The following is a 144,179-nucleotide window of genomic DNA, read 5'->3' on the forward strand; positions in this document are numbered from 1 at the left end:
CCAAACATTTGTAATCTTCCCCCCCACCCGGCAGCCGTTTTGTGACAGAACCTTTCCTTAAAACTCTAGCAGCGCCAACAGCATCAACCGTGTGCTGCCTATCCCTGAAGGGGAGAACGGCTATGAGACTTGGCCTCCTCCTCGCTTCTCCAAACAACCATCCAGCAAAACTAGCTGTCGGTTCCAGTCACAGCCAGTGCACTGAGGACATCTTAGTAGCTTTTAAGGTTTCCTTCCGGGGGCAATAATGAAACGTGACCCTAGAAAGAACGTGAGCGAACAGAACAGAGAAAGGTGGGAAACAAGACTTCCCAAACCCTTTGGCTGGAGACAGGAAACAGACCACCAGATGTAAATTAACATTGACAAATATTGCAGCTTCCGGCCAGTTGATCTCAATCACGTTCCTCTCTGGCTGGCCCACTAGGATGGGCTTGTGTTCCTTGTGTTCAGGGATCTGCTTTGACTTTCCTTTTGGATTAAGGAAAAAATTTCTCCCCGAGTCAGACCAGCTGTTGATCTGGGCGGTTTTATGCCTTTCCCCCCTAAACATGTAACTTGGCTCCCTTATGCAAGAAGCTGCTGCTCTGCGTGGACCTCTTGCACCACGACAAACACTGGGTATAACTATCCTGACTCGAGTGTGAGAGCTGAGTAGGGAATGAACGGATCCTGCCTTTGGGCGGAGGGACGGGCCATTATACCAATTTTGATACCCAGGCCAGAAAGACCCAGGTTCTAACTAAAGATTCAGACCCTCATGTTGGATGAAGGTTTTATTAAGCTCAAAAGCGCATAGCCAAAAGACCTGACGATAGTAACATTTAGATGTGTCTAGTGTTCACAGATAACAAGAACATCTGGAGTTTCATCAACACTGCTAAGATCACAACAAACTCAGGTTGACCTTGTAAAGTGACAGGGAGTTACTTAGTGACGTAAATGTGGCCAGAACACACCTCTTGTGAGAAAGTGGTCCTCCTTCAAGGATGGCTGCACAATCAGTGGGAGTTTAATTATATAAGATAGTAAGTGGTAGGCATGCTTGAATAATAATGAGTAGATGTGCCAATTAGTAACGTGCTTTCCAGATATGTATAACAGATAGGCTTACCAGGTCCTGTAGCTCCATCGGTGGGAGCTTTTCTTGAGCGTGTGGTGCGCCTGGCGCACCTGTCCCGTGCAAGGCGACTACATCATTTCCGGGTTTATGGTTTCCATAGAGTTTCTGCGGGTAAACCCAGAAGTGATGTAGGTGCATCGTGCGGGCACGCATTGCCCGCTGGCCTTCAGCTGGTTGGCGGGCATCCCAGTGGATTAGCGGGATTTTACCCACCTTCACTGGGCACTTCGCTACTTTAATAACAGGAGGAGGAAATTGTGATTGGGAGTAATGGTGGGCTTCTCTCTTCAACAGTCCCTTGAGCTGAGGGAGGGGGGCACCTTATTTGTGTGCACAGAAATAAACTTGTATTCCTTTCACCCCCTTGGTGTGTGGTTATTGGCTCAACAGCACCAGGGTCAAACCTGTATCAACCTATAATGATTTGCAGGACAGCAAAGCAATCAGCTAGAAAAAGATATCTCCTACCTTTGCAACTAGCAACTCTTCCAGACTTGCAGCTATTGTGGAAAGCCCTTTTCCTTCCACTTGATTTTAGCCACTGCAGTTCCCACTGTCCCAGTGCATTAACCATGCGTACCAACATACCCGCAGGCACCCGCCCACCTGGGTTGCTCTACTCTTCAGAGGTCTCAGCTCCTTTCCTAGATTGCATTGCTGTGCGGATCGTTTTAATCTAGGCACTGTCCCCAAGCTGTAGCCTTGGAGACTGTACATTGCCTTAGCCGTTGCCTGGGTGACAATGACGCACTTCTACGAAAAATGGCTGTGAAGCCTGGAGGCAGGAGAGAAAATTCTGGGGTGGAATGAAGAAGAAACATAGGCCCCCAGAGGTTGAATGAGCCCCCTCCCCAATCCATCTAGACTAGAACCATATGCTACACGCACAGGACAAGAAACATCCTGAATCGCTGCCTACCTGCTGTGGTTAACCAGCTAAAAGTGAGCAAACCGAAACCAAACTCTGCATAGACAGAGATAATGCCAGCTGGGAAGAGGGAGGTCTTGAAGGACACAGTTCTCCCTACTTTTGATGGAGTTCAACTTACCCTTGCTGACTCCGTTAAGAGCCTTGGGGTTATACCAGATCCAGCTTTATTACTGGAGAAACAAGTTAATGCAGTTGCAAAAAAATGCTTTCTCATCAGACCTCATAAGCTATGCAGGGTCGGCCCCGGTCAGGATTTGGATGGGAGTTCACCAGGGAAGTCCAGGGTGGCTACCCAGAGGCGGGCAATGGCAATCCATCTTTGAATGTCTCTTGCCTTGAAAAACCCAAGGGGTCACTATAAGTCAGCTGTGACTTGACAGCAAAAAAAATAATTCTCCCAATTCAAGTATCGCAAATTGCTGTTCGAAAAAACTAGGAAATCTTCAGTATCCCAGCTGCATGCAAGAGGGTGAAGGAAACTGTGAATCAGAGGATTTTCTGCCTTGTTCTTGTCACAGTCAAATATAGGCTGTCAGGAGAGTTTTCCCTCTCACAGTTCCAATCCTGCCCTCTCACAAAAAAGAAGGTAGATAAACAAAGCATAAAAACAAGTTTTTTTTTTTAAAAAAAGACCATTTATTTGTTGAATAAGGAAACTTTTGTAAAATTACATATAAAGGACAGTCCCTAAGCTATGGTGTACATTTTCCAATGTCTCACAATGATAATTGTAATAAATACATGTAAAACAAGGTAAAAAGCTAAGGTTTTTTTTTGACAGGCTACCTACAAAACGGTTCCTCAAGTTTTATACTGGGCAGCATTTTATTGGCATACTTTAGATTTGTTAAAAAAATTGTTTTTGTAAGTGCTGCAGCAACGTTTTCACATTTCTTTGGAGCATTTTTTTTCCCCAGGGGAAAAAAAAAAGGTGTCTAACTACAAAATACTGTCCAAAATTAATCGGAATTAGTTAAAACCAAGGAGAGAAGGATCAAGGCCTAAGAAATCCTACGAAATCCATTTAGGCATGGCCACTGGGGGTGGGCGTGGGGGAGGCAGGCTGTGCACGAGTCCGTGACCCTGAGGCACTGGAGATCCTGGAAAGCTCCATGTCTGGATACTCGACTTATAGAACACTGGAAACTTTTGCAGTAGCCGTAGCTCTGCCAGGAGTTGTAAAACCAGCACTAGAGGTAGCGCTGTATAAGAGATATGCCGATCACAATATTCATTCCCTTTAGTGAATATCTGTGCGCAGGCATATGGTTCAAATGTTCTTACCCATGGTGCTCTGGCAAACAGAGAGCGTGTGTACTGCACCTCTGCTGAATGTTAAGTTTTCCTTAAAGGCTTTAAATGAGGCTCTTTAGATTCTCGACACTGAATTTTTTTTTAATAGTATGAGAGTGCCCCTGCAAGGGTGCGTCTACACCCAGAAACTTTCACTGGCCCCTGGGAATTTTCATTTTATGAAAGGTTCTTTCCGACTAAGAATTCCTGGAGTCCTCTGAAATCTACAGTTCGCACAATGCTTTGGGAAGGGCCGCGGTGGTTAAACAACAGGTTTCAAAATTGGTATATAGTGTACATCTGCAATACAAAAAACCCAGCAGGTGAGACAGGATTAAAACATTACTTGTTTGTAGTAAAATGTGCTAGTAATGCTGGGTTTCTCCTGGGTATGTGTGCATACACAACACACAGATAGTGCGTTTGCTTTTCCTACTAGGTGACTTTTAGATACAGAAATCATTTCCAGGAGCACTCCTGTAGTTACATAAATAATGTGACAAAACAGCACTGTGAAACGAAGCACAGACAATACAAGGCCGGCCTGTGCTTCCAGTTGTTACAGCAACATTTGGCATTAAAAAAATAATAACACAGAGCGTAGTGAACCGTTCCTCATCCTTCCTTATTGTGGATATTTTAACACAGTCTTGTCTAGGTGGGGTAGGGAAAGAACGTCTTGCGTAACTGCTGGGGTAAGCGAGAAAGACGGCAAAAAGGCAACGAAGTTTGAAAACAACATCTACCGCAAAGGGAATGGGGGCCAAGCTACATAGCAAATGGCTTTAGTTACAAAAAACGTTTCTAAATCTGAGGGCCAGTAAAAAATATATTGACGAGAAGATCTTTTACAAAAATGAGGTTAGGAACCGTGAGACAACGGCGCTCACTGTAAACATCATGAGTTTTTGTTCAGATCCCTTGGTGGTTATTCAGAACGTTCGTTTTTCTCCTCCTGAGCTCCACGGGCCATCAGCGCTGCAAGGATTTTGCATAGATAGCTTGACCTACTACTGGATACAGAAACTGAGGTTTTAGCCGAGTTAGCAGTTCATTTACCTGGATTTAGTATACGACTACACTTTTATGTTACCTAGCTTGGTACGTATCAGTGGTCCATGTAAAAGATAAAGACACAACGTGGCTGGCTTTAGCCGACTGGCCGCCCAAGAAACTTGGCTTTTTTCTCCTTTCAGTTACAAGGCCCAAAAAGGTTTCACTGGTAAATCAGAATCAGGAGTTGCATCTATGATACCCAACATCCGAAGGTCATAAATAGAGTAGGTGGCTTCTCACTCTTTTAATAAGCAGGAACTGAGCAACCAGCCTCTGCCCCCACCCCACCTGCTACTGGTGCGACTTCTTCCACGCATCCACAGATGCAGCTCGTCATACTGGGATTTCCATGGTTTGCACCAATGCATTAAAACCACAGGTAGAAGCACGGAGACGCTTCCTAATACTGCAGGTCAGACTCTGACCACCCCTGATTTTAAAAAGTCATGGCAATTTTTTGGAGAAAGACACTCCAAAATGGTATTCTGGAAACTTTATGGGATCAAGGGGTGGGGGAAAAACGCAACAGTGTTTTAGCTCATGGGGCATAAAAATGAAGTAAGAACAGCGGCAGAGAACGACAACAGTTCCTCGCGAGGGGTTTGCCAATGAAATCTCATTTTAAGGCGAGTCTCCAAACAAGGCAGCAGCACGTCAGGGATCAACAAAGAGAGTTTCATTTTTCTTCTGCGACTGACTTTTGCACATCGTTAGTATCTGCTTAAGCACTTTCTGAACATCTTCATCCATTTGGCCCTAGAAAAGGATTAAAGAGGAAGGAGAAAAACCACTGATATTAACAATCTGGAAAAAGCCAACAACTGAGCAAAAGCCATTACTGCAAAATCTTCTTTCTGAATTTCAATTAAACATCTCTCTGAGTCAGACCGAGCTTTTATAAACCCTCATTTAAAAATACCACCTTCTTTAATATGCTTGCAAAAGAAAAGGGCTGCTTTGCATAAGAACATCAACCAATCCAAGGGAAATGCATGAAGAATGTTCTTTTACCTGAACGGCGTAGAGGAGATGTGTCCTGTAAACAGATACAATCTCCTGGTGTTGCTTCTTGGTTTCCTAAAAATAAAGATTGTTGGGTCAAGGCACACACATGCATAGAATCAACCATGCACTGACATTTCAGAGGAACATGCATTCAGTTATATTTCCTTTCCTACATTCACTGAATATATCTATACCCTGATTTTCAGCCAGATTGGCTCCCCAAAATAGCTCACAAATACAATCCATCACAATGTACTAGCGTGTATCACTGGGAGAGGCACTGAGGGATGGCTCTTGCTCACTTTTCTAGCTTCGTTCCCTCTCCTGTGTACTGAGCTGCTCATCAAACCCTGCCAAGGCAGACTATTTTAAGTCAGTTACTGAGCTGAATTTTCTTTTCTATACAATGACAAGCTTCAACAAACACTGCAGCCTCTGGCAGGGCAGTGAAAAGCTAGACTGGAGAGCATCCCAAATTTCAGTCCTTTCTTCTTGCCCCCACATTCCAAGCATTAGTGACTTCCAATAATTAGAACTTACAGTGCCCAAACCTGAGAAGGAAGAAGAAGAGTTGGTTTTTATATGCTGACTTTTTCTACCACTTAAGGAAGAATCAAACTAACTCACAATCACTGTCCCCTTCCCACAACAGACACCCTGTGAGGTAGGTGGGGCTAAGAGAGCTCTGACTAGCCCAAGGTCACCCAGCTGGCTTCATGTGTAGGAGTGGGGAAACAAACTTGGTTTACCAGATTAGCCTCTGCTGCTCATGTGTAGGAGTGGGGAATCAAACCCGGTTCTCCAGATCACAGTCCACCCCTCTAAACCACTGCTCTTACCACTACACCATGCTGGCTTCTCCCTGGACTTCCCACACTCATGAAAATAAACAGGGCAGCAGAGATGTTCCTCTGAATCTAAAGCCCGGACTGCAGTTAAGGGATTCCATCAGCTCTGCTCTAGAATACAGCAGTGATTCATTCAACATGGTTGTGCCATCATAAATGGCGAGAGCTCAATGAGTCGAACCAAGTACAAGGGTCACATAGCCATAGCCCAATGGCCTTTCCTCCGTTTGCTTATTTAAAATCTTTCTAGCCTGTTTTATCACCTCCATCACAAGGTGGATAAAATTATCTTGGCAGAAGGTATGGTGGAAAGGAGGCAGGGGGTCCTCCATCTTTCCTTACTTTCTGGCTTCACCCCCGAAAAGCTTTCTTCTCATCTGCTTCCCCACCCCCACCACCCCAAGAGGATCTGGATCCACACACGCAAGGTAAAATACAAATGTGAGATACTGGAGGGGAGGGGTGAAGAACCTATCAACACGTTCTCTGTAGCAAAGTGTCCCAGAAAAGGTTACAACTAGTTATGGATGCTTGTGGCTGTACTTCAGTCCTGGGATAGGTCTTCATTTTGCAAGCAGGGAACTCAGGAAAACGGTGGACTCTGATACTGTTACCAAGCAAGGGCACCAGATTCCATTGCGGTTACAGTGGCTTGACTGCCTGGCTTGCCTATGGTTTAAAGTCTCCTGACTTAAGCAATGTAGTAGTTCAGAGTTAAGTGGATTCTGCATGCAAGCCTCCAGACTGATTTAAAAACAACTATATTCTTCATTGCAGCTTGGGAACAAGACAAGACTAGTCCGTCTCCAAATGAGGGGGCGGGTTCTTGCCAAGGAGGCCAAATTACTAAAAGAAGCACAGCTTATTTCCTGGAGACAGATCACAATGGGTAGCTCTGCTAGTCTGACTGTAGCTGTAGAAAAGAGTCCAGTAGCACCTTAAAGACTAACAAAGTTTCTGGCAGGGTATGAGCTCTGCTACTGGACTTGCGCTCTTTTCAATTTATTTCCTATCTGATTCTTCTTTTCCAGGGGAGGGGGCTTCTGCAGAAGCCAGCCATGGTACAGATCTCTCTAGAAAGACGACAGATGCCACAACTCCTCCTCCTCTATGGGAAATACCACTACTGGACTATTATGCCGCTGTTTACTTATTACGAACAACTTCACGTCATGGAGAACTGGACTGTTCTTTTCTTGCACCGGCACACGAGCCGGACACCCAACTGCATGGATGACTGGTTATGCAATTCTTCCCCACTTCAAGGGGAAAAAAGGGCTGGATTTTAAGGGCATATTTGACCTATTTACTTCATTTACACCCCCTTTCTTCCCAATAGGAATCCTCCATTTTATCCTCACAACAAGCACCCTGTGAGGTAGATTAGGCTGAGTGTGTGTGAGACATGGCCAAGGTCACCCAAAGAGCTTCCATGGCAGTGTGGGGAGACGAATCTGGGTTTCTCAGATCCTAGTTTGACACTCTAACTACTACACCACATTGGCTTTCTCTGCCCTCCTTCCCTGAGGAATCACAGCATATACGGGTTGAGCATCTCTAATCCAAAATGCTCCAAAATCCACAAGTGGAAAATTCCATACCTGACCTCATGTGATGGGTCACTGTCAAAATGCAGGCGCAAAACAGTTTATTCAGCCCCTCAAGGAGGAGCCCAGTGGCGCAGAGTGGTAAGCTGCAGTACTGCAGTCCAAGCTCTGCTCACAACCTGAGTTCGATCCTGACGGAAGTTGGTTTCAGGTAGCTGGTTCAAGGTTGACTCCGCCTTCCGAGGTCGGTAAAATGAGTACCCAGCTTGCTGGGGGTAAAGGGAAGATGAATGGGGACGGCATTGGCAAGCCACCCCGTAAACAAAGTCTTCCTAGGAAATGTCGGGATGTGACGTCACCCCATGGGTCAGGAATGACCCGGTGCTTGCACAGGGGACCTTTACCTTTTTTTTTTTACAAGGGGAAAAAGACAGCGTGGTGTAATGGTTAAGAGTGCTGGTTTGGAGTGGTGTACTCTGATTTGGAGAACCGAGTTTGATTCCCCACTCCTCCACATGAAGCCAGCTGGATGACCTTGGGCTAGTCACAGCTCTCTTAGAGCTCTCTTAGTCCCACCTACCTGACAGGGTGTCTGTTGTGGGGAGGGGGAGGGAAAGTGATTGTAAGCCAGTTTGATTCTTAAGTGGTAGAGAAAGTTGGCGTATAAAAACCAACTCTTCTTCTCCTAGCCCCATTCAGCTGTGATATACCTTTTCCACACACGCCCAGATTCCCCCACCTGGGCACGTCCACAAAGGGCAGGTACGCCAGCAGCAGGTTCCCCACAAGGAGCCAAGACCAACGTCCATTACTCACTGCATTCCAAAATCCGAAACACTTCTGGTCCCAAGCATTTCAGATAAAGGATACTCAACCCGTACTGCCTGATGCTTTCTGAAGGGTTTGAGGAATATTTCAGGCACCTGCTTTCACTGTACAGAAGGATTGCAACAGCCAAGTGGAAAATGAATACAGCAGCTTATCTGCAGAGCCAAAAAGATGATTAACTTACAATGAGCTGGTTTTGCAGCTGCTTGACTTGCTGTTGCAGCAATTCCAGCTGCTGGCTTTGCCTTTTAGGTGTACCAGTTGAGTAGGAAAGCTGGGAGAGGCTGTTCAATGCTTCCTTTAATTTAGAAACCTCCTTAGACATGTCATTTATCTGGTTAGAGAAGAAAAAGAAAAGATGGGTGCATTTAAAACGAAGGAGGAAGAAACCTGCCATTGCATCTAGCAGTAAGTGCCTCATCATTATAGGTCATGTGGTGTTTAAGCAAGAAAGGGACTGTGGCTCGACAGCAGAACATCTGCTTGGCATGTAGAAAGTGCCTCAATTCCTGGTGTCTACAGTCAGAATGGTCTCAGGTGGCAGGTTGGAAAGCTGTTTCTCTGCTTCAAACCATGGAGAGCCCTCTGCCAATCAGGGCAGATAGTGCTAGATCAGTGGTTCCCCAAGTGGGCAGTACCACCCCCTGGGGGGCAGTGGGATTACCTAGGGGGCACTAAGAAGCAAGAGGGCAGCAGGGGGGCACTAGAGGTGGGCCCCTTCAACTGTGTTGTTTACTAATTTACAATAGATCAAGCTATGGAACCATGCTGGCAAATTTGGTGGAAACAGCATTTTCCCCCAGACTTCTAAGAGCTGGTACCACTGGATCAAGTTCATCAGTTTTGTTGAATATATTTCAACTAAAAAGTTTTAATTTTATTTTGAATAGATGTGCAATTACTTGTTACTGTTTTGAAATTTTATTGATATTATCTTCTTTAGTGAATCATGCAAATCCCTATTTTGAATAATGCTTTTTATAGGATAGAGTAGGGGGCGTGGGGTTGAGTTTGTGGAACCAAGGGGGCGCTGGCCCAAAAAGTTTGGGAACCACTGTGCTAGATGGACCAATGGTCTGATCCAACATATATAGCATTGTTTATTAATTTGTACTTGTCTATGTTACACACAAAATCCAAAAGGAAAGCATAATATTAAAAGATGGTATTTTTTTGAAGCAGAGAAGGGCAAATTTTGTAATACTCATCAACCAAATCTAGTAGGGTCTACAGCAGCCACATAAAATTACTCAGGGTTGCCGAGGTGATGGAGATAGAGCTAACTCTAGGGGAGAGGCTGTGGCTCAGTGGTAGAGCCTCTGCTTGGCATGCAGAAAGTCCCAGGTTCAATCCCCGGCATCTCCATTTAAAGGGACAGATGGGAGGGTCATTATGGGGTTAAAGCAGGGAAGGCTAAGGCTTGACCTATCAGCCAATTGGCTCTCCAGATCTCAGGGGAAGGCCTTGCCTCTCACAAGAGCCAAGAAGCTGTGGAGGGATCCATCCCCTCTGTAGGTTTATCTCTAAAACCAAAAGAGAGGCTGAGAAGAAGGGGCCGTGGCTCAGTGGCAGAGCATCTGCTTGTCATGCAGAAGGTCCCAGGTTCAATTCCCGGCATCTCCAGTTAAAGGGACCAGGCAAGTAGGTGATGTGAAAGACCCCTGCCTGAGACCCTGGAGAGCCGCTGCTAGTCTGAGTAGACAATGCTGACTTTGATGGACCAAGGGTCTGATTCTGTATAAGGCAGCTTCATGTGACTCTCAGTCAACCAAGACCACCATCCCTGGTTTTAAGGAATCAACCCACCAACCTTTTTGTCCTTATCCTCTTCTATTTTGGAGGAACTCTCCGAAGCCTTTTTCATTTCAAGCAGGTCTTCTTGGGCTTGCTGGTACTGATGGAGCAACCGTTTGATTTCTTGTTCCTTAGCTTCAATGAGAGCCCGGAGGCTCTCTTTCTCCCCTTTCACTTGTGCAAATTCTTTCCTTAACTGCAAGAGATCTGCAGACAAGCTCTCTCTCTCGTTCACCAGGTCCTTCAGTTTAGAAGATAAGCTGTTGACTTCACCTTCTGTCGAAGTCCGCAGCTCTTCATACAGAGCCCTGGGCACCATAGCTTCACACACCGCCGCCTCTTCTTCTAACAGCTCCCTCTGCAGACGCTGCACCTCGCTCTCCTTGAGAAGCAGGAGCTCTCTGAGCCTGCTTATTTCTTCTCCCGTTTCCTTCACTGAGGTCCTGAGAGCAGTGACCACCTGCAGGTGTTCAGTGATGGAGACAGAGTTTTTCTTCTGGGCATCCACCAGGCTCTGGAGCTGAGTTGCTTCACTCAATGCTTTGGCGTACTGAGCTTTCATTTGCAACAACGCACTCTCCGCTTGCTCTCTCTGCAAGACCGTGGCCTCCATAATTTTTTCATGTTCCTCCAGAGGTATGGATCCTGCATTGGCCTCCTCTGGAATGCTCCTCTTTCTGAAATGTTCAAGTTCTGCCTGGGCTTCTTTGTACAGCCGAGAAAGCTCGTCAACTTGTCTCTTGAGTTCGTTGATAATGCTGTTCTTTGCCTCTCTCATCTCCTCTCCTTCTTCACTGCCCCCCGATTCCATCTGACTCTTCAGCTTGTCCTGGAGCCTTCTCATTTCCTCCTGGCCCTCCCTGTACCGTTCGATTAGCAACGCCTTCTCTTGGTTGATGTTCTCGATAACCAAGCAGTAGGAGTTTTTCATCTCCTCAAATTGTTCCGCTGACACGGTGCCGGCCATTTTGTTCTCGCTCTCTTCCAGCTCTGCCTCTAGCTCTCTCACTCGTGCCCTGAGTCTCTCACCATCTTCTAGCGCTTTCCTCACCTCTTCCTTCAGGAGCTCGATCTCTTCGCATGTTGCTCTCAGCTCCTGCAGATCAGCCTCTTTGCTTTCCGAAGCAACCAGGCCCAGTTTCATTTGCGTCTGGACGCTCAGGACCTCCTTCATAGCTTCTTCGTACTTGCTCTGGGTCTCTTTCAGTTTCTGATTAAGGTCGGAGCCATTTTCGGAGATCTCCGAGCTGTTTAATAAGTGGCTCGCTTCCAGGGCTCCGGAATGAAGCTGTGTCTCCAAGTGCCGCCTTTTTGCTTCCGAGCTGTCCAGTTTCTTCCGCACTTCCTTCAAGTCATCTTCTAGCTGTTTAATTTTTACTTCGTTGTTGCTTGCTTGCTCCTGCCTTCTGCTGGGGGAAGAGCAGCTTATCCCCTGAGCTACCGATGAGCTCTCGCTTAGCCTGTCTGTTGAATGATCAAACTCTGTTTGAGTGGAATGAAAAGAGTCCAGCGTGGTATCCATGTCTCCTACTTTGACTGCTTTCACCTTTATGAAACAGCAAAGGGCATGATCAAACAACTCCATTCAAACAATATAAAGAACTTTCAAATACTCAAAAAAAAAAAGCAACCAGAACTAGAAGCCTTATGTTTCTTAAAGGTCTGGTTGTTAGGCAGTTTTAAGAACACAGGGATATAAGAATTGCCTTTCTGGAGGAGACCCCAAATCCCTCCAACTGGCTTCCAAGTAGCCAGCCAGATGCCCCCTGGATTTTAAAGGAGGTGGCCAACATAGTGTAAAATGTAGGTTAGTGTAGGAGCCCCGTGGCACAGAGTGGTAAGCTACAGTACTGCAGTCCAAGCTCTACTCATGACTTGAGTTCGATCCCAATGGAAGTTGGTTTCAGGTAGCCGGCTCAAGGTTGACTCGGCCTTCCATCCTTCTGAGGTAGGTAAAATGAGTACCCAGCTTGCTGGGGGTAAAGTGTCAATCACTGGGGAAAGCAATGGCAAACCACCCCAAAAAACATAGTCTGCCTAGGAAATGTTAGGATGTGACGTCACCCCATGGGTCAGGAATGACCCGGTGCTTGCACAGGGGACTACCTTTACCTTTAGTGTCTAGAGACTATAAGGGAAACCTTATACTAATCAGTAATAATCTGTTTGTGGTTAATCAATAATAGTCTGTTTGTGTCTGAAAGCATTGTAGAAAAGTCTACCACTCTTTGAAGTCATAACCAGTTTAAATATTTGTGCCTCAGCCAGGTTTCTACTTTGTCTACCTGGAGACCTGTGCTGCTGGTTTGTTCCTTTAAAACTAACCTGTAAATAAATAAATTTTCTTAGCAGTTTATATATTAATCCAGCCTCAGTGATCTCAATAATCTCCTTGTGCACCACAAAACTGGCCTCACAGCAGCGAACCCAAAGCCTATACATTCACTACCTGTAGAACACCTGGAAGCTGAGGGGAAGGTTTATAGTTTAAAACTAACCTAAATCCCAAAACTCTTAGGAGGCTGTGTGCGTCCCCTCAGTAGAAGAGGAAGACAAGTTGGTTTTTATATGCCGATTTTCTCTACCTTTTTAAGGAGAATCAAACCGGCTTACAATCACCTTCCCTTCCCCTCCCCACAACAGACATCCTGTGAGGTAGGTGGGGCTGAGAGAGCTCTAAGAGAGCTGTGACTAGCCCAAGGTCACCCAGCTGGCTTCATGTGGAGCAGTGGGGAATCAAACCCAGTTCTCCAGATTAGACTCCACCACTCTAAACCACCGCTCTTAACCACTACACCACGTTGGCTTATCAGTGACAGACAAGGATGTATTTTATCTCCCCATCTCTTAAATCTATATGCAAAACGTATCATAAACTGCATTACATTTAGATGAAGGTGGAATGAAAATTGATGAAAGGAACATTAACAATCTGAGATATGCAGATGACACCACATTACTGGCAGAAAATAGTGAAGACTTGAAATGACTACTGGTGAAGGTTAAAGCAGAGTGTGCCAAACAGCTGACTATCAAGACAAAAGTAATGGCTACTGGGTATTTCACAGCTTTAAGTCTGAAAATGAAGAAATTGAAGTTGTTCAAGATTTTCTATTCCTGGGCTCCATTATCAACCAAAAGGGAAACTGCAACCAAGAAATCAGAAGAAGACTGAGACCGAGAAAGGAAACTAGGAAGGAGCTAGAAAAGATTCTTAAGTGTAAGGATGTGTCAAGATCAAGTTAATGTGTCAAGATCAAGTTAATTCATGCCATAGTAATGAATCATTACTAGGTATAGGTGTGAAAGTTGGACAATGAATAAAACTAACATGAACAAAGTTGGTTTTACAGATATGTGTGTTCTTGATCAAATCAAGCCTAGAAGTTAAAATGACTAAACTGAGGCTATCGTTCTTTGGTCACATTATGAGAAGACAAGAAGAGTCACCAGAAAGGAAGACAAGAAGAGTCACTGGAAAAGACAATAATGCTAGGAGAAGTTGCAAGACCTGAGCAAGGCTGTTAAGGATAGGTCGTTTTGGAGGTCATTAATTCATAGGGTCCCCATAAATCGAAGTGACTTCATGGCACTTAACATACACACCTTTGTTTTGCGATGAGGCCAATTCTAATAGATACATACCTGCAATTTTTCTTGCAATTCCTTATTATGCAGGGTCAGAGAAGCAACTTTTGCTTGTAACAGCAGAAGCAGTTCTTGCTGGTCTGCCTCTGAACTTACGTCCAGTAGACTATCAGCGCCTGTACAAATAAGAGGGAAGGGAAGGGAAAGAAGAAGGAGTAGGATAATCTTTGAGCTGATCAGATGTAATGGCTAGACTGTGCCTAGGACTGGGGACTCTCTGGTACAAACCCTTGCTCAGCCACTTGCTTTTAGTCTAATTTATCTCACGGTTGTTGCGAGGATAAAATGGGGAGGGGAGAACAGTCGACCCTGCACTGAGCGCCTCAGAAGAAGAGTGGAGTTTTTAAAAATGCTATCGATAAAACTGGTTTGAAGACTGGAACCTACTCTTGTTTTCACTGCAACCTACTCAGCAGCAACTGGACATTGAATTTACTGGGGAAAGTCTTGCTCCTGGCCACTGGTAGCCAGGAGCAAGCTGAACCAAGGGGCCCTTGTGGGGTCACACAGTCCACTTTGCTTGGACCCAGGCCACACCCACAAAGAGGGAAGGGCAAGCCGGACACCCGCAGTCACGCCGCTGCAGCCCAAGGCTGAGCAGACCCTGCAGCATCACTAGCAACAAAAGGACATCGACTTACTTTCAGGCTATTTGAATGCCCCCAATCCACCCCTTAAAAAAATACTGAAACTAAATACATTCCAAAGCAAGAAACAAGAACGCTGGTCTAGGCTCTTTTGATGAATGAGCAGATGACTTTAAGGCAAGGATACTCACTCAGTGGTTTTGGAGCCACCCGTGACTCTTTGACACACCACCTGTGGCTCTTCTGATCACTTTCCCCCGATGTGGAATGCACGCCATGCTACAAGAAAGCGGGCAAGGCCATCGCCCAGTAGGGCTTGTGGTTGGCAGGTGATTACTACCCTGAAACCGCTGCTGCCAGAGGGACTGGCAGATGGGTAAGCTGCAAGCCTCCCCGAGCTATGGGTCTCGTGCCAGGGATGGAACTGATGCACCTGCCCTCTCCAATAATAACACCCTCCCCCCCTCACTCTTCCTTGCAGCCTCCACGCAGCTGTCGGGAAGCAAGAGAGCCAGCTGTAGATAAGAGAGCGTGTGACCGCCACTGCTGTTCACAAAAGCTCACGATACCAAACAGTCATGGCGGTTCAGCTTCTAGTAGCCCGCTGAGGAGCCTCCAGACTCAGCATCTTTCCTACCCCTTACCTGTTGTGCTAACGCTCATCCCGTCCTTGCTGTCACCGTGAACCGCACTGCTCTCTTCTTGCTGAAACACACACACACCAACACGTAAGTTGACGAAGGAGACAAATTTCTACTGAGGGAAACATTTGCAAAAGAGGAAGTCTCCTGGGAGGAGTGACTGATATAATCCGGTTGCCACCCAATTACAGATTATTGCAGTTTAGTAATTGGTTACAGGGCTGATTAAATTTAAATATTTGCATATCACTTGACTTTCTGTACAGATGCCTTTGTGAGATACTGGAAGATATGTTCTATTTATGGACCACTTTGACCCAGTTTCCATGACAGTTGTTGACAAAGCTCCTGGGATCTATGAAAGCCACTACTTGCGCTCTGGATCCTTGGCCCATCCTGGCTTCTAAAATCATGTAAAGACCGCATCAACAAATACTTCGTATCTATTATAAATCAATCACTAACTCAGGACATTGTGATGTGACATCACCCCATGGGTCAGTAGTGACCTGGTGTTTGCATTAATTTCATGTTTAGACTTACCTTTAACTCAGGTCACCTTCCCTTAACTACTCAAAGAGGCAGTTATCTGTTCACTGCTAAAAAAAAACAACTATTCCTACAAAAAAAACCCCAATGTAGCCAATTATCACCCTGACTCAATTCTGCCCTTCCTAGGCAAAGTGATTGACAGAGCTGTAGCAGACCAACTCCAGGTCTTCTTGAATAACTCATCTGCTCTGAGTCATTCCACCTGATAATCATTAAGCTTAGATATTTCTTCTCCCTGTTCTCTTGCTACGCATTATCTTTTACTTACTGTGTATTAACCATGAAGATAGTCAGTGTGAATCTCACCTATGGGTAAGATCCTCGCCTGTTGGGTAGATATCGTATGGTAGGGTAGACATAATCAGTAATTTTGGTTGTATGATTGTTAAAAGATTTGTTATATCTTGTAGTTTCTGTGACTGAACAGTTTTGGCTGATGAAGATGTCAGGGACGAAATGGTTGATTTGTTCCGGACCACTGTTCCTCCTTGCTTCTGTTTTGTTTCTAATTGACAATTAATCGTCTGGATATGAGCTGTCTGCATAAACATCTGATAACGGGACTGTTATTTGCAATTACTTCGCCTCTACTTCACCGGTTGTAACTCTACCTGCCAACAACCTGACTTAAGCAGATAAAGAACACGTTGAGTTTTTCTCTTCTTTGTGCCAACATTCCAAGTGCAAATTGTGACTCTTATCTACACTCTCTTTGGAGTTATGTATAACAGTATAATCTGTCTACTTAAGAGTCTTTTGATCATATATGAAGTGTGAATGCGGTACTACGTATTTTGTATCTGTTCAAAGACATAGTTATAAATTGTGTTTGAGGGTCTATTTATGTTTACATTGGATTATTTATGCTGTCGTTGATTGCTATGTTCTTAATTTTCAGCATATTGGTTGTTCTCTCTGTTTGTTTGGAGGCAGAAGCAGGCTATCAGTGCATGTGTATTGAACTGGTTCCAATCATTCCTCATGGACCAGACCCAAATAATTGCCATTGGGGCCAGTTATCATCAGTGTGGGACCTATGCTGTGGATTCCCACAGGACACAGATCTTCAGTATCTATGTAAAGCCCTTAGGCCAATTCATTCGTAGTTTTGGGGTTAGCTGTCATCAATATGCAGGTGACACACAACTATATATATCCTTATACACACACACATACACACACAAATCTCCTGGTCCTAAATCACTGCCTGGCTGCTGTGGTTAAATGGCTAAGAGTGAACACATTGAAACTAAATCCTGGAAAGACAGATGTAACGCTGGTTAGCAACCCTAGTTCTACAACGTACATCCTATTTCATTGTTTGCTGAATGTCTCATCCTGTTGATTGTATTGACTCACTCTGTGAAATCTGCCTTGAGTTCCAGCGAGAAAAGCAGGCTATAAATAACGTAAATAAATAAATAAAACATGTAGGGTAACTTGCAACTCAAAGGACAAGAAAGTGAGCGGTCCCTATTTCAGAGGAACCACCACCTTCAACTTTCCATTTCATTCCCTACAGTAAAATGCCAATCCAGAACCAAAATAGCCTCAAAAAAGAAACAGGGGTCTCTTTAACTCTCGGCCTCACCAATTAAAACTGGGTCTCTCTGGTTACAATTGCCCCGCCTCCCGCAATGTTTCACCAACTGCAGCTTTAGTTGATTAGTCAATTAAACATTTTCAGACTTTAAAAAAACCTGGTCTACGTAATTGCTATTACTTTTTGGTTGTCTTAACTTATTCTTCACAAACATGTAAGCATACTTATTTCAGAATCACTGCCTTTTTTCTTTTTTACAGGAGATTAAAACCTTTCAAAAAGAAACTCTTGATAAACAGTTGCCACACACAATTTCAGGTTTGCGGTACTAATTTTTACAGAACAGCTGAGTCTTACCTTTCCAAATATCTACCTATAAATTGTTTCAAAATTGAAAAATTCAGATAAGGTTTTACTATATGGAAATTAGATTTGTGTGTGAGACTAACTTTGAATTATTTTTTAATTCCAAGGGTAGTGTAGGTGGGGATTCCCTAGTGTGTGTGTGTGTGTGAGAGAGAGAGAGAGTAAAAGAGAGTGTGAGTGTGAGAGAGTGAGCATGTGTATGTGTGAGAGAGTGTGAGAAAGTGTGTGAGTATAAGAAATGATCCAAAAATCAAAGGTTTAACAATAGAAAATGAAGAACACAAAATCAAAAGCTACGCAGATGACGTTGTCTTGATTTGTCAAAACCCTGAACAAACACTGTTTATAATCACCTCATCGAATATGCAAAGTACTCCGGTTATAAACTTAACAAAACGAAGACGAAAATTTTGACTTTCAACCTACCAGCAGATGAAGACAAGCATATTGAAGATATCATCGGATGTCGAATTACTAAAGAACCAGTGAAATATTTGGGTGTCAACATATCCTCACAAAACAATACACTTCTAAGGTCAAACTACTTGAAAATTTGGGGAGAAATAGAAAAAGATTTGAGCTTATGGTCAAAAATGAACATCTCATGGATAGGAAGGATATCGACGATAAAGATGAATGTTCTTCCTAGACTAAATTTTTTATTTCAATTTTTGCCGATTGACATCCCTGATAGGACACTAGAAAACTGGCAAAAACAAGTTAACCGATTTGTTTGGAATGGGAAAAAACCGAGAGTCAGATTCAAAGTCCTTCAAGACGAAAAGAAAAGAGGAGGGCTGGCATTGCTTAATCTCAAATTATACTACCACGCTGCCTGCCTAACTTGGATAACTGAATGGATAAAACATCCTAAAAGCCGGCATGTTATTTTAGAGCGGGCAGACTTGGGACAAGGTTTCCATAAAGTTTTGTGGGACTTCAAATCAAAAATTCAAAAAGACAAAGTATCAGAAGATTGCGATGTCAAAATAGTGTTATTGAAAGTGTGGAAAAGATACAAAAAGAGAATAAGTCCTTCTCCGCCATCCATAATGTCACCAACTGAAGCTTATCACGATAATGTTAAACTGAAACCGGGTGTTCATTTTACCTACAATGATATGATAGAGTCCACAGGAGAAATTAAGACCATGATTAAACTTCAAGAAAAATTTCAAAAGTTGAATTGGTTAACTTATCTACAATTGAGGTCCAATCTGCAAAAAGACTGTTTATACCCACAACCATTTCGTGAATTAACAGAATTTGAGCAGTTAATATCTAAAAATGATTCACACGTCTTAGGAAAAATATACAAGCTTCTCCTACGATACAGAAGAAGAACAAGTGAAAACAAATATGATAAAGTGGATGCAAAATTTCGGAGAAATGATCAATATGGACCTATGGGAAAAACTTTGTTCTTCCGAATTGAAATATACTGTCTGTCAAGAAGTGAAAGAAAATTGGTACAAAACTTTTTACAGATGGTATCTGACTCCTAATATGCTTTCCCAGATGACAATTCCAGGGAAAAAAGGTGCATGTTGGAAATGTCAAGAGTCAGACGGCTCTTACTTTCATGTCTGGTGGACGTGTTCAAAACTACAACTATACTGGAAAAGAATTCATCAGGAATTACAGCTGATGTTAGATATGAAGTTTACATTTGATCCTAAATTTTATCTACTCAGTATAGTGCCGTCAAATTTACCTTTGAAATCGCATGACGTCTTCAAATATGCTACAACAGCTGCCAGAACAATTTTAGCAAGAACCTGGAAACAAACTCACAAACCTGAAATTGATGACTGGAAAGAAAAACTTCTGGAATATGCAACCATGGCCAAAATGACTTTTGAATTAAATCCTAAACCTAGTGAATCCACTGAGCAATTCGAGGAGAAGTGGGCGTCCTTCTATACTTACATGAAATGCAGCTAATCTAAACGAAGTATGTTTAAACATTATAATAAACTCTGTATTATATTTTCTTATCTCAATTAACTGCCAAGTAGAATATGAATTTTTAAAATATTAGAAATCAGCCTGATGCAAGTATAACAAACTAAAGATATTCTGTAATTATGTTCTATTCAGAAATCATTTTACAATACTGTATTGTTTTTATAATGATAACGTTTACCCTTTCCCTTTTTTCTCTTCCTGTACCCTCCAATTATATAAATAAAATAATAAAAAGTTAAAAAAAAAAAGAAAATGAAAAAAGAAAGAAAGTGTGTGAGTGTAAGTGAGTGTGTGTGTGAGAGTGAGTGTGTGTGTGAGTGTGATTGTGTTTGAGAGAGTGTGAGTGTGTGTGTGTGAGAGAGATGGATGCCCTTCTTCAGAGAGTTTCAGGCTCTATTGGGGGGAAGAGAGATGGCCCCTTCTAACACAGTAAACCCAATAAACAACTCGACTGCATTTGTAGTCAAAATTAAGACTAAAAAAAGCATACCTTGGATCCCTGTTCAGTAAAAAACGGCAGGCCTTTCCCAGGTACTGGAGTGGAAGTTGTAGAACGAGAAGAGGATAGATCACTAATCTGGAAAAGAGGGATGAATTTTAGGGATACTGACTGACTCTTGGTACCAGAGGCCATTGTTCCCCGTTACTGGAGAAAAGCAAGTCTAGACAGCTGTTGTCTTTCGCCGGCAACAGTCAGTCAGTCCAAAGAAACAGTCAACCAACCAATGCCTCAGTTTAACCTTCTAGTTAAGAGATGCTGTTTCTTCCCACAGACAAAGCTGTGCATTTGCGGATGGGAATTTCAAGGCGCTTGCTGACAGACAAGGCCGTCAGCATCTGACAAAAGCTCTTCTGACTTTATTAGCTCTTCGGCTCTAAACTTAGGATGCTGTCCCGTTCGCGACCGGCCTTCGAGAGAAGTATAATTAACGCGGGGATTCCGACATGCCATCCTATTTTGATCCTTATGAGAATATACTCGGGATACATGAGACACACACACAAATAGAAAAAGACGGTTTTGCGCAGAGCAAAATTTAACCGGATCCATTCTCAGCAGGACATTCCTTCACCCCTCCCCTTCTATAAATAGACCTGTGTTAAGAGGGACTTGAGTTTTACCTGGATAGGGCTGACGGGAGGTGGCGGTGGGGCTTTGCGTTTTTTTGGAGTTCCACTTCTTTCTGAACTTAATCTAGAGGCTTGATCATGCTGGAAGGTTCACAGGCCAGAAAAGGGAGGTTTTGTTAGTTTGGTTAGTAAGCGCTACATTCCCAAGTGTTATTCTTAAGGGGAACAACAATACAGGTATGACCCTCTCCCCCCGGCCCCGCCCTTCATATCCATTCATGCCTCATCTCAACCAAGGCACACTGACACATGTTAAAAACCGTGAGCTCCATTCACAATCCATGCTGCAGCACATTAGATTTAGTGGATAAACGCTCACAGTTTCTCTACTTAGCAGAGTTCTCAAAAGCACAGCTATTCGCAGCACCAAGCAGTTTGTTAATCTTCTTGCGCGATGCCAAAACATTTTTTTGTAGGAAAACCAGAAAGGCCCTTTTCCTCCCACTTTCCTCTATTCGTAGGGAAGCTCTCTCACATTCTAGAATGTTTAGACTTTCTTTGCCACTATCCACCAGCTTATATTTTGCAAAACAAGGTACTAGAAGACAACCTATAATTGCTGAACCTGTAACACCCACCTTCCTTCTCCTCTGCTGCTCGCTCTCCAGATCTTCAACAGATTTCTATCACTGTTGAAATCCCCAAAACTGAGGAACACTTGGCATAACAGAGGGGATGAGTCATAAGTTTTAAAGCGATGATTCACAATTTTTATGTCCAGTTGGCTATTCGCGTCAAGTTTCTCAATATGATAATTTTCTGCACACATCTTGTGAGGTTTTTTTTTAAAAAATAAAAAGCTTGGACCTCCAAGGAAACTGCTCCACTTTCCATGAGCTCTTAACTTTTGCCAAGTAAGTCCCTAAGACCAATCGAACTTCATCAAGTATTTCAGATGTCACAGTGGCTTGTATCCTACCACTCTGCTCAGCCAAGTTTGAAGCCTTTCCTCCACTGGAGAAGAGAAAAGCTTCCAGTTTGGCTAAGTAGAACACAAGCCACCGCTTTGATTCATCTTGCAAGGGAATGAACTGATCAAGCAGTCTCTACAACTGGTATGATACCGTGGATGAGTTTAGTAATACTTCTCAAGACCCTGAGACAAACTCAAGCAAATATTTATAATGATAAGCAAGTGTTTAGGAATTGTTCCTCAACTCATAAAAACGAATTATGATTAAACTATGAAGCATTTCTGGTGGTGTGTTGTTTTACCTGCTTTGGCTTTGTCGGTGACTTGGTATCTGCAGAAGAGAAAGAAAACACTGAATTTTGTATGAATGAGAGATGCCATCCTCTCTATGTCTCAAGTTCATGCCCTTGACATCCTAGACTCATTATTATTTAGAATTCAACAGAATTTTGATCCAAATGAAGCACATTTACAACTTTGGAAAACGCTAGGGGCACAACCCATCCACCAGTTACTATTTATGCTTCTTGCTGATACACTAATTTCGCATGTACCAGCTGATTTTGATAGGAAGGAGTTTCAAAACAAGCAATCCCTCACATGGATATCTGAGGTAGTATACACCTCCATCTGACCTGGTGGAATCTTGACCTGGATTTCCCAGGCTAGCCTGATCTCATTAGATCTTGGAAGCTAAGGAGGGTTGGCCCTGGTTCATTTTTGGATGGGAGACCATCCAGGAAGCCCAGGGTTGCTATACAGAAGCAGGCAATGGCAAACCAACAACGAGATTGCCATAAGATGGCATTTTCTACCACCATAGCTCTACAAAGACTGTTCCATATCCTCAGCTCAACGTCACAGTTTCACTCTGAGTGGAAGGAGGGAAGTGGGATGGCTCAGTAGGAAGAAGAAAAAGAAGAGCTGGTTTTTATATGCTGACTTTCTCTACCACTTAAGGAAGAATCAAACCGGCTTACAATCACCTTCCCCTCCCCCTCCCCACAACAGACAACCTGTGAGATAGGTGGGGCTGAGAGAGCTCTAAGAGAGCTGTGACTATGGTCACATGGTCACTCAGCTAGCTTCATGTGTAGGAGTGGGGAAACCAACCCGGTTCACCAGATTAGAGTCCACCACTCATGTGGAGGAGGTGGGGAAATCAAACCCAGTTCTCCAGATTAGAGTCCACCACTCCAAACCACTGCTCTTAACCACTACACCACACTGGCTCGGGATGTTTCATTTGACAATACTTAGGGACACACGGCACAGTTTAATAAAGATTGTCCTAGACATACCAGCATCTTGAACAATTTTTGACTGAAGAAAGTTCTGGATTCCCATATTTTCGGAGACTTTGGAGTAACGTAGGGCATTGTGTCCAAGTGCATCCACCAAGTTCACGTCTGCCCCTTTTCTGACCAGGACCTCCACAATGCTGAGGTTTCCACCTTCACAAGCCAACATCAGACTGGTTCTAGAGAGGAGGGAAGAGAGACGCCATGATCACAAAAAATAATGCGCTAATAGGGCTCATTTGTGTTCATGCAGGACTAATGTCTCCAAGTTCAATCTATGAATTTGCTTTTGATTTTCTGGTATATAAATATGTCTCTTATCTTGTATAATGTGTTTGAATGTAATGGTTTGCTTTACTTGGGTTATAATTTATTATTTATCTACAACTGCTTATAACAAGCTTCCAAATTAACCATTCAATGTCGTTCATGACTGATGAAGTTTCATACATCAACACAGGAACTTAGCTGGCATCCTGTCTTGTGTGCTCTTCTCCAGCTTGTAAACTTTTTTAATAGAACTGGCATATTGAAGCTGTATATGATATCTGTATTGAAACTGTAATTTGCTGTATTTGGCTTGTAAATATTTTTACAGTGTTCCTATTTGCTGCGAAGGAGGAGGAGTAGGAGGAGTAGGAGCTGGTTTTATATGCCGACTTTCTCTACCACTCAAGGAAGAATCAAACCAGCTTACAATCACCTTCTCTTTCCCTCCCCACAACAGACACCCTGTGAGATAGGTGCATGCATAATTTTATAGACGTCTATCATGTCTCCCCTTAACCACCACCTTTCCAAGGTAGATAGCCCTATGCATTTTAACCACTCCTCATAGGGCAGTTGCTCTAGCCCCCTGATCATTTTGGTTGCTCTTTTCTGCAGAAGCAAGAGGCTCTGTGAAAATACTATGTGCACATGTAGACTTCAGCAGGCCTCTGAGACTGGCAGAGCGGGCAAGACCTTGTTATGACCATAGGTAGTCTCTTCCCACTCAGAAGCCTTTCTGAAGCCTTAAAAAAATACTCCAACTTTCCAGGAGCCTGTACAAATAGTTTGGCATTATGTACACCAGTGCTCTCAGCCTCTGGCAGGAAGATGTGTAGCTAGTGCTTGCAAGACTGCAAAGTATGAAGATATCAAAAATGCATGATTTGACAAGCTTATTAAATTCTGCCTTGGATGTTTACAAGCACTATAAACCCTCTTCTCCTAAAGTCTTCAGGAAAACAGAACATGTTATGTCACGCCTAGCTGTTTGTATAACCCTCAAGCTAATAAGTATAAGCAAGAAAATTAATTTTAATTAAATGTATGCCACAGTGGTACTTGGAAAAAAATGAATTAGCAATCCAAGCAACACATGTAAGAAAAGAGGGACAGCCCCTTTACATATCTAACAGTAGAAAGAACTCTTCTGGGCAAAATTAATTACGTTCATGCAAGGGAGAGCTACACAATTTCTCCTGAGCGCTTCTCTGGTCTTGCAGAACCCTTACCTACAGAATTTTAATTTTTCTAGTGAAACAGACCCACCGTCCTGGTGAACACCGGAGAAATTTTAGAATATTGGAAGAAGTTACGGTACTTGTACCTTCCATTTTTGTCTCTGGAATTGATGTCTGCCCCATGTTCCAGAAGGTATTTGCATATTTCAACATGACCATTTTGTACTGCAAGTAGCAAAGGTATACTCCCATCCTAGGAGGGAAAAATATGAAAGAATTCAACTGAACTCGTGGATATTCAAGCAGTGTTTAAAAGGTTAGTTTCAGGAGATGCTCACTGAAGCTCAGAGAATGTAACCCTTGTATAGCAGTAGGTTGGACCCATGGTCTGATTCAGTATAAGGCAGCTTCATGTGTTCTGCAGAATCACGGCAGTTCCAATGTAAACTTTGGCCCTTCTTCATGAAAAGCATATGCTCTACCCTCTGTTCACAGCCCCTTCCCTATGTGCAACCTTCTACACTGGATACACCAAAGCCTACTGTCCAGCAGAATGCACATCACAACTAGCCACCCTGTGAAACGCATAAATCTACATGCATTATTTCACAGTAAAAGCAGGCACCACTGATAAATGGATCTAAGACGCATGCCTATACTACTACTGATACTCTTGAACACATGAACACATGAAGCTGCCTTATACTGAATCAAACCCTTGGTCCATCAAAGTCAGTATTGTCTACACCAGTGGTTCCCAACCTTTTTTTGACCAGGGACCACTAGGACTTTTTTTGTTCGGTGCAGGGACCCCAAGGTTCAAAATAAAAATTCCGAGATTTTGAAAATAAACTTTAATCATAACTGTTAGTTAAACATTAAACTTAGAATAATATTTGAATATATTTTTTAATAATAGAGAACTTTTAATTGAAAATATAAATTTATTATGGGTTTATAACTTTGTTTCGCGGACCTTAATTTAGTTCTTGCGGACCCCTGGGGGTCCACGGACCCCCGGTTGGGAACCAGTGGTCTACACAGACCCGCAGCGGTCTCAGGCAGGGGTCTTTCACATCACCTACTTGCCTAGTCCCTTTAACTGGAGATGCCGAGGATTGAACCTGGGACCTTCTGCATGCCAAGCAGATGCTCTGCCACTGAGCCACAGCCCCTCCCTCTTAATTTAGTTTGAATTCAAACCTATAATTTTAAAAGCTCCACAACACATAACTCTTGATCATTGAACGAAAGGGTAATCAGGAACCAAAATCCCATAAAGCCAAGGGGCATTCAACTCAGACTACACAGACTACATAAGGTTGTCACTGGCTCTCTTGCTCAAATCAAGCAGGGGTTTACAAGGATATCCCTTTCAAATGTTGCGTGTATTAACTGGGAGACAGGCAGAAGAGAAGGCAGAAACTTGTCCAACGAATGTACAAACTGCTTATTTTATTTTAAGCGAAGCTCAATGATCATTATTGTAACAGCTTAAGACAGTGAGAGTAAGATGTTATCCATTCAAAAATGGTTACATACCACATCTTTGACATTAATTGGACACTTGTGTTCACACAGGAGTTGAGCAATTTGAAGGCAGCCACATGCAGCTTTAAGGGAAAAAATGAAAAGGGTTTAAAATTAGAAGACCCTTCTGTAATATCTTCTGTCTATGACATTTAAGATTAGGCTTCATGTAGTGGTGACTTCCTTGCACAAGATGCTTTACAGTCCATAAAGGCAGCTACTGTTCTGCAGCATCTAGGGCCTTTTATGCATGGCTGTTTCGCCTCATGAAGAAAATTATAAATAAGGCCAAGGCCAATGGTGCAAAATAGGTAAAAATATTTTTTATTACTCAGAATAAAAATTCCCTGTGGGTTTTACCCAAGGGGCTTCTTCAGGGGAATCTGTAGTTATTCCAGTCATCCTTACGAGTGTAAGTTCTGTTTCCCTTCATGGTCACCCCCCCCCCCGACTACTTCTGAATTTTGTTTTGATTATGCATGCATTTCCTGACCTTCAGAGGTTGCCTTGCTCTCCCCACACATTTTTTAACCAGCATCCAGAAAATGCGGGGAAAGCATGCGGAAACACGCGGGGAGAGTGAGGCAACCTCTGAAGGTTGGAAAATGCATGGATAATCAACAATGCCCTGGATTAGTTGGGTGGTGGTGGTGACCGTGAAGGAAACAGCCATGCATAAAAGGCCTAGGATTCCAAAACACTTGGCAACAAAATTGCCAGCAAGAAACTTATCAAAATTCAATGCCAGAGGTGGCATTCCACATAGGTTGCTAGCTGCAGGCTTGGGGGACGCATGATAGTCCAGACAATATGATACGAAATGATCTTAGCAACTATATAGAGCTTTACTGCAGTCAAAATGTTTTAACAGTGATGACTGAGGTGAGAGAAAGACATTACCTGCGTAGTGTAAAGCTGTTTTCCCAGAGCTGTCTGTGCTCTCTGGTGAACATTTAGCCTGTGGGATAGATTCAAACAAGACCACTCAGAGAGAGAAAAAGTAGAAACAAAACCATTCAAAGTAGGGCGCACTTATGGAGGAACTACTTCTGTGGAGTTATCAACAGACTTTTCAGTCTCTAAACCACAGGCTGGACACCTAAAGTTTTGTAGAAGCTCGGGACAAGACTAAAAACAGAGGTTCTTCAACCAAGACACGTCTTGTTTTGCAAACTTGATGTTCAAGCCAGGGAAGTTTGCTCCTGCCCTGTCAAAGTTCAAGTGCATACCATAAAACAGGGGCACAAGCAACTAAGTATGAACGATATTTTAATGAGGACAGTTAGATAATTTATAAATTAACCATAAAGCAGTTACCATGAGGAACAGCAACCAAAAAAAAGTCCCATGGGGAAATTAATGAGAGAAACTCAAGTATACACATTTATACAGGAAGATTCTTCATTTAAAACATGCTGCCGAATGTCATTACATATCAGAGAACAGCTGTTTTTAGCCAGCATATTTTAAAATGCTTTCCACAATAAACACAGGGTTTAGTTTGGCAACTGCTGCTCTCATTACGGGTTAGCTTCACACCAAGTCAATCCCCCGTCAGACATTATGACACTGAGCATGTACATTATGAGTACACAATGTATATCAGCACATTTTATGATCAGCCACTGGATCTTAATTACAAGGACACTGATGTACTGATGTATTGCCTGCTTTCATTACATTAAAAGTTCAAGAAAGGGCATGAAGGACAACACAAGTTTAAAGACATTCTCATTTCCCTAGCCACAAAGAAAGTCACTAAATATTAAGGATTCCACCGCAGCGCTGAGGGGAATCAAGCAGTCCTTTAAAAGGAGAACATAAAAGAATGCTAGCAAACACCGGAAGAGCGGAAGTGCTAGAAAGGAAAACAAAAGGTATACTTCACCTGGAGGAGTCTCTTAACGCAGTCGGAGTGGCTGTTCTTGGCCGCAAGATGTAAAGCGCTGTGCCCTAAACAAATAAGCAGCAATCTCAGGTGCTGTTTGAATTATGAAATGCAAAATTGTACTTAGTATAAGCACTGTTGTGTGCTCTAAGAAAAAATGGGCACCTCCAGAGGTGAAGAGGTTGCTTTGTCCGTTGGTAAGCGTGCTTACCAATAAGGAGTGTGCAAATACTTCACTCTTTCTTAACAATAAATAAAGCACAGGTCCAACTCATTGGACTGTGTGGAAGATTTGTTTTGGGCTTTGATTATGGTCAAGCTTGACTCAAGCTTTAGCTGTTCTGTAGCACATGGACTGACACGGAGACAGTAGAAAAACTGCAAAGTTTTTAATAGATGATCACAGTTTTATATGCCGATAGCCACTGAGATCACCAGGTATGTTCTGGCTACCTGTGAAGACAGCACAGAATTGTTGGAGAAAGCAGGCTTGGCGTGCAGAAAATCCCAGGTTCAGACCCATCCATTTCCACAGCCTGAGATACTAGATAGCCACTGTTAACCCGAAAAAGCACTAGGCAAAACAGATTAATTACGCAACTTGAAATAAGGCTCTTCCATACAGTAACAAAGAAGCTAAGCAAAGAAAAAAATAATAAATCATGCTGACTGTAAAAAAAAAAAAAGTCCACGAAGAACAGAAGAAAATGAAAAGATGATTGGAGTACCTGCTCCATCCTGGGTGGTCAGATCCACACCATGAGTTATCATAACCCGAAGGCATTCTCCGTGCCCTTTTGTGGCAGCCAGGTGGAAACTGAAAGAGATAAATTGACTCATCAGGTTTATTGGCAGGTGCATATTTCCAGTCCAGCAGGGATTACTGTGAAATGCCTCCTCCTGTATTGTCTGGCCTGACAGTTATGATGTGCTTCCCATGCCATGCTCTCTGCGCCCCCAGCTGCAAAGGTAAGGAGGGAGGAGGCTAAAGACAAGGTATTTCCAGTGGTGGCACCTCACCTTTAGAACACTCTTCCCCTTCAGGTTCAATTGGTGGCCACCTTCCTCTCTCGTAGGAACAAGGTAGAAAACCTTTCCTTTTATGCAAACTTTTAAACAAAGGGGTTATAGGGTTACTTCTAGCCTGACAGCGTTTTCATGGATATTTTTTTAACTGGTTATTGTATGGCTATTCTATGGCCATGGCTTGTTTTTTATTTTTTTAAATACTTTATTTATTTTATAATAGGGATACAGGAAGAAAAGAGGGATAGGTAAAAATAGAAGGGGTATCCGTCTGATGATAAAACAAGAAAAACAACATAAACACATCATCTTAACAGATTGATTGAGCAGACCACATTGTAACTTTTGTTTTTCACTGTTATCCAGGCAAGAGTATAAATGCATTCAGAAAGTAGACATTATAACTAACCATACCATTTCCTACTCTGTACTGAAAAGCAATTTTGTGATTAAGTAATGTTTAATCATTATCATTTATATTGCCATTCTAAAGGTTTTTATTATACTGCTGCTGCCAGTCCCTTCTCAGCAGGCCTCTGGTGAGGCACTTATTGTTCCAAGAAATCATACAGTTGGAAAAGATGTAAAAGCTTAAAAAAAAATCAAAACAGTAAGCATTTATATAGAGTACTGAGCATTTACAGACACAATCTTAATAGCACAACAATCCTGCATGAGGGATCAGAAGGCAGCCTCATATTTTGGGTGGGTGGGGCTGAAACAGAATTGGAATGTTATCTATGGCCACCATGTAAGATCACGCTAGAGGGCAGGAGGGTTGCCAGGTCTCTCTTCGCCACTGGCAGGAGGTTTCTGGGGCAGCGCCTGAGGAGAGGTTCGGGGAGGAGAGGGACTTCAATGCCATAGAGTCCAACTGCCAAAGTGGCCATTTTTTCTCCAGGTGAGCTGATCTCTATCGGCTGGAGATCAGCTGTAATAGCAGATCTCCAGCTAGTACCTGGTGGTTGGCAACCCTATCTGCAGAATGAGATGTACCTGTGCATGACAGCAAACCTTTACAGAAATATAGCAAGTACGTGGACAGAAAAACTGGTCCTACCCTGCACAGAAAGGAAGTGAATACTCCAAAGGAGATGCTTACAGGTCAAAAGGAATAACTGTTTCCCCTTTCCTTACAACATGCAGAATCACCTTCCTGTGTCCAGAAACCATCATTGACAAGGAAACAGAGTGAGGACATGAGATGCTATAAGAAATGGTTCAACATGGTACCTAGGGTTGCCAGGTCCCTCTTTGCCACCTGTGGGAGGTTTTTGGGGCAGAGCCTAAGGATACAGGGTTTGGTGAGGGGAGGGGAGGCACTTCTATGCCCAAAGCGGCCATTTTCTCCAGGTGAACTGATCTCTATCGACTGGAGATCAGTTGTAATAGTAGATCACCAGCTAGTACTTGGAGGTTGGCAACCCTAATGGTACCGGAGAGGTACAGGAAGGACTTGAGACGGGTATTGGTTTTCAGATGCACCTCATATTGAAAACAATGCGCAATTCCATCCTGAATGTCGGTTTTGTCCAAAAGTGCTTTGTGAAACAGTTCTTAGAGTAGAATACTTCCAAATAGTAGCCTGGGTCCTAAACACTTATCTCCACCATAAGAAATGAGTACAAAGTATTTTAAATAGAAGTGTTAAAAAAAGGCAAGTGACTCAAGAAAATGGATTAGAGCCCAGTGAAAGAATGTGCCTTGAATGACAAATAAATTTATACATAACTAAGAACTAAAACTGTTGACCAAGGCACCAGTGAACCAAATTTATAAATATTTTGTTTCCAAGAAGTGTTTCCTAAATCCTTCAAAATGGTTGGGCACAGAATAGACCACACCGTCCAGAATCCAGTTCCTAACTTGGGAGACAGTGTGATGTAAACATTAAAACAAAATGAAACCCATTAACTCAAAGATGTTTACAAAAACAAAGAAAGAGATACTTCAGAGATACAAACATATGGGCCACACTTCTGGGGAGTTTGTACTTCGACTGTATTTGCAATAATTAAAACACTTCCAGAGCAACAACTTGGCTCAGATGACGGCATTAAACTTTACGGCTAATCTCGTTGTTTGCATTAAAAAAACGGCGCCAAGTGTAACACACTTCAGTGTAATGGTTTAATTTTCATTTAGAGACAGACTGAAAAAAGCGAACGAAAGTGGGAGAAATCCTACAAACTACACAGAATGGCCTCCACCACTGTATATGTTGCTACCTAGGGGGATGTGGCATCAGTCAACAATGCACATGTCCCTGGAGAAGGGGGACACAGCAGAGGACAGGTCAGATCCATCTCTGAGTAGTTTTGCAGTGCAACAAATCACTCTTTGGATGTACATGAGTCTACAAAACAGAACTAGCACCTCTTTTTCTCTAGGAACTTTTGGAGTGAGAGCGACTCAGCATGCCTTGAGACTGGGGCGCGCGCGCTAATTTACTCTAAGTTTGTATTTGTTATCTCTTAAATGGGATGTTCCTCTTTGACTTGAACCTGGGACTGCCCTCTAACTCCTCCTCCTTCTTTCTCAGTAGCCATTTTTTGTCTGTCTTTTTTTGCACATGGTCTGCAAGGAGGCAGACGTTTCTACAGATCTCTCCTGTAAAAACCAATGCAATCATACTAGCACTCACGTGACGCTGGATTAGTTAGCCACTTGTATAGGGAAATGTGTTCCTTAGATGAGGCTTTCTATCTTTTATCAACTGCAACAAGAATGTTAACAGACTAAACTTGAATAAATGTAAGTTCTACTTTTTTGCAATTTACTTCTTGGGAAGATTGATTTTATTGCACTCAATATCACGCTTCCATGACTGGGCAAACTCTGCCATATTAACCATATATAAAATCCCAATAGGAACTGCTGGGCAGAATGTGGCTGCCCCAGCATCCCGAGCAACTACTAGACAATACCTGTGACATCAGCGAAGCTAACTTGCACAACTCCTCTTGCTGCTTGGGGGGGACAGAATTACGAGCAAAATTCAAAGGTCCCTGGTTCTCAGATATCATCAAGATTGTGCTGAATTTTAAGAGCATTTGTTACCCGGTGTTGAAAAGCTATTCTGATAGTGTTGTCAATACAGGTGAACACAGTGATACTATTGAGCAGTCTATGCAATAACCATTCATTTACTGTTTCCCCCCCTTTTTGAGGGAGATACAATTTTTTTAAAAAGAATCACATAAGCGTATTCTTAATCAAAGGAATTTATTCCCAGCATAGTTTATATAAAGGGCCCCGTGGCGCAAAGTGTTAAGCTGCAGTACTGCAGTCAAAAGCTCTGCTCACGACCTGAGTTCGATTCCGAGAGAAGTCGGTTTCAGGTAGACGGCTCAAGGTTGACTCAGCCTTCCATCCTTCCAAGGTCGGTAAAATGAAGACCCAGCTTGCTGGGGGTAAAGGGAAGATGACTGGGGACGGCATTGGCAAGCCACCCCATAAACAAAGTCTGCCTAGGAAACGTCGGGATGTGACGTCACCTCATGGGTCAGGAATGACCCGGTGCTTGCACAGGGGACCTTTACCTTTTATAGTTTATATGCCCATTTAATTGTGTCAACACTTTGATACAGAACTAGTACTAATCAGTGATATAGATGTCCCCAAGGAATACCCAGCTGGTAATCTGCTCTGCATGGCAAAGCGGGCTCTGTTGGGGTGCAAATATAGCTGTCTTGCCTGGGCTGCTCCTGTTACGCCTATTTGGGCGACCAGTGATCATTCCGAGTTGTGCTTCTCGCACAATGTGGACTGCATGGTGTAGTGGTTAAAAGCAGTGGTTTGGAGCGGTGGACTGTGCTCTGGAGAACCAACCGGTTTGATTCCCCACTCCTCCACATGAGAGGCGGAGGCTAATCGGGTGAACTGGATTTGTTTCCCCACTCCTACACACAAAGCCAGCTGGGTGACCTTGGGCAAGTTACAGCTCTGTTAGAGCTCTCTCAGCCCCACCTACCTCACAGGGTGTCTGTTGTGGGGAGGGGAAGGGAAGGTGATTGTAGGCCGATTTGAGTCTCGCTTAAGTGGTAGAGAAAGTCGGCATATAAAAACCAACTCTTCTTCTTCTGCTGGCAATTGGTACTCTGAATCACAGCAACCAACAGCTGTATTACACTATAGCTTTAATCCCATGCATGCTTAAGGGGGAATAAAATAAATAATCGAACAGAAAGGGACTTACTTCTGGAGTTAACATGCATAGGACTGTACCGTGTGTCTGAAAAGGCCTCAACAGGAACATCCAGGTACAACATTCACTACTGATCCCAGGGCAAAAAATCACAATTACAAGCCGCAATCACGGTGCCCATTTAATTCTGGGTGCAGAACCGGTTTTTCTTCTTTGCAAAGGCATTGTTTGAAGTATACGCTAAGCTCCCGCCTGCTATCTAGAGGCTTATTTTGAGTGAAAGCAAACTATTTCTGTCCCTCTCTTTTTCTTGGAGTGTATGTTCAGTCCCTGACTTTAAGAGAAGTACGACTGGCTTGCCAAGGGCTCAGAGATTTAAGTCTTCCCGAAGGACAAATACCTTTTCACACAAACAAACGAGACTGTGGAAGTAAGGATACCGCTCGGTGGGGGCCTCTTGACAGTGAAGTTATTAGAGAATCCAGAAGCTCTAAGCAGCCATGGCTACAGCTAAGCCATCCAATAGTGTACCAAGATACGGGAGAAGAGGTGACAAGATGGGGAAAGGATAAGTAGCTTTATTTAGCTACTCTGAGGTTTCTAGGTGTTTTTTTTTCTAATTACACTTCTAACTGGTTAATTACCAAGCTATGACACCTTCAGCTGCAGAGCTAACTAGGGTTGCCAGGTCCCTCTTCACAACCAGAAGGTTTTTGGGGCGGAGCCTGAGGAGGGTGGGGTTTGAGGAAGGGAGGGACTTCATTGCCATAGAGTCCAATTGCCAAAGCGGCCTTTTTCTCCAGGTGAACTGATCTCTACCACCTGGAGATCAGTTGTAATAGCAGGAGATCTCCAGCTAGTACCTGGTTGGCAACCCTAGGTTGGCAACCCTAGAGCTAACAGCTTCTGCTCCAATGGGATAGTGCTTCTTTTATATTTCCACAGGGTTTAAGTCGAGTTTGGGAGAAAAGTTATCACTCTTTTTTGCCCTTGTTCCAAACGGGACTCCTTGCATCTAGCGGTTTCTGGTTGAACAAAGCCATACCCCATTCTCGTTGCAATTCAGTTCATAACCAAGTAACACTGCCCCAGTCATTTCAGCAGATGCAATACCCAAGATGTTTCTTAGGGCCAATCCAGACATGCACGTCCACTGACTTGCACATGTGAACGAGCAACCACAGATTATTGAGAGAGAAAACTCCAGTTTAAAAATGACTCTTTGCATAACTGGAGCCTGCTAGCACATTCACTTAAGTGACATCAAATGTTAAGAGATCAAGCAGTATAAATGCTTGTTTGAATTCACTTCCAGAATATCCTTTTCTGGCATGCGGCAATTACGGTGTCAGACTGGGCTCTGGGAGATCCAGGTTCAAATCCCCACTCTGCCACAGAAGCTTGTGGGTGACAGTGGGCCAGTATTTACAATGTCAGTCTAACCTACCACACAGGGGTTGTTGTGAGAATAAAATGAGGAGGAAGATGTACGCTTCTTTGGGTCCGCACTGGTGAGAAATTAAGGAAGTAAATAAATAAAATTCACCCTTGGCATGTTAATTGCAGGTAGGTCAGGGTGGAGAAAAAACTTGTAGTTAAGACAGCAAGTTAAGACAGGTAGCCGGCTTAAAGTTGACTCAGCCTTCCGAGGTCGGTAAAATGAGTACCCAGCTTGCTGGGGGTAAACGGAAGATGACTGGGGAAGGCACTGGAAAAACCACCCCGTAAAACAAAGTCTGCCTAGGAAACGTCGGGATGTGACGTCACCCCATGGGTCAGGAATGACCCGGTGCTTGCACGGGGGGCCTTTACCTTTTTAAGACAGCAAGGAAATGCCTGCATATTTGGATCTATCAAAGAAAGAATCCAAAGCTACAAAAGAGTATGCTAGGGTGGGGCAGAAGCATAAATGGCCGATTCCATTCTAATAAAAGTAAGATATAACAGGTCTACTCTGAGCAGAGCTTTATTACTAGTTCGCAGATTGACGATGCTTATTAGAACTAAAGTAAAGAGCTATATGGAGAGGGATGTTGTAAATATTTTTATAGGGTAGATGCCATAATTCCACTGGTTTGTTACCGAGAACAGACCTAGCCTGAGTCTTTCCATATATCGGAGGGTAACAAAAACACACTATTCACAGTGGGTAGCCGTGTTAGTCTGTCTGCAGTAGTAGAAAAGAGCAAGAGTCCAGTAGCACCTTAAAGACTAACAAAAATATTTTCTGGCAGGGTATGAGCTTTCGTGAGCCACAGCTCACTTCTTCAGATACCAGAAGTGAGCTGTGGCTCACGAAAGCTCATACCCTGCCAGAAAATATTTTTGTTAGTCTTTAAGGTGCTACTGGACTCTTGCCCTTTTCTACTAAAAACACACTATATTTGTGTGAATGACAGCATTTTCAAACAGTTTAGGAAGCTCTCATTAACCTTCCAAACCTACATTTTGCCTCTTGAACTGACCTGCGAAACTGATGGGGGAGGGGCAAAGACAGTGGGTTTTTTTTCAACACACAACAAAGAACCCAAGTACTAACAAGGTTTGTGTATTCCTAGCTGGCTTTGCCCAGCGGCAGCAGTAAAATATTCTGGTTCCTAAACCAGATCTGAAGTGGCATTTGCCAAGATACCCAGTAGATGGTGCTGTTGTGTGACTAGACCTTTTAGTTAGGACAGCAGCTTTAAAACCCTGGTCGGAAAAGGTCATAAGAACATAAGAAAGGCCCTGCTGGATCAGACCAGGGCCCAAGAAGTCCAGCAGTCTCTTCACACAGTGGCCAACCAGGTGCCTCTAGGAAGCCCCCAAACAAGACCCCTGCGGCAGCACCATCCTGCCTGTGTTCCACCGCACCCAAGATAATAGGCATGCTCCTCTGATCCTGGAGAGAATAGGTATGCATCATGACCAGTATTCATTTTAACTAGAATACCCCTCTCCTCCATGAACATGTCCACTCCCCTCTTAAAGCCTTCCAAGTTGGCAGCCACATCCTGGGGCAGGGAGTTCCACCATTTAACTATGCGTTGCGCGAAGAAATACTTCCTTTTATCAGTTTTGAATCTCTCACCCTCCAGCTTCAGCAGATGACCCCGCGTTCTAGTATTATGAGAGGGAGAAAAGCTTCTCCCTGTCCACTCTCTCCAAACCATGCACAATTTTGTAGACCTCTATCATGTCTCCCCTTGAACCGCCTTCTTTCCAATCTAAACAGCCCTAAGTGTTTTAACTGCTCCTCACAGGGCAGTTGCTCTAGTCCCCTAATCATTTTGGTTGCTCTTTTCTGCACCTTCTCAAGCTCGGTAATATCCTTTTTGAGTTGTGGTGACCAGAACTGTACACAGTATTCCAAGTGAGGTTTCATCATAGATTTGTACAAGGGCACTATGATATCAGCAGTCTTACTGTCTATTCCTCGTCTAATTAAGCAAAGGGTGGAGAGCCAGAAACAACTATCTCTTTTCCCCAATTTGTCTGCACAATAGCCAAAGTGCACCTCTCTCCCACAATGCACTCCACAATAGAGGCTATGGCAAAGCATGCATTGGGAAGGTCCTAGTACTGTAAAATTATGTAACCCACTTAAATTGATTTTATTGTAAAAACGATGGAGATCCTTGTACAGTATGGTTTTATGTATTTGCTTTTGTACACCTTATTTTTTTATGCCAATAAAGGCTTTGTTGTTGTTGCATTGGGAAGGCTGCTCCTTTTTTCTTAAGCGTGGTCCCATGAACTCAACTGAGGCATAGCTCCAATCTGATCATTTCTCGATGGGCTACGAAAGTGAGTAATATACTAAAAAGTACAAACAAAACACAGACAACATTTAGTTAGTTTCCTCCTCACTATTCACTATTTCTTTCAAAAAGAAAACAGGTAGAATGACAGAGAGGAGTTTTAATTTTCTACTCTTACAAAGAGCTCTTAACCGGCTTGTCAAATCTTACATGGATTCTACACTTCACTGTATGGAAGAGAGTACAAAACACAAAGATGCATTACAGGGGCAATCTATATAAAAAAATGACAACACTCCTTTGATTAGAGCTGTTGTGTGCCCCTTGACTGAGGATGATTAAGTTGCTTGCCATGCAGAACAAGGCATTTACAGTGGTGGCCCCTAGTTTAAATCAAGAGCATATTCCAGGAAGTTCGCAACACCCCTTCCATACTAGAAACTGCTGAAATCTGAAGCTACTGGTGGTTTTATCCCTTATGCACTGTTTGATTAGTAGACATTATATCTATGAATCTTCTTTATTGATTTTTTTTATTTTTTTATTTTTATAACGTAACACATAAAACAAAACAAACAAATACAGTAATAAAAAGAAAATACAAAAGAGTATCAATTATATAATCTGCTTAATACAATCAAAATTACAAAATTCGAAATACCCTTTTGACCCACCACCCACCATAAAAAGTGACCCATCACCAGACTTCAGGAGAAGTGCCTAAACAGTTTAATTACACTATTGACAGTAAGATAAAAAAAAGTAAAACTTATTTCTATAACTCATTAACTAAAATAGTAAAATCCATTTTTGCCAGTTTATCCCAATATGTGACGGCCTTCGCCCATGTTTTTTTAAATTCTTCCATATCTTTTCCATGTAGGAATTCTGTTAATTTGGCCATCCTCATATACATCCATAATTTCTCTCTCCAGTCACTAATTGAAGGTTTATTTACTTGCTTCCAAACTTTGGCTATTATAATTCTTGCAGAAGCAAAACTATATTGACAGATGACCCTATCATTTCTATCCATTTTTTCTTGAGGAATCCCCAATAAACAAAATGCAGGATTTCTTTTTACTCTCATATTAATCAAATTATTAGTTTCTCTTATTACTTTTTTCCAAAAACTTTTGCATATCCACCATGCATGCATAAAAGTTCCTCTTTCCTTTCCACATTTCCAGCATAAATCCATATCTCCTTTTTTCATTTTGCTTATCATAACGGGAGTTATATACCATCTATAAAACATTTTATACAAGTTCTCTCTAACTTCATTGGTTATTGTAAATTTAAATTCTTTCTTCCATAAGTTTTCCCATGTTTCCAAATCAATATTATATTGTCAACATCAATAAAGAAGATTATTAATATTGAATCTTCTTTATTGATGTTGACTGTTGCTTCGGATTATTTTAAAGTAATTTAATTTTTGGTCACTGTTTTGTTTTTATATTGCTGTGCTCTTTTTTTCTTTTTTTTAACTGATGGGTTTAATTTTTCTGTTCATTCATTTTTAGTTGCCTTGAAGACTTATTTTGTTCAACAGAAAGGTGGGCTAATAAGCCATCTTAAATCAAGATAGCTTAAGTTGGAAAAGAACATGAACTTCTAATGTAAAGTTGTAATGAGAGAAGAAATTCAACGTTGTCTTAATACAAAGCAGCCACCAGGTATCCTTCATTTAACCAACATCTAGGTCTTTATGGCCTTTATATCCTGAAGTTGCCCATCAAATAGTCTAAGCTGGAAATGAAAAAGAGGGAAGGAGGCAAAGAAAATGTAAGCAACAACCTTTCATGGGTTAGGTATTGGATTCAGTCAAACTATAGCAACAGTCACCCAACGAGAGGTATAAAGGCTCAGACATCTCTGGCACAGGTTGCAGTTGCTAGGTTTATTTTTAGTTCAGATATTTATATGCTGCATGGTGCACAAGGTGATTCACAAGCCAACAATAGCAAAAACACAAATGAAACAATCCCACAAACAACCAGCGTCAACTAAAAATAACCAACTGTAACAACATCTTTAAAACCAGAGGAGAAAAACAAACCCCAGTAACAACCCAAATTACTATTCGACTGGAACAGCAAGCACCAAAACTACCTAAAGCCAGTTGAACTTTAAAAAAACAACACAACCTTCGACTAGTACCAAAATATGTTCAAGGATGGTACCAAGTGCAGACCGGGGATACTGCAAAGCCAAGGGGCAGCCACTAAAAAGGACCTTTCCTTTTCAGTCACTGGCCTTATTTTTTGAAGGCAGAAACAAGAAGGGACTGAAAGGCCAAAATATTGTCGAAGGCTTTCATGGTCAGAGTTCATCGGTTCTTGTAGGTTATCCGGGCTGTGTGACCGTGGTCTTGGTATTTTCTTTCCTGACGTTTCGACAGCATCTGTGGCAGGCATCTTCAGAGGAGTCACACTGAAGGACAGTGTCTCTCAGTGTCAAGTGTGTAGGAAGAGTAATATAACCCAACCACTTTCTGACTACTCACAAATCCCATTATAAAATCCAAAGTCTGGTAATTTGTCATTAATCGTTGATCCAATTAAGTTAGACACCGGCTAACACCTGTTCATGATTATGAACGGAAGGTTTAGAATGTAACTAAAAATCACACTGAATTGTATCCCTTGAGGAACTATGAACCTGACTTGAAATAGTATTGGATCAACGATTAATGACAAATTACCAGACTTTGGATTTTATAATGGGATTTGTGAGTATGAAATTTTATGTAAATAGTATACTTTGGTGATAGGATTTATTAGCAATATTTACATTGTATATTTGAATACAGGATTGAACATGGGGCTGAAGAAAACATCCTGAAACGGCCGTCCCCAAGCTCATTCTTTTTGGATTATACCAATCATTAGATATCCTACTTGAATTGGACTTTTTCAACCATACTATAAAGATAAATTGCATATTTGCATCTATAACACAAAGAATAATTGTACACCTGAATGGTTGACATCAAGTGAATCTTATGTATTATAGTAGTAGGATGAGTATTTGTTGTATAGCACTTGTCGTAATTTGTCCTAATCACTAATAATAATTTTGTAATTTTGTACCTTGACTGTGCTGAATCCAAGCCTCCAGGTAGTAGCTGGAGATCTCCTGCTATTACAACTGATCTCCAGCTGCTAGAGATCAGTTCCCCTGGAGAAAATGGCCACTTTGGCATTTCTATGGCATTGAAGTCCCTCCCCTCCCCAAGCTTCTTAGGCTTCGCCCCAAAAACCTCCTGCCGGTGGCAAAGAGGGACCTGGCAACCCTAGTCCCTACCCTGATTTTTTCTAAATATGGTAGTCTCAGGCCCAAGAGTAACAAATGAAGAAGAAGAAGAGTTGGTTTTTATATGCTGACTTTCTCTTCCACTTAAGGGAGACTCAAACCGGCTTACAATCCCCTTCCCTTCCCCACAACAGACACCCTGTGAGGTAGGTGGAGCTGACAGAGCTCTAAGAGAGCTGTAACTTGCTCAAGGTCACCCAGCTGGCTTCATGATTAGGAGTGGGGAAACCAACCCGGTTCACCAGATTAGCCTCCTCCGCTCATGTGGAGAAGTGGGGAATCAAACCCAGTTCTCCAGATCAGAGTCCACTGCTCCAATGAAATGAAGCCATCTCACACATGGCATCCCCCCCCCCCACAATCTTCTTATAGTGAAAATTTAAAATGACATATATCAGCCATAAAGGAAGAGGATGGACTTAACATCCCAGAATAGTGTATTTAGTGAGGAGGGGGAGATAACAGGGCTAGATTAGAACGACTGCATCACAAAGCATATAATCCATTTTTTATCATCAGGAAAAGCTCTTAGGAAGAGCAGCAATGCTGCATTTTTCAAACCCTGAATGTTTGACCCCGCGAGGCAATGAAGTTACATAACATCATTTGTGGCTCCCTCTTTGTTAGTGTGTCACCTCCGGTCTATTTCTGTAAACAGGAGCACCATGAAGGGAGTCAGTTACAGGATCAATAAATAACTCATCCATTGCTGTCATAAAATGAGACTATACACTACAGGCTTTAAGGAAGTCTACAGCTAAGCACAAGAGCCCCGTGGTGCAGAGTGGGAAGCTGCAGTACTGCAGTCCACAGCTCTGCTCACGACCTGAGTTTGATCCCGATGGAAGTCCGTTTCAGGTACCCGGCTCGAGGTCGACTCAGCCTTCCATCCTTTCGAGGTCGGTAAAATGAGTACCCAGCTTGCTCTGGGGGTAAAGGGAAGATGGCTGGGGAAGGCACTGGCAAACCACCCAGTAAAAAAAAGTCTGCCTAGTAAACGTCGGGATGTGACGTCACCCCATGGGGACATTTGCACAGGGGACATTTACCTTTGCTTACAGCTAAGCACAGACACATCTACTGCTGCTCCATAGCATGATTCACAGCTAGCCTCACATATTACTCTTGAACACCCTGTGTGTGTGTGTGTAAAGTGCCGTCAAGTCGCAGCCGATTTATGGCGACCCCTTTTTTGGGGTTTTCATGGCAAGAGACTAACAGAGGTGGTTTGCCAGTGCCTTCCTCTGCACAGCAACCTGGTATTCCTTGGTGGTCTCCCATCCAAATACCAACCAGGGCCGACCCTGCTTAGCTTCTGAGATCTGATGAGATCAGGCTAGCCCGGGCCATCCAGGTCAGGGCCTTAGGCACCCTAGTACCCTGTATATGGAGTCCGTGAGCTGGAGAGAAACTAAACCCAAAACACCAGTTAGTAGGGCCATCCACAAGCACATTGGTTTCAAGAAAGTCGCCATTTTCCCCCAAAAAAGAAAGCCTGTGATGCCTGTGGCTAAGGTCAGAACCACAGAATTAAGCTAGTGAGGTGGAAAGACAAACACTGCTACTTGAGAACGTGGGGCGTTCCACTATGTAGGAAAAAAACCTCCCTGTGAGCAGAAAGCCAGAACATCAGGGACATGGCAAAGTCACAACCTTTTGCCCTGATGCTTTTTGCCTGCAAAGAGGGCCTTCTTAAAAGGGGGACTATTTAAAAAAAAAAAAGGCATCTTATACCTGCAGCCTGAAGCTGCATGAACCACGACTGAATCCTGGCTGGGTGAATCCAACATTATTTTGGGCCAAGTGTTACCAGCTGGGTATAAGGTCCTTCAGCAACCTCAAAGTAGAGGATGTGTGTGTATGATTCTTCTCTGTAGGTCTTTCTCCATCACTAGATACCCACTGGAGACATGGGAACCTAAAATGTTAGATGTTTTTGTTATCCTAGACACCCACTCCTTGAAGTAAGCATTATTTAATGCTGTTATCAAGGTGTGGGAAGCTCATGAAGCAATCTGAATATTTGGCATGAGGTTTCAGGTCACTGTGAGTCAACACCTTCATTCAAAAACAAAATTCCTCATCTGAACAGAAACTGAATGGACGGAGCAAAACAAAACTCGACCAAGCGAGAAAGCAGAGAGCATGAGGCCATAAACAAGAGCCTGAAGATTGTGCTTTTCAGCAATGAACTGCCCCAACAGCTCCGTACTCCAAATACAGCGTACTCCATCATAGTCTGTCTGCAGTTCAAAAAGCCTTTTATTTTCTCGTAGGATAGCAGGCTATTTTTCAATTGTTCTGTAAAATGATTTTCTCCAGGCCTTTAAGAGATAGGCTAAAATGTCTTACTGATTTTTTTTTTTAAAAAAAACATAGTATGGCAGAAAACCTATAGAAGGCTCTGTTATGTAGCCATCAGAACTCAAACTGAAAATTTAGCAGTGCAGAAAACTCTGTAAGGTCTAGATTCACACAGTAAAAGTTTAAAGTGCAAAATTACAGGAGCAAGGTTGGGTTGATTAAATAATACACTAAAAACCTGCTAAGAGTAAAGAAAAGGTGCCCAGGCAGCAGATTTTTTAAAAACTCAAAAATTACGTATGTTTTTTAAGTGGCATTTCCTTTTGTATGAGAGAAGAAGGGATGCCTCTTCTAAAGAGTGGTACCTACTGTAACATATGCATGTATTACATCCAGGGGGGAAAATCTTTAGTAACAGGTCTCTCCCAACTGAGGAGGGCAGGGTCTAGGGAGAGGAGGGACTTCAATGCCATACAGTCCAATTACCAAAGCAGCCATTTTCTCCAGGTGAATTGATCTCTATCGACTGGAGATTTGTCGTAATAGCAGGAGATCTCCAGCTATTACCTGGAGGTTGGCAACCCTAATTCCCACCTATTTTCCAAATCACGATTCCCTATTTTCCACACCTTTAGCTCAAAGTTTAACTCCTGCTCCAAAATTGGAAGAGCTCTGCTGAATGTTTGTTAGTTGTTGCTGAATTAATTGTCATAAATGACATAAGGAATGTGTTTGTGCCTTGGTTTAGCACTGCTAGTAGTTGCCTAGGATAAGTTCTCCCCACTATTGTACCAAATCCCTTAATAAATTCTGTATTACTTTTAAATCATATCTCTGTTATCCTTTTCCTATTGAAGACTTTGTTACTCATGGCCACCTCTTCAGGTAAAAGATCCCGGTTTGCTGTGCCCTGCACAAACACACAAGCTAATTCCCCATGTTCACATGTTTGTGGGGTAACAGTTAACACTACATCCATGACAGACAGAAAATCTGCTCATTATGTAAACTCTCATTGGAAAAGGAAGATTCCGCCTTGTTACTCCTGCATCTAAATGGTGAAAGTGGACCCCTGATTACTTACCATGTGGGTTCCTTCTACTCTGAGGTAAGGAGGGCATCTGGGGAGACTGGTGGTTCCCTTCCAGTGGTCAGGGTAGGTAGGATCAATTTTCACTTCAGTTTCCCGCCCCGGGATCGCCCGCTCTTCAGTTTCCCTCCTGCCTTCTCACGGGAAGACAGCAGCCAAAGTCGCTCCATAGAAGCAACCTCAACTCAAAGGAAAACATGAGTCCATACCCTCCACTCCCTCCTCTCTTCGGGGGGGGACGACGACGGACATCGCTCCCGCCAGAGCAGCTAAGAGGCTTCACAAGCCTCCCTTCCATGCACACTGACGCGGCCAGCGGGACGAGCGGTAAGCCAATATGGCTGACGGGATGGATAATGGAGCCAAAGGGGTCCTCTTCGCCGCAAAGTCACTCATATATGCCACGTGCAATTGCTTGTTTTGTACAAATTGCCTAAAAAGCTGACCCAAAGCCCAGTCCACAATTTCCCTGTTGCGACTGAAAGATAAATCCTGAACTGTACCTTCAACCAGTACTGCACACAATCTTTCAGCAGATCTGCGCCAGCATAGAGGCTTATTCACACTTCAGGTCATATGTGCTTTCAGTGTTTATGGTGTCTCATGGATGTGTCTCATGGATGTGTGCGTGGGTGTGTGTGAAGGGTTATACCAAGTCTGAAAGAAAAAAAGCCTTTCCAAACCCCCATTGTGAAACAGGTTCTGCGTGGCTGTTTGAAGAAAGTTCTGACTTCTGCAGAAAAATGCATCTCTGCCTGATACAAGACAGGAGACAGCTCTAAGGCACACTTTTAAATAATGAAAAAAAATTGCTTGGAAACAGATCAGGCACAGCATGAAGCTGAAGAGTCCCGGTGCGACCAGGGTATGAGTTATCCAATAGCGTGAGGTGCTAAACTCTGAATTTATTGTAAAGGGGCTTTTGAAAAAGAACAAAAAGGAAGCAGAGCGCTGAAAGTGAATGGGAGAAATACAAGTGCATGCAAAAAAAGGAAATCAATGTAGCAGCTGCTTCTGGCAGCCATCCTGAACAAAAATTACAAGACTTCATTTGCTCTTTCAGATTAGCAACTTACGCTGTCTTGCCCTCGCTGTCGAGTTTGGTGGCGCTGGCTCCCTTTTTACCCAGCAACGATGCCACTTTCTCCGCATCACCATTCTCCACGGCTTGCAAGAGGCGGTCATCATTCTTATTCCATTCATTGGCCTGCAGGAGAAGAAAAACAGAAGAAGATCAAAGAGAGCACCAGCAGCTTCCCTCGCCTACCCATTTAAAGTCATTGTTAGGTTTGGTGTATGTCCCCTAAGTGCTAATCCAAAACAGTTAATACTTACTGTGAAAGAATTAAATGGACATCAACAATTGTAATGAATTATTATCCACGGATAATTAAGAAGCAAATGGCAGCTTTTAAAGGCAATTGCTCCTGCCGCTAACAAATTAAATGGAAGAGGTAAAAGTACCACTGGAATAGCGCCACTCCTGACTTCAGAGAAAGTTTGATAGCAGTCCAATTAGTGATGGTTGATAATGTTTGGTGGGTGAACCAAGGCTTAAAAGATCCTATGTGTGCTAGAATAAAAATGGTGTTAAGGTGCCACAAGACTGTTATTGCTAAAAAATAAATACAGTAAATACTAATATGGCAACCCCTCTGGAATTTATCCCACTTCAGGTATTCCGTCTTGCTATGCTAATTTAGCATCAAGGGCTACTAACTGCGACTGTATAGGTCTTGTATTTATTTGAGGTCTGCATAGTAACAGGGCACAGGCACTTACACACAAAGCTGCTTTCCTCAAAGAATCAAACTATTAATCTATCAAGGTCGGTACTGTCAAGAAGAAAGAGAAAGAAGAGGAAGAGGAAGAAGAGAAGGAAGAAGAAATGTTGGTTTTTATATGCCAATTTTCTCTACCTTTTAAGGAGAGTCAAACCGGCTTACAATCTCCTTCCCTTCCTCTCCCCACAACAGACACCTTGTGAGACAGGTGAGGCTGAGAGAGCTCTAAGAGAACTGTGACTAGCCCAAGGTCACCCAGCTGCCTTCATGTGTAGGAGTGGAGAAACCAACCCGGTTCAGCAGATTAGAGTCCACCACACACGTGGAGGAGTGGGGAATCAAACTCCTAACCACTACACCATGCTGGCTCTCCTCTCTAGGACCTCTGGAAGAGGGCTTCCACACTTTCGACATTATTCTTTTCAATGGAGATATCAGGGATTGAAGTTCGAGCTGTGTGAGAGGCAGCTGTTTTACCACTAAGCTAACCACCACCCCAGTTCCACTGCTTGGTCTTTGCCCTCCCCTCCCTTGGTAAATTGCTTTCCCTCTTGTACACGCACATGAACATGCAACATTCTACTTAAAAGCTAGCCAATATTTTGTGGCATGAAGAGGTCTCCCTTACTTCATGCCACAAAATATCTGTTAGCTTTTAAGGGCCACAGGGGGTTGTTTTACTGGGTCAACAGAGAAATGTGGCTACCTGCACCAGTGTAATCTTTGGGGTACTATAGAACCCCAGTGCAACACCACAGCTTGCTTGCTGGGTCAACCACCAAATCCTATAGCTTTCTGTCTTGCAAGGCTGGCACTATAAGGCACGGGCAATGAAGTACCTAAGAAAGCACACACTCAGAGAGAAGATGGAGCTGAATGGGAAAATAAAGGGATATACACTTAGTTCAAATAGTCACTGCACTGAAAGTGGAAAGCCACAGCAAAACACTATGGTGCTTTCATTCCAGTCTGGTTTGCTGTAAACATCAGGTAAAGCAAATGCCTTTCATGTGCACAAAGCACAAATATTTATACTAACATTTGCAATAAATGAGAAAGTTGTGCTCCCACAGCTTAGTCCAAAAGAGAGTTACCCCCCCCACACACACACACACATCAACCAACAGCCAAGCTCATATCTTGGGTTAAGAATTACAGCCCGACATTTGAATGAAAAATAACCTTGCCATAAGCTACCTTAAACCCATGGCTCAAAACGCAGCCTGGCTTTTTGCCCCAATTACTAGCCCCCTGCAAGGAGACACTCCGCTGTTGGAGTTCACATTGAATACAAGGAAGCTAACAAGCCCAAGAACCAATGCAGCTGACATTTCCACCCTTGTTCAGTTCAGAAAGTGTTAGTTGCCAAGCAGGGTTTGGGAGGGTGATCTAGAATTCTGTCATCACCCAGATTTATCCACAAAAAAATTAAAATAAAATAAAATAAAATCGCCTTATACTGACCATTAGCTCATCTAGTCCAGTATATTAACCATGCCAGCAGGCAGCCACTCTCCAAGGTCTTTGGGCAAATATTCTTCCTAACCCTAACCAACTGGAGATACCAGGGATGCGGAAGGAGATCTTGACGTCATAGCGAAAAGCTCAATGAAAATGGTAATTCAGAGTGCGGCAGTGATGTAACTGGGGAAAGGAAATGGAAGTGAAATAGCCAACACTGTCATACTCTTGGTACAGATCTATTCTGAAGATGACCTGGGAATATAGTATACAGTTCTGGTTAGCCCATCTCCAAAGGGGTATGGTAGGGATGGAAAAAGCAGAGGATGATGATGAAGAAGAGTTGGTTTTTATATGCCGACTTTCTCTACCACTTAAGGAAGAATCAAATTGGCTTACAATCACCTTCCCTTCTCCTCCCCACAACAGACACCCTGAGAGGTAGGTGGGGCTGAGAGAGCTGTGACTAGCCCAAGGTCACCCAGATGGCTTCATGTGTAGGAATGGGGAAACAAATCCAGTTCACCAGATTAGCCTCCGCCGCTCATGTGGAGGAGTGGGGAATCAAACCCGATTCTCCAGATCAAAGTCCACTGCTTCAAACCACTGCTCCAAACCACCGCTCTTAACCACTATACCACACTGGCTCTCTAGCCCATCTCCAAAGGGGTAGAGCTGGAAAAGGTAGAGGATAAAAGGTAACCAAAATGATCAAGGCTTGAAACATCTTCTCTACAAGGAGAGGCTAGAGATTTCAGGGGCTCTTCAGTTTCGGGGGGGAAATGATGACAATGGAAGGACAAGATAATGTAATAATTAAGATCTGTCCAGTTGCAACTCATGGAAATCCCATGGGGTTTTCAAGGCAAGAGATGAACAGAGGTGGACTTCCTTGGTGGTCTCCCATCCAAGTACTAACTACGGCCAAACCTGCTTAGCTTCTAAGCTCTGCCTAGCTCGGGCTAGACTGGGCTATTCAGGCTGCTCAAAGATAAGAGATTTATAAAAAATTATCCATAGCCCAGGGAACATGGAGCAAGAACTTTTTCTCCCTCTCACAAAGTACTAGAAACTGGCCCACCCAATGAAACCAATGGACCGTAGATTCAGGAGGGGGAGGGAAAAAGAAAAGCAATCCTTCATACAACCCACAAGTTAACTTGTGGAAATCGCTGCCAGGGCCTGCGCTGATAGTCACTCGCATAGATGGCTCTATCCTATAACTACTACAGCAGACCGACTCTCCAAAATGTTTGTGTAAATGGGCCACTAGATGTGAGCATTGAGGAGGGTATCATGCCACCCCCAGAGCGCTCAGTGATCAACTTTCTAGCCTTCACAAACTCACTCCATCAACAATTAAAAAAAAAAAAAACACCTGTCAGACCTCTTTTATTCACTTTTATCTATTTTTAAACAGTGCATGCAGAAAAACTGTTTCAGTTCTGAGTACATGCAAATCTTACCCCTTTTTCTTTCTAGATACCTCCGGGTTACTATGCATGCGCCCATGACTGTAAACACTCTCTGCTCCGACACCGATCTGCAGCATCATACAAGGTCCCACGTCATATATAATGCTGCTCATACAAAATGACCAGAAGCATGAGCTGATAAAAGTTATCTGTACCCAACGAAATCCCCTCAGGCTAACAGCCAACTCACGTGAGGAGCACAGTGCCCCAGGAAGGAAACTGGCAATACCGCAGATCAATATGAGCAGGATGCATGGTTTCGGAGCATAACCTCCTTATGAAAATTGCATAAGATCCCATATACTTCATTCTCCTCTTGGGAGCAGTATGTTCATGGACAGTTGTCGTTAGCTGAAAGCTATTTGTAAGGTCAACCCTAAAACCCTGAGCATACCAACTATCCTACTGAAAAATTCCTGGTATTTCGCTCTCTTTTCTCCCCTAGTATTCATTTGAAGAAGAAGAAGAAGAGCTGGTTTTTCTCCACCACTTAAGGAAGAATCAAACCGGCTTACAATCACCTTCCCTTGTCCTCTCCACAACAGACACTCTGTGAGGTAGGTCAGGCTGAGAGAGTGTGACTAGCCCAAGGCCACCCAGCTGGCTTTGTGCGTAGGAGTGGGCAAACAAATCCAGTTCACCAGATTAGCCTCCGCCGCTCATGTGGAGGAGTGGGGAATCACAACCCGGTTCTCCAGATCAGACTCCACCGCTCCAAACCACTACACCATGCTTGCGTTTGGAAGAAAAGGAACAGGGATTTTATACTTTGTCATAATCCGAGGAGGTGGTTTCCCTTTGCCAACTCTGCTACCCAACTACTATCCAGTAATACATTTTTAACGCTATAAAGGGGAAGACCGCTTGAACAGCAGGACACCACTCCGTCTAATTCAAAAACTGGTGAAGTTCTGCCTGGCACATATCCTTAGAACGGCATGGAATGGGTTCTACGAAGGCCAGTGAGTGGACCTCTGCTTGCACAACAGGGCTTACCCACCTCCTTCTGACTGCATCCCTTGAAAAACCCCCCCCCAGCCACTTCTGGGGACCCTCAGTGGGAGGGTAGTGCAGGGTATTGCCGCTGGGAGGAAATCCAAGGACCCAATCCTTGCATGAACAGAAGTGTTTTCACCCACACAAACAGCATGGTTTACATGTCAGCTGCCACTTTCCCCCCTCACAGGCAAAGAGAAAGCAAGCAAAATATTGTCGAAGGCTTTCACAGTCAGAGTTCATTGGTTCTTGTAGGTTATCCGGGCTGTGTGACCGTGGTCTTGGTATTTTCTTTCCTGACGTTTCGCCAGCAGCTGTGGCAGGCATCTTCAGAGGAGTAACACTAAAGGACAGGGTCTCTCAGTGTCAAGTGTGTAGGAAGAGTAATATAACCCAACCCCTTTCTGACTATATATTGCTCTTCCTACACACTTGACACTGAGAGACACTGTCCTTCAGAGTTACTCCTCTGAAGATGCCGGCCACAGCTGCTGGCGAAACGTCAGGAAAGAAAATACCAAGACCACGGTCACACAGCCCGGATAACCTACAAGAACCAGAAAACAAGCACTTCATTAAAAAAAAAAAAAAAAAAGCCACCCTTTAAATCAAAGGTCTGTTCTGCAGAGGAACACAGTTCATATAACAGCATGTGCATTCTGCTTAGAAAGCAAAGACAAGATGTCTGGGAGGCTGCTTGTTAAGCATCTTGCATTTTATAGAACATTTTAAGACTAAGATAGCAAAATGCAAACACGTAAAAAGCAACAAACATCCAGCTGCTATTCAAAGACCAACATTTTTGCTCCATATTATATGATTTTGACCATATTTACTTATATCCCAGAGGTGGAGTGGTGCATGTAAGACTCCCTAATCCTTCCTCCTGGGGAAGGATCTGTAAAACCGAGGTTTGAATCTTAACTTTGCCACAGAGGCTAGATGGGTGACCCTAGGGCCAGTCACACACTCTCAGCCTAACCTACCTCGCAGGGTTGTTGTGAACATAAAACAGAGGAGAGGAGAATGATGTAAGCTGCTTGCCTCCCCCCTTTTTGGCTATCAAGTCACAGTTGACTTACAGCAACCCCATAGGGTTTTCAAGGCAAAAGACATTCGGAGGTGGTTTGCCGTTGCCTGCCTCCCTGTCGCGCCCCTGGTATTCCTTGGAGGTCTCCAATCCAAATACTTGCCAAGGTTGTAAAGGTATGGCCGATGAATCACAGATTAATTAGTTAAAAGGTGGAAAGGGAATTTATTCTGGAATCACCAGACCATCTCAACATATTTTTAGATATACAATTGCTCATTACAAAAACAATTATTTTGCTCAGCAGCACTACAGGGAATGGGATTTTATTTTGAGCTATAATTTGAAATGTTTTGATACTTTGAATTCAATTGACACTTTTTTGGGGGGGAACTGGCAGCAGCTAATTAAAACCAATACTTTGAAAAAGGCGTTGATTCTTATCAATCAGATAGAGCTGCACGAACAATTAGCCAATGGCAGTGTTAATTACATAACAATTAATTGTTAATGACATAATAAAACTGTGGACCTAAATTCTACAACAAAAGTCTAAGCTCATTAATTCTATAAAGGGAAAAAGACTTCTCAATTAAATCACGTTGGGCCACGCCAGAATTTACCACTTCGTTCCTAGTGAATCCATGGGGGGGGGGGGGCATCCAGTGCAAAATTTCCACTTGTACTACAGCTCTTGCACAAGCGTAAATGCAAGAATGGTAGTTGCTTGTGCCAAGTCAAACTTGTTGAAGCCCTCTCGCATTTCTGCTTGTGCAACCAATGTGCAATCAATGGCTGGGCACCATAAAGGGAGGAATGCACAGGGCATGGCACAAGATCTTGTGCAAGTGGATTGGCGGGGGTTTGCCCGCCACCACCTGGCATTTGGCAACCCTACATAAATCTTCAGCAGAAACTACTACTAAGGTTTCAGGTGTCCCCCCTCCAAAAAAAAGAAAAGAGGACTTGTTAGAAAAAGAGTTGGTTTTTATATCCTGCTTTTCTCTTACTTTAAGGAGTCTCAAAGCGGCTTACAATCTCCTTCCCTTCCTCTCCCCACAACAACCTTGTGAGATAGGTGAGGCTGAGAGAGCTCTAAGAGAACTGTGACTAGCCCAAGGTCACCCAGCTGCCTTCATCTGTAGGAGTGGAGAAACCAACCTGGTTCAGCAGATTAGAGTCCACCACACATGTGGAGGAATGGGGAATCAAACTCCTAACCACTACATGTGTAGGAGTGGGGAATCAAACCCGGTTCTCCAGATTAGAGTCCGCCGCTCTTAACCACTACACCACACTGACTCTATACAAAGCTACAAAATTAAGAGGATTAAGCTGAGAAAAAGAGCAACTAGCCCAAAATCGCCCAAGGACCTTTGCAGCACAGTGGGAATTTGAACCCAAGTCTCCCCAGTCTCGAACACTTAAGTCATCCCACAGCGGTTCACTGGCAGACCACTGGAACAACCTCCCCCCCCCCACCAAATGCTGGATTTGTATCAATCAATCAAATTTTAATTTGATACAATATCAGCTCTGAATAAAAATCAAAGTTAGGAAAAAATAATAAAAGTTGATGGTTCTGGGAGGGATGATTTGAAGAGGAGGAGAAAAGATCTTCTATGGGGAAAGGTTTTCAATCAGACGTTTACAAATCCCACTAGACCGGAGGCAAAATTTGGCTACTGGAGTGGTTATCTCCCGAGAGGAGTCTGCTAAGAGAAGGGAAACTTTAGCTTCTTCTGACCTCCCAGGAAATGCTGGATTTGTATTGATCCAGCAAGGCAATTTTGTAATGCTTGCAAGTAAGCATGCATTCTCGGGATAACAGGCGAGTCACACCTTAACTATTTGGTACCTGAGCAGGTATTCTTGCATTGTGCATTCAAACACGCCTTGACGGACTGCGGAGATTTTAGTTTCCGAACAGCGGACAAGAGTCAAGTCAGCCCACCCCTGCGCCACACACTGGAAATGCCGTACTCTGTCCCAAAAAGCAGAGATCCGAAGGAATGTGTTTGCAAAGCAAACCATCCTGGGAAGATAAATGACGAAAAAACAGGCCTGCCCCAAAACAAACACTTCTGCAGAAAGGCAGCACGAACTCCCAGTTCTGTGTCAGTTTTTCAGCTAAACACGTTTAAAAGCTTAAATTAACTGTGTGTTTAAAAGGTGCCACAGACATTAACTTTGCTGCATGGGAAAAGGTCAGGACCTTCTATAAATTATTAACTGTTGTCAACAAAATGGAGTGTGGGGAGACTGGGGATGGGGGGGGGAAACTAATCTTGTTCCAGTTGTAGCAAAGCCAATTATATATAGCGTTGCAAAAACTTGAGATCATTACTCATCTCTCAGCACTTAGCAGATGCTCTTGAAATCCTGTTCCCGCATCTTAAATCTCAGTTATTACAGCAAGTATTTTTTTAAAAAAAATAATAATAAAATGACGGGAATAGTAGTTATCTTGCGACGCCTCCATCAGTTAGTGGCCAAAAGGCATGCAGGCCTGGAGTTCCATGAGGGAACACCAGGATATAAATGTTACTGTGTAAAGTGCCGTCAAGTCGCAGCCGACTTATGGGGTTTTCATGGCAAGAGACTAGCAGAGGTGGTTTCCCATTGCCTTCCTCTGCACTGCAACCCTGGACTTCCTTGGTGGTCTCCCATCCAAATACTAACCAGGGCTGACCCTGCTTACTTTCTGAGATCTGACGAGATCAGGCTAGCCTTATAGAATAGAATTCTAACTCCACTATGAATCATCTCCAGATAATATCACTAAATATCAATGGTCTCAACTCCCCCAACAAAAGAAAAAGAGTTTTTCATAGTTTAAAAAAGCAAAAAAAAGATATTATCTGTCTCCAGGAAACCCATATAAAAAAAAATCATGAAAAAATCTTACATACAAATCATCTTGGAACTTCTTATCTGGCATCGGCGAAAGTGAAGAAGAGAGGTCTTGTAACTTATATCAACGAGAAAGTTCTGACGGTAAGAACCCACATAGCAGACCCGGACGGACGCTACCAGATTTTAATTCTTTCTGGACCAGATGGTGTCTGTTTTACAATAGCACATATCTACGCTCCGAATACTGCCAAAGAAACTTTTTATCAAACACTGTTTAAGAATCTCGCTGAATACCATCAAGGAGAAATTATAATGACAGGAGATTTCAACGCAATCGTGAATCCTACGTTTGACAAGACCCACAGCAGCACATCTGGGAAGTTTCCGAAGAGCGTTTTTAAATTCATGAAAGAATTTGATTTAATTGATATATGGAGAATGAAAAACCCTAAAACAAAAGATTATACTTTCTATTCAAATCGTCATAAATCTCATTCAAGAATTGACATGTGTTGGACCTCTAGATCAATGACAACAAGTGTGGAGAAGATACTTATCGCACCCAGGATATTGTCAGATCATAACCCAATCGAATTGACCTTAACAAGAGGTAAAATTGGGATCAGAAGATGGCGGTTGAACGACCAATTACTTCGGAACAAACATATACTTGAACAATGTAAGCGTGATTTGAAAGAATTTTTTATTTTTAATAAAACAGAAGACATGTCTGATCTTGTTATATGGGATGCTAGTAAAGCTTTTGTAAGAGGGAAAATGATAGCCTTGAATTCCAAAAAAAAAAAAAAGAAAGACAGAAGAAATTTAAAGATTTACAAGACCAATTAAGAAGGCTGGAAAAGAAAGCTCAACTCAAACCAGACAAAACCATTTTACATGACATCAAGATGACCAAACACCAAATAGAGTTGATAGAAACAGAAGAAATTAGAATAAAAGTTAAATATGCCAAGCAAAGGATTTTCGAAAGAGCAAATAAGCCTGGTCGTTTTCTAGCTAGCCAACTTCGACAACAAGAGAAGAAAAGGAAGATAATTGGAGCTAAAGCCGACGGGATAACCTACAACAAACAAGAGGAAATCGAAAAAATATTTTTGGAATATTATAAGCAACTTTATTCGAAGGATGAATTGCGAGAACAAGGACTCTCAACTTATCTAAATCATGCACAATTATCCAAACTCACATCAGAAGAACAAGAGACACTTAACCAGAAGATAACAACTCAAGAAATTGTAGATGCCATTAATAACTTAAAAATAGATAAAGCACCTGGACCTGATGGGTTAACACCACAATACTACAAACTGTTAGAACAGCAATTAACTCCGGCTCTACTTTCTCTTTACAACGAGGTAATTGAACACGGCAAGATTCCTTTATCATGGCAAGAAGCACATATTTCACTAATCCCGAAAGAAGCTGCGGACCAGTGTTATCCCCAAGCTTATAGACCAATATCATTATTGAACATTGATTACAAAATCTTTGTCTCCATAATTACTAAAAGATTTCAAAAATATATCAGAAACTTGGTACATCCAGACCAAACAGGTTTCATTCCTAAAAGACTCATGAGAGATAATGTGAGACTGGTTCTCAGTGCAATAAAATATGCAAAGTCAAAATCAATAAAAACAGCAATGATATTCTTGGATGCAGAAAAAGCTTTTGACAATGTTTCCTGGCACTTTATTGATAAAACATTACAACAAATGGACTGTGGAGAAACTCTACTTAGAGTCTTCAATTCGATATATTCGGTGCAAAAGGCTCGTCTTTTGATTAACGGTCAGCTGTCTACAGAATTCGATATCGCAAAAGGAACCAGACAAGGCTGTCCTCTTTCTCCATTTTTGTTCGACTTATCAATGGAGGTCTTCTCTAATTATATAAGAAATGATCCAAACATCAAAGGTTTATCAATAGGCAATGAAGAACACAAAATTAAAAGTTATGCAGATGACGTCGTCTTAATTTGTCAAAATCCTGAACAAACACTCCCGTACGTTTACAATCATCTTTCCGAATATGCAAAATATTCCGGGTATAGACTTAACAAAACAAAGACGAAAATTTTGACCTTTAACTTAACAGCAGATGAAGACAAACACATTGAAGACATTACTGGATGCCGAATTGCCAAAGGATCAGTAAAATATCTAGGTGTCAACATATCCTCACAAAATAACACACTTTTAAGGTTAAATTACCTAAAAATCTGGGGTGAAATTGAAAGAGATTTGAATCTATGGTCAAAGATGAACATTTCATGGTTAGGAAGGATATCGACGATAAAGATGAATGTTCTTCCAAGATTAAATTTTTTATTTCAATTTTTGCCGATTGACATTCCCGAAAGGATATTAGAAAATTGGCAAAAACAAATCAATCGATTCGTATGGAATGGGAAAAAACCAAGAGTAAGATTCAAAGTCCTTCAAGATGAGAAGAAAAGAGGAGGGTTAGCAATGCCCAACTTCAAACTATATTACCACGCTGCCTGCCTATCCTGGATAACAGAATGGATTAAACAACCTAAAAGTCGGCATGTTGTCTTAGAACGCGCGGATTTGGGACAAGGCTTCCATAAAGTTCTGTGGGACTCTAAATCAAAAATTCAAAAAAACAAAGTACAAGAAGATTGCGATGTTAAATTAGCGTTTTTGAAAGTCTGGAAAAGATACAAAAAGAGAATAAGTCCGTCTCCACCTTCTATAATGTCACCAACTGAAGCCTATCATGACAATGTCAAACTAAAACCGGGTGTTCATTTTACCTACAGAGATATGATTGAGCCTACGGGAGAAATCAAAAATATGACCAAACTACAAGAAAAATTTCAAAAGTTGAATTGGTTAACTTTCCTGCAATTGAGGTCAAATTTGCAAAAAGACTGTTTATATCCACATCCATTCCGTGAACTAACTGAATTTGAGCAGCTAATATCTAAAAATGATTCACATATATTAGGAAAAATATATAAGCTCCTCCTGAAATATGACACAGAAGAAGAACAAGTGAAGACAAACATGATAAAGTGGATGCAAAATTTTGGAGAAATGATTAATACCGACTTCTGGGAAAAACTTTGCTCCTCTGAACTGAAATACACAGTTTCTCAAGAAGTGAAAGAAAACTGGTATAAGACCTTCTACAGATGGTACCTGACTCCAAATATGCTTTCTCAGATGGCAACTCCTGGGAAAAAGGGTGCATGTTGGAAATGTCAAGAATCTGACGGTTCTTATTTCCATGTTTGGTGGACTTGCCCTAAGTTACAAATATACTGGAAAAGAGTTCATTACGAACTACAACGGATGTTAGATATCAAATTTATACTTGATCCAAAATTTTATCTACTCAGCATAGTACCGTCAAGCCTACCTCAAAAACAACATGACGTTTTCAAATATGCCACAACAGCTGCTAGAATAATCTTAGCAAGGACATGGAAACAAACTCATATACCAGATATTGACAATTGGAAAGAAAAACTGTTAGAATATGCAACAATGGCAAAATTGACTGATGAACTGAATGTTAAATCCAGCGAATCTTCCGAGCAATTTCAGGAGAAGTGGGCATCTTTTTACTTATATATGAAGCCCAATCAGCACGAATAAGGGATGCTAAAATACTATAACCAACTTTGCTTAAAATTTTTTCTTCTTTTTTTAGCTAAGTTAACTGTTAAACAAGAACTATAATTTTTAAAATACCAGAGATTATTTAGAAGTAAAAACAACATACCAAAGTCATTTTGTAACCATACTTTATTAGAAATTATCTTACAATACTGTTTTGTTTTTACTATGCTAACATTTACCCCTTTCCCTTTTTCCTTTCCTGTATCCCTATTGAAAGAAAAAAAAAAAAAAAAGGCTAGCCTGGGCCATCCTGGTCAGGGTATAAATGTTACTACAACAGTTACTAAATGATAAAATAATATTCTTATTAAAGACCAAGAGAGCCAGATTGGTGTAGGGGTTAAGAGTGGTGGACTCTAGGGTTTGAATCCCCACTCATCCACACAAGCGGCGGACTCTAATCTGGTGAAAGGGGTTGGCTTCCCCATTCCTACACATGAAGGCTGCTGGGTGACTTTGGGCTAGTCACAGTTCTCTTCGAGCTTTCTCAGCCTCACCTACCTCACAAGGCGCCTGTTGTGGGGAGAGGAAGGGAAAGTGATTGTAAACCGGTCTGATTCTCCTTAAAAGGTAGAGAACATCGACATATAAAAACCAACTCTTCTTCTTCTTAATAGTACACAGGAAAACCAAGCACTTGTTCTGTGGCAACAGAATCTTCACAAGCACAGCATGTACTCATGACCGGCCGGTTAGGCTGAGAGATAGTAACTGGCTCAAGGGTGGTCACCAAGGGACCTTCACGGCTAAGTAGTGATAGGAATTCACTGGTTCTAGGGAGTCCTTAGTAGAAGAGCAGGGGGGAACAGTTACAAAGGTAGTGGCAAATTTGGAATCTTTGCTTGCAGTTCATGGTAGCAGAGATATAAAGGGAATGCTCGATAAACTCAGCTGAGAAGAAATTCTCTTTTTAGGAGTATTTGTGATTTCTCATCAGTTGTGACTAAACCAACAAGCTAGGCATGTTAAAATCCCACTGAATTCCATTTCAATGTATGTTTAACTTTTTCTCTGGCTTCCCTTTGTTAGGCACATAGAAGAAGAACATGCTGCCCTATTGCAACCAACTCATGGAGACCCCATCCACAGGGCGTTCCAGGGGAGAGACAAGCAATGGCGGTTTGCCATTGCCTTCCTCCACATAGTCTCTGCCTGAGACTCTGGAGAACCATGGAGAGGGGCTGTGGCTCCGTGGTAGAGCCTCTGCTTGGCATGCAGAAGGTCCCAGGTTCAATCCCCAGCATCTCCAGTTAAAGGGACTAGGCAAGTAGGTGATGTGAAAGACCTCAGTCTGAGACCCTGAAGAGCCGCTGCCGGTCTGAGTAGACAATACTGACTTTGATGGACCGAGGGTCTGATTCAGTATAAGGCAGCTTCATGTGTTCATAGCAACCCCCACCCATCCTTGGCGGTCTCCCACCCAAGTACTGACCATAGCCAACCCTGCCAGCGTGGTGTAGTGGTTAAGAACAGTGGTTTGGAGCAGTGGAGTCTGATCTGGAGAACAGGGTTTGATTCCCCACTCCTCCACATGAGCGGCGGAGGCTAATCTGGTGAACTGGGTTGGTTTCCCAATTCCTACACATGAAGCCAGCTGGGTGACCTTGGGCTAGTCACACGCTCTCAGCCACACCTACCTCACAGGGTGCCTGTTGTGGGGAGGGGGAGGGAAGGTGATTGTAAGCCGGTTTTATTCTTCCTTAAGTGGTAGAGAAAGTCGGCATATAAAAACCAACTCTTCTTCTTAGCTCCCAAACTCTGACAAGCCCAGGCTAAGCTGGGCTATTCGTGCTGCTAGAAGGCACTTAGGAACTAACTTAACTCAACACAAGACTGCTGTAACTAATTTTTTGCAAGTCAAATCAAACACTTTATTTTTAAAGGATAGGAAACCCAGCTCAGCATCACAAGCTCTTTGATTTGTGTGAGTGTGCCATTAAAATTACACACATGTAACTACGTAGTTAAAAAGTTCAAAGCACTCACCAGGGACAGAACCACTCCACCCCATATTCAAAAAAGGGAAGACGTTTCCCCAGGAATTTGGGAGGTAAACCTTTTAATAAACAAAATAAAATCCTTCCTTGATTAACGACAGCCGAAAGGACAAAATCCAATGTAAAGCGGGCCACATCCTCTCAGACTAAGGCCGGAAACTGGAGTCCAAATCATTGGCAGCCCTCAGCTAACATGGTGGTCACACCTCAGGAGGTCCTCCATTGTTCGGCAAATCTGCAAGTCAGCAATAAAATGACCAGCGATTTATCTTTGCTAGCTCTCCAGAGAGGAGGGGAGTAATTACCATTACCACATGCAACTCATCTATCTCAGTAAGACAGAAGGTAGTTAAGGCAAAAAAAAAAAAATGGAGCATGTTTGAGTGGAAGGAAATGCTTTATCTTAACATTTACATATGTACCTCAAAGATTCCCTGAGACCTACCATTAGAGTTGCTGGCAAATGTCTCGCTGCCATGAAAGCTCCCTCTCCCCGTTTCACTCTCAATCCCAAACCTTTTAACATGGAAGACACAGAAGTGGCCACAATCTGATTAATACAGTACAAGCTGCTTAAAGCTGGCATGCGTACAACTTGTGTGGCCATGCAGGAAATACTGTCAGACTGATAGACAGAGTGTTTAATTCCTGAAAAGACATTCCCCAGTTGTTTAGGTCGGCATTCACTTTTAACCTGTCCCCAAATGGCGGACCAGTTACGCCCCAAGCATGAAACAGAAGTCCACACACCTAGCTTCTCAAAGAGATGGGTTTTGGCTTGGTGGCACAGGTCTCTCTCTCTCTCTCTGAACAGGACTTAAAAGAAGCACTCTCTTTCAAAAGAAGCGTTCAAAACAAGCAGACCCAGACTGTTGTTGAACTAAAGCATTTGGTGCATTTGCTCAACGTGAAGGTTTAAATGATCTGATTCCTTGGGACAAGTTCTTCAAAACCACAAATATTTGCTCTTTAGTGTGCTGGCTTCCACAGCTCTTTCCAGACTCCAGAAAGGGAATACTTGGCTTAAGTGGTTTGCAGACCGCACAGCTAGGATTTGGAAAAGAAGCCAAAGACCACATTCAAATTAGACCAGGAATTTGCCTGGATAAAATCTTGGTTTGATATTCATCGGTTACGAATACACCACTGCAATATCTAAACTGGCATAAAACTAGACATATGCAAAGTTCAGGGTGCAAATTCAAGTCAGCATTTTGCATTCGTGTTTTGTTTTCAATACCATGCTGTGAAATGCTACATATGTCTGAAGGCAAACCCTCACACTTTCCCCCTTACTGCTTATACATAGAGACCATGCTAACTTGTTACTAGCTAGGAGCCATGCATTCTGCTGCTCATGGGAGAAATGGCGACACCCAACTGTGATCTGAATTATACGAGTATCCTTCATGGTGTGCATGACACCATTTAGTAGCCTACTGTAAGTGCACAGTGCTCAATTTATGAAATAATATATTTTGTTCCACAGCTCTGGAGGAGTAATAACATAAGAAAGGCCGTGCTGGATCAGACCAAGGCCCATCAAGTCCAGCAGTCTGTTCACACAGCGGCCAACCAGGTGCCTCTAGGAAGGCCACAAACAAGTCGACTGCAGCAGGGTTGTCCTACCTGTGTTCCAAAGCACCTAATAAAATAGGCATGCTCCTCTGATCCTGGAGAGAACAGGTATGCATCATGACTAGTATCCATTTTGACTAGTAGCCATGGATAGCCCTCTCCACCATGAACATGTCTACTCCCCTCTTAAAGCCTTCCAAGTTGGCCGCCATCACCACATCCTGGGGCAGGGAGTTCCACAATGTAACCTTTTATCTGTTTTGACTCTCTCACCCTCCAGCTTCAGCAGATGACCCATTATGAGAAAGTATTGAAGCCTTGAATCTTTTCCACAGGAAAGACAGCTGGGGAGGGGGCATCTAGGACTTTCCCATCTGGCCCTAACATGCTCCCAATCTCAGGCACCTCATTATCCCTTTTGGGTGATGATGATCAAGTACCTGCTCCCCCGTTTGACAGCAGCAGCAGCACTGAAAGATTTCTTCCTTCACACACTTCACTGCTCACTCCAATTGGCCTTGTCTTGGCTCACAAGTGCAGGAATTAGCAGCTGAGATAAGGGGGGGGGGGAATGCAGAGAGGGACACCACGGTTGGCTGCTCACTGGAGGATAGTGGTTAAAGAGACCTTCACTGGCAATGCAAGGAATGAGTCAGGAGACAGAAACAGGGTTGCTGGCCTTTCAAGTCCTTGCTCAGTTAAAAAATATTGGGTCAGCTCCAACCGGCTTTTCCCACTGATGAAAGAGAGGAACAGGTCTCTTTTTGGCCACTAGAAAACCTTTGCTGGAGGTCATGGATACTGCCTGGACAAAGGCCATCTGGGGCAGGGGCTGTAATAAGGAAAAGAGACTGGCTAAGACTGAATGAAAAAACTGGCAGAATCCCACCCACTGCCTCAGTAAAATATAAGAAACTCCAAAACAGTTGCTCTTGTACCATTCTGCAAACCATGCAAAGTGGAATTATTGAGAAGGGCATGTTTACAAAGGTAATAATACTGGATAGTCCAAGCTAGCCTGATCCCGCTAGATCTCAGAAGCAAAGCAGGGTCGACCCTGGCAAGTATTTCGATGGGAAACCTCCAAGGAATACCAGGGTCATGACGCGGAGGCAGGCAATGGCAAACCACCTCTGAAGGTCCCTTGTTTTGAAAACCTTATGGGGTCTCCATTAATCAGCTGTGACTTGACAGAACACACACAAAACAGAGCTATATTATAACAGAATGGTTTAGGAAGATGCTTTAATAAAGGGAAAGGGACTGTGGACAGTACTTACTATAATCCGTTATCCTACTGTCTGATTTCTGCGTTGTTTAAGGTGTCATGTCAATACTTTTGCTAAATTTCAGATTTCGCTTGGTTTAAGATTTCTGCAATCCTAATCCTATTTCATTGCTTACTGGATGTCCCATCCTATTGACTGCATTGACTTTCAAGGTGGATTACACAGTGTGCCTCGACAAAGAAGACAGACTATAAATAATGTAGATAAAAAAATATTTTTCAAAGTTTGTTAGATCAGTTTAGGCATTTGCCATGCCTATGAGATGTAACTGCAACAAGGTGCATGATGCAAGTTTTTAACAGTGTTTCCACCACTCAAATATTATTCCCAGTGCCACCCATAGTCAAGAAAGAGGAAGGAGGAAAGAAGCAGAAAAGAAGGAAGAAATGGTTTTTATACCCTGCTTTTCTCCACCTTTAAGGAGTCTCAAAGTGTTTTACAATTGTCTTCCCTTCCTCTCCCCACAACAGACACCCTGTGAGGTAGGTGGGGCTGAGAGAGCTCTAAGAGAACTGTGACTAGCCCAAGGTCACCCAGCTGGCTTCATGTGTAGGAGTGGGGAAACCAACCCGGTTCACCAGATTAGAGTCCACTGCTCTTAACCACTATGCCATGCTGGCTCTTGTACTACACATACCATCCTCCATTCCCAGGATGAGAGACATGCTTTCCTGCTGATCGTTTTGCCCCCAGTAACATGCATCCTTAAAGTGGTAAAAAAAAGTCTGCAGAAGACTATTGAAACTGCAAAAATCAGGTTCTTAAAGTAACTCTGACATTATAATACACCTTTAAAAAAAAAAAACCTGAAAACAATGGGCGTCTGTGTACAGACAAGCCAAGTATGAGCAATTCTCCGGAATTTGGATGTATTTATTCCACCTCGTCATGCAACAACAAGAAAAAAGCCATTCCCAGAAACGAGTGAGAATTACTGTAGTTGCACCCATTCGCCAATTAGTTACTGTTCAGGCTTCTCGGACAACTTAAATGGGAATACAAGTTAGCATGAGACATTTCTTTAAAAACAACAAAAGAGCCAAGATAATATGTACCTCTGAGATGCAGGCAAGAGACGACTGGTTCAAGAGCTTATTGAAAGGTGTGTGGGTACATGAATTCAATAGAAGATGAACCCTACAGACTGGCGTCAGTCAGCAGCTTTCTACCTACAGATTTTGCCAAACACAACAAAGTGCTTAGATTCATTGGCCTGTTTAGGTAAACAGCCAGTGTGAGAGCCGGTGTGGTGTAGTGGTTAAGAGTGGTGGTTTGGAGCGGTGGACTCTAATCGGGAGAACTGGGTTTGATTTCCCCCTCCTTCACATGAGCGGCGGACTCTAACCTGGTGAACCGGGTCGGTTTCCCCACTCCTCCACATGAAGCCAGCTGGATGACCGTGGGCTAGTCACAGCTCTCTCAGAGCTCTCTCAGCCCCACTTACCTCACAGGGTGTCTGTTGTGGGGAGGGGAAGGGAAGGTGATTGGAAGCCGGTTTGATTCTCCCTTAAGTGGTAGAAAAGTTGGCATATAAAAACCAACTCTTCTTCTAAACAAAAAAAGTGTTACGAGCAAGGGGGACAGATGGACATAAAGAGCAAAAAAAACCAAAACAATTTTCTCACAAGGAGGCAGTTCGTTCCTTATCAATGTCAGGACTACTGAAGGCAATCAGCAGTGGGTTTCTCCTCCCTGCTAACTCCCAGGACATTCAAAATATCTAGTATTCTACCTTTAAGACGAAATAGGTCAAAATTAACATCTCAGTGCCCAGAAATAAACTGGAAGCAAGTGAAAAGCTTTAAGTACTGGTTATTTTATTTTATGTCTTTCAATAAAAATCAAGAGCTGGTATAACACAGTAAAGGAAAGGGTCCCCTGTGCAAGCACCGGGTCATTCCTGACCCATGGGGTGATGTCACATCCCAACGTTTAATAGGCTGTCTTTTTTTACAGGGTGGTTTGCCAGTGCCTTCCCCAGTCATCTTCCCTTTACCCCCAGCAAGCTGGGTACTCCTTTTACCGACCTTGGAAGGATGGACGGCTGAGTCAACCTTGAGCCGGCTACCTGAAACCGACTTCCGTCAGGATCAAACTGAGGTCGTGAGCAGAGCTTTTGACTGCAGTACTGCAGCTTACCACTCTGCGCCACGGGGGGATAACACAGTAGCCCAGAGATTATTGCTACAAGAAACTGGAAATCACAGGTTCAAACCTCATCTTTCCATGAACTTCTTAGAGGTTGCTTGGAGCAAGGCCCCCCCCCCCAATCTTCCTATCTGCAGAATGCGTATAATAATGCTGAGCTTATGGGGTGGCTCCCATTCTCATTTTGTCCTTACCCTCTTATTTTTCTTTTTGCTCCCCCCCCCACATCTGTCAGGATCAGCACACAGGCATCTTTCAGTCTCCAGTAAAGCTGCTACCATATACAGAAGATCAGTGCAGAGAGAGAGAGACAGACAAAGACAGACGGAGAGGCAGTTCTGTCCAAGTTTGATTGATATTTCAGTCTGAGACATACCAAAGTGCTGGTTTCAGCCAAGCAGATGTTGAGTAGATGCCTCCAAGGAAGAACATCACAGATGTTCAAAATGCATCAGGAAATCCGATAACCAATTTGTAAATAAATCCCTTTGCACCTACGGCCTTTCCTCCATTAGTTAGCCCCAACTCCAGAACAGATGATAAAATACATTTCATTGTTTATATAGCACCATCTGTGATCAACATAAGCAAAGATACACAATCATATGAAGCTGCTTTATACCAAGACAGAACATTCAGAAAGGCAACAGCCCTTCAATTGACCAAAGGGAGCCTCTCCTTGCTGTTTTATCCAAGACCAAATGGAAGGACTAAGGATTGAACATTATAAGCTGGCCATTTGACTGCTTAAAAATGATTTCCTCTATTGACTAGTCAAAAATCCAATGGTGGTCACACATTTTTGAAGCACTACCTTTGTTCAGAACAAAAATCAACATGTTTGACTGTAATCGACATTTAAAAATTAGTTAATTGCAAACCAATGAAACTGACATGAAGGAGGAGGAGAAGAGTTGGTTTTTATATAGACTTTCTCTACCACTTAAGGCAGAATCAAACCGGCTTACAATCACCTTCCCTTACCCTCCCCACAACAGACACCCTGTGAAGCAGATGGGGCTGAGAGAGCTCTAAGAGATCTGTGACTAGCCCAAGGTCACCCAGCTGGCTTCCTGTGTAGGAGCGGGGAAACAAATCCAGTTCACCAGATTAGACTCTGCCGTCGGCATACAAAAGCCAACTCTTCTTCTTCTTCTGTGATGGGACTTGTTGCTAAAGCAACATTAAAAAAAATCTGCATAGCCAACCAAATCTCTAATGGCAAAAGGCCCACCTGGACCTGCCCACTTTCTAAAAACACTTGGCGGGTGCCAACAAAGATGTTGGTGGTAGCCATGGGACCCTAAGAACATAAGAAAGGCCCTGCTGGATCAGACCAAGGCCCATCAAGTCCAGCAGTCTGTTCACACAGTGGCCAACCAGGTGCTTCTAGGAAGCCCACAAACAAGACGACTACAGCAGCATTGTCCTGCCTGTGTTCCACAGCATGGTCTTGACAATGGGAGTGGGGGAAGGAAGTGAATGAACAAGGTAAGGGTAACAAAGAATTATTTGGGGCATACGCAGGTGCGTGTTCTTGCAACTCTTTTCTGGTGAGGCAATGCAATGCTGGCATGACATTTCGCCTTGAAAACAGTGCTCACATCATGTAAATGCCATCAGTCACAAGCCTTGGTGCCAAGCAGCGAAAGTATTTATATGATGTTGCTCATATACTGGTACATCTTTCAGGCCAAATTCTTTTCTTTTTTGAGGCCTTCATACTGCGCCAAGCATGCTGGCGAATGATTACACACTGGGAACAGATGGAAGGTAGTGACTAATTTAGTGCTTCCCACTCAGAATGTATTTATTCCCATAGTGCACTCTCAAAAAGAGGGGAGGGAGGAGAGGCAAGATATTTCCCATAAAAAGTCATAAATCAAAGCGGACATGGCCTTGGAAGAAACCTGAAGAACTCTGCCATTACCCCCAAACCAGGAATTTGCAGATTTAAACCCCCCTCCCATATCGTACCAACACGTATATCATACTTTGGTCACATTATGAGAAGACAATCATGCTAGGAAAAGACAATCATGCTAGGAAAAGTCGAAGGCAGCAGGAAAAGAGGAAGACCCAACAAGAGATGGATTGACTCTATAAAGAAAGCCATGGCCCTCAATTTGCAAGATCTGACTCTATAAAGAAAGCCATGGCCTGCAATTTGCAAAATCTGAGCAAGGCTGTTAAAGAGGACATTTTGGAGGACATTGATTCATAGGGTCGCCATGAGTCGGAAGTAGAGTTGCCAGTTCTGGGTTGGGAAATACCTGGAGATTTTGGGGGCAGGGCTGAGGAGGGTGGGGTTTGGAGAGAGGAGGGACTTCAATGCCATACAGTCCAATTGCCAAAGCGGCCATTTTCTCCAGGTGAACTGATCTCTTTCGGCTGGAGATCAGTTGTAACAGCAGGAGATCTGGAGCCACCACCTGGAGGTTGGTAACCCTAGTCAGAAGCGACTTGACGGCACTTAACACGCACACGTTTAAAGTGGCAAGAAATCTACACAGATTTAGAAACCACCACCACCCCGACTTGCCACCTGAACCAATATTATTTTAGCAAATATTCATTAACTTAAAACAAATTACGGTTCATGTTCTTGCGCTGATACAAATGGTTGGGCTCCTTTGGGTTATTAGTTCATTTCTGTTTTTAAATGGAACAGTCTTCGGGAGATCCGTGTGTAATCCTCCCCAAGCCAGAGAATGAACAGATGACTCAGCCATATGGCTAAGGTCCATTAAAATGCTGTGTTGTAATCATAAAATATGCACTACAGTGTGGCCCCCAAGAGACAAGGCAGGCGTCAGATATATGTGACACGGACAAGTATTCCGGGAAGACAGCTGGCTAGCTATTTTTAAGAAGGTATTTCACAAATAGGCATGCTGCAGCTTAAAGGCCTCCTAAATCCAAAACAAACATTTTAAAGCCTGTTCTTAGACAATATAAAAACGGCCTTGCTCTTTTAAAAAAATAATAAAAAACAACACCCAGAATGCCCCCCCCCCTTGCACAACAAGAACTATTCTTAAAAAGTCCTATCACATCTGCCAATTTTGTTAACTTCTTGCTGGAACAGTCTACCCTTAGTTAGGAATGCAACTACCTCTGAAGCAAAGTTTCCCAAACTGTGGGTCGGGACCCAGAAGTGGGTCGCGAAGCCTCTGAAAGTGGGTCACGGGCCAGCCGACCCTAATGGCAGCTCCTGCCCTTTCCATTGCTCTCTTCTGCATCTTGGAAACCAAGATCTGACCCTGGAAAAAGGATCTTCCATGTCATACATCAGTTGGCATTTTTCCCCCCTTCACTGCATATACATACATGTTGGTCTAGTAAAATGTGTCCTGATGGTCACTAGAGTGAGTGAGAATCTTAGGGGGGATTAGAGGGAGTAATGGAGAAAGAAAGGGTGGTCAGAGGCTTGACTGTAACCTCCACGTGCAAAGGCGGTGTACTTTGAAATGTCACTTGCTTGAGGTTTGTAGTGGGGGCTGCAGGGTTTGTTGGTTACTCAGAAAGAAGAAGAGTTGGTTTGCATATGCCGACTTTCTCGTCCACTTAAGGGAGACTCAAACCGGCTTACAATCATCTTCCCCTCTCCTCCCTCAGACTGGCACAAGTCCTCAGGCAGCGGTCTTTCCCATCACCTACGGCCTGGTTCTTTCAACTACTCACTACTACTTCGTTTTTTTAATTTTATCGATTCTTTGGTGGGGATCTGACTGCCTTTCCTCCTGACTCACGGTGGCTCCAATGTGCTGCTGGTTTTAATGGATCTTATTGGTTTATTGTTAAATTGTACTGATTCTAATTGTATTGTGCCATATTGAATTTTACATTATAACGTTGGATCTTTCCCGTGACTGTTAGGCGCTCTGAGCCTGGCCTTGGCTAAGAAAGAAAGCGGGGTAAAATTCTAATAAAACAAACAAATAAATAATCTGGAGATGCCATGGATTGAACCTGAGGCCTGCTGTATGCAAAGCAAAGGCTCCTACAGCCCCTCCCCAATTCATTCTGCAAGAAAACTCAGAAGCTTGTTTTCAGCATTTAAATCTTAATTCCATCAATTGGACAGCATCTTGTCTTGTCCCCATATCTGACTGCGTGGGATCAAGCACAGCTATTAAAACTAGAACCCCTCATGTACAAAACTAAGAAGCAATTCAAAGGTAATTCTCTCCCCACCCCCACATAAAATCAAATATCCTTTATCCCATACTGTTTAAAGTAACCTCTGCAAAGGAGGAAAGAGGGCACAGTGGCTCCCTGGTATGTGTATCCACTTTACTTAACAAGTTCAATCCCAGTTACCTACAATTAAAGGATCTCAGGTTGCAGGTAGTGGAAAATACCTATTCTCTGCCCAAGACCCTGGAAACCTGCTAACAATTGGAGTCAATTATACTGAGCTCAATGGACCAATGGTCTAACTTCATAGTAAGGCAGCTTTACATATTCCAATACTGTCAGATCCTAAGAGCTGGGGTTTCGCTGCTTAAATGCCCACAGCTGGGCACCACGGCAAGTTGTAGCGCACCAGAGCAAGCAGGCACGGATCCACTGCCAACGCCTTCTTCCCTGCTATACGGCACAGAAATGCCTTGCGAGACCATGGCAGTGAAAGGAAAGAGGTGAGTCTCCACGGACTGGTCCCGGCGTGGTGCTGGTGGCCTCACTACACAGCTTCCTCACCCAGTTGGTGGCACAAGACTGAAGGAAATGATGCCTGATATGGAGAACCATGAAGAACACCCTCCCATCCTTCTTATCCCACCAGGCATTCACCTGTCCCTCTAATTCGGTCCAACAAGATACTACACCCAAAAATAAGAACAGCTTGGAGAGCCAGCATGGTGCAGTGGTTAAGAGCAGAGGACTCTGATCTGGAGAACCGGGTTTGATTCCCCACTCCTCCACATGAGTGGCGGACGCTAATCTGGTGAACTGGATTTGTTTCCCCACTCCTCCACATGAAGCCAGCTGGGTGACCTTGGGCTAGTCACAGTTGTCTTAGAGCTCTCTAAGCCCCACCTACCTCTCAGGGTCTCTGTTGTGGGGAGGGGAAGGGAAGGTGATTGTAAGCCGGTCTGAGTCTTCCTTAAGTGGTAGAGAAAGTCGGCATATAAAAACCAACTCTTCCTCTTCTTCAACCAAGGGGGGGGGGGGGGAGAAACGGAAGTGGGAGAGAAAGAAATATGGCATATGAAGGAAGAAAAGAGTGTTATCACACCAGGCCTGGAGTCTCTGATACTCAACTTTTCTAACAGTTAGAGCTGTTCCTCGGTGGAACAGGCTTCCTCAGGAGGTAGTAAGCTCTCCTTCCCTGGAGGTTGTTAAGAAGAGGTTAGATGGCCATCTGTCAGCAATGCTGATTCTATGACCTTAGGCAGATGATGAGAGGGCATCTTGGCCATCTTCTGGGCATGGAGTAGGGGTTACTGGGATGTGGGGGGGGAGGTAGTTGTGAAGTTCCTGCATTGTGCAGGGGGCTGGACTAGATGACCCTGGTGGTCCCTTCCAAATCTCTGATTCTATGAATCAGCTTGTCGACCAATTCCAATACTGCATCTCCTTGGCCCCAACCCTCCCTTGAAGTGTTCAGTAATAGCAGGTTCAAGATCAGAGATGGAATGCCCAAGGCAATCACAACTAGTTTCTCTGTGTTCCCATTGTTCGTGTTTGATTTACATCTATTGCTTCGGCCAAGCAAAGGGTGTTTTATTCTTGGCCCGCAGAAAAGAGCACGGTTGGCAGATAAAACTTTGTAGGGTGTGCCAACGTCATTGGGTACACTGCAATATTGCCAGAGGATATATAAGGCCCAAGCTGCTCCTGGGAGTTGTTGCAGAGGTTCATCCTGTCTTTCCACAAAGCGATCCACTGCTAAAGGCAAATACCATCTTTGGGCAAGGGAGATATCCCAAACAAAGATAAGTCCCTTTCCTAAGGCCTGCTTGTGTCACCCGTGCATATCACAACAAACTCAGGGTGTGTACCAGGAGTGGCTTGTTTTTTATCTCATCTGCCCTTTCAAACAGGTTACATTGAGACTGCAAATTTCCCATGACCACCCAGTGTGTTTCAGAGTCGAATGGGAATTGAAACCAGGTTTCCATGTATCCAGGCTGTACATTCTGGCATGCAGAGACACACTGGCTCACGGCATGGTTGAAGCATTGCAAGGAACATGGAGGTCAGCAGGAGGGCAGATCAAGAAGATTGTGCTGGCCAGGCTAAGATAGAGAAGGAGCACAGGGGAAAGCTAGATAAATCAGGCTGTCCAATCCAGCACATGTATACAGCCATACATTAAAGTGGCTTTTTTTCAGCACTTGCTGAGTTTAGAGATGGGAAGCTGTAGGAGGAGAGATGGTGAAGAAAGAAGGACAGGCAGGCAAAAATGCTGAAGAAGAAGAGTTGGTTTTTATATGCCGACTTTCTCTAACACTTAAGGGAGAATCAAACTGGATTACAATTGCCTTCCCTTCCCCTCCCCACAACTTACACCCTGGGAGGTAGGTGGGGCTGAGAGAGTGTGACTAGCCCACAGTCAACCAGGAGTGGGGAAACAAATCCAGTTAACCAGATTAGCATCCTCTGCTCCAGGGCCATTTTAACACATGGGCCCGATGGGCACTTGCCCGGGCCCCCCACGAGCATAGGGGCCCTATGCTAACCTGTGTATGTTAAGTGACTTGCCATAAATAAATACTACTACACAGTAGTCTAGACTATACTAAACTATAAAATAATATTTGCTGCAATGTTATTGTGTTACAAATGGACACTGTGATTTGTCTCTGATTTAGTATCCCTGGGTTAGTATTGCAGTCATCTCTGCCACAGTGCCACTTCACTTGCATGTAGGCCTCTGTTTATGGATCTCGTGCTGTATAACGTAATTTAGCCTATATGTTACGTCACTTAAACTCAGTTGACATTACTAACATTAGACCTACTGTAGTACTATTAATAGCAATGACATGATTATTGGATATATATATTCCTACAGATGACAATACATTCCAGAGATGAGTAGAACCAGCAAAAAATGAATACAGATGCTGAACAAAGTCAATCTATGCATAGTCCTATACCTGGGTTCATATGTGTGTGTGTGTGTAAAGATTTTGTGGTCAAGCGTCTGTCTGACACACGATGGTCAGCACATTTTGATGCTGTTCATGCTCTGTACGGGGGTTTCGAGAAAATAAAACACGCACTGGATTCTCTACCAGCTGACAATGAACAGCAAGTAAATACAAGGCGAGAGGCAGAAGGATTGAGCAAAAAAAATAGAAAACCTGGAAACAATTTTTCTCACAATTCTTTGGAATGACGTGCTAGAAAGAATGAACAAAACAAGCAAGGTCCTGCAATCAAAGGATGTGAACATCCTTGTTGCCACGAATCTTTTGGAGTCTATGAAAACCTATCTTCTGGAAACTAGAGACAAATTTAGTGAATATGAATTCAAAGCCAGGAGTATGTGTCCAGATACAGATTACAGTGATGGGAAAAAACGGGAACGAAAACGAAGTGTGAGTTTTAATAGATATGATGGATCAAAAGAGGTACTCAGTAAAACCGAAAAGTTCATGGTGGAAACTTTCCTCCCTATTCTGGACACTCTAATGTTTGAATTGACAAAACGTGCACAGGCTTATTCACAGATTGGAAATCTGTTTTCTTTCTTCAGTGAATTGAAAACCATTGCTTCTGATGCACTAAAGAAAAAGTGTGAACATCTGGCTAATATGTATCACAAAGACCTGAATTATGATGACCTTTTAAATGAACGTGGGCATCTCAAGCACTACATGGCTCTTGACGAAAATTGTGAGACTCTCCCTGCACTGTACAGAAAAAATAATTTCGGACAATTTGAAATCTGTATTCCCGAATGTTGAAATTGCACTCAGAGCGTTCAAGTGCATGATGGTGACCAACTGTACAAGAGAACGTTCTTTTTCAAGATTGAAACTTATAAAAAATCTGCTTCGTAGTAGCACAATGGGGCAGCATGGTTTGAACTGGCTTTCACTCATGTGCGTGGAAACTGACATCCTGAAAACCACTGACTTCAAGCCAATAATAAAGCAATTCTCTGAAAAGAAATGCCGCAAATGCTTGTTATAATAAGAAGCTCGTAGTAATTTCATACTCTAATCTGTATGGCTTACTGAGTATTATTGTGTTTTTCAAGCCTTGTGTATTGTTCAAATGTTTATCATGTTGATTAGTTGCTGCTGTAACGCATGTTTTTAATGTTTTAACACCAGTTTTGTTGAAGTGCCAATAAAATAAATATATGTTCAATATTATCGACTATTTACTTTTTATTCCTGTGAGTGATAGTCGTAGGGGCCCCAGCACACTGGTTTGCCCAGGGGCCCATAATGCTGTTAAGACGGCCCTGCTCTGCTCATGTGGAGGAGTGGGGAATCAAACCCAGTTCTCCAGATTAGAGTCTGCTGCTCCAAACCACCGCTCTTAACCACTACGCCACGCTGGGACCACACCGAAGAGAGGAGGAAGTCTTTCAAAGTCAAGAGGGGGGCTACCTTGAGCTAGCAACAACTTTCAGCCACCAGTTATGTGAGGTGGGGGAAACTGAAATTAAGTGGGGCAGGAATGGGAGAGAAGTGGGGAGAAACAGAGAAACGAAGAGAATAATACTATGCATAGAACTAACACAGTTCCGGCTCTGCGAAAGTCACTTGAAAAACGAAACCCAAAGTTTGCGTCGCTCTTACACATTTGAATGATCAGACTATGGCTGTTACCGCACTAGGTATTCCCAGCGATGTATTAAGAGTTTGGAAATGTTATAAAAAATAGTGTTCGCACTTTCTATGTATTCCCATCGACGTATTAAGAGTTTGAAACTGTTATAAAAAATAGTGTTCGCACTTTGTTTGGCCTCTTTAGTTGTGAAGACGTCTTCCAACCATTTTTTAGCTGTGGCATCCAAAAACCCTTTTAAAGCGATGTTTTTTTATAACATTTTCAAACTCTTGATACATCTCTGGGAATACCTAGTGCGGTAACAGCCTATGTTGGAGGAGAAACCACATCCTAAGGACCCAGCTCTAGAAAGCTTTTTAAACACCTTAATTTAACACATCCAGAACACAGGCCAATACTGTCAAGAACTCAAGAGATTTCACTTCTCTGCTTTTATGTACTCACTCTGAATGTACAAAGTGACAGCTATTAAAAAAACACTTATTTTCAGGCTCTACCAATACACACAGATGAATCCAATTTTGAGTTTTTCCTTATAGATCTGTAGTCTGAAAAGGTTCCCAAATTAGACTCCCATCTTTTTGCATCCTGTCTCCTTAACCCAAATTATCCCACAGACCTCTGCAAATCCCTGCCTTCTCCGTGAGTCTCTTCTTAGTGGCTGCTTGTGACAAAGCGAATAGGACACACAAACAACAGTCCACCAGCCCACTTCTATTTAGGGTTGCCAGGTCCCTCTTTGCCACTGGCGGGAAGTTTTGGAAATGGAGCCTGAGGAGGGTGGGGTTTGGGGAGAGGAGGGACTTCAATGCCATAGAGTCCAATGGCCAAAGCGGCCATTTTCTCCAGGTGAACTGATCTCTATTGGCTGGAGATCAGTTGTAATAGCAGGAGATCTCCAGCTAGTACCTGGAAGTTGGCAACCCTACTTCTGTTAGACCACCTAACGAGGATTAATTATGCCTTATTTTCTAAACCAGCCTGATTATACATTCCTGGTTTCAAAATCTGATACACATTGGTGGATCACAGGGATTTCTATTAAATCCATGATAGATTTAAGTCAGGCAACCTGATACAGGATAATGAAGGAACAGAAATAGCTTTTGCCAGAACATAGAATACTACTACAATCTTAAAAAGGATTTTAAAAGGGTAGGTATCAAATCAAAAGTATTTCCATAGCGTAACATAAATACATTAAAATGCTAAAATAGTTGCAATAAATATATTATACTAAAATTTATCTAAAAGTTAGTTGTGACCAATATTAACATTACCACTAGTCTCTCAAACGGACCTTAATAGCCACTGAGTAAAATTTAGCAACTTGGGAAAGACTAAGCAGAAATCCACAGCAGAAATTTCATTTCCTCTTCTTCTGAATCAAACTCCCTTAGGTTCACCAGTGGATGAATCAACTTTTGTCTTACTCAGGATTTCTTAGATGCAAAAAGACCTGTGTGAATACACTGCAGGTAATAAAGTGGGTTTTTTTTTTGTAGAGATAACTGAGAAGGCAGCCGCAGGCTCTCTTGGCACCAGACACAACTAGAAGCTCGCTTGTCTTTTCCTCAAACAACAGGGAACTTTTCCCCTTCCCTTTGCTCCATTCACAGCGAGGAAGGACTTCCTTATTCATGGGGGGGTCATACAGTCATGAATGGATCAGGAGCAGTATAAAACGTAGGGGACTGTTTGCCCGGTCACTTAACACAGAAACTACCAGGCACAAGTAAACCTCACAGAAGAAGAAGAGTTGGTTTTTATATGCCGACTTTCTCTACCACTTCAGAAAGAATCCAACCGGCTTACAATCACCTTCCCTTCCCCTCCCCACAACAGACACCCTATGAGGCTGGTGGAGCTGAGAGAGCTCTAAGAGAGCTGTGACTAGCCCAAAGTCACCCAACTGCTTCATGTGGAGGAGTGGGGAAACCAACCCGGTTCACCGGATTAGTGTCCGCCGCTCATGTGGAGGAGTGGGGAATCACTGCTCTTAACCTCTACACCACACTGGGATATGGAAGGGGGTGCTTTATAGCCGCTGGGACATGGAATTTACTGCTATCAAGAACAGCAGCTGATTTTTAAAAAAATAACCAGTATATTGGAAGATGATGAAGAAGAGTTGGTTTTTATATGCCGACTTTCTCTACCGCTTAAGGGAGAATAAAACCGGCTTACAGTCACCTTCCCTTCCCCACAACAGACACCCCTGTGAGGTAGGTGGGGCTGAGAGATTATGACTATTATCTAAGACAAAGCATCCTCATGTTTAGGACGCCTGTGCTCTTGAACTGCTGGAGGCTCGGAAGTAAGCAAGAGAGGGCAGCCCAGCCTGTTAGGAAGAGTACTAAAAATATTCACATTCCTCATTCAGCTGAGCTTGACAATTTTAATGCAAGTTTTTAAAAATTGCTATGGATTCCATCAAGCTGAACTACTGGTGGGAAAAACTTGGGTTTCTAGGAGACAAAGCTTGAATGTCTTTACCTCTGAAAATTGTCACAGTGGGGTCAAATTTGTGTATTGCAAAGAGCCAATTTTACACTAAGAGATGTCCGACTGTGCAAATTTGAAATTTTTATACCAATTTCTCTCTCTCCCCCTCTCTCTTTTTTTTAGTTCTAATCTTTTACCAGAAGCTAGACACTGTGAAGGCCTTTCCAAATGTTGTGCAGCATTAAGCCCAGGTATGCTACAGAGCATACAATTCAATGAGGGGATACAGTCAAGCCCTAAATCCTTGGAGGCATCTACCTTTATGATATATTTCATACGCATGAATCATCTTATTGTATACTTAAATATATGGTGTTCAATGTGGCTGTCAGAGACAGAGCTGAGGGTTCAAACTGACTAATGGCTTAAACAAATAAAGTAACTGTGTGACTTCTGTATTAAATTATTTGTGCCATAAGGGGTAGGGGTAGAATCTGCCTGGTTGTGTAGGATGCAATTTTTTTTTTACCCTGGGCAAGCAGGTATATAGACGCATGATAAAAGTCGTTTGGGGTATCTATAAACTTGTTTGCCTGCCAAGCCAGCAACTTTATATAATACTAGAATGCAGGGTCATCTGCTGAAGCTGAAGGGTGAGATTCAAAACTGATAAAAGGAAATATTTCTTCACACAAAGCATAGTTAAATTGTGGAACTCCCTGCCCCAGGATGTGGTGATGGCTGCCAACTTGAAAGGCTTTAAGAGGGGAGTGGACATATTCATGGAGGAAAGGGGTATTCATGGCTACTAGTCAAAATGGATACTAGTCATGATGCATACCTATTCTCTCCAGGATCAGAGGAGCATGCCTATTGTATTAGGTGCTGTGGGACATAGGCAGGACGGTGATGCTGCAGTCGTCTTGTTTGTGGGCTTCCTAGAGGCACCTGGTTGGCCACTGTGTGAACAGACTGCTGGACTTGATGGGCCTGGGTCTGATCCAGCAGGGCCTTTCTTATGTTCTCTCAGCAAATATTCTTTTAAAGAGCAAGGCGCGTATTTTAACACCGTAACAGAACCATGCACTAGTGGAAGGAGTTCAGCAGTGTGTTTGTATTTGATGTTTTATGTTGTTTCCTAAGGTCTCCTTTCAGGGATTTAAACCCCCTCCCAATTCAACAGATGATATCTTTGTGTGATCATTCATAACACTTGAAGTTCCTTAGAATCCTGCAGCCAATGTCTCCTTGGCATGTGCCGATACGGCAGAAGGTTTCAAGACACAATCTCTTGCTTTCATGATTTACCTGTTCATCCCAGCGAGCATTTGCAGACATGCAGGCACACACATACGCAAATGTTTCTGGGTAAAGAATTAGCAGTGCAATCCTGCACTGAATTGCTCGAGTCCAGACCTAGTGAAACCAGAGTGGAGTAACTCTGAATAGGATTGCACTGTTATATGACCATCAAGCATCCTGAGATTTGGACAAGTGAGGGCACATATAAAGAAGGCCAATAGATTTACGGTATTTAGAGAGCCAGCAAGGTGTAGTGGTTAAGAGCAGCAGATTCTAATTTGGACAACTAGGATCGATTCCCTGCTCTTCCACACGAAGCCAGCTGGGTGACCTTGGGCAAGTCACAGCTCTGTTAGAGCTCTCTCTGCCCCACCTACCTCACAGGTGCCTGTTGTGGGGAGGGGAAGGTGATTGTAAGCCAGTTTGAGAGCCCTGTGGCGCAGAGTGGTAAGCTGCAGTACTGCAGTCCAAGCTCTGCTCACGACCTGAGTTCGATCCCAACGGAAGTTGGTTTCAGGTAGCCGGCTCAAGGTCGACTCAGCCTTCCATCCTTCCGAGGTCGGTAAAATGAGTACCCAGCTTGCTGGGGGTAAAGTGTAGATGACTGGGGAAGGCAATGGCAAACCACCCCGTAAACATAGTCTGCCTAGGAAACGTCGGGATGTGATGTCACCCCATGGGTCAGGAATGACCCAGTGCTTGCACAGGGGACCTTTACCTTTAAGTGGAGAGAAAAGTCGGCATATAAAAAACCAACTCTTCTTCTTCTTCTACAATAAGCAATTTTCAGAAACAGAACCTGGAACGTGAATCAGTGGTCTCAGAAGGGTTTGCAAACAGCACTCAAATTAAGTTTCAGTTACCGGAATTCTCAGGGAACCAAAAAAGCTCATTTAGAAATTCTTTGGCTTTCTTTTTATAATCCAGAGACTTTTTCCAGCAAATATTAAAGTGTCCCTTTGAAGAAGAGTCAGTGACAAAACAGGAAGACTCAAGCGGAAAATGGATTATGGCCAGTCTTACTGAGCATTATCAACCTTCCACACACATCCTGAGTCTTGAAGTTATACAAAGTGACATTACAGAAAACACTGCAATGTAACCAAACCACTACTATTTCCCATGGCAGCTGCCATGACCTATGGTTAAGGGCACAGAACTCAACCGAGGAATTATGTTACAGACTATATATACAATTTAATATCCATCTCAGGTAAACAAGAGATACAGTAAGAGGACTTTCATCTCATCTTGTAAATCAGTACAAACTTATGAGCCGCTCCTCATCCTACCTTATAGTAAAAAATTCTGTTTATGCTTAGAAACAGTCTCCCCCACCATCAGCTTCATGACATCGCAGCAAATTTTCTTTTAAGTGTACTAACACAGTAGGCAAGAGACTATATTAAGTGCGGTGACAGTTTTCTTGCATAAAAACTGCAAGCACTATAACATGAAGCTATAAGAGCTAAATCAATTATATCCCCAACTCCCATCCCAAAGCCCCTGGATAATTCCTCAATACCAGCAAAGGGTGTGTGTATGTGGGGAAAGCATGAATAACTGAGATAGTTCCTTCCATGGGGAGGGGCTGTGGCTCAGTGGCAGAGCATCTGCTTGGCGTGCAGAAGGTCCCAGGTTCAACCCCCGGCACCTCCAGTTAAAGGGACTAGGCAAGTAGGGGATGTGAAAGACCCCTGCCTGAGACCCTGGAGAGCCACTGCCGGTCTGAGCAGACAATACTGACTTTGATGGACCAAGGGTCTGATTCGGTATAAGGCAATTTCCTGTGTTCATGGTAATATACATTTAGGCAAGTCCATACTTCTTTGGCTTTTTTCCAACATCTATGACCATCATTTCATTCTCTGCACTCTGTTGCCCGGGGCTTAACTTGCATATCAGTTGACTTTGCTAAACTTATACTACACCTATGTTGATATAGCCACCAGCATGGAAAATATAACCAACGTCAGTGACCAGGTCAACATAGATGGAACAGGTTGACAAATGTAACATCTTCTCCCACTAACTCAACAAGGAGCTACAGAAAGTGCTCTTTCATTGGCTTCAACATTATGACTGCAACATATGACCTTTATCATTCTCCTTGTTTTGAAAACTTATTATTTTCAGTACAGAAAGCTAATCTTTTGCCACTTTGCCACACCAAGTTAATTGATGAGCAGCCAGGACACAGGAGTCCATTCTTTTGCACCCTTCTTGATCATGAACAGCTTCCAAAGCCCAGGTCTACCCCCACTGAAAACAATGGACCTTTAAAGTTTAAAGCAGGGGCATTGAACTCATTTGTTACAAGGGCCGGATATGAAATAAATATCACTTGGTTGGGCCATGCTTCACCAGCCCAGATCTGGAGCGGGGGTGGGGGGGAGTGTGCTTTGGCAAGCGAACCTGCAACGGACTCACCAGCCCAGATTGGGAGTAGGGGGGTGGCTGCCTTGGCTGGCCGGATAAGATCTCTCAAGGGGCCGGATCCGGCCCGAGGGTCTTATGCTTGACACCCCTGGTTTAAAGGGCTCATATGCCATGGACCATCTGGGGACCAGGGTGCACTTTTCTCTACCTCCCTATTACTGCTATTTGGGAGGGGCATGCACTTCAAAATTTATAATTTTAATATCTTTTTTTAAAATCCACAACAGGCATAATTATCATTTTCACTTAACTGGGAATATTGTTCTGATATTTATTATAATTGATTTTTTTCCTAACATGACTGTCCAGAACCATAACAAATATTTAATCAAAATGATAATCATCATCTTTCTGACTTTCTCATACAGAACTGACTTTCCGAATGATAATTTTTGAAAAGCACACCCCTAGCTCCTCCCAGGGTCGTCAGGATTGGGACCCCCCGAAAAAGCAAACAAGATCATGATTTAAAACACTTACATTTGTGCATCATAGCTAAGATCATATTGTTGAAGAGAAGACAAGCTTGGCTTTATTTATCCAGCAAGAACAGAAAAACCCAATTTATTCATCCCTTAGAGCTATTATATTTCTAGAAGTGAAGATGAGAAAATTTACACGCACACTAGGGAGCATAGATGGACTCCGAAACATTTGTTAGATGCTGTTTAAAATGCTCTTGGGGACTGCAAATGTAAATACCAATCAGTGTTCATAAATCTCCTCCTTCCCTAGTTGAGACTCAACGAGCCAGAAATCACTGGTTCATACAGAGCAGAGTTTGCTACTCCTAAGAGGTCATATGTGTACTTAATTCTATATGCATAAACAAATTATAAAAATAAGGGCCAGCGTGCCGTGGCCAGGTTTTGCTGGTTAGCTACGGAACAAACTTCACTTGTAGATCTTTGGTTTCCGTGGGTGACAACAGCACCCAGTTGACATGGTTTTCTGGGATTTCAGCCAAGGTATTCATGCCTTTAATTAAAAGAATCTGTTTCTACAGCCAAAGGTTTTTGCCGAATGTCACACAAGGATTCGTTAGACTAAAACAGAATTCATTAGGTGTAGGATTCACTTAGACAGTTAGGGCTTTCTTATTAAAACCATACTAAAATATGCTGAAGTTATTTGTAATGAAATCCACGCCACTGGTTTCACTTCCTGCCATGAACAAAATTCCTGCATAATAGAAATTCAGGGGCAGAGATGACCACAATACATATTTAATGGTATGCTTCACTACAGAGCACAAGCCCCCCTGGATCCTCCCCCGAGTTCCCTTTAACTACAGAAGAGTCCATTCATATCATACCAGACAGCCTGGAGAGACAGGAGGGAACCCAAGAGACGCTTGCTGCCTTAAATATTTTTGGCCAGTTGACATGATCCTCTCAGGTCAGAGCCTTTGGAGAAGCTGCCCTGCTTTTTTGCCACCAAAAACAATGTTTGCCCTCTAAAACTTTCAAGACCACATGGCATATTCGCCTTTATAATTCTGCCCAAATTAGGGGTGCCAACTCTGGCCTGGAAATTCCTGGAAATTTGGGGGAAGTGGAGTTTGTGCAGAGGAGAGCAAAGGGATGTGATGCCATACAGCTGCCATTCTTGCCATTTCTTCCAGGGGAACTGGTTTCTGTAGTCTGGAGATGAACTGGCAGAACTCCAGGCCCCACCTGGAGGATGGAAGCCCTAGCCAGAGTGTGACTTTAAAAAATCCACACAAATGGAGCTGAATAATGGTAATAGGGGGTTTCCTGCAAGCTCAGTCCACCCACCCATTCGCAGAAAAATATTTTTTTTTTAAATTTAAAATAAAGGAGGGGATTAAATAAAGTTCTAAAATGCTAAAATCTAACAAGATTACTGTACAAGATCATGGTGGCTATTTTGGATTGTCTAGGATACTGCCAGTGTGGTGTAGTGGTTAAGAGAAGTGGTTTGGAGCAGTGGACTCTAATATGGAGAACCGGGTTTGATTCCCCACTCCTCCACATGAGCGGCGGAGGCTAATCTGGTGAACTGGATTTGTTTCCCCACTCCTACACATGAAGCCAGCTGGGTGACCTTGGGCTAGTCACAGCTCTCTCTGAACTCTCTCAGCCTCACCTACCTCACAGGGTGTCTGTTGTGGGGAGGGGAAGGTGATTGTAAGCCGGTTTGAGTCTCCCTTAAGTGGTAGAGAAAGTCGGCATATAAAAACCAACTCTTCTTCTTCAACATGGCTGCTGTGACTTGGGGAAAAGGAGTAGGCAAGCAGGAAAGAAGAAGGAAGATGGGGAGGAAGAAAAGCCAGAGTGGAGGGAGAGAAGGAAGCAGGGAAAGAGGAGAAACTGAGATGGGAAGAAAAATAGGAATTAGTAGTGGGAACGAGGCAGATAAGGAGGGAGCTAAGAAGAGCAGGTAGGAGAGAAGAATCGAAAGCAGAGATAGCATGGGAATGAGAGAATTGAGATTACTCCTATGGGTCCTCCATGCGTGTGTGTTTTCATATATCTGAATTTACAACATGCAAAATATTAGTATGCTTAGACTTAATTTTTATTACAAGATATATAAAGACAACAGAACATATGTGACTGAACATAGTTTGAATGCCTCTGATTATCTCATATTTGGTATTTTGCTTCAGAAGTAGGTTTCCTGACAACCACCGAGTAAATGGAAGCCACATAACACAGGAGACCCCATGTCTCCATGAGTTTCTGAAAAAAATTAACATATTTTACAGAACACATATTGATGGTGAGATGATACAAAAACCCGTTGCCTTCTGGAGAACAGCAAGCATCAAATAGGCTGAAGATGACACAAAGCACTGCTAGACAATCGTTGACATCTAGCCTAAAGATCTGTGCGCACCCAGTGGAATTCCCACTTCCTTTGCAGAGAGCTCCCCCACCAAACACACACATGGTTTTAACAACAGTCTGCTATGCAAAATACGGAGAAAATGGCACATATGAGGAAAAACTAGTCTCAAGCCCTCAGAGAGACATGAAACAAGTTCCACAATTCTTTGGAGTGTGGCCAAATTCCACAAATCTGAGAGCATATGCAGCAATTATTGGAGTGTATCACCGATACTTTGCCAACTCTATTAAGTCCCTCCTCACTCTATTAAGTCCCGTCTCAAGATCTACCTCAACGTTTAACTCTTCTGATTTCTCTGCCCTCCTGATTTCCAAGTCAGCCATTTTAAACTATTTTACAGTCTGATGTCATGAAGCATCAATTCATTAATTCCCCTTTCCCAAGGATATTGCATGCCCTGAAGTCAACCAGTGTTAATTATTGATCTAGGTGTTGGGCTGCAGGACTGAAGCCCCCTCCTCTCTTTACCAGTTATGGCTGTACAAATGGAGCTTACTTCATAATCCCTGTTGTTCTACATCAACATTACATTGATATGGCCAATGAATTCTGAAAACCATGTGTGTGCTTTTCTTCTTCCCTTCCTTTACTAGTGTAAATTGCTTCCAAATTAGCCCCGCAAAAAAATTAACCAATTCAGTTCTTACAAGTTCAGAGTTTCTTCTCAGTAATACTTTGAACATTTGGATATTGGATCTCTAATAGTTCATTTTGCTGCTGGCCAAGAAGCACTTTTGCATCTAGTAGGCCTACATCTGGCAACATCAGCCGTGGAGACCGAACAGGAACACATCAGACTCAAGAGCACTAGATAAACTTCTCCAAGTGAAGTGTGTTGGTTTTGTTTGTTCTATTGCCAAATCTACCCTTAATCCTTATCTGAGCCTTGACAGAGGTAGTCAGGTTTTAGAAACTCCAGTTTACCAGCTTCCTTTCCATTCGTCCTTTGAAGCCATTTCTATTTCGGAATAAGGACAGTTCAATGCAGTAATAAAAACAGATGTGAAAGGACAGGAAAAAATGGAAAATGGGGGGGTCCTCTCCTCCCCCCAAGGAACTTTTTTTCAATATTTCCAAGGGGAAGCTTTGAGGAGCGCTGGGAAAAAATTACGAATTATTCTTGAATGACAGAAATGCTTTTTAAGCCAAGGTTTTACTCATTCAAAATGTACACCATGGAAAAATATATGGCAATCTACAGAATTAGATCAGGGCTCCCCAACATGGTGCCCATGATGCCATGGCACCCACCGACACCTTTCCTGGAGGCCACCAAGTGTTTTTAGAAAGTGGGCAGGGTCAGGTGGGGAGGGGCTGTGGCTCAGTGGTAGAGCATTTGCTTTGCAAGCAGAAGGTCCCCGGTTCAATCCCTGGCATCTCAGTTAAAGGGACCAGGCAAGTAGGTGATGTGAAAGACCCCTGCCTGAGACCCTGGAGAGCTGCTGCTGGTCTGAGCAGACAATACTGACTTTGATGGACCAAGGGTCTGATTCAGTAGAAGGCAGCTTCATGTGTTCAGGACTATGAAGTTGAACTTGCTATCCAAGTATGCTGGAAGCCCAACCTATTTGTGACCATTTGGGCGACTCTAAGCAGTTACATCCTGCCAAGTGGGTTCTACATCAAACAAAGCCTGAACCCTCCCTTAGAAGCTAAAATGACTAAAGTGAGGCTATTGTACTTTGGTCATATTTTCAGAAGACAAGAGTCACTGGAAAAAGACAATAATGCTAGGAAAAACTGAAGGCAGCAGGAAAAGAAGATTCAACATGAGATGGATTGATTCAATTAAGGAAACCACATCTGGAGCAAGTGTTAACAATAGGACATTTTGGAGGTCATTAATTCATAGGGTCGCCATAAGTCGGAAGTGACTTAACATCACTTAAAACACACACAAAATTATTGAAATCACTGAGCTTAGAAGTTGGGTTGCCACGTCTCTCTTTACTACCGGCGGGAGGTTTTTGGGGTGGAGCCTGAGGAGGGTGGGGTTTGGGGAGGAGAGGGACTTCAATGCCATAGAGTCCAATTGCCAAAGCGGCCATTTTCTCCAGGAGAACTGATCTCTATTGGCTGGAAATCAGTTGTAACAGCAGGAGAACTCCAGGTTGGCAACCCTACTTAGAAAGGTGCAGCTCTGTTCAGGATATCATTGTGAATGACTGTTTCTGTCCAAATAGTATACTTTATTACAAACCTGGTTTTCTAATTTCAACTTTTTCCCTACCTCTCAGGTAGCAAAAACTAGGAAACAGGTGTCAAAATAGCAGTTCCCTCTCTGCCTAACATTGGGATTTTTGCAATTTTGCTTCTAGAAAATTTAGGCATTTATATATTTGAATTCCATAAATGCCAGTTCATATAGTTGCATATGCTAAGTAAGTTATAAATGCTGCATTTTAATGTTGTTAATGCAGCAAATTAAGTTTTTCCCTCAGGAAAAACAGGGTTTTTTCTTCCCCGTGACTTCAAAATTATTGGAATTTTTTATATCTGTACATGAAAACATCTCTTTCCTGGAGGGAGACGTTTCTTCTCGTACTATTTGAAAGCCCTGTAGAATACCCATATCTCTAACAACAGACCAAATATTAATGAATCCCGACACTTTACTCCAAAATATTTTAAATATAAAGTATGTCCATTAAATCAAATCCTGCTAAACAATTTCTGTAATTTGTAGCCTCTCAGATTTGGAATGGAAATTTGTAAGCAGCTTTTCAAGTTCCCAGGGTTTAGTATCCCTTTGTGTCAAAAGAATCTGTGTACACAAGTAGATTATTCAGAGAACTAACTAAGAAAAGGGGGGGAAACCCAGAGATGACATACAAAGTGAACATTAAAAGCACAAAATCATACTCTGCCTTTTTAACCTCGCTTTGGGCAAATACGATGCTCTTTTTAATAAAGTGTCAGATTAACCCTAAATCCTGATTAAATTAGTTGTTCAGTTAATGCTGCTCTCGTCTAATAAAGTTGGGGACAAAGGCAAATAGAACTTCCTACTTCACAGCATTGACCTCCTTACATGATTACTTAGAAATCAAAGTGCTTCCCTTAGTTGCTGATTGCAAAACTCTGTACTACCCATGCAATTTTTGCATCTGTTCCACATAGGGTTGCCAACCTCATAGGGTTGCCAACTAGCTGAAGCTCTCCTGCTATTACAACTGATCTCCAGCCGATAGAGATCAGTTCACCTGGAGAAAATGGCCGCTTTGGCAATTGGACTCTATGGCATTGAAGTCCCTCACCAAACCCTACCATCCTCAGGCTCCGCCCCAAAAACCTCCCACTGGTGGCGAAGAGGGACCTGGCAACCCTTGTTCCTCAAGTAAATTATATTAAATAGAGCTAACCCAGGCATCACAAAAATAACACTTTATAAAAAGATGAAGAATGTTAAAGAGGGTAGAAAAAGATATTAGGGACCAGAGACTGTAGTGGGATGTGTGCCGTTACCTGCTCATCTTGACTAGGGTTTCAGAAAGTGATACATCTGTACCTAATGGTTTCCACTGCATTTTTAAAAGTTAGTTGAGGAATAAGGGCATGGACAGGAAGGAGCAGTATGAGCATCATAAAAGATGCATATATGTAGGGTTAACTTACACACAATGAATACACATACAAAAAATTTAATGCATCTGAGTACCCAAAGCCCTGACCTGGATAGTCCAGGCCAGCCCAATCTCATTAGATCTCTGAAGCTAAGCAAGGTCAAGCCCCGGTTAGTATTTGGATGGGAGCCCACCAAGGAAGTCCAGGGTTGCTACACAGAGGCAGGCAATTGCAAACCACCTCTGAACATCTCTTGCCTTGAGGACTCGATGCGGTTTGCCTCAAGTCAGCTACAACTTGAAAGCAAGAAAAAATATGTACCCCAGAGCACAGTCATTTATCCTATCCCTAAGCGAAGGTTGACACCTAAGGAACCTTCCTTCAGTTTGAGCAAAGAACCTCTCAAGCTGGAAGAAGGTTCTGAACTTTGCTAAGCTGGGCAGTGGGATACAGGCCACGGCGCTTTGAAAATTAAAATGAGATAAGTGTTTTGTCTTAATAATGCTGTTATAGGTTGTTGTGGTTTACATGCAATTACTAACGCAACTGATATTGTTGAGCTCAAGCTCACTAGACACTAGGAGAATTATGAATGGCTCTCCCAAGCAACTTTGTTAATAAAAAATGAATCTCTTGAGCAGTTTTTATGGGTTAAATAGCAGCCACAACAGATTGGGCAAGGAATGAAAGGACAGAAAAAGAGGGTTTTAAACCCCTCCCTCCCCATGTTGTTACCTCAAATCCCATTTTACCCACCCACACATCAAGCTAATATTTTCCCTATGTGAGGGGTGGGACATGTCAGTAAATATAAGGCAATCTTATGTTTCCCACAGAAGAGCAAACCGCTAATCGGGAGGAGTGAGATTAGGAAAGTACATGGGATCGAAGAACAACAGAAGAACCTGATGGATCAGTCCACTGGTCCATCTAGACCAGCTAAGGTTGCCAGGTCCCTCTTCACCATCGGCGGGAGGTTTTGGGGTAGAGCCTGAGTAGGGTGGGATATGGGGAGGGACTTCAGTGCCATAGAGTCCAATTGTGGCCATTTTTCTCCAGGTGATCTGATCTCTATCGGCTGGAGATCAGTTGTAATAGCAGATCTCCAGCTAGTATCTGTAGGTTGGAAGCCCTAAGTCCAGCATGCTGTTTCACACAGTGGCCAACCAGTCGCCCTGGAGGACCAAACAGGGGACAGAGGCTGAGGCCCTACCAATGCTGCCTCCTAGCACTGGCATTCAGAGGTTTCCTACCTCTGCATATGGAGGCTCCATTCAGTCACCATGTTTAGTAGCCCCTGGTAGATATCCCCCTCCATGAAGCCATCTATGTTCATGGCCATCACTACCTCCACTGGCAGAGAATTCTGCAGTTTCCTTACTAGTTGAGTGAAGTAGTATTTCCTTTTGGCTGTACAGAACCTATTTTGCTGGGTACCCTGAGTTCTAGCATAATGGAAAAGAGAGGGAAAAGCTCCCTCTATCCACTTTCCCACCCCATGTACAATGTTATAAACCTCCATCATGCCTCCCCTTACTCATCTTCTTTTCTAGACTGAGAAGTCCAAGATTCTTTCCTCATAGGAAAGGCGCTCCAACACCCTTACAATCTTGGTTGCTCTCCTTTGTACTTTTCCAGCTCTGCAATATCTTTTGAGATACAGTGACCAGAATGGCCCACGGTAGTCCAAGCAAAGCAGACATGATAGAGGCCCTCCCCCTGCTGCCCCCCAGCACTAGCATTCAGAGATCAATAAAATTATGCATGGTACGGAGAGAGTGGACAGGGAGAAGCTTTTCTCCCTCTCTCATAATACTAGAAAATGGGGTCATCTGCTGAAGCTGGAGGGTGAAAGATTCAAAATTGATAAAAGTATTTCTTCACACCACGCAGTTAAATTGTGGAACTCCCTGCCCCAGGATGTGATGGCTGCCAGCTTGGAAGGCTTTAAGAGGGTAGTGGACATGTTCATGGAGGAGAGGGCTATCCATGACTACTAGTAAAAATGGACACTAGACATGATGCATACCTATTCTCTCCAGGATCAGAGGAGCATGTCTATTATATCAGGTGCTGTGGAACAGAGGCAGGATAATGCTGCTACAGTCATCTTGCTTGTGGGCTTCCTAGAGGCACCTGGTTGGCCACTGTGTGAAAGACTGCTGGACCTTGGTCTGATCCAGCATGGGTTTTCTTATGTAGAACCATAGCTTTATACAACAACATTACAGTGTTGGCTATTTTGTCTTCAGCCCCTTTCCTAATAATGCCTAACATGAATCTTATCTAGTTTGGCTTTAAGCTTGAATATACTGAAACAGAGGGAATTTAGATCTTACAACTTCTTGCTTGTCCTTTCTATAGTCTCCTTCTCAGCCCTCCTCCCAACTAAAATCTGAATTACTATCCCTCCTGTAAAAAAACTAGTTCACAATCCATGTTGCAAATATGTAAGCCTACAAAGAGCGAGGCCATGCATTTCAGAGTTGCCTTCTCTCTCCCAACCAAGAGCAGATGCCTTTAATAACAAAAACAAAAAAAATTAATGGGAGCTTTGATTTTCCCTGAGAGACGAGGTCACAGACGAGGCCATTTCCTGTCTGCAGTAAGGCTGCATGCTTCTGCAGACACACATCTTATGACAAAAGGCCCAATTCATTTCAAAGAAAGGGTCACCGCAAACAGAGCATACCACCAGACCACATTCTTTCTCTTTTTGCTTGATCACTACAGATTATTCGAAACACACACACACACGGGAACCTGAGAATGAAGGATAAATTTCAGCTGTTTAGGGCTACCCAACATCTGAAATCCCTTACACGTTGAAAAGGCTGTTTTACAAACCTGGCCCTGTTTCTGATCATGCAACCTCTGAAAGATGTTTTATCTCCCGCTGCATCCCACTGATGTTTTATCTCCGCTGCATCCCACAGAATCCTGCAAGGAGCTAAGCAATTTCCTGGTTGTTTTCACGTCCCCCAGCGTCCTGCAGACGCAACAGATGGCACTAGCCAATTCTTCCCATCTGTAGGATATTAGGTCGCAGACTTGTTTTAAGCACGCTTTGCCAGTTTCACTGTTGAAGGCGCCCTCCGATAAACTGGCAAGACTCTCAGAAAAACAGGAAAGTAGCAGAAACGATTATTTAAGGAAGGATCAACATAAGAAGAAGTTAAGAACATAAGAACCGGTTTGCCGGATCAGTCCATCTAGTCCAATATTTAATTTCTAACAGCAGCCAGCCAGATGCTGCTTTAAACTTCGAAACTTGAATGAAATATTTAAGTATATGCTGACAGCAGCAAGAGTGGAGTACCCGAGAAATTAGAAAGGAAAAGATTATCCAGAGGTAATTGAAAGGGCAAATAAAGTAACAGAACATGCAACTGTGGCTCAGTTTTCATCCTGAGTGCGTAACAGATCAACCTCCGAGTTTTATGAAAAATGGAAAGTATTCCTTGATTATCCAGCTGTTAACTAATTAAGATAACAGAATGTAAGAATTTTTATGTAAGAAATCTTTTCTACGACATGAAAATATAATAATTCAAGGAAGGTTTCATCGAATTGAAATTACAGAGTAAGTTCCAGTATAATGTAAGAATCTAATGTGCGTTTTTGTACGGTTTGTTTTATCCGGTTGAAAAATTAAAAATATATATATATTAAAAAATAAACTTAGAAACTTGGCAAGGCAGCGAGGACCATCTGGATGGTCTCAAGATCTCTCTCACACTGAGAATTTCTTCTAACCCAACAAAACCATCTGTGACTTTAAGGAGGCCACAGTATTAAAAAGAAGCCCAATACTTTTTTTAAAAAAGCCAGCATATTAGGGTTGCCAACCTCCAGATACTAAATGGAGATCTCCTGCTATTACAACTGATCTCTAGCCGATAGAGATCAGTTCACCTGGAGAAAATGGTCGCTCTGGCCATTGGACTCAATGGCATTGAAGTTCCTCCCCTCCTTAAACCCTGCCCTCCTCAAGCTCTGCCCCAAAAACCTTCCACTGATGGCAAAGAGGGACCTGGCAACCCCACAAAATACATACGGTAGCATATGAGAACAGAATAGAACAATGTAGTTTGGAAACTGACATGAAATCGTGCTGGATTTTTCAACTACAAAGTTCAAGTTTACAATCCTCAGGATGACAAACTCAGAAATGCCTAAGCAGAACCTGCTTTACAGGAAAGAGATAAAGAAAGCTTTGGAAATTACAGGGAAGGCAAGAGAGGTCTTGAAGTCCTATGCCTCCTTTACCTTAACCCTCAATTAACTCAGACCTTTCCCACTCTGCAAAATCTAGGATGTTGCAATCTGAACTATGCAACAATAGTACATTTGTGCATGTTTTCATACTTGTGTATAGCTTATTTACGAAACAAAATTTTATCACCACCTAATTTGGATTTTTAATTTGAATGGAATATACCAGTCTGCTCATATGAATGCCAACTGCACTGTAGGCCCCAAGACACGACAACTCAAGAATTGAGAGGCCAGCACAAGATATAAGGACAGATTGATCATATATACTCTTAAGCAGTTGTTCTTAGACTAAACCCTCCTGGAATACTCAATTACATTGTAACATTGGTGCATGTATAAAACCATATTGGTACATGCTGAATTGGTCATTTACATTGCAGTTTCTGATGTGCAGATTTTCTTTGAGCTTTTAGAAGACCATTCTTATTCTTGTGATTTGCAATACCAAATCCTTATATGAATTTAAGTACAATGGGAAGAGAAGGGAGATGTCCTTTTCTCCTCTACTGCTGCATCAATCCGTTCTTCAATTTATATCAGACCATTAAGTATCGACCGAACGGAGGCTGAGTATAACATGTGAAGCAATTAAGGTGTGGGGCCATCCATGAGCTGCAGCTATGCATGCTTGGTTTTCAACATGTGCCTTCCTCTTACGCAACCAAATGTACCATACAGAATTATGCATCCCTGGCCAACCCTGTTTGTCTAACCCAGGGCTGTCAAACATAAGGTCCGAGAGCCGGATCCGGCCCCTTGAGAGCTCTTATCCGGCCCGCAATCCAGCCAACCCCCCGCACTCCTGATCTGGGCTGTTAAATAAAAGAACGGCTGTTAAATAAAAGGAAGACTGTAAAAGAAAAGAAAATACCGTAGGAGTGTTATTGTTTTAAGCATGTTTGTATTTTAAGTAAAAAACAATATCATTAATTGTCTTTGCCAGTGTCTTCTATAAAGTTTGTATCTCCGGTACCTGGAATTAAATTTTATGGTACCCATGGCCCGGCCCAACCAAGTGGCATTTATGTCATATCCGGCCCTCAAAACAATTGAGTTCAACACCCCTGGTCTAACCAATACGACCATGCGCAACATGCAATTGTATGTGGATATTGATACAGTTACATGACCATCTCAGCAGTTGGAATAACTCAGCTTAGCCTGAGCTCATCAGAACTTGGAAGCTAAAGCAAGGTTGGCCATGGTCAGTACTTTGATGAGACACTACCAAGAAAGTCCAGGGTTACTATACAGAGGCAGGCAATGGCAAACCACTTCTGCTCCTCTCTTGCCTGGAATGCCCAGTATGGGGTTGCCTTTAGTTGGTTGTGAGTCAACAGCATGATCTTCTTCTTCTACATGATTACTTTTGAGCATATTAAGTAAAACATGTCCTAGTGATCACAGACAAGCATTGTACGTAGCCATGTAGGTGCACAGAAAATAATTGTACAATACTTTATTAAACTGTCTATTTGCACCCTGAGAAGACCACTGTGGAAGATCTCAAATAAAACGCGAGAACAGTTGAAACCCAGTTTCAGCTTGTGCCTGGAACAAAGCACCCAAGCCAGAGTTAAATTGGGAAGCTCACTAATAAAAAACTGAATGTATCATTAAATAATATCTCAGAGATACGGATATGCAGCGGTTCTATTTTAAGGCAGCTCTCCCTGAAGTTGTATTTCTAAAGGAGGGTATCAGACTAATTTTTTTCTTCATCACATTCTTCATACCTCATGGCAATCTACTTTCAAAACTGAGTTTCGATTTTGTGAGAATGCTGTAAGGGGAATTTGCTAAAGGAAAATCCATACATCTCACTGGGATCTCGCAAGCCTCTTGCAAGAAGCCAAGTACCCCACCTAACACTAGTAGTACACCCTCTTGTTAATACCAGCAGCCAACCTGCAGTTCATCCATTTCTTTGCCTATAAGGCTACTGTTTAATAAGTTGAACGCTGAACAACTCAGAGAGAAGGCATAGCTCCTTCCAAGAAGGACCATGGTGCAAGCCAGGAAAGTGGGAAGAGCATGAACACTAACCAAAACTAGGCACCATTTTCCACAAGCGTTCTTGGCAGCGCTGAACACCACCTCCACTTTTTGGCAAGTCCTCCCCCCCAATAAAAATGTTCGCTTATTTGCTTTAATTGCCTTCACGCTCAGGTGTTCTTGTTTGTCCTAACTAACATCACCACACAGTCAAATCAGAAAACTGGAATTTTATTGACTGACATCCAACAATAGCATCTTGTTCTCTATATGATCCCTGATTGGATCACTCAAGAGACTAATTAGGGGGAAAGGAAGTAGCAGCTGCCAGATAAATGAAAGGAGGGGGGAACCCAGGACAGAAGCAAGAACAGAAGTCAAGACAGCCCAGCGGAGCTGATCAAGATTCAGGGAGGGGCCACGATAAGCGGCAGAGCTCACACTTTGCATGCAGGGGATTCCCAGGCTCAGTCGGTAACATCTTCCATTAAAGGATCTCATGTAGCATGCTTAGAAATACATTCTCATGCTCAGATCCTGAAAAGTCACTGTCAAGAATAGACAATAGCTAGAAGGACCAATGGTCTGAATCCATATAAGGCAGCTTCACTTAACACTGAGAAAAAGATTTCCCCAACTGAGACAGGAGAAATAGAGGGTGAGAGATTCAAAACAGATAAAAGGAATTATTTCTACGCACAATGTATAGTTAAATTGTGGAACTCCCTGCCCCAGGATGTGGTGATGGCTGCCAACTTGGAAGGCTTTAAGCGGGAAGTGGACACTTTCATGGCTACTAGTAAAAATGGATACTAGTCATGATGCATACTTATTCTCTCCAGTATCAGATGAGCATTGCAGGATAATGCTGCTGCAGTTGTCTTTTTTGTGGGCTTCCTAGAGGCACCTGGTTGGCCACGGTGTGAACAGACTGCTGGACTTGATCTGATCCAGCATGGCCTTTCTTATGTTCTTATGTAAAGGTTTATGTTGCCAAAAAATAAAAATCTCTAGCTCTGACCCCTAACATCAACACTGTAGAATATTTTGCACAGAACTAAACAACAATGGTAACAAAACATAACACAAGATGAGAAATAGAAAGTTGGGCTTCAGGACATTTCTGCCTGTTTGGGAACAACCACTAACAATGCCCATAAATTACTCATCCAGCCCATTACTGACTCCAACCACTGGTTCAGACTATCAAAAGCATCCTTGGCATTTTGTGGAAAAAAGAGGTAGAGCTGGGTATCATTCACATATTGGTGACGCTGCAGCCCAAACATCCTGATGATCTTTCCGAGTGGCTTCATATAGATATTAAATAGCATGGGGGATAAGAACCCTGCAGAACCCCACCGGTCAATAGCCAAGGGGCAGAACAAGAATACCCCAGCACCACCCCCTCAAACCACCCTCAAACCACAGCTGGATGATTATGTGCAAATGCAATGGTGATGGAGAAGCAATGGGGATGGAGAAATATTGCCCTTTTTGCTGACATCACCGCTACAGGATACGCTGTAATATGGGCTCTACGCCATGTTCAATCAGTCTCGCTCCAACATTTCTGCCAGCGACAATCTAGCTGTCATCTTTCCATCTCCACCAGTTCCCCAGTTAACCAGGGAGGCTGCTTGGAAGAGAGGGAGCTTAAGGGCAATTGTGTCAACAGCCCTGGTCATTTCCCTATGGTCGCTAGATTCACCCATGAAGAGGACCGCTAAGAATTGTGCTCATCTTCTAACAAAAAATATAGGCAAAAGAGCATGAGAACATACCTCATCAGGTGTGTAAACAGTTGCCAAGCCAGCTGCTATGGGTATGCCCAGACATAAGGCTAACGGTCAACAGTCCACACGCTTACCTTATAAACCCAGCGTAGTGGTTAAGAAGTGGTTTGGAGCGGTGGAGTCTGATCTGGAGAACCGGGTTTGATTCCCCACTGCTCCACATGAGCAGCGGATGCTAATCTGGTGAACCGGGTTGGTTTCCCTACTCTTACACATAAAGCCAGCTGGGTGACCTTGGGCTGCTCACAGCTCTCTTTAAACTCTCTCAGTCCCACCTACCTCATAGGGTGTCTGTTGTGGGAAGGGGAAGGAAAGGTGATTGTAAGCCGGCTTGATTCTTCCTTAAGTGGTAGAGAAAGTTGGCATATAAAAATCAACTCTTCTTCTTCTTCTTATACTAGGTGGGGACACCATTTCAAATGGCGATATTGCAACCAAGGAAGGCAGGTGCATCAAGGACCGTTCTCAGATGTATCCAAGTTAAAGCAGAAAACCACTCTCTTTTTAAAAATACCTCATAATGTCTAACTATGTAAACATATGCACCACTTTTGTTTTAAAAAAGCAAAGGGATTTGTAACTTTGGTATGCTTACCTAATACATAAAACCATTTAATTTACAGCACTACATTCTATGCAAGCTGGAAGGAGAATAGGTGCTCATGAGGAATAATCACACATGTGGCCTAAAAAGATGCGTGGGAGGGCAGTTGCCTGCCTGACTTAACTGGCAGCACCGATACAAGGAAAATGAGTTGTGTAAGTTGCCCATAAAAGCACTATTGTAAAAAACTTACACTTAACAGGCTACATCTGTTTACAAATCCTGCACTGAAAACCATGGCAACAACAGAAATTAGATACTAAAGCTGCACCAAACCATCGGCTTCCTGCTTTCTGAACATGCTCCTATTAAGAGCAAAAACAGAACCACATGTTTGTCAATGTCCAACAACTATAAATTGCCAAAAAGCTATAATTGCAATAGTGAGCCAAGCTAAACATCGCCAGAAACCACGCTGTAATGACCTCTTGACAATCATGGCGTGTCAACTGTACACTATGCCAAAATAAGAACCTCTTGAGATAAAATTAAACTTAAAAAAAAACAACCCCAAAACTCTGTACTAGCACTGTTGTTATAGTCTAGTTTGCATTTAATTATATATCAGTAGCTGGGTATCTAATTTAATATATCAGTTTTTTTATTTGCCGCAAATGATCATATGCATTACTGCAACTCATTTGAACGTGCCAAGTTCAGAGTGAAGGTAATGCAGCAGTCACTCTTACAGGAATTCCCGTGTCAAATCCTGCTCCAAAAACTGATTTTGCCACTGCAGCACATGGCTTTGCCATCCTCTTCTACGGCTTGTCCCCCTTGGCTAACAGGGAAAGCTCAGAGGACAAACCCAGCAGAAACTACGACTGATAAGCTAAGCTGTTGACACCGCTGCTAGAAGTAGGACAGGAACATCAGCTGCCTGGTGAAATGACAGTAGCCTGAAGTGGTTATGTGGGGAGGAGGGCAGGGAAGAGCAGCGAGGGATGGGAGCAGATGCCCTTTTGAACCGTTCATTCTAGCGCTTGCTACAACCGGGCGCCCGTTAAATTGCTGCTTGCAAAATTGCCTGTCATAGTGACAGGCAAGGAGATTGCCTGCAGCCTGCAGGGTGAAACACACCTCTGTGCAGGCACCACTGTGCAGGCAACGGTATATTTTGCGTCTCCCCTCCCAATGAAGAATAAGCACCATCCAAGAATAAGCACCATCCAAGCACCAATAAGCACCTCCCAATGAAGAATAAGTACCATCATGGCTCCTGCCGCAACAGGCTCCCCTCAAGTACTTTATGCTTTCCAGTAAGGAGTAGCCACCACCCCCCATTCATTTCCACAGAAGAAAATGCACAAGTCCGTTCAGGAATACTGTTGAAATGGGTGTGTGTGTGCTAAACCAGCTCCCCTTCCAGAGACCCTGGTTTCTTTGGGAAGGGGGAAAGACTAATCTCAGTGGAGTCATTGATCACAGTCTCTATACTTTGTTCTATAGAATTCAGCAGGAGCCATTTGTTTACTGCATGTATATCCCGCTTTTCTTCCATCACAGGACTCAGCAGCATACCCAGTGAACATAAGAAAGGCCATGCTGGATCAGACAAAGCCCCATCAAGTCCAGCAGTCTGTTCACACAGGGGCCAACCAGGTGCCTCCAGGAAGCCCACAAATAAGACAACTGCAGCAGCACCATCCTGCCTGTGTTCCAGAGGCATGCTCCTCCGATACTGGAGAGAACAGGCATGCGTCACGACTAGTATTCATTTTGACTAGTAGCCACGGATAGCCCTCTCCTCCATGAACATGTCCACTTCCCTCTTAAAGCCTTCCAAGTTGGCAGCCACCAACACATCTCAGGCAGGGAGTTCCACAATTTAACTATGCGCTGTGCGAAGAAATACTTAAAGAAGAGCTTTCAGGACGTCTCCCAACCAGGCACTGACCAGAACCACACATGCTTACCTTCAGGAAGGCTGCTGCATAACCCCAGGGAGAACTAAGCCACTGAGAACCAATTCAGCCTCTATTTGTACACTTCCACTCTAGGCTTTCCATCCTAGTTACACAAGGGTATACTAAAATAATGCAAATTGGCTGAAGAGATCAAATATATAGCAATCAAAGAAAGAACACCCATCTTTCCAATTACCTTTGATTCCACATGTCAGACAACTGATGAGTTTGATATGGAGGTTTTTCAAACCTCTATACCAGTGGTTCCTAAACCTACCTTCAGAGAACTTGTCACACATTGATGCATCTGCCAAGGAACCCACTCATGTTGAGGAAGATTTTGGAATATGTGCTAGGACACACACACAGTTCATGGAGAACTCTGGTGAAGCTGGTTGGGCTTCACCACTGCGCCAGGAGCATTGAAAGACTCCAAGTAGACCAAGCGACCTCTTTGCAGCTAAACATGAAGTGTCAGAAGACAAAGTGTCTCTCAATGACTCTTTTGGGCACTGCCATGGCCTGAGAGCCAGCATGGTGTAGTGGTTTGGAGCAGTGGACTCCGATCTGGAGAACCGGGACTGATCCCCCACTCCTCCACATGAGCGGCGGAGGCTAATCTGGTGAACTGGGTTGGTTTCCCCACTCCTACACATGAAGCCAGCTGGGTGACCTTAGGCTCTCTTAGAGCTCTCTCAGCCCCACCTACTTCACAGAGTGTATGTTGTGAGGAGGGGAAGGGAAGGTGATTGTTAGGAAGGTTTGATTCTTCCTTAAGTGGTAGAGAAAGTCGGCATATAAAAAACAACTCTTCCTTCTTCTTCTGACTGAGGAACTCCCAATAAGTGCCAAGCATCCCCAGAACTCAATTCAAAAGGCAGCCCCTGTCACGCCATGAGTGTCTTGTAAGATAACTGTATACGGCAGGCACAAACTGGAAATTACTACTATCCCTATTTATACCAGGGATGGGTTATCCAGAGCCTGTTTTACCAGCCAGCTCCCCAGCCACATCATATGGTATGGGTAGGCACCATTAAGGTAGATGGTCTATATTCACCTTGTACAGGATCATCCAAAGGATAGATTGTATTGCAGAGCTACAGAAGCCAAGCTGGAGTCTTGGCAGACAGATATGGACCGCCAGGCCTTATGGTGCCACCCAACACTTGTTGGAAGCCAGTAAAGTTCTTCTGCAATCCACCAGCCTTTGGAAACTTGAGTTCTCTACAAAATGTAACTGCTCATTACAGCTTTATACCACACATCCATACTTTTTGGTATAAGAAGAGCCTTCATCACTTCTGCCTTCCCTCCCCCAATAGGCAGAAGGATAGGCAGAAAGATTTGACACAACGTCTACAGAAATTTTGCATGGATGCTTAGAAGGAACGGGCAAGGGGAAAATATCCCTAAACCCAGTTGAGATGTTCACTTGGGCCAATGTTCTCTTCTACACACCTAAACACACAACACATAGAGTGCCAAATCACCCCCCCCCACACACACACACACACAATATGCAAACCCGGACCTGGAGGGCATGTTCTTTAATCCAAAGACCTGAAAGTCAATTGCTGGAACTGGCAGCCTAAACCAGGGCTAGAGTTATCCTTCTGGTGACCAAGCAAGGGGCAGGCCTGGCCAATCCATAGGCTTGCCAACTGAGAAGACCGCCACTCACTCCCCTGTTCTTTTCTGTGCTTGAATAGGGGGCCTAAGACCCATACAAATTACAGTAACTCGCTAGGCTATGCCCTAATCATGGCCTACAAGATTCCAGGCTTGAACTCTGAAATTCCTAACACCCCATTAGATATTTCCAAATTAGCATCTTAGCCACTTATATTCATTCAGTCATAATATTTTAAGCAACAGCTTATAATCTCTTTCCTTCATTAAGTCGCATACTGTGTTCCAATAATGCTGAATATGAACTTGCTTTAAATAAAAAAAAAACACCCACAGAAACCAGTGCCTACTCATTTTACTTTAAGAGCTCCAAATCCTGACAGCAGCCCCATTCTTCTCATCAAATCAAAGGTGGCAGGCTGTATTCAGTACATTGTTAACATACCAAATTGCCTCAAACGTAGGAAAGACTAAATATGCCTCAGAATGAAAACCAGACCTTTCCGCTCAAGAGAGCTACAAAATGGAGAATACCATAAAGAGAGAGAGAAATGGGCACTTCCAGGATTGCCAGGGATTTAGGGTTTCCTGTTTTGCCTCTGGAAGCCCCCGCTTTCCTGGATTCACTGGCAATACCAGCTCTCTGATCAGACAATACAGAAAAAGTAAATCATCAGGTGACAATGTCATTACAAGATACAAGCCACTGTAGAAAACACATCCACGAAACTTTCAGCCTATCGCAAAATGCCCTCTAGAAAGGAAATAATTTCTAAAGCCACTGATGTATGAAACAATTTAGTGAGGCGGGTTCCCACATCAACAATTTACAACCCTTAAGTTCGACAATGAGGAGACAGAAAAGAAAAGCGATAAAAGAAGAGTGAGAGAAATGCCAGGGACACAGAAAGGATAAAAACAGCCTAGGGACATAAACCTTCACAATCCAGCTAGGTGTACTTCAACAGGCTTAACGGTGCCTAATTTTGTGTGGATTGTGGCATAAAACTGCCTCTGTAGTCCCACAGTCCTTCTAAATCCAGCTTCCTACTTCCAACAATCGCCAATCAGATGCCCCGGGGAAGCTTTCGAGCAGGATGAGAAGGAGACAGCCATCTGCTGGTGTTTACCCCCAGAATCTGGCATCAACAGTATTATCCTTTTGTAAAAGGAAAGAACCACACACGTGAGAAGAAATAATCCCCGTCACCTAGAGGCTACAGAAAAGTACATGCGAGCTTTAAACACAGCCCCCGCTATAGTCCAATGCAGCAGGGAGCTACTTACAAAAAAGCAGAAATATATTCTACAGAGGAAGGAAAAAAATCTGGACTTGGTAGAATTGGTCTAGAATAGGCTCATTTTCAGCACAGAGAATCTGAAGAGTGCCTTGTGCACATGCTATCCAGTGTGTCTGAACAAGATTTAAAAACCCTTGGCCCCTACTGAAATCAACCACTCAGTTCTTCTGGCCCACAGCTTTGTGATGAACACACATGAACACATGAAGCTGCCTTATACTGAATCAGGCCCTTGGTCTATCAAAGTCAGTACTGTCTTCTCAGACCGGCAGCAGCTCTCCAGGGTCTCAGGCAGGGGTCTTTCTCATCACCTACCTGCCTAGTCCCTTTAACCGGAGATGCCGGGGATTGAACCTGGGACCTTCTGCATGCCAAGCAGATGCTCTGCCACTGAGCCACAGCTCCAATCTACTATCTGCTGGCTCTGGGGCCATAACCTTATTTTGATTCCACTGGGTCAACAATCCTTAAAGCCAGGAGCTATTTGCATAAATCAAGTCCAACTTTCTGTAAACAAAAACAAAAAAGGAATTTATTCTGGCTGGATTAAGAGGAAGTCTTTTATAAGAGGTGCCGATAAGATCAGACCAAGCTGTCCTTCACATTCCTGCTTACAATTTAGGCCTGGTGGGTGGAGGCATTTCTTGCTTATGCAGCAAAGTTCATTTCCCCCTCACCTTTCTACACGCCAAGTAATCCTAGCCATATTAAATTTACATCCTAGAAGCAGAGTTCCCATTTGTCAGTCCGTGTTCCACTTTTTATTACATACAATGCTTTACTGGAAGTGGTGTATAAATACTGAAGCTTTTAAAAACACACTGACAACTCCACACACACACACACACACACACGGATGATAACCCTAGACCAACCAACCCTGTGTGTGTGTAAAGTGCCTTCAAGTCGCCCCTAGACCAGACCAATCTGAAGAAGTGAGCTGTGACTCGTGAAAGCTCATACCCTGCCAGAAATTGTATTAGTCTTTAAGATACTACTGGACTCTTGCTCTTTTCTACTAGGCCAACCAAAGTATCATCCCCCCCCCCCACCAACCCCAAACACAGCATGGCCATTCTGACACTCCATCAGAAGAAATTCTAACACTCCCTGTTGTGATGAGAACTTCAAACATGCATCAATGAACACACAAGAAGGGTCAGGACACAGAGGCAAGTATGTTGTCCTCAATTCAGAGATGATACCATACCAAACCACCATTTATGCTAACCATAACTTAGAATCCTACTGTGGTTTCAGCCTCCAATTACACAACAAGGCTTTTTGAGTTCTTTGTCAGTTTTCATTCTTGGTCCTCTCAGCACTCAAGACTTGGGAAGTTAAAATTTGCTCATCCTTCCACAGTGCAATAAACTTTGGAGATAAACAGTTATTAGGGTTTGTCATTTCAGACATCCTGCCAGATCACAACTAAACTTCCTTTGCCATGATTTCACACAGTGTCTTACTTGGTCCCGGTTTGTTTTTCAGCTTGAGGCTTTAAGAGAGATTCCTTTTTTCAAAGCCATTCAAATGCACGGTCAGCTATGAAGGAAGGGGGGATTACTCAATCCCTGCGCTCAGCCGAAGAAAAATGCAGGCAAAGAGAGGCAACAGATGAGAGAAGAAGGAGAAGAAGAGTTGGTTTTTATATGCCAACTTTCTCTACCACTTAAGGCAGAATCAAACCCGCTTACAATCGCCTTCCCTTCCCCTCCCCACAACAGACACCCTGTGAGATAAGTGAGGCTGAGAGAGCATGACTAGCCCAAGGTCACCCAGCTGGCTTCGTGTGTAGGAGTGGGGAAACAAATCCAGTTCACCAGATTAGCCTCCGCTGCTCACATGGAGGAGTGGGGAATCAAACCCAGTTCTCTAGATCAGACTCCACACCACTGGTCTTAACCACTACACCACGCTGGCTCTCTGAGAAAGGACTCAGTCTTCTACTGAATCAGACCCTCGGTCTATGAAGGATATTGTCTACTCAGGGGGTTACCGCACTTTGTATTCCCAGTGACGTATTAAGAGTTTGAAAATGTTGTAAAAAACATCGCTTTAAAAGGGTTTTTGGATACCACGGATTATAAATGGTTGGAAGACGTCTTCACAGCTAAAGGGGCCAAACAAAGTACGAACAGTATTTTTTATAACGTTTTCAAACTCTTAATACATCACTGGGAATACAAGTGCGATAACCCCCTCAGACTGGCAACAATGAGATCTTTCACAATGCCTATTGCCTGATCCTTTTAATTGGAGATGTCAGGGATTGATCCTGGAACCTTCTACAGCCAGGTAGATCCAACACTACTGAGCTAAAGCCCTGGGAGATAATCTGAACCCTTGCAATATCAGAGATGCAGCTCACCAAGCTGCCAAAGATCAGTTTGCTAGAACTTGCTTAACATAAAGGTAAAGGTCCCCTGTGCAAGCACCAGGTCTTTCCTGATCCATGGGGTGATGTTCTATCCCAACGTGCATTAGGCAGACTTTGTTTACGGGATGGTTTGCTGGTGCCTTCCCCAGTCATCTTCCCTTTAACCCCAGCAAGCTGGGTACTCATTTTACCAACCTCGGAAGGATGGAAGGCTGAGTCGACCTTGAGCCGGCTACCTGAAACCAACTTCCATCGGGATCGAACTCAGGTCATGAGCAGAGCTTGGACTGCAGTCCTGCAGCTTACCACTCTGTGCCACGGGGCTCCTAGAACTTAGGAGGGTCTGAATTAGCAGGTTTATTACAAAAGCCTTACAGGAGGTATTACAGCTACTGAATCATCACGGGAATCACTCAATTGCTACTCTGAAGCAACAGGGCCGCCACTGTTGGAAGACAGCTTCACAGAAGCTCATACAAGCATGACATGCACCGTTCGTAGAGTAATTGTAAATTTCCCCCCCAAAAATATGAATGACAGCTAATTACACATCATTAACCAAGCTCTGAAGTACAGTGCAAAGGCAATAACAGGAGAATTGCCCTAAGTATAAAGAGAGGGGAGTTTAGACTTGCTTTCACAGTACGTGCGCTGGCTCACAACAGAGCAAATTATGCTCCCCTCCTGCAACCCCCAGGGCGTTTCAGCCACTGAAAACAGCACAAGGAAAGGGCAGAAATTCCTCCTTCTCCGGCACATCAATCCTGCTCTGAATTGTGCCCTGATGGGTGTTTACTCACAAGTTGCCACCAGGAACTAAGAGATACAGCACAGCTGCAAGCCCTCATTGCAAATGTGCAGTTTGTAGTGTCTATTTGGACACTTATACAGGGCTCTTCCAGGAGACCTTGCCCGTTTCATACTGGTTTGGAGGCTTGTAGCATTATGATGGCCCATCTAGCCTGATCTTGTCAGATCTCAGAAGCTAAGCAGGGTCGACCCTGGTTATTAACTGGATGGGAGACCATCAAGGAATACCAGGGTCGCTATGCAGAGGAGGGCACTGGCAAACCACCTCTCTGTTAGTCTCTTGCCTTTCTTCAAGTTCTTGGAAGGGCTGTCATATAGAGGATGGTGCCAAGTTGTTTTCTGTTGCCCCAGAAGGTCAACCAGAACCAACAGGTTGAAATTAAATCAAAAGTGTTTCCATCTAGACATTAGAAAGAATTTTCTAACAGCTAGAGCGGTTCCTCAGTGGAACAGGCTTCCTCGGGAGGTGGTAAGCTCTCCTTCCCTGGAGGTTTTAAGCAGAGGCTGGATAGCCATCTGTCAACAATGCTGATTCTGTAACCTTAGGCAGATCATGAGAGGGAGGGCATCTTGGCCATCTTCTGGGCATGGTGCAGAGGTCATTGGAGGTGTGGGGGGGAGGTAGTTGTGAATTTCCTGCATCGTGCAGGAGGTTGGACTTAATAACCCTGGTGATCCCTTCCAACTCCATGATTCTATGAGTAAACATGTAGGGCAATGTAGCCCAGCCCATTAGCCAAGGGACCAACTTGCCAATAGGTCATGACTCTCTATCTTTAACAACCAAGAAGGCTTTCAGCTGCAGTAGGCAATCTGTGGGAGGTAGCCAGGAACACCAAGTTCTTTCCCCCCCACCCCTTTTCAATTGTAAAATTGCAAATATCTGTGCAGAGGCTGGCATCCAACCCTATCAAACAGAACAGAAAGAGACAACTGAAGCATCGAAAAGCCACTTTGCTTCAGGCAAGTGACCTATGTGCAATCCCTTAAAGAGGAATTTTGTTTCACAGCTGCAGGGAAAGTTATGTAAGATCCCAGGCAAAGGTCCACCTCATAGGAAACAAAGCCAACACTCGCGCTGAAGACCGTGAACATATCGGCATATATACGACACCACTTTCGGAACACACGTTTCCTCACAACTTCTGCAACGATCCCAGGAGCAATCAACATCCCCTGCATACTACAGATGGAGAACTTGTACTACTTTGTCAAAACACACCAAGTCAGCCAGCCAAATTAGTCCCATGACCAAACTTGATTTGGATGCAGCGTTCCCAGGTGTACTTTCCATTGCGTTATTCAACAGATGACCTCAGCCCTACTGACTCATGAAGGCCTGCAAGCTGCTGCTTGCTACTGACACAGCACTGGCCTTTCCCTAACATTTCTAGTGCAACGGCCCAGTCGCTCGAACACATGAAGCTGCCTTACACTGAATCAGACCATCAATCCATCAAGATCTTCTCAGACCGGCAGTGGCTCTCCATGGTCTCAGGCTGAGGTTTTCACATCACCTACTTGCCTGGTCCCATTAACTGGAAATGCCGGGGATTGAACCTGGGATCTTCTGCATATCAAGCAGATGCTCTACCACTAAGCCACAGCCCCTCCCAAACAAGTGTTTGATAGAGACAAGAGGCTAAAGCTTCAAGATGACAGCAAGTTGAGACTCCCAGATGAGAACACAACTGGTAGTGTACTCAGCTCCCTATGCTGGGGTTGGCTAATCGTTGGGCGTGCTTTCTGATATGAATGGTAGAGGATACCACTAGAAGAGCCCCAAGCTACATATATGTTATAGATTTCTGGAAATTTGGGACAATTCAGATTCATCAGAGGTTGATGCGCACACATCCAGAAGCATGGTTCATTTTGCATCAGATTGTGTGAGCAACTGTCCATATGGCAAGACCCACAATTAGGGTTAAGAATTTACACATGAAGCTGCCTTATACTGAACCGGACCATCAAGGTCGATCAAAGTCAGTATTGTCTACTCAGACTGGCAGCGGCTCTCCAGGGTTTCAGGCAGGGGTTTTCACATCTCCTACCTGCCTAGTCCCTTTAACTGGAGGTGCTGGGGATTGAACCTGGGACCTTCTGCATACCAAGCAGATGCTCTACCACTGAGCCACAGCCCCACAAAATAAAATAAAAATATTTCATAAGGTTTTTTATAATTTTATATATTTATGACCACTGAGGAAGGCCTGCTCAGGCCAAAACGTGTCTGGTCAAGCATTGGTCACTTACATTGTATACCAACTGTGCATAAGAATTTTATAACTGGTTTTTATATGCAGCCTGTATTCCAGGCCATCTGTTTTTAACAATTTGACTGTGTACACCATGCAATAAATGTAACTATTTTGGTATATTGTATAGTTTGTAGCTCAACCTTTGAAGCTCTGCTTACATATTCGGTTGACTTCCCCCCTCTTTTTTCGTTGTTCCACTATCCGAATTGTCCAGGTAACAATATGCAATTTGAGCAACAGTGGTCTAGAGCGGCAGGGATGCAATAACAACATAATTCAGAATTTGGCTCTAGAGCACAGACAGTTTAGAGACCTGCTCGTTCTCTCCTGCAGCATTTTACGAACGAAGCCATTTCTGCCCTTGTCGTTCATTAACTCACAGCTTTATCAAGGTGGGAACAGAAGAATGTTTCCATAGTCGATAACAAATACGAGTCAACCTCCCGGGCCACTTGGTACTTACATCACTTTTCCTGAACTTAGCTTTCAGGCTCTTCATGTTTATTCCATTCAGACTTCCCAACTTGATACGTCCTCAACACCTGGGCAAAAAAAGCAGGGGGGGAAAAGCCGTTAAGTTTCCAATGGCATTCCACGCTCCAGAGGATCTTCTTAAACACCAGCGCATATGGCTGCTTTAGAGAAAAACTCACCTCCTCCATAAATGTTCTGGAAACTCACCTATTAAGCAGCACAAATTCCTGAAACTTTATACCGACCAAGCCCATTTGATCATGTTTCTGCACAGCTGCAGAGAAAGCAGATTTACCCTTCTCCGAGTGTGCATTTTTAAAGCAGCTCTGGCAGGGGCCAGTGCTCGAATAAACCCATTAGCTCATTTGTAGGTTGTTTTTTTTATGGGGGGGGAGAGAGACATAGGGGGAAGAGGAGAAGAAAAAGAAAAGTTTAATGGCGTTTCACTGAGAGTACCTCTCCAACCGAAAAAAAGGAGATAATGATAATCTGAATAAAGGTTGGGAAAACCTAGTTTGGCAATTCATTTGTCCTTACCTGGGCTAAAAGCATTTAGTAGGCAACTGACAGCACGGCTCATCAGTTTTCCCAGCCATATCAGGGAGGCTGGGCTGACTGAAAGGACTCAATGACCTGGAGTTGGAATTAAACAGTGAAGTAGCCAAGTTTGCAGATGACACCAAATTATTTAGGGTGGTTAAAACAAAATCGGACTGTGAAGAGCTCCAGAAGGATCTCTGCATACTGGAAGAATGGGCATTAAAATGGCAAATGAGATTCAATGTGAGTAAGTGTAAAGTGATGCATATTGGGGCAAAAAAATCCCAACTTCACATATACACTGATGGGATCTGTGCTGGCAGCGACAGACCAAGAAAGGGATCTTGGGGTGGTAGTGGATAGCTCAATGAAGATGTCAACCCAGTGTGTGGCTGCTGTAAAAAGGGCAAATTCTATGCTGGCCATAATTAGACGAGGAATAGAAAATAAAACTGCTGATATCATACTGCCCTTGTACAAATCTATGGTGAGACCACACTTGAAATACTGTGTACAGTTCTGGTCACCACACCTAAAAAAGGATATTACAGAGCTTGAGAAGGTGCAAAAAAGAGCAACCAAAATGATTAGGGGACTAGAGCAACTGTCCTATGGGGAGCGGTTAGGACGCTTGGGGCTATTTAGCTTGGAAAGAAGGCAGCTAAGGGGAGACATGATAGAGGTCTATAAAATTATGCATGGTTTGGAGAGAGTGGACAGGAAGAAGTTTTTCTCCCTCTCCCATAATACTAGAACACGGGGTCATCTGCTAAAGCTGGAGGGTGAGAGATTCAAAACAGATAAAAGGAAGTATTTTTTCATACAACGCATAGTTAAATTGTGGAACTCCCTGCCCCAGGATGGGGTGATGGCTGCCAGCTTGGAGGGCTTTAAGAGGGGAGTGGACATATTCATGGAGGAGAGGGGTATTCATGGCTATTAGTTAGAATGGATACTAGTCATGCTGCATACCTATTCTCTCTAGTATCAGAGGAGCATGCCTATTATATTAGGTGCTGTGGAACACAGACAGGATGGTGCTGCTGCAGTCGTCTTGTTTGTGGGCTTCCTAGAGGCACCTGGTTGGTCACTGCGTGAACAGACCGCTGGACTTGATGGGCCTTGGTCTGATCCAGCAGGGCCTTTCTTATGTTCTTATGTTTCTGCCACCCCCTAGCAGAATCCAGACAGTCACAGGCCTTTATTTTTTTCTATGGTGGTGGCTTCCTCCTTTCCTGACATCCTCGCCTCCACCACCCCCATTACGTAGCCTCGGTGGCAGAACAGCACTGTGGAAAGCCAGGCCAGAGGAAGAACAAGCTGCTTGACTGAAATAGATGTTCTTTGAGTGGTACTCTGCACATGCCCAGAAAGTCGCTTTGGGTCTCAAGATTAGGGGAGGGGCTGTAGCTGAGTGGTATAGCCTCTACTTGGCATGCAGAAGGTCCAAGGTTCAATCCCTGGCATCTCCAGATAAAAGGACTAGAAAGGTAAGTGACGTGAAAGTCCTCTGCCTGAGACCCTGGAGAGCCGCTGCCAGTCTGAGTAGACAATACTGACTTTGATGGACCGAGGGTCTGATTCAGTATAAGGCAACTTCAAGTATAAGACAACTTCATGTATAAGGCAACTTCACAAAGATTTTATGCCCAAATTGAACCAAGCTCCAGGAAAATCCTAAAGCTTCAGCCAGAGGGATGATGTCTCTGCCTGTCCTCTTGAAAAGAGGGTTGGGGAGGTGTACTACTTGGGTGGTTTGAGGGACAGATTTCCACTCAACATCTTCCTCACTGCATGACAAGGCAGCAATTGTAAGAATCAGAAGCATCTGCACTGAGGAAAGAGGGCATAAATACACATGAAGTTGCCTCATACTGAAGATAGTGGATCTGACCCTCGGTAGACAGTCACTACTGTCTACTCAGACGGACAGCAGCTCTCCAGGGTCTCAGGCAGAAGTCTTTTACATCACCTACTACCTCAGGGAACCCCAACATGGTCCCTTGGGCGCCATGGCGTCTGTTGACCCCTATTCTGTCACCCACCAAGTGTTTTTAGGAAGGGGGTAGGGCTGGGCAGGGGTTTTGCCCAGCAAGGCTTCTGACTGGCTGTGCAGACTTTGAAAATGCTGTTTTGGCAGCAGCTGCCACCACAGCACAAGGATCTGCACTGTGTTACTGAAGTTAAGCTGAGGCAATCGTTTTATGGCTTCCCCCGCCTCTCACGGCAGCCATTTTGTTGCTGCGTCCATTGGGCTATGTCAGAATCCCAAAGGGCCCACAGGCTCAAAAAGGCTGGGACCCCCTATACAAACTGATTCTTAACTAGAGATGCTGGGGATTGAACCTTGAGACCTTCTGCATGCCAAACAGATGTAATTTATTGCGGCCCTTGACCAGTATTACACAGTTAAAACATCATTAAAACAACAATAGTTGAATGCAACAGAGAAATAGCTACGTGAACATTTGAGCTAGTCAAATGGGTTTAAAACTCTGCATCGGCTTTAACTTGTTTGGCTACCCAGTGGTTTCTATCAGACAACAGATATTCCAGTTTAGCCGCGTCAGATTCATCAAGAAATCCAACTAGCACTGGCTGGAGATATTTTGATCTGGCCTCCTTGTAATATGGACATCTCAGAAGCATGTGCTCTGTAGTTTCCATCTCCCCCATCGAACATAAACATAATCTCTCTGAGCATGGGATCTTTTTGAATCTCCCTACCAGCATGGCAGAAGGAAGTGCCGCGTACCTTGCCAAGATAAATGCCCTGTTGTTAAATTCTAGTTTGGTTAAATGCCAAACAGATGTTCTGCCATTGAGCCATAGGCTCTTCCTATGTTGTGCAACCACACAGAGGACCACTCCCGCTCCAAACCATCAGATGCGAAAAGGGAAACCTGTTTTTCTTCATTGGGTCCTATATACGGGTGATCAGTACAACTGGAAGAAAGTAGTGCCATCCTCAGGGTAATGGGCTATGAAAACTCTATCTGCCAAAGGGGGCATATTGCACATCCAAGGCCAGGTGTGGACCAAGCGGGTACCCTACGTATTTCACAAGTTGTTCAATTTGACAACACCCACAAGTACCTGTGCAATGCAATACAAGAACCCACGAAGGCAAATTTGCAATCCCTACACGTGCACTGAACAGTGAATCGTGCTTCAACATGTTGTAAATGTGAAGCACAACGCAACAGCCGTTACGCAAATTAGATGGCAGCAAACCAGGTATGATACCAGATACACACTGCTCTCTGATGAATGCAAGTGTATGATACTTGTTTGTGCTGCCTTCACTGATGTATGTGCATACTGATCGTGGCTGTAAGGCTGGATTAAAAAAGGTAAAGGTAGTCCCCCATGCAAGCACCGGGTCATTACTGACTCATGGGGTAACGTCACATCCCGATGTTTACTAGGCAGACTATGTTTACAGGGTGGTTTGCCATTGCCTTCCCCAGTCATCTTCCCTTTACCCCCAGCAAGCTGGGTACTCATTTTACCGACCTCGGAAGGATGGAAGGCTGAGTCAACCTTGAGCCGGCTACCTAAAACCAGCTTCCGTTGGGATCGAACTTAGGTCGTGAGCAGAGCTTGGACTGCAGTACTGCAGTTTACCACTCTGCCCCATGGGGCTCCTTAAGGCTAGATTAAGGATAAAGGATAGTTCTTCTAAACGGTCCATGCCCTTGATCGAAAGTGACACCCAAGGTTGCTTTTACTGGGATGGGGACAGGCTCAGTATGGGGAAAACATGCCCTTCCCCAGTGCCATTACCCCAATTCATACCAGGGCCCTTACTGGCTGCTTTTTGAGGCAAGATTACAGAGGTGGAAGCAAATCACAAATTCCCAGCATCACTGGAAAGCTCCATACTGAAAGAATTGAGAAACCGATTGCAGTGTCTTTCTAATGGTCGGGGGGTGGGTGGGTTGTCGGCTCTTTCATAAAGAAGTGACATCCTGACCAAAAACAGTATAACGGAGGAGGAGAATTGGCTTTTATATGCCGACTTTCTCTACCACTTAAGGAAGATTCAGACCGGTTTACAATCTCCTTCCCTTCCCCTCCCCACAACAAGAGAGCCAGGGTGGTGTAGTGGTTAATAGCGGTTGTTTGGAGCGGTGGAGTCTGATCTGGAGAACCGGGTTTGATTCCTCACTCCTCCACATGAGCGGCGGAGGCTAATCTGGTGAACTGGATTTGTTTCCCTGCTCCTACACATGAAGCCAGCTGGGTGACCTTGGGCTAGTCACAGCTCTCTCTGAACTCTCTCAGCCCCACCTACCTCACAGGGTATCTGTTGTGGGGAGGGGAAGGGAAGGTGCTTGTAAGCCGGTTTGAGTCTGCCTTAAGTGGTAGAGAAAGTCGGCATATAAAAACCAACTCTTCTTCTTTGTCTGCTTAGCAAGAAAAGTACTTTTATTTATGAAAGAGCAAAGTGCAGTTACACAAAGCCAGCACAGACTAGGATCTGGAAGACTTAGGTTCAAATTCTCCCCTCTGCCACGGACGCTCGACTGGATGACCTTGGGCCAGTCACTTGTACCTCTCAGCCTAACCTACCTCACAGGGTGGTTGTTGTGAGGATAAGAGAGAGAAAGGGCAAACAATACTACCTGGACTGGAGAGAAAAGCAGCATCTAAATAAATAAATAAATTGGTGCAAGAGAAAAGGCAATCAGCTCTAAAAGGTTGAAAAGGAAAGGCCAAGAAGGAAAACAGGAGTTCTTTGTCTCTAGGTATATGATATTAATTTACCTACCAGAAGATCAAAGTTACTTAAGATTAGAAATACTATGACATTCCGAGTATCTCTGGGATAGTTCATGCTTGAACACATCTCACTACCCTGATTCTCACCACTGACTATCGGCAACTAAATATGAATGGATTCCATTGGGGGGGGGGGAAACAAAACAAGAGGAGACAAACTCCTGTCAGTTGCATTCAGTCCACGGTAGCCTCCCGCATGTCATCGCCTGTGACCCAACCCATAATATACCTTCACGAGGGAGAAGAACATTTGTTCAAAAGTCAATGACCCAACATGGCCCAATAAAGCTTAATGCATAGAAAACACAAACACACACACAGCCCTACCTGACTCTGGGATCTTTCCACACTCCAGAGAATCAATTTTGTCATCATGACTCATGTGTTGAGAAACCGGTGCTCCTGCGCTTGACAGATCTGACAAGACGGTGACTCACCAGAACCACCCTCAAAAGTCTAACTAGGCAATCATGACCAGAAGTTACTCTGCCTAGAACTTCAGCAAAAAAAAGAAAAGCAAAAAGGAACGCTCTGCAGTTCGACAGCCACCAAATATTTGCAGAGAGAAATCACAGGCATAAATATATTCTGTCTGTCCACAGCTCTGAGCATATGGACAGGGTCCCCTTTGCCCGGTCAGGGTTGGGACTACAGAAACAGATCTGTGTTCTATCACTCTGTGCCAGCAAGTCTGAAGTATCCCTCCAGCTTAAGCGGTCAGCAGAAGAGTCGTGTACGGTAAATTGGGGAAAGGTTCCAAATTTTGCTAAGCAGAGTGGCAAAAAACAGGTCCCAAGATGAGGAGGCATCTTTACCCAAGCCTCCAGAACCCTCCAGTAACTGACTGTGAACAATCAATTGAAATAACCCACTACCTTCGGACCAGCCGAACCTTCCAGTAGTTTCTCCTCCAAAGGAAAGCTGACCCTGTTACAGCTACATCTGTGGAGGGGTAAGAGGAATGAAACTGGGAGCACAAAATACCATTTGCATAGTTGAAAATTTTGCCTACAGGCCTGAAGCAAACAACTTAAGCCTGGTTAAGCCAGACTCCCCACACAGACTAGCAAAGCAAAGACAGAAACCAACAATGGTTTCTGCACTGGTAAGGAAATCTCTATGGTTATGTTAGATTCCTTCGTGCAAAAAGTCCTTCGTGCAAAAAGTCATTCGACACCACTTTCAAAGGAGAATCCTGACGAAGACACCATAGCAGGATTTCCTAGCACTGCCAAATAGTTTCAATTTTAATCTTTGATGAATTTCCAGCATCTTCTACTGACCTTTGACAAATAGCAAAAATATAAATCAGCAGTTCCTGCTAGTGCCATTTTTATTAGATATATGGATTCCTACCCCATGTTCTTCCTAGGATTCAGGAGGTGAACCTAGAAAGACACAGGAGGCCATTCTATAAAGCAGACAAAAAACACCATAAGATCAAGATTCGAGCTCAGCAGCACCTGGAAAGGCCAACAAGCGGTGGCGGAATGGCCAAGGTGTTCAGCTTGCCCGATGGCAAGTGAGCCCTGTGGGCCCCTGATGAAGCGGGCCCCCTTAAACATTAGACAATATGTTTAAAATGTTAATGACCTTTTAGTAGCTTGAAAATGTAACAGAAGTTCCAATACTATTACTGTATGCAACTAAAATTTTAATTGTACCTTTTTTCCACTTACGTATTTTTTGAAATTTTTATTAATTTAACATGAGAACATAAGAACATAAGAAAGGCCCTGCTGGAACAGACCAAGGCCCATCAAGTCCAGCAGTCTGTTCACACAGTGGCCAACCAGGTGACTCCAGGAAGCCACAAACAAGACGAGTGCAGCAGCACCATCCTGTGTTCCACCGCACCCAAAATAATAGGCATGCTCCTCTGATACTAGAGAGAATAGGTACGCAGCATGACTAGTATCCATTCTAACTAATAGCCATGAATACCCCTTTCCTCCATGAATATGTCCACTCCCCTCTTAAAGCCCTCCAAGCTGGCAGCCATCACAACATCCTGGGGCAGGGAGTTCCACAATTTAACTATGCGTTGTGTGAAAAAATATTTCCTTTTATCTGTTTTGAATCTCTCACCTCCAGCTTTAGCAGACGACCCCATGTTCTAGTATTATGTGTCCTAGTATTATTTCTTATAAAAATAATAAATGATAGCCTCTTTGTCTCCTGGCCACCGATATTTTTAGACCTAGTCCGCCACTGCCATAAGATTTCCAGGGTGTGAGCTTTTTACTCCTGAAATCTTACACCCTGGAAATCTTGTTGGGTGTTCAGATGCTACTGGACTCAAATCACGCCCTATCTACTGCAGACCCGCACAGTTACCCACCCGAAACCATCAGTGGAATCGGCTGCCGAGGGAGGTGGTGAGCTCCCCCTCACTGAGTCTTCAAGCAGCAGCTGGAGGAACACTTGTTAGGGGTGCTTTAGGCTGATCCTGCACTGACCAGGGGGTTAGATTACATGACCTGTATGGCGCCTTCCAACTCTATGTTTCTATCTCCAAAGAACTGTAGATGTTCTCCATGCGCAGTCTCCATCAGGTTTCTGAAGCCTCCCCCTCCCTCCTGCGGCAGCAGCACCTACAGCTCTTGTCTTGAAAAGCACAAAGTGAAACCATGATAAATGCCTTCCTCCTGCACCTGCCAATGCTCCTGTGCTATCAGCATCTAAGCTAGATACCAACATGGTCACATTCCTGTGAGACAAAGAAACAGAACCCAAGGCAGATGGGAAAAGGCTCAGTTTTTAATGTTTGCAGTCACCAACGAAAAGGAAGAGCAACTCTTGAACGGACCCCTGTATTTTTCCCCCACATAAGTGAATGAGTTCCATTTATTTCTATAGGAAGGAGTAAACTCTTGCTCTTGGAACTTTTGCAAGGATGGCAAAGCTACCATCCATGGGGACAGAGGAGTCCTAACACGGGGTGGCCTAAACCTTCACTGACAGGCGTCACAGGATGCACTTCTGAAGGCATGCACACACTGTGCTGTTTTCCTAGACTCTTGGCAGTACAAAGTCCTCTAAGCCGGGGTGTCCAAACATACAGCCCGAGGGCTGGATATGGCCCCTTGAGAGCTCAAGAGCCAGTGTGGTGCAGTGGTTAAGAGCGGTGGACTCTGATCTGGAGAACCGGGTTTGATTCCCCACTCCTCCACATGAAGCCAGCTGGGTGACCTTGGGCTAGTCACAGTTCCCTCCGAACTCTCTCAGCCCCACCTACCTCACAAGGTGTCTGTTGTGGGGAGAGGAAGGGAAGGAGATTGTAAGGGGGGGTTGAGACTCCTTAAAGGAAGAGAAAATTGGCATATAAAAACCAACTCTTCTTCTTTTTCTCTTATCTGGCCTGCAAGTCAGCTGAGGCAGCCCCCCTCCCAGTCCCGATCTGGGCTGGCAATGCATGGCCTGGCCCAAACAAGTGACATTTAAGTCATATCCGGCCCTCGTAACTAATGAGTTCGAGACCCCTGCTAAACAAATCTCAGCCAACAGGATGCCATGTATTTTGCTAGCCAACTGTGAAAACATGGCATTTCCAAGCTCAGAAATGCAACACGCATTTTTCGTTACCTTCCCACTGCAGAGACAGCAAAGACATTAAGATTACGATGGGTGGCCGTGTTAGTTTTTAAGGTGCTACTGGACTTTTGCTCTTTTCTACTGCTGTTGACAGACTGCAGCCAAGAAATCAGAAGGAGATTTCTACTGCTGGGAAGGGCAGCCATGAAGGAGATAGAAAAGATTCTGAAGTGTAAGGATGTGTCACGAAGACTAGATTAATTCATGCCATCGTGTTCCCTGTTACTATGTATGGGTGTGAAAGCTGGACAATGAGGAAAGCTGATCGGCAGAAAGTAGATTCCTTTGGAATGTGGTGTTGGAGGAGAGTGTTACAGATACCCTGGACTATCAAAAAAAACCAAATCAGTGGGTTATAGATGAAATCAAGCCTGAACTGACCCTAGAAGCTAAAATGACTAAACTGAGGCTGTCATACTTTGGTCACATTATGAGAAGACAAAAGTCACTGGAAAAGACAACCATGCTAGGAAAAGTTGAAGGCAGCAGGAAAAGAGGAAGACCCAACAACAGATGGATTGACAGTATAAAGGATGTCGCGGTCCTCAATTTGCAAGACCTGAACAAGGCTGTTAAAGATAGGACATTTTGGAGGACATTGATTCATAGGGTCACCATGAGTCAGAAGCGACTTGACAGCACTTAACACACACACAAGCAAAAATTCTGGTATGAGCTTTCAGGTATCTGAAGAAGTGAGCTGTAGCTCATGAAAGCTCATACCCTGCCAAAAATTTTGTTAGTCTTTAAGGTGCTACTGGACTCTTGCTCTGTTCTATTGACATTAAGATTAGAAAGAGTTAATCATCATAGCTACAGAAGATGCGAAACCTCCCCACCCCCCAGTAAAACAAAAAAGGATGTACCCCTCTATAAGTTATTAGAGATGTTCTTAAACAGTAAAAATCTATGGGCATTAACAGAGAAGAGATCAGTGCATTAAGTTGAGCCAAACTAGGGCAAATGCATTTGCTGAAGAAAATTAAATAATCCTGAACTGTAAGAACTCGGGAGTAGTTACAGCAATTCATCTGTAGGTATTTCTGCAGACTTAAAGGTACTTTAAAAAAATCAATATTAAGAGATTATTATGTCATCTGGACAATTTAATAAAGTACGTGCAGTTTCCTGCTCCAGAGGCAAAGGGAAAGCAAAAAATAATATGTATGCAAGTTCTCAGCTCAGATCAAACATTTGGTCCTCTGCATCATTTTAAAAAAATTAATTTGGGAAGTGGCCTCCTTTTAAAATACACTGATAGTCCATACCAAGGTTCTGCTCTCAGAGTATAAAAGTCGCTTATTAAGGGCAGCCTGAAAACATTACACATTTCTTATATCATGGAAAGGTGTTGGGTAAGGGGCTGTGGCTCAGTGGTATAGCAAAAGGTCCCAGGTTCAATCCCCAGCATCTCCAGTTCAAAAAAGGAGCAGAGAGTATGTGATGTGAATAGGGATGCCAAACCACCGCCCGGCACCCTTGGGAGAATATGGCAGGTAGGGACAATGACATCTCTTCTGGCAAAAACCAGAAGATGATGGGGGGAGGGCGTTCTACAATTCTAGAGTGTTGCTCCTCCCCCAGTGCCATAACATCACTTCTGGATTTTGCCAGAAGGGACATCGCACTCTGCTTCAATGCTGGCATGCCCGCCACCCATTTTCTCTCTTTTTTTTCTCCTGCTGTAATTTGAGGTGTCCAGCAGGCCATGAACACAGGGATGCTCTAGGCTGATCCTGCATTAAGCAGGGGGTTGGACTGGATGGCCTGGATGGCCCCTTCCAACTCTATGATTCTAATACGTGAAGCTGCCTTAGACTGAATCAGACCCTTGGTCCATCAAAGTCAGTATTGTCTACTCAGACTGGCAACAGCTCTCCAGGGTCTCGGGCAGAGGTCTTTCACATCAACTATTTGCCTGGCTCCTTTAACTGGAGATGCCGGGGATTGAACCTGGAACTTTCTGCATGCCAAGCAGATGCTCTACCACTGAGCCACGGCCCCTCCCCAAAACGTTTATCATCACAGGCCATGGAGGGGACCTCTACTTGAGACCCAGAAGAGCCACTGCCAGTCAGAGTAGACAATACTCACTTAGATGGACCGATGAACTGACTCTATACAGTGCAACTTCATGCATGTGACTCAGGGGAAAGCAGGTGTGTGCGCAGAATAGATATGCAATGCATGGATTTAGCACTTTCCTACATGGAAATGTCTCCCATGCATAAGAGACGTACAAAGCTTGAAGCAAGAGGGAAATTTTATTAAGTCACTATAATGGGATCCTCCACAATAAAGGGTTGGGTGTTTTGAAAGCTTAAGCCAAAGCATTACAGTAATTTAATCTAGATGTTACCAGGGCAGCCACCACAGGGGCAAAGATCTTTTCTGCCCAGGAAGGGCCACAGCTTTGCTCACCATCCAAAGCTGCTGAAAGGCATTTCTGTCATTACGGTCATCTGTTTATCCAACAGGAAGCCCCAGTTCAGAAGCACCCCCAAGCTACAAGCCTGCTCCTTTAAGGGGAGTTCAACCCCATCCAGAACAGGGGATAACCCATTTACTGGGTCAGACCTTCTCCCCACCAACAGCACCTCCATTTCGTTGGGATTAAGTTTCAGAATCCCCAAAACGGCCTCCAAGCATCTATTTAGTTTCTACAGCTTCCCTGGGATCTGCTGGAAGCATTAGATACATAAGAACACAAGAATATAAGAAAGGGCATGCTGGATCAGACCAAGGCCCATCAAGTCCGGCAGTCTGTTTGCACAGTGGCCAACCAGGTGCTTCTAGGAAGCCATAAACAAGACGACTGCAGCAGCACCATCCTGCCTGTGTTCCACAGAACCTAATATACTAGGCATGCTCCTCTGATCCTGGAGAGAATAGGGATGCATCATGACTAGTACCCATTTTGACTAGTATCCATGAATAGCCCTCTCCTCCATGAACATGTCCACTCCCCTCTTAAAGCCTTCCAAGTTGGCAGCCATCACCACATCCTGGGGCAGGGAGTTCCACAGTTTAACTATGCGTTGTGTGAAGAAATACTTCCTTTTATCCGTTTTGAATCTCTCCCCCTCCAGCCTCAGCAGATGATCCTGCGTTCTAGTATTACGAGATAACTATGTAGAGACTGATAGCAACTCAGCCAAAACCTCCAGATGTCTTCTCCCAGCAGCTTTATATAGATGATGATAAGCACGGAGGGAAGACAGAACCTTGCAGAACCTCAGAGGCCAAGCTTCAGAGCAGCAGTCCCCCAACATCCCACTCTAAAACCTACCTTCAAGGTAGACCCACAGCCACCGCAGAACAGTGCCTCCGAGTCCCAAACCCCAAAAGTTGGTTCAGAAGATACCATGATTGATGGTATCAAAAGCATGATCACCCAACCCTGCTTGAGGTTCTATACATGTGGGAACTGGCTTATATACACAAAGCCCTCCTACTAGATGGGAAATAATGCACATATGGGTTTACACTCTTCCACCCAAGAACTAGGGCTACAAACACAAAGTTCTTCCAAAACATTAAAATCATGCCCACAGACTATTTAGGAGGGCAAGCAGGAGGCTGGCTTCAATCACACACCCCACCCCACTTCTCCCTCCAACACAAGGGCAGCTGATGGGTAGGATTTGGCTGTATGTATTTAGCGAAGCACGCTGCTTGGCACCTACTTTTGATTTAATCACCATGTGTAACAAACAGACCTTAAGCTCCCTTGCTAGTAGCTCATTTCTTTGCCCTCCCATTGATTTAAACAGCATACAAACAGGGTTGTTTTTTTACAAATTCACATAGGCCAATGGTCGTCATACAATTCCTTCCAGCTGTTCTAGTACAAGAACCTCACAAAGGCCATTCAAACGTGTGCGCATAATTATGAGACACACGTATGCTAGTACCATCTGAAAAGGAATATCATCCACACAAATGCTCGGAAAGAGGACCAAGCACAAAGTGAGCCCCTCCAACCACTGTATCTACAACAGTGTTGTGTAGTGGTTAGAGTGCCAGACCAGGATCTGGGAGACTGAGATTCGAATCCCTGCTCTGTCATGGAACTTTGCTAGGTGACCCTGAGCCAGTCCCACAATGATATAAGCGGCTTCGGGTCCCCACTGGGGAGAAAGATGGGGTATACTTAAAGTAAATAAAATGTTCCTCAAGATGGTGGCGTAAATGGCAGATGTTGAATTGCCAGCACTAGCATGGGGTTGGAGTAGGGTTGACAACCTCCAGGTACTAGCTGGAGATCTCCTGCTATTACAATGGATCTCCAGTCGATAGAGATCAGTTCACCTGGAGAAAATGGCCACTTTGGCAATTGGACTCTATGGTATTGAAGTCCCTCTCCAAACCTGACCCTCTTCAGGCTCCGTCCCAAAAACCTCCCACTGGTTGCAGAGGGACCTGGCAACCCTACACACATGAATATATGAAGCTGCCTTATACTGAAACAGACCCTTGGTCCATCAAAGTATTGTCTACTCAGACCAGCAGCGGCTCTCCAGGGTCTCAGGCAGAGGTCTTTCACATCACCTACTTGCCCAGTCCCTTTAACTGGAGATGCTGGGGATTGAACCTGGGACCTTCTGCATACCAAGCAAATGCTCTACCACTGTGCCACGGCACCTCCCCTATCATCCCCTAACACCCTAGGTTGGAGGGGTCCAGTAATTCCAGCTCAGAGTTACAGACCCAAGCCACAACTACATAAAACTTACACGGCTAAGCTCCCCATTCCAATCTAGCCAAAATATCAACAAGGACAGGTTCTCCATCTTGTTCAAGCTGCCACCCAAGATTTTTCATTCCCACACAAGATTTTTCATTCCCAAACAGCTGCTAGTGTATCCCACACACTGTAGTTTCATTTCTCCGACAATAAGAACGAGAAAAACAACTTGGTAGTTACCCAACAGCCCTTTTCTTTAGTGTTCAAAGAGCTTTGTACACACTACCTCAGTAGTCCAATGGCCCTTACAGACTAACACAATTCAATCCAGCGTAAACCTCCGTGAGTCAGAACGCACTTCATCAGATGCATGAAGTGTCTTTCCCCCATGCCAATTTATAAACACAACAGAAACCGAGGGAAAGACGTTGGGTGAACACAGGCCAGGGTTAACCAGCTCCCTCAGAGTAGGTGTAAAATACTCCCCACTGTTTTTAGATAAGTGAAATGCAAAACCTAGTGAAGGATGAAATTAGATAAGCAAATATAGTAGGAAGTTAACAGAGGTATCGCTGAAGTAATGAAGTTCTGTGACATCTGTAACTTCCAACTGCATCTGCTTATTTCATTTCATCCTTCACTAGGTTTTACGTTTTGCCTATCTAGCAACAGTGTGTGGGGGGTGTTTTACACCTACTCTAAGTGAAGTGATTACCCTTTGGATTTAATCTGGTTTTGAACTAGATTCCTTGTAACATCCCCCCTCACACACACAAACAACCTTTCTGTTATATATATAAATCAACATGATGGATTTACACCCCAACACATCTGATGAAGTAAGTTGCGGGACTAAATTTGGTCAGTCTTTAAGGTGCCACTGGATTCCTGCTACTATGGAATAACACATCTACCCATAAGGAATTAATAAAATGTAAGGCATTACCTCTGACCTGGATGGCCCAGGCTAGCCTGATCTCGTCAGATCTCAGAAGCTAAGCAGGGTCGGCCTTGGTTATATTTGGATGGGAGACCACCAAGGAATACCAGGGTTGCTGTGCAGAGGAAGGCACTGGCAAACCACCTCTGTTGGTCTCTTGCCATGAAAACCCCCAAAAAGGGTCACCGTAAGTCGGCTGCGACTTGACTGCAATTTACACACACACACACACAAGGCATTACCTCAGTCAGTAGCTGGCCATATTTTGTTGAGGAGGGAGCTGGAGTTGATGTAATGGTTTATCTAAAGCTACCTGGTAGCAAAAGTTAAGATCTTAGTTGGGGACTTCATACCCATTGCATTCCCCCAATTATCGAGAAGGTCATAGAATCACAGAGTTGGAAGGGACCACCAGGGTCATCTAGTCCAACCCTTCGCACAATGAAGGAAATTCACAACTACCTCCCCCCCACCCCCAGTTACCCCATCTCCATGCCCAGAAGATGGCCAAGATGCCCTCCCTCTTATCATCTGCTTAAGGTCATAGAATCAGCATTGCTGACAGATGGCCATCTAACCTCTTCTTAATAAGAGCCCTGCTGGATCAGAACTAGTCCAGCATCTTGTCTCATACAGTGGCCAACCAGTTACTCTAGAAGGCCACAACAGGACACAGAGGCCAATACCTTCTCCTGGTGTTGCCTCCTGGCAATGGGATTCAGAGATTTACCACCTCTGGAGGCAGAGGTTCCCTTTAGGCACCATGGCTACTGGCCACTGACAGAACTACCCACCATGAATCTGTCTCATCTCCTAATAAAGCTGTCTATGTCTGCGGCTATCACGACAACCTCGGGCAGCAAATTCCACATTTTACACACTTGTTGTGTAAATAAGTAATTCCTTTTATTTGTCCTGAATCTACTGCCCATCAGCTTCACTGGATGCCCTCGAGTTCTAGTATTTTGAGAGTAAGAAGTCAAAACACCCATGGGGAACAAGAAATCTGAACCCACAACCCCCACTGGGTACATTTCCTGGTGCAATCACCCACTGGGCCATACTTTTAGTCATAGCTACCAAGGGTGTTTCCACATAGGTTATTTGCCCAGAGTTCAATGCTGCTGGGAATTTTCTCTGCTTCTCTGTGGCACAGTGGTACATTTGCGCACCTCCTAGGGTTTTCCTAGCTTTAGTCCAATCTTCCTGCAACCTGCCTAGCTCCACAGTTTTATCAAAAGTACGACACCTCTGTGTTACTAGGCAAAAAGCTAAACAAAAATCAACACAGAAAGGCTGTAATAAGCTCAATACCAATATAATGTTATCAACTCTATCACAGAAATAACATATAGTTATAGATCATCACAGACAAATCATTCACATAAGAGAATCTAATTTTTCAAACTACACATGAGGAGAATTCCAAGTCAACACAAGTTCCAAGGCTCTAGATTTTTCCGATTTCATACACACAGCAACCATTTCCTCCACATTAGCCATTTCCTTTCCCTACTGCAAGCGTTTTGGTTTCTCGTAATTGGCAATTTAATCGTGTTATATTGAGATACTGTTATACTAAAATATGCATCAGGTTTCTTTTAATTGGCAATTTAATCTTGTAATATTGATGTACTGTAGTCTCTAGACTATTTTGTTACAGAGATATGTTTTTTCATATATCTCCACAAAGAATTGGGCTACATACTTTTTTTTTTTTACAGCACTTTCACACTGACTGAATAATGCGCTTTGAAGCCACTTACGATGCATTTTGCAACTGGAGTTTACTATGTGAGATGGCGAAATCCACTTGCAAATAACCACGAAAGTGTACTGAAAGCATGTGTGGAAGTGCCTTAAATGTAAACTGGGAACTCAGAGAACTTTGGGCATATTTTAGTGTAATGGTATATCAATATAAGACTTTTTAAACCTCTTATTCATATTAGCAGGAGCTGGGTATATTTAGCCTGAAGAGAAGACTGAGAGGGGATAGGATAACCATCATCAAGTACTTGAAGGGCTGTCATATAGAGGAGGGTGCCGAGTTGTTTTCTGTTGCCCCAGAAGGTCAGGCTGAAATTAAATCAAAAGAGTTTCCGTCTAGACATTAGGAATAATTTTCTAACTGTTAGAGCGGTTCCTCAGTGGAACAGGCTTCCTCAGGAGGTGGTAAGCACTCCTTCCCTGGAGGTTTTTAAGCAGAGGCTAGATGGCCATCAGGAGCCCCGTGGCGCAGAGTGGTAAAGCTGCAGTACTGCAGTTGAAGCTCTGCTCACGACCTGAGTTCGATCCCGACGGAAGTTGGTTTCAGGTAGCCGGCTCGAGGTTGACTCAGCCTTCCATCCTTCCGAGGTCGGTAAAATGAGTACCCAGCTTGCTGGGGGTAAAGGGAAGATGACTGGGGAAGGCACTGGCAAACCACCCCACAAACAAAGTCTCCCTAGAAAACGTCGGGATGTGACATCGCCCCATGGGTCAGGAATGACCCGGTGCTTGCACAGGGGACCTTTACCTTTTTTAGATGGCCATCTGTCAGCAATGCTGATTCCATGACCTCAGGCAGATGATGAGAGGGAGGGCATCTTGGCCATCCTCTGGGCATGGAGTAGGGGGTCACTGGGCGTGTGTGGGGGAGGTAGTTGTGAATTTCCTGCATTGTGCAGGGGTTGGACCAGATTACCATGGTGGTCCTTTCCAACTCTATGATTAGCAGCCGCAACAAGCAAACTACACAAACCTGACTACCGGAAGCATCACAAAAACTGCTTTATTATACCAGGCACTGAATGTATCAGACTGCTTCCAGTATTAACTCCAGCGTACCACCACCTTCCCTTCTACATACTACAGTTGCAGACACCTCCCCCAATGAGCCACTTGGCCTGAGTATACAAACAGAACCTGGCTATTCCTCCACAAAGGTCAGAACGGGAATTCCTCGAAAGATCTCCCTCTCCCTCCAACACCGCTTCTCTTTTTAGTTCATTAAATGATAACACATTCCTTCTGAGCCACTAACCCAGTTTCTTTATCTTAAGAGTATAAGTTCTGCTGACAGCCAGGGCTGCTCCATCAATTACCCACCGACACACTCTCTCGCTGCTAGCAACTGTGCTGCTGCCGACTCCAATATCTACCCTTGTCAGATGCATCACCCTCCAGTCAAACAAGAGCGGCACCAAAGCTCTCCACAAAAGTCTGCTGCTCCGCCGGAGTATCTGAAGGCCTCAACATTATGGGTCAGCCATTGCTCATTTTTTCTTATGTACCATATTTCCCCATAGTGGTGGTGGAAAGTGCCATCAAGTCACGGCCAACTTATGGCAACCCCATAGAGTTGTCAAGACTAGAGACAAACAGAGATGGTTTGCCATTAGGCAGAGTTGCAACTTGCCAAAAGGCAGAGTTGCCTTTTCATAGCAACTCTGGACTTCCTTGGTGGTCTCCCATCCAAGTACTAACCAAGGCCTGCTCAGCTTCTGAGAACTGGCTAGCCTGGGCCATCCAGGTGAGGGCAGATATCCCCACAACCAATTACAATTATTTTGCTGTCACCCTTGTACTCTGAAACAAGCCTTATATATATTACTCCTCTAGGTTTCTAGCAAATCTAATGACTTTGTACATGTGTGTGTGTTGTGTTAAGTGCCGCCAAGTCGTTTCTGACTCATGGTGACCCTATGAATCAATGTCCTCCAAAGTGTCCTTGACTTTGTGCATACAAGAATTTAGTTTTGTTGTTATTGTTTTAATTTTGACCACTAATCCCCAATGTGGTGCCTGAGGGAAATGTCTTTCCTGATGTCCATTTCTTTCTTTCCCAAAATACCCCCCCCAAACAAAGTGCTAATCTTGGATTTCCTCCATTTCTTTGGAGCATGAGGCATTTCAGAAAATTCCAGGAGGTATCACCTATCTCTTTGCATGGAGACCCCATACCGGAGTAGCTATTTTTTAATCACAAGAAGACATTTGGCTTGGAACTTCCCAAAATGTGCTGCCTGGACCCATCTCTCGTGGCGGCTACTTGGTGGTGGTGCTCACTATATGTTTTCAAAATTCCAAAAATACCCACAGGATTGACCAAAATGATACAACACACCCAGTAATACCCACTGCTGCAGATTCTCCCCCCCCCCCCACTCTTCAATACCTGCTTAGAAGGTCAATCTCTTTCCCACCAACTTGCTCTAGCTAGGTGCAGAGAAACACCCTCCAATGTTCATGCTCTATAGGAAGTTATAACTTGCTATGAGATTCTGGAGCCTTTTTTCTTATCAAACCTCAGATCACCCACGTTCTTGACTGGACTGGAACCTGATGGGTAATCCTAAACGTATGAACCAGCTCCACTGAAAAGCATTGCATTTGCCTGATGAAGGTTCTATCTGTGATGTTCCTTCACACATACAAGCTATTAGTGATGGTTATGCATGTGTGTAACAGTCTTATGAATCTGCTCATCATGTAGTTCACTCAAGCTGGGAGAAGTCATAAGAACATAAGAAAGGTCCATCAAGTCCAGCAGTCTGTTCACACAGTGGCCAACCAGGTGCCTCTAGGAAACCCACAAACAAGACAGCTGCAGCAGCATCCTGCCTGTGTTCCACAGCACCTAATATAATAGGCATGCTCCTCTGAGAGAATAGGTATGCATCATGACTAGTATTCATTTTGACTAGTAGCCATGAATAGCCCTATCCTCCATGAACACGTCCACTCCCCTCTTAAAGCCTTCCAAGTTGGCAGCCATCACCACATCCTGAGGCAAGGAGTTCCACAGTTTAACTATGAGTTGCATGAAGAAATACTTCCTTTTATCTGTTTTGAATCTCTCACCCTCCAGCTTCAGCAGATGACCCCCTGTTCTGATATTATGAGAATGGGAGAAAAGCTTCTTCCTGTCCACTCTCTCCATGCATAAGTCCCCATTTCAGGCCATCGGCTCAAAGGAACATGAAGCACTGGTGTGGAAATATCCTCAGATAAGAGTTCTATGTGACCACCAGGGCTTGATATGCGTGCGCGGGGGTGTCCAAACGTCTTTAAATAAATCCTTTCCTCTCCACCCTCCTCTCAAGGTTAGGAAGCTCTCCATGAACAGCCTGCTACCTACCAGAGTTAATCCCCCCGCCCCGCCCTTCTAATTCCCTGGTTTACTTACAGGTGTCGGGTGTGCAAGTGCCCATGTGGACAAACCTTCTATCTCTTAAGCCAACCTGTCCCTCCAGTTTGGCTAGGAATTAGTATTCCTGCACTGTAAAGCAACTAGGTGAGTAGGTGTGGGTCAAGAACAGTCAGATCACACCATGGATCTTTAAAAGAAAAGATCTTTAATTACTAAGCATAAACCCTACAGAAACAAGAGAGAGAGAAACTAGCTAATCCTAAACAGACCGGTGCATTAAAGAAGAAGAAAAGTTGGTTTTTATATGCCAACTTTCTCTACCACTTAAGGAAGAATCAAAACGGCTTACAATCACCTTCCCTTCCCCTCCCCACAACAAGGTAGGTGGGGCTGAGAGAGTATGACTAGCCCAAGGTCACCCAGATGGCTTTGTGTGTAGGAGTAGGGAAACAAATCCAGATCACCAGATTAGCATCCGCCGCTCATGGGGAGGAGTGGGGAATCAAACCCGGTTCTCCAGATCAGAGTCCACCACTCCCAACCACCGCTCTTAACCACCACACCACGCTGGCTCTCCTAAACCTAAACTGACCATTCTTGCCTATATCTATAGAGACTCACGGTCAGCGCTTTTAAGAGAGTATCCTGCAGGCTTCTAAACAGAGTTGTTACAGCACGTGCTTCCATGGCCTAGCAGGAGCAGATCACATGGGATGGAAATGGGATCCAGTCCATGAAAGCTTTTTCTGTAATAAATCTGAATCTTCTAGGTGCCACAAGACCCTTCTTTGTTTTCCTGCAGTGGACTTAACACCACTACCCATCTGGAACATGCAGGTCTCTGTTACACCAAGGGATTTAGTTCTGAGATGTTAATCTAAGTGCAGATACTGGGGTGGGGGTGGGGTTCAAAACCTGAGAACATAATTTGGGCACTTCATCACTTAAGACCAATCCTTCAGTATAATCACCCGAGAAGCAGATGTTTCTGTGTGAGAGGAAGAAAAACAAACAAATCAAAGCCTGGGGGGGGGAACCAACCCCAAACAACTGGCACTGTTTAACCCCAGACATTTTAAGTATCGGTGCTGCCCAAAATAAGCAAGTTCTGATTTAAGAACAAAGCAAACAACCACACTGTTGCCCATACATGACAGGCTTGCAAAGATCCTTTCGGTGTCATTCCAAAAAGGCAGACTTAGGTACACTCAGGGTGTGAAAAAGCAAGATGCTGTACTATTCAGATGTCATAATCTGCCCCCTCCAGTCCAGTAGCATCTTAAAGACTAAGAACATTTCTGGCTAGGTATGAGCTGAAGAAGTGAGCTGTGGCTCACGAAAGCTCATACCCTGCCAGAAATTTCTATTGCCCCAGAAGGTCGGGCCAGAACCAATGGGATGAAATTAAATCAAAAGATTTTCCGTCTAGACGTTAGGAAGAATTTTCTAACAGTTAGAGGGTTCCTCAGTGGAACAGGCTTTCTCGGGAGGTGGTAAGCTCTCCTTCCCTGGAGATTTTTAAGCAGAGGCTAGATGGCCATCTGTCAGCAATGCTGATTCTAGGACCTCAGGCAGATGATGAGAGGGAGGGTATCTTGGCCATCTTCTGGGCATGGAGTAGGGGTAACTGGGGGTGTGGGGAGGAGGTAGATGTGAATTTCCTGCATTGTGCAGGGGGTTGGACTAGATGACCCTGGTGATCCCTTCCAACTCTATGATATCGGCTGGACATTAGGAAAAATTTTTTTCACAATATGAGTTGTTCGACAGTGATGCTCTTCAGAACTGAATAAGTGAGCTGTGGCTCACGAAAGCTCATACGCTGCCAGAAATTTTGTTAGTCTTTAAGGTGCCACTGGACTCTTGCTCTTTTCTACTGCTATTGACAGGCTACCGATCGTGATCTACCCTTAAGTCCAGTTAATCATCCTAACAAACCAGAGAGTTCACTTTGACTATCGAGTCACTCCTGTGCCTGTACAAATATGCACCAGAAGAACCAAACAAGAGACTCTAGAAATAATGCCAAGCTATATTTACCTTCCTTAGCAAGCAACATTCCTGAGTTTCTTTCTAAAGTAGGCAAGATATCTCTGATAGCGCCGGAAGCAACTCCTGCAGGGCAGCATAGATTCCAATCTTTGCATCCCCCTTAGACTATACTAAAATGACCTGAAATGTACTATAAACCCCACAAGGCATGCGCGCCAGCAGCATATATTTTCTTCAGAATACGGCATGGTTTTCATTTATTGATATATATGTTTTAGTTTCTTTAAAATGCCTCCGTTCAGAAAAGCAGTACTGTATTAAACAACCCCAATGGCTTAAAAAGTAATTCTCCACAGCAACTGGAAAAGAAAAGCTGGGGGGGGGGGGAAAGAGAACTAACTTTTTAAAGACAAATCAGAAGTATCCCAGCTAATATGGCCTATTCACGTGCTCCAAGAACAACTGCTGCTAGAAATCTTGTTCCATTAACAATATCCTTCCAACCGCTTTCTCTCTGACCTCTGTTACTTTAATCTGGCACATTTGCCAACTACGAAATGGCAAATTGGGCTCAGTACCAAAACGCAAAGAGATAGGATGGTCAAAAGCCATCCAATCAAGGGTACTTGCTCCTTTGCATCCTGAAATCAAGTATATTGTTTTCTTTGCTGAACCGTATCTCTGCTTCTACCAGCACTGAACAATGTGGGGGAGGGACCTGAGTTCAGTTCTGCTTTTACCTTTGAACACACGTATTAACGGAGCGCTGAGATACCCATAAAGGATACGTATCTGACAATAATACAAACTGACCTTACAGTAATCTGGTCAATTATGATCTGCAGTCTGATTTAGCCAACAGACTTCATGAAGATGCAAGTCTGTTGCAGACCACATGAGTTGTACTCTGGATTCACCATATGATAAGTGCCACATGAAAGTAGCTTATTTGTTTTTAGATGCAAACTAAACAATTCCAGTGCGCACGTGGCAAGCCGGCGCATGTATCGCATAGGTCAGACAGCGGGTGAAACGCCATCAAATCGCAGCCAAGTTATGGTAATTCCATACGGTTTGTAAGGCAAGAGATTAACAGAGGTGGTTTGCCACTGCCTGCCTCTGTGTAGCAACCCTGGACTTACTTGTCCGTCTCCCATCCAAATTCTAACCAGTGAAGACTCTGCTTAGCTTCTGAGATCTGACTAGCCTGGGCCATTCAGGTCAATGCCTTGACTGCAATTCCATCAACTTGTTAGCAAATCTGGGCTTGTTGCTATGTAATGTGAGAAACCAAACCCCTAATTACTAATTATGACATCTCTGTATCACATGCCTTCCAAGGAACTCCAGGTGGTGCTTACAGAAGTTCCTATAAAGTCTCCAATCCAGCCACTGACTAGATATAGAAGAAGAGTTGGTTTTTATAGGCCAACTTTCTCTACCACTTAAGGAAGAATCAAATCAGTTTACAATCACCGTCCCTTCCCCTCCCCGCAGACACCTTGTGAGGTAGGTGGGGCTGAGAGTTAGGAGAGAACTGAGACTAGCCCAAGGGCACCCAGCTGGCCTCATGGGTAGGAGGGGGGAAACCAACCCATTTCACCATATTAGAGTCCGCCGCGCATGTGGAGGAGTGGGGAATCAAACTCGGTTCTGCAGATTAAAGTCCACCGCTCTTAACCACTACACCACGCCGGCTCTCACATAGAACTGTTACATTTCAGCAGAGCTACCATATACTGTCAGACACAGGAAAAATGACAGCACAATTTATTTATTTAAGAATATTTATATCCTGCGTTGTCCAGAGACTCAAGTAGGCGAGCAAGATAAAAACAACACACCGTTAAATGCAACACAACCACACTTCTGACAAGCCGCAATTAATTTTATTTATTCCCTACATTTAGTCCACTTTTACCCCGCCTGTACTACAAGGAGCTCAGAACAGCCACAAAAGCCTTAGTTGCCATTGAGTATGGTGGCAACTGAGCGGTAGCGATTCCAAGATGGAATCTAGTGCCAAAGTCACTGCATAATCAAAAATTCTTGCTTCTCTACTCCTGTAACTCTGCCCTTACGGTTTGCATCTGCCTCCCTTTGTTCTTCCCCCTTTCTGAAGAACCATCTATTTTGCTCAAGTCCTAAACACACTCAGCAGAGGTATACCCTTCACTAGAGCAAGCAAAGCCGAAGAAAGGTGTTTATACTACCGAGAGTGTACGATATTAAGGGCTGGTAGAAGTTCATAGGCAATTAGAGAGGTTAAAACGTGCTCACCGATAATCCTGGGCGTTCAGGTACAGGCAACTTGGAAGGGCAGCTGACAAATACACCCCCTTACTCAGAACAGACCCCCTTGTGGGATCTTTTCCAACGTCCCCCTCTCCCGGTTTGGGGGTTCCCTTAGCAAAGGAGGCCTGCCCAAAGAATGCAATTGCTGTTGCCCATGAAACCAGCGGAGTAATTCTGACTCTCGCAGCTGTCAACTTTCCAAAGCCCCGGCGCTGCGTCTAGATCAGGGCTAAGAGCTCTATAAAGTGTGGCTTATTGGGAGAAGGGGAAGATATGTGGTCAAGGAGGAGGGAGGCCAAGATTGAATGATGCAGCCACTCCCTTATCCCAGGAAGCCCAGGGCTCGCGCTCTGCCTTTCCCGGAGGAACTTTCCTATTCTCGTTTTTTGGGCGATCCAAAACGGTTCCCCTCTCCTTTGCACCCCAGAAACCCAAGGGGCTGATCCGGAGCTGGAGAAGAACAATAGGGCGGGGTGCCCTAACTCCCCTCTGCCCAGCCCCACCCCATCGCACACCCTTCCAGTCTCTTCCAAAGTGGGGGGGGGGGAGGCGCTCAAAGGACAAGAAGAAGCCTAAATGCCCTAAATGCCCCCTTTTCCCTCCAGCATCTCCATCCAGTGGCGGACTGGCCATTGGGTCAGCTTGCCCAATGGCAAGAGGGCCCCTGATGAAGTGGGCTCCCTTCAACGTCAGACCAGGGGTTTTCAACAATGGGGGAATTCCCCACCCCGGGGGGGGATTTTAGGGTTCCAGGGGGGAGGGAATGGGGAATACCCTTCAGCAAAGTGTGATGTCCTGTAAACGATGTCCGATCTGTACAACTGCAGTTGGTTTTTTAATTTCGAGTTAGAGTGGGAAGGAGGGAATTATATTCTGAGCCACGGTGAAAGGGGGGAATGGAGCCCCCCCCCAAAAAAAAAGGTTGAGAAGCACCGCATCAGACAACATGTTAAAAATGTTAACGGCCTTGCAGCGGCTTGGAAACACAAGAGAAGCCCCAGCACTGTTACTGGAGGCAGCCCAAATGGGAACTGTCCCTTTGTCCCCACTTTTTGAATTTTTTTAATTTCTTATAAAAAATTAAACGATAGCCTTAGGGTCGTGGGCTTTTGTCCTGGCAACGAATCTTTTGGAGACCCCGCCTGCCCCGGGCTCCATCCCTCCAAAGCGACCCGGGTCCGCCCGCCCGTTCCCACGTGCGGGGGCAGCTCCCTCCCCCCTTGGCTCCCCCCGCCCCCCGCGCACCCATCTGCTCCGCAGCCAGCCGAGACAATGCTGCCATTCATCGCCTTCCCAGGCGGCTCTCCAGCGTCCCCGGAGTGGCCACAAAAGGAGGGGACGGGCTGGGAAACCCGGAGGGGAAGGGGCAGCGAGGCCAGGGCCAAGGGGTCGCAGGACTCACCCCATGGAGGCTGCTGCTGCTGTTGCTGCTGCTGCAGCTGCCGGCTCGGAGCGCCAAAGTTGGCTTCCGCGGCTGCTCCTCCGGCGCGCGCGCCCGTGCGCCCCAAGCGGCTCCGGAGCGCTCCCGGCCGGGGGAGGGGAGCGCGCGTGACATCACCGCCCCGCGCGAACGCGCGGAGGGGCCGCCCCCGCCGCCGCCTAGGGGCAAAGCTCCGTCACGTGGGCCGCCCTGCTTGCATTTTGGGGCGGGGGGGGCGGGGGCTTCTCCGTCCTGCCCGCGCCGCCCCGGCCCAATCGCCGCGCTCGGCTCCTTTGGCTCCGCGCGGTTGTTCTCTGGCGCCTCCAGCGGCGGCTCCGGTGCGGGCCCCGGGGAGAGGCGGCGTGGCTCCTTTCGGGAAACGCGTGGCCGGGGACTGTGGATCTGTTGTTAAAGAAGGAAAAGGCCTCCTTGGGTGTAACTTTCCTTTCCTTTTTTTCCTTCTATCCCTTAGAAGCTCCCTTTTTTAAAATTTATTTATTTATTTATTTATTTATTTAAAAGGTTTATTGTTATAATTAGGGGGACACAGAAGGGGAAAGAGGGAAGGGTAAAAGCCAGGAAAAGGCCTCCTTGGGTGTAACTTTCCTTTCCTTTTTTTCCTTTTATCCCTTAGAAGCTCCCTTTTTTTAAAAAAAATATTTATTTATTTATTTTAAAGGTTTGTTTTTATAATTAGGGGGACACAGAAGGGGAAAGAGGGAAGGGTAAAAGCCGTTTAATATACAAGAGCAATAAAGCAGATTCCATTGGAAAATAAGCTTAGTCGCATACATGATAAGCATGGATATTAATCAGGTAAAATAAGATATATCTAAATATATAATTGTTGCGGTATGGAGGTCAATCAGATTGTCTAACTATTCCCTAAACTATTACCGGGGAGAGGCGGCGTGGCTCCTTTCGGGAAACGCTTGGCCAAGGACTGTGGATCTGTTGTTAAAGAAGGAAAAGGCCTCCTTGGGTGTAACTTTCCTTTTCTTTTATCCCTTAGAAGCTCTCTTTTTTAAAAAAATTATTTATTTATTTATTTATTTGTTTTAAAGGTTTATTTTTATAATTAGGGGGACACAGAAGGGGAAAGAGGGAAGGGTAAAAGCCGTTTAATATACAAAAGCAATAAAGCAGATTCCATAGAAAAATAAACTTAGTCGCATACATGACAAGCGTGGATATTAATCAGGTAAAATAAGATATATCTAAATATATAATTGTTGCGGTATGGAGGTCAATCAGATTGTCTAACTATTCCCTAAAATATTACCGGGGAGAGGCGTGGCTCCTTTCGGGAAACGCTTGGCCAAGGACTGTGGATCTGTTGTTAAAGAAGGAAAAGGCCTCCTTGGGTGTAACTTTCCTTTTTTTCCTTTTATCCCTTAGAAGCTCCCTTTTTAAAAAAAATTTATTTATTTATTTATTTATTTATTTTAAAGGTTTGTTTTTATAATTAGGGGGACACAGAAGGGGAAACAGGGAAGGGTAAAAGCCGTTTAATATACAAAAACAATAAAGCAGATTCCATAGAAAAATAAACTTAGTCGCATACATGACAAGTGTGGATATTAATCAGGTAAAATAAAATATATCTAAATATATAATTGTTGAGGTATGGAGGTCAATCAGATTGTCTAACTATTACCTAAAATATTACCAGGGAGAGGCAGCGTGGCTCCTTTCGGGAAACGCTTGGCCAGGGACTGTTGATCTGTTATATTATTATTATTATTATTATTATTTTATTGTTTCTTTTTATACAAGTTTCAATATATATTTCTTTTTCTACATACATTGTTTGTATAACGTATTCTTTTCTCATTCCCTTCCATCCCTCCCATCCCCCTCCCTAGCCCCATTCTTTCTCCTTATAATTTTTAGTCTCTTAACCCCAGCCACGGGCACAAAGTCTGGATCTTCCACCGAATGTCTTTTCTTCCGTCCGTTGATATCCACTCTAAGTAGGTCTTCCATCTACTCGTGATTTCCCTGCTCTTGTCTTCCCATGAAGTCTTCCGGGGCATCATCTCGATGCTATCCGACTGTATAAATTCAAACAGATAGTTAAGCCAGATTTCTATAGTCTGTTTACTTTTATCCTTCCAACCCAGAGCTATTACTGCTTTGCTTGCTAATAACATAGCCTTGAATGTGGCCTGATCCCTCTTGTTTACCCCCGAGTTCCCTGTTGTGCTTATTAACATTAGCTTAAAATCTATGATTAAGGACACTTTACATGTTCTCCTTATAATTTTTAGTATTTGTGTCCAAAAGTCCCTAACCTCTGGGCATTCCCACCACATGTGGGAGAACCATCCCTTAGATTGTCTACAGTGCCAACACATGGGGCTACTGTTGATCTGTTATTAAAGAAGGAAAAGGTGAAGGCCGCGTTCTCAGGGGCGCTTCCTTGGGTGTAACTATCGCGTGTGTTAAGTCACTTGTGAGTGGAAGACGCATAATCAGGGGTTGGGGTTGCCTGGGGAGAAGCCCAAGGTTACCCAGAGGCGATGGGCGATAATGCAAGGGAGGTTTTTGCCTTGGATTTGCCGCTTTCTAGATGCACATTTTCCCCATCTCAAAACTCTGCATGGGGACTTATTTTTAAGTTTTTGAGAATTTGGATTGGAAAAATGCACATCTAGAGAGTGGCAAATCCAAGACAAAACCTGCCATGCATAAATGGCCAAAGTTTCATAAAATGTTGTGGAATGTAACTTCCAAGGAAACATTTCTTTGTAAAGTTGTTCACATTTAATTAGGACTTCTGAGAAAGCAGGCTTTGGATAGGGTTGCAAAAGTTCCAGAAGAGAAACTCATGCTTGTTGCAGACTGTGACTCAGATAACAATCATCTGTGTTTTACAAAATAATGGGCACCCTGCTATGTTCTGTGGCGCTGAGCCGTAGGGGCTGTGGCTCAGTGGTAGAGCATCTGCTTGGGATGCAGAAGGTCTCAGGTTCTCCACTTAAAGGGACTAGGCAAGAGGGTGATGTGAAAGACCTCTGCCTGAGACCCTGGAGAGCCACTGCCGGTCTGAGCAGACAATACTGACTTTGATGGACCAAGGAGCTGATTCAGTAGAAGGCAGCTTCATGTGTTCATGTGACAACTGCCTGTAGGGGGAAAAAACCTTCTGTCCCTTTATTACAAGCCTGACTACATGTTATTGACCAGGTGCTTTTATTTAACCTCCTTGCCAGGAAAAAAGGCTGCCCATTCCCAGCCTCTGTTAAAGAGACAGGACATTTTTGCTCCAGGCATACTGGCAACCCGAATGGGTGTCATTTCCAGACCTGAGTGGGGTGGGACCTTTGATGCTGCAATCCTATACACAGGACTGGGGTACACACGCAGCAGCGTGAGGTGGTAATGAAATGCCGGAACGCTGAAGCAGAAGAGTCGAATGTACCATTTCAATCAAGGGTGAGATTACATTTCTCAGAGTTCCCCAGCATTCATTATTCCCAGTAAGTGAGAAACTGCTGATGTATCTTCCTGGTGTCCTTTTCTTTAAAATTTGCAGGGAGCTTTTACATGAAGGGTGAGCATTAAAAATGCAAATGCCCACCTCTAGCAGCATAGCCCTTCCTACCTGCCACATCGGTCTGTCGTATGTACAGACCAGACCTGAGTATCCTTGAATTCAGTAAGACTTGCTTGTGAGTAAATATGCATTGGGATCCAGTTATAAGGCTTTGATTTGATGCACACCTTTGCAGAAGTAGGGTCCCGCTGAACAAAGTAAGCTGAGAGGAAGCGTTCCTCCAGTGTGGTGTGGTGGTTTGGAGTGGTGGACTCTGATCTGGAGAACCGAGTTTCATTCCCCACTCCTCGACATAAGCGACAGAGGCTACTCTGGTGAACCGGGTTGGTTTCCCCACTCCTACACATGAAGCCAGCTGGGTGACCTTGGGCCAGTCACACTCTCTCAGCCCCACCTACCTCACATGGTGTCTGTTGTGGGGAGGGGAAGGTGATTGTGAGCCGGTTTGAGTCTTCCTTAAGTGGTAGAGGAAGTTGCTTATAAAAACCAACTCTTCTTCTTCTTCCTTCCATGGAATCCAAGGCAGCATATATATAAGTTTCCAGAAAGTCTCGCATCCAGGCACTGATAACCACACTTGCATGGTTGATCCCTTGTGGGCCTTTCAACCATATCTGCTGGGACTGTTTTTGACCTTTAGCACCCTAGATGTTCAGGTCTTGGCATCCGTTTAGAGTAGACTCTCTGCTTCTTGACTCTCTACTTGAGATCTTCTTGACTCTCTACTTCTTGAGATCTGAAGCAGAAGCTCTGCTCTGGGAACAGGCCTTTTACCTTATGGGATTGTTGAAGAAATGGAGCATGGTTTTTACACATGGTGCCTAAGATTGCCAACAACCTGGAGGGGGAAAAAGCCCTGTCCCTTTAACAAAGGCTTAATGGGATGTTATTTTCCAGGTAATGTTGTTTACTTCCATGCCAGGAAAAACTTCGCTTGCCCATTTCCAGCCTCTCTTAAAGGAGCAAGGACATCTTTGTCCCAGGCCAGCTGGCAATCCTGTGTGAGTGGAACTGGACTTTGCATTTAAATAACCATCGTACTTGCAGAACTGGTGGTGGAATTTAGTTCCGATCCATAAGGGCCTAGGCGATGCATTACCGAGGCTTCCTGTGTAATGTGCTAAAATCTGTGTGTGTGTGTTAAGTGCCGTCAAGTCGCTTCCAACTCATGGTAACCCTATGAATCAATGCCCTCAGGTCTTGCAAATTGAGGGCTGTGGCTTCCTTTATTGAGTCAATCCATCTCTTGTTTGGTCTTCCTCTTTTCCTGCTGCCTTCAACGTTTCCAAGCATGATTGTCTTTTCCAGTGACTCTTGTCTTCTCATAATGTGACCAAAGTACGATAACCTCCATTATGTGTATATAGATCCTAACAAATCCCTGTTCCGTATTGTCCAGGAACCTGTCAAGGAAATCAAAACAATTCTATGGTTTCTGAGACTCAGTGACATACACAGGCACCCCCCTGCCACTGAGGATAGAAAACTAACAGACGAGGGTCAGAGTTAGTCCTGGTCAACTCTGTGGACTGAAAGGGATTGCTGCAGCTGATGCAGATAGAGCGTTATTGCCTGGATATTACATATCCATTCCAGTTTCAACCACAACTGTTCTGAAGGGTCCTGTATTTTTTTGGCATTTTGTTCCAGAATCTCTGGATCCCACCCCACCCCCAGTTCTGAATTTTCTGCCATGGGGCTTCCCCTGGTATCTCTTCAATCTGCCCTTTCAGATCCTATGCCTGCTGTGAAACTTTAAAACAGTCTGATCGGAGGAAGTGAGAATTTCCTGCAGACGCCCATATGACGGTGAGAGTAGCCACAATGACAACCACATTCTAGTGTCAGGGGAAATGCATTTACCTACGTGTGCAATCTCAGTACTGTGTGCACAGCAATCTTTTTTCCCTTCCCGAGACCAGAGGCCTGCAATCAGCCAAATGGACTACTGTCATCTTCATTTTAAATTTTTATCTTCTTTAAAAAAATAAAATCTTCAGCATTAATTTCCACTCTTACATTTTACAGGATAACTGTTCCAGTACTGGCACAGAGATACCTGTTAAGTTATGACCTATTACACCGGTACTGAGAAATCTGCATCTCATGCTAAGAGCCATACACCAATTCCCCAGTTCTTTGGCAGAACCAGCCTGTCCTTGAGGCAAAATGAAACAAATCTGGGGAGAAAGAAAATTCCACTCCGTCACCTGCTACCAGCCATGTCAGCTCATTTGCTGACCGTAGAAGAACCTCTAAGATTGTACCCTGCCCTAGAAAGGCTTACAAAGTACAATGTGTGTTTAGTGCACCAAAAGAACTAGAGAAGACTTTGGTGGGGAAGCAGACCCCCTTCTCTGTTGCGTGTAAGTGCCGTCAAGTCACTTCTGACTTATGGCGACCCTATGAATTAATGTCCTTTAAAACGTCCTATCATTAACAGCCTTGCTCTGGTCTTGCAAATTGAGGGCCATGGTTTCCTTGACTGAGTCAGTCCATCTCATGTTGGGTCTTCCTCTTTTCCTGTTGCCTTCATCTTCCCTAGCATTATTGTCTTTTCCAGTGACTTGTCTTCTTATAATGTGACCAAAGCACAATAGCCTCGGTTTAGTCATTTTAGCTTCTAGGGAGAGTTCATGCTTGACCTGATCTCTGTAATCTCCTGTCATTTCCTCCACTGTAGTTCATTTTCTCTCCCAGTTGGAGAAGAGTCTCTAAAAATAGCATCAGTGTCATAAAACGAACACATGAAGCTACCTCATAATGAGTCAGTCTATTGGTCTGTCAAGATCTGCTTTCTCCAGGGTCCCCAGACAAAGTCTTCTACAGCACCTACTACTGGTCCTTTTAATGGGAGATACCAAGATTCTCTTGGGCATCCCCTTCTTATATACGGTGGAGTGATGAAGCGGAATTGCAGCTGACTGTGACAGGCAGCGGGAAGACGGGCTGGAGGAAGAGGACTAGAGAGATGGACAGACACAGGTGAACTCTGGCTGTGGCAAGGCAGATCTTTCCCTTTTGCTTCAGGTAGGATGATAAGGAGGAACACCTGAGCTGTCAACTCCCCCCTTAGTAATAACACAACACATCATGCTGTGCATTGCAGCCAAAAGCTAATGTTGTCAAAGAGGAAAAACGCACAGTCCAGTGATGTCACACTACCCTAATTTTAGGAGGAAGAAAGGGACACAGATTCTGTCCTGATGCAAAGTCAAGGTTTAATTCAACTAACTGGGTTATTGAGTGTGGGCCACTCCACTAACTTACGATCACCTCATCTGAAACTATGATTTGAAGTTGGTCTATTAATCACTGTTAATCTTAATTATGGTTTTGCATGTTGTATGAAAACAGACATTCCGGCTTAATCCCAGCAGTTCGGCAGCTCTGCCCCCCCCCCCTCCAAGTGCAGGCCTGGATACCATCTGGGTCTCTGTGTGGGAAAAGAGCCAGGGTGATGAAATCAGCATTTGAAGATTTGAAGGATGGTCCTTGTATCACAAACTAAACGTGGTTCAAGTAAGCCATGGTTTCATGTCACGTTCTGTCTAGAGCAGGGGTGTACTAGAGATACCACACTTGATGGAGGGAGCTTTGACTCTTGAAAGCTTGAAAGCTTGTTGTTCTCCAAAGTGCTACTGGACTCAAATCTAGGTGTTCTACTGCTGACCAACACAGCCACCCTCTTGGAACTCCCTGCCCCCCGGATGTGGTGATGGCTGCCAACTTCGAAGGCTTTAAGAGGGGAGTGGACATGTTCATGGAGGAGAGGGCTATCCATGGCTACTAGTCAAAATAGTTACTAGTCATGATGCGTACCTATTCTCTCCAGGATCAGAGGAGCATGCCTATTGTATTAGGTGCTGTAAAACACAGGCAGGATGGTGCTGCTGCAGTCGTCTTGTTTGTGGGCTTCCTAGAGGCACCTGGTTGGACACTGTGGAACAGACTGCTGGACTTGATGGGCCTTGGTCTGATCCAGATTGGCCTTTCTTATGTTCTTATGTTGTAATGTTTGGTTAAGTGCTAAAGCTGTCCCTGCTCATAAGGATGCCGTTGCATTATCTCATTGCCTCCTGTTAGCAGGTGTTGAAAAAATTATGTGAAAAACATCCTTCCTCTAAGTACCTTTTTTGGCACTGCTATAAGCAGGATTCTGCGTAGGCAGCAATTTCTCACGAGGACAGAAAAAGCACATTGATTGGGAACAGGGTTTCAGCATTTGACATCTTGAGAATCTCGACTCTTCTTCTTATTTGTTTTGCCCGACGCTTCTGGCAGTGAAGACAGTGTGTGGGCAATGCCTTGTGAAATGCGTGAAGCTGGAGGAGCTCAGTGGAATTCTTCCAAGCACGGGAGCCTGGCTACAGTGCAATGCCTAGCACTCCTCCAAAGCCCAGAAGAAAGGCAGAATGCAGACTAGAAAATGGAAAGAACAAGGCTGAGAAAAAGAGAATTTGGAAGGAGGTGACAGTAGAGAAGGAGGCTCGCGGGCAGAGGGGGAAGGTGATGAAGGAAAGAAGTGGCTATTTGGAGGGGAGAGTCTGAAGAAGCGATGCAGCGACCAGAAAAGCTAATGCGATCTTGGGGTTCATCTACAGAGGCATAACACCCAAATCGCAAGACGTCATCGTTCCGCTGTACACTGCATTGGTCAGGCCGCACCTGGAGTACTGTGTGCAGTTCTGGAGGCCTCACTTCAAAAAGGATGTGGACAGAATGGAGCGGGTGCAGAGGAGAAAGACGAGGATGATCAGGGGCCTGGAGACCAAGCCCTACGAGGAAAGGCTGAGGGAGTTGGGAATGTTTGGAGAAGAGGAGGTTGAGGGGGGACATGATTGCTCTCTTTAAGTATTTGAAGGGCTGTCACTTAGAGGAGGGCAGGGAGCTGTTCCTGTTGGCAGCAGAGGACAGGACTCGCAATAATGGGTTTGAATTGTGGGAGGAAAGGTACCGGCTGGCTATTAGGAAAAAGTTTTTTACAGTAAGAGTTGTTCAACAGTGGGATCAGCTACCTAGGGAGGTGGTGAGCTCCCCCTCACTGGCAGTCTTGAAGCAGAGGCTGGACAAGCACTTGTCGGAGTGCTCTAGGCTGATCCTGCATTGAGAAGGGGGTTGGACTAGATGGCCTGTATGGCCCCTTCCAACTCTATGATTCTAAGGGTCACACTGAAGATCACAAGGGGCTGCTGCATATTATCAGAGTAGGTGTGGAAGACTAAAGAACAAAGAATGCCTGAATCCATGCATGATGGAGAAGCGGAAGAAAGGAAGTGACAGTGGGAAAGTAGGAAGGGGTCACAATCTCTGGCAGGGCCTAGAGCAGAGGGCTTCCATCCATGTTGAGCCTGTGGGCACTTTGGGAATTTTGAGAATGCATAGTGGGTACCATCACAACATGGCTGCCATAGAGACTGGGGCTAAGAGCAAAATGTTGAGAGATTCCAAACCAAGCATCCTCCCTACAATGAAGGCAGATGTATCTAAATAAGATGCTCCCTTCTGGCACAATGGTGATGTGTCTTGAGCTCTTTAGAAGCACTGCCTACTCCAGTGGTATGTAGGAAAAAAGAAGAGGAGTTGGTTTTTATACCCCGATTTTCTCTACCTTTAAGGAGTCTCAAAGTGGCTTACAATCACCTTCCCCTCCCCACAACAGACACCTTGCGAGTTGCGAGGTAGGTGGGGCTGAGAGAGTTCTGGGAGAACTGAGACTAGCCCAAGGACACCCCAGCAGGCTTCATGTGGAGGAGTGGGGAAACCAACCTGGTTCACCAGATTAGAGTCCGCCGCTTATGTGGAGGAGTAGGGAATCAAACCCAGTTCTCTAGATTAGAGTCCACAGCTCTTAACCACTACACCAGGACAGAATAGGTGGTCTCCTTTGGGGAAGAAGCAAATAATCACCAGGAAACATATTGGTGGTTATTGTGGTGCCCCCATGGGCATCGCACTGGGAACCACTGCCCTAGAGAAAGGCGAGGCTGTGCATTATTGACATGAAGGAAATGAGCCAGTGTGGTGTAGTAGTTAAGAGCGGTGGTTTGGAGTGGTGGAGTCTGATCTGGAGAACCGGGTTTGATTCCCCACTCCTCCACATGAGCGGCGGAGGCTAATCTGGTGAACTGGATTTGTTCCCCCACTCCTACACATGAAGCCAGCTGGGTGACCTTGGGCTAGTCACACTCTCTCAGCCCCACCTACCTCAAAGGGTGTCTGTTGTGGGGAGGGGAAGGGCAGGTGATTGTAAGCCTTTTTGATTCTTCCTTAAGTGGTAGAGAAAGTCAGCATATAAAAACCAACTCTTCTCCTTCTTCTTAAAGAGAGTGTCAAAGTTACATGGACTCTGGCAGGGTTGGTGCCTGTTAACGGCTTTTCCTGTTACTTTAGCATTCTGACAAGCAACCCTAAAGGAGCAAAGAAACAAGGACAGGGTGGTGGAGGACAAGCAGCGCCATCCTAACCAGAGCTACACCCTTCTAATTCGATGGGATTAGAATGGTGTAACTCTGTTCAGGATTGCATTGTCAATTTCACACGCTCACCGTTCTTTGGGCCGCAGATGTCTGATAATACAGCATAAGCCCACTCTGGTTTCACAGTGATGAGATCTTCTGTAACAGCCCCTATGAAATGGGGTGGGGGAAGCCTCTGCAACTCCTTTGTTACAAAGCCCTTGAGGGAAGTGTTCGTGCTTGTGTCATGAGTAATGATATTAATGAAACGATGCCAGCAGAAAAAGAAAAATCATTAGCGATAAGTACTCAGCGCTGCAACAATGGCTCAGGGAAAAAATAAACCTTCTCGGTAAATAAAACCTTTGTGGGTTCCGCGAAGACAAACAATAGCTGAGGCTCAGCGCGACGAACCTTTCCTTGGCTTAAAAGAATAACACCTGAACCAGTCCTGCAAGGAAGAGGCTGGTTTGGTCTATAACCGTGTTGGCGAACCTATGGCACGTGTGCCACTTCCGGCACGCGTAGCCCTCTCTGCTGGCACGCGCGGTTCCTCCAAGCCGCTGGCCTTTCCGGCTCTGCCCCACCCCGATGGGGGAGGCTGTAGCCCAGGGGTGGGGAACCTCCGACATCATTGGCGGTGGCCCCCGGACTCTCCCACAGAAGCCACCGCCATTGCCGCTGCTGGAGCGTGCGCGGCTGGCCAGGCGGGTGGGAGAGCGGGGAACAGAAGCTGAGTGCCCACCCTCGGCATGGCCGGCGGCTTCTCCGGCGCCCTCTGGGCCTGTGCGGGCAGAGGGGCATGGCTGGCCGGTGGGCGCGAAGGAGGCGCCCTCTGCCCCACCCCGCTCGCCTCTCACAAGCCTGCCGCTGCCGCGCCCCACCGCCGCATCCCCCCCTCGGGGCAGGCAAGCCGGGTGAGAGATCCCCTCCGGGCTGGGGGCTCAGGGGCTTGGGCAAGCCAGGCAGGCAGAGAGGGGCGCTGAGCTAGGCTGGGCTCCCTCCCTCCTTCCCTCCCTCTGCGCCAGATGGGCCTCCTTTCCGCCGGAGCTCCACTCTGAAAGGGGTGGGTGGAGGTGGTGGCAGCGAGGCCCAGCCGAGCGGGGAATCCTCCTCCTCCTGCTGCTTGCCCCTGGCACATGGGAGGCGGCGGGACCCAGCCCCGTCCATAGGCAAAGGGCGCCGCGGCAGGGCTGGTGGCTGGTGAGCCGCAGGGCGGGAAGTCAAGCGGAGGCTCTGGGGCGCCTCCCTCCCTTCCCTCCCTCCCTCGCTGGTGGCGGGCCCGGCTGGGTGGGGGCAGCTGTCAGCAGGGCAGGATTTTTTCCTTTTTTCTTTTTCCCTTCTTGTCCCCCTTCCCTTCTTCCCCCTTCGCAGCTGGTGCCTGATTGGGGAAGGCTTCTGGGCCCTTGTCCATTCCCCCCTTTCCCCCCTTCTCCCCTTGCATGCCTTCCTGTGCGCCGCCCAGCTGGCTGGTGGGCCTGAGCCACACTGCAGCATTGTTGGCCTTCCTTGGGCTGCTGTGCCTCTCCTGCCCCTTCACCCTTCCCCTCCCAGCTCCTTCTCCCTCACCCAGGACCTGCCCCAGCCCTCCATGGGTGTGTAGGAGCGGGGCAGGACACCGAGCCTCCGCAGGAAGGGAAGGGTCTCCCGGCGTCCCGTGCGCTGCGGGCTGTTCTGCGTGCTCCCCCCCACTTCTCTGCTGAGGGAGGAGGTGGGGGCCATGTGTGTGTGTGTGTGTGTGTGTGTGTGTGTGTGAGAGAGAGAGAGAGAGAGAGAGAGAGAGAGAGAAAGCAGGAAGGCTTTTCTGTCTCTGGCCATTCAAGCATGGGAGGTTTTGCCTTGGATTCGCCACTCTGTAGATGCACATTTTCCCCATCCAAATTCTCAAAACTCATCAGTAAGTCCCCATGCAGAGTTTTGAGAATCCGGATGGGGAAAATGTGCATCTGGAGAGTGGCAAATCCAAGGCAAAACCTCCCATGCATAAATGGCCTCTTTCTTTCTCTGTCTCCCTCTGTCCTTTTCTTTCCCTACTTTTCTTTCTCTCCCTCGCTCCATTTCTTTCTCCCTTTCTCTCTCTTTTTCTTTCTTTCTCTCCTTCCCTCCCTCCCTTCCCTTCTTTCCTTCCTTCCTTCTTTCCCTCCAGCGGCTTCTCCGGCGCCCTCTGGGTCTGTGCGGGCGGAGGGGCGTGCAGTCCTATTCCACCTCTGAAGTGCCCACAAGCCATCCTCCAAACACCTTTCCATTTGTCTTGATATGTAGAAAGAAAACACTAAGGAACTAGTTGCCAATCTCCAGGTACTAGCTGGAGATCTCCTGCTATTACAAGTGATCTCCAACCAATAGAGATCAGTTCCCCTGGAAAAAATTGCCACTTTGGCAATTGGACTCTATGGCACTGAAGTCCTTCCCCAAACCCCGCCCTCCTCAGGCGCCACCCCAAAAACCTCCCACTCATGGCGAAGAGGAACTTCGCAACCCTAGCCTCTCCCTCTGGGCCCCCTCTGGGGGTGGTATTCAGGTTAAATTGCCGCATTGGCACTCGGCGATAAATAAGTGGGTTTTCGGTTGCAGTTTGGGTACTCTGTCTCTAAAAGGTTCGCCATCACTGGTCTATAACATGAAGTAGAGGAACTGTGAGAAAAAAAAATTCTGCCTTCCTGCTACAAACCGTTTCTGTGGGAGCTCTTAGCTTGCTTCTTGTCTTCTGTCCCAAGAAAATCAAAAAGAGGAACCAGCAGCAACACAGAGAAGAAGAAGAAGAAGAAGAAGAAAGTACAGATCTGCAATAAGAAATGTGTCAGCCCAACTGCAAAAACAACAGTTCAAAAAGAAATGGCATGTTTCGCTGACTCCATCAAATTTTAGATGGGTGGGAACCTGGTATGCTCAGAAGGGTCTCAAGCGTGATATAGTGGTTAAGAGCGGTTGTTTGGAGCGGTGGACTCTGATCTGGAGAACCGGGTTTGTTTCCCCACTCCTCCACATGAGCGGCGGAGCCTAATCTGGTGAACTGGATTTGTTTCCCCACTTCCTCCGCATGAAGCCAGCTGGGTGACCTTGGGCTAGTCACGCTCTCTCAGCCCCACCTACCTCTGTTGTGGGGAGGGGAAGGGAAGGTGATTGTAAGCTGGTTTGATTCTTCCTTAAGTGGTAGAGAAAGTCGGCATATAAAAACAAACTCTTCTTCTTCCTTTAAGCTTTAAGGAAGAGGTGGAAAGGATGGAGAGCTGGCATAAGAACATAAGAAAGGCCCTGCTGGATCAGACCAAGGCCCATCAAGTCCAGCAGTCGGTTCACACCGTGGCCAACCAGGTGCCTCTAGGAAGCCCGCAAACAAGACAACTGCAGCAGCACCATCCTGCCTGTGTTACACAGCACCTAATATAATAGGCATGCTCCTCTGATCCTGGAGATAATAGGTCTAATGATTAAGAGTGTTGGACTAAGATTTGGGAGACCCCAAGTTCGAACCCCCACTCTGCCATGGAATCTTGCTGGTTGACCATGGACCAGTCACACACTCCCATCCCACGTTGCCTCACAGGGCTGTCGTGCAGGTAAGGTAGAGAAAGGGGAAATGTTATGAGCCACATTGACAAGGCTTTGAACTCAGACCCACCCACCCACCCACCCCCGCCAGTGAAAATCTTACATACTGATCACTGCACCACACCGGGTTACATTTTGAAGCTTCTGGTCTGAGATTTCTTCTATTCATTCCTTTCAACTGCCGTTAGAAGCCAGTCCTAACTAGGTATTCTCAAAAGTCTCCTAGATTTCAATGGGACTGCTGGCCAAGTAAGTAGATCGGCAACCTTGGACTTCCTTTTGCCTTCAGAGAAAACATCCTTGATGTTTATGATATTCAAAGGAAAATGCGTGGTGGTCAAACTCACTTTGAGTACTCATGATTCATTACCAGTGTGGTGTAGTGGTTAAGAGTGGTGGTTTTGGAGCGGTGGACTCCAATCTGAAAAACCAGATTTGATTCCCCACTCCTCCACATGAGTGGCGGACGCTAATCAGGTGAACCGGTTGGTTTCCCCACTCCTCCACATGAAGCCAGCTGGGTGACCTTGGGCTAGTCATACTCTCTCAG

At 44.2% G+C, this 144,179-nt stretch overlaps 1 protein-coding gene across 3 annotated transcripts; it reads right to left on the reverse strand.

The window, feature by feature from the left end:
- Window positions 1-4,999: 4,999 nt before the first annotated feature.
- On the reverse strand, window positions 5,000-104,743 carry RAI14 (retinoic acid induced 14). Of its 3 annotated transcripts, XM_056848580.1 has the most exons (17): window positions 104,663-104,743; window positions 44,643-44,773; window positions 28,670-28,758; window positions 27,942-28,006; window positions 26,954-27,011; window positions 26,066-26,136; window positions 24,670-24,776; window positions 23,076-23,254; window positions 22,077-22,105; window positions 20,853-20,942; window positions 20,221-20,307; window positions 15,305-15,365; window positions 14,071-14,189; window positions 10,442-11,971; window positions 8,816-8,965; window positions 5,415-5,480; window positions 5,000-5,159 (listed from the first exon to the last, which is right to left on the reverse strand). In XM_056848580.1, exons 1-17 carry the CDS (start codon window positions 104,696-104,698, stop codon window positions 5,058-5,060), a joined length of 2,970 nt encoding a protein of 989 aa, XP_056704558.1. In that variant the 5' UTR covers window positions 104,699-104,743; the 3' UTR covers window positions 5,000-5,057. The 3 variants fall into 3 exon arrangements, with proteins under 3 accessions (XP_056704558.1, XP_056704559.1, XP_056704560.1); XM_056848581.1 differs by lacking the exon at window positions 20,853-20,942; XM_056848582.1 differs by lacking the exons at window positions 20,221-20,307; window positions 20,853-20,942.
- Window positions 104,744-144,179: the final 39,436 nt, after the last annotated feature.

Source organism: Euleptes europaea, chromosome 4 (genome assembly GCF_029931775.1).
Source record: "Euleptes europaea isolate rEulEur1 chromosome 4, rEulEur1.hap1, whole genome shotgun sequence".
Taxonomy (NCBI): domain Eukaryota; kingdom Metazoa; phylum Chordata; class Lepidosauria; order Squamata; family Sphaerodactylidae; genus Euleptes; species Euleptes europaea.

Excerpts from the sequence above, each read along its gene's own strand:
- RAI14 (XM_056848580.1), bottom strand. The coding sequence starts at position 104,698 with ATGAAGAGCCTGAAAGCTAAGTTCAGGAAAAGTGAT. Across the intron at positions 14,190-15,304 it reads GATGAGCGTTAGCACAACAG|GCGCTGATAGTCTACTGGAC; the intron begins GTAAGGGGTAGG and ends TTATTTGTACAG. Across the intron at positions 11,972-14,070 it reads AATTGCAAGAAAAATTGCAG|GTGAAAGCAGTCAAAGTAGG; the intron begins GTATGTATCTAT and ends TGTTTCATAAAG.